At 38.1% G+C, this 144,179-nt stretch overlaps 1 protein-coding gene and 1 pseudogene across 1 annotated transcript; one reads left to right on the top strand and one right to left on the bottom strand.

Annotated features, from left to right (window-relative positions):
- Positions 1-65,418: 65,418 nt before the first annotated feature.
- Positions 65,419-74,073, bottom strand: LOC109275808 (rhomboid domain-containing protein 3-like; annotated as a pseudogene).
- A 3,968-nt stretch (positions 74,074-78,041) lies between these two features.
- Positions 78,042-128,324, top strand: EMB (embigin). Its single transcript, XM_053906982.1, has 12 exons — positions 78,042-78,260; positions 90,067-90,156; positions 90,630-90,719; positions 91,198-91,287; positions 91,766-91,855; positions 108,188-108,371; positions 108,604-108,692; positions 116,808-116,935; positions 119,343-119,622; positions 120,650-120,683; positions 121,545-121,599; positions 122,181-128,324. Exons 1-12 carry the CDS (start codon positions 78,155-78,157, stop codon positions 122,196-122,198), a joined length of 1,254 nt encoding a protein of 417 aa, XP_053762957.1. The 5' UTR covers positions 78,042-78,154; the 3' UTR covers positions 122,199-128,324.
- The last annotated feature ends 15,855 nt before the right edge of the window (positions 128,325-144,179 follow it).

Here is a 144,179-nt window from a genome sequence, read left to right as displayed (position 1 = left end):
AATCATCATAGACATATTTTAGAGAAGGTCTAAAGAAAAGATCAGAGGGCAATGCAATACTATATGCTTTTAAAACATTAAGAGAATATATATTAAGAGAACATACATACTGATGAAATGCCAATTATGAAAAGGGATTCAGGATTGTGATAGGACTATTAATGCATGGATCTTAAACTGGGTGTACTCGACTCTCCTGTTCAGCAAAGCTGAAAGTAAACAAACTTTACAAACTGTGCTCTGATAGAAGGGAGATCTGATCCAGTCAAGGCAGATAAGTGACACAAGAGAAACTTTGAAAAGGCAGAAGTAGGAGAGAAAGATCTAGAGGAAAGGTGATGTTCAGTTTTAAAAATCTGAGTTGGGCCAAAAATATTATGAACCAAGGAGTTGGAGATGAGATGGAACCAGTGGTGAGACCTTCGTAGCTCAAGGTAAAGATGTTGCTCTGGTTATGGCACTGTATTTCCTAATGTTTCAAGGTATATTTCTCGGGAGATGAAATATAGGCTGCTATTTCTTCCCTTTCTTAGAAAAGGAAAAGCAAAAGTTATTATTAATTTAATTGCTTTTTCCTAGATAGCTTGGAATGCTTGGCAGCAGGGCATAGTAGGAATAATAAATAAGTACTTGGGACTCAGTCAGTCCTAGAATCACACCCTGACTCAGGCCATTTGTTGTAGTGAGAAAGGACCCTGAAATATTAAACTGTGTGCATCTCTTTCTTGTCCACACCTCTGGGGAATTTTAACTGCCTTACAGGATTTAGGTTGAACAGAGAGGTAAAGAGGAAACACAGCTAATTTAAAAATATCTTTTACTTTCAACCTAGACTTTTGAGAATAAAAAGAGAAGGCTGTCAGGGGAGCAGAGGGCAGGATATTGGCCATAACCATTTGCCTCTTCCCTGAGAGATAGGACAAGAAGATGGCCAGCCTTGAGGAGGAGAACTGGCGAAGGAAAAGAATGGTGGTCTCCTCATAGGAGTTTTGGGGAGAAGTCTGGTGGGCGAACTGGTATACCTGTCATGAGAAAGAGAGGCTGTAACGAGCATTTAAAAAGATTTGCTTGGACCTTCCTGCAGAGATTCTGGTGAGAAATGAGACTGAACGTGTATGCATACATTCTGAAAGTCTCCCACATGGTTTTCCATACAGCCAGCGTCCTGTAGAGCATGTTGCCTGGTTGAGAGTAGGCACTCAATATCTGTTGGCCTCTCATTTTCCACATTTTCATTATTTCCACCATTAACCTGCATGCCTTATCAAGTCTAGTCCATATTACTGCACAAATGTTTTGGTTTCCAAAACTTTAGTTTCACGGAATGAAATTATTGCTTTTACTTTGTCATTACCATGACTGAAAGCCACTGATAAGTTTACTCTCACTTTTGGAATGAAGTCTCATATCTCTAGAGTTTAATATTTTCTTTTTTATATATTTATTTATACATTGATCGATTGATTGATTGGGGTGGGGAGGGGCAAAGAGAATCCCAAGCAGGCTCCCAACACATAGCTCGAACTCACAAACCATGAGATCATGACCTGAATCAAAATCAAGAGTCACACACTTAACTAACTGAGCCACCCAGGTGCCCCTAGAGTTTAATGTTTTCAATAAACTCATACCAACGTGCCCATGCTACCATAACAAACCTTTCAAATTCTCTGCTCTAAGTAAATTCAGCAACATAAAATTCACCATAAAAGACGATGTCTTTGTTTATCCAATTAATAGGTTTCATTGTTTTTAAACTCTTTTGTGCCAGTTGCTTTACCGATGTAACCTCATTAATCCCCCAAGCACCCATAATAGGATAGAAATGTTCTTTTAGTAATTTCAGTTTTGCAGATTTTTAAAAGAAATAGATGTCTCTCGGACCTTTTGGAGCCTCATTCCTCAAAGTGTGGTCTGGGCCAGTAACATGAGTATCATCCCTAGAATTGCAGAATTTTGGGGTCTGCCCAAGACCTACTGGATCTGAAAATTAGAAAGAGCAGTTTAACAATATCCTCAGTGGGTCAGTTACACGTTACAGGTTAAGAGTATTGCAAGTAGGGATGCCTGGGGGCTCAGTTGGTTAAGCATCCGACTTCAGCTCAGGTCATGATCTCTCAGACTGGTTTGTGAGTTCAAGCCCCACATTTAGGCTCTCCGCTGTCAGCTCAGAGGCCACTTCAGATCCTCTGTCCCCCTCCCTCTCTTTCTGCCCCTCCCCGCTCGTGTTCTCTCTCTCTCTCTCTCCCCCTTCTCTCACTCTCAAAAATAAACAAAAAAAATCACTTTAAAAGCACTGCAAATTTAAGTGCTCAGTTAGTTTAGCAAACACTACACTCAGCAGTCTGTTGATTGAAGACAAGTAGTATTCATGCTAGGAATAAGGGACTCATGGTCCCACTGTGATATAGAAATAAAAATATTTATAATGTATATTTACTTTACTATGAAGGAAAAACTAGTGTTTTTTGTTTTTATATCATCCCATCAGACCCCACCACCACCAACAAAACCACTAGTTAATTCATTGACCTATGTCTGGACAAACAATTTAAAGATCCATTAAATGAAGTCTAAGGAATTTCCAGAGGAAGGATCACTACACTTGATTAGTTTTACAACCACTGTATTAAGGACAGTTATTGAAAACTGTCATTATAACCTTTTAAAGAAAATGTAAGTGGAAAGCTTCATAGCAACCAAACCTTATCCTTATTTGGAGACTGTACTGAAAAACAAATTTGATCCGTGAATTTTGCTCTTTCATTCACTCATCAAACAGTAATATCAATCTCACAATGAAAATGCTTAATACAACTTTTAATCGGACATTGAGACACATACGTGTTTGATAATAGTAAAGGTTATTTTTGCACTCATTGAGGTCTATAGCATTTTAAAAAATACAGTGAAAACAAAGATCTTTGATTCTTTTTTTTGAGGGGGAGGATAGATAGAGCATGAGTGCAAAGGGGAAGAGAGAGAGAGGAAGACACAGAATCTAAAGCAGTTTCCAGGCTCTGAGCTGTCAGCACAGAGCCTGAAACAGGGCTCGAACCCACAACCTTGAGATCATGACCTGAGATGAAGTTGGATGCTCAACTGACTGAGCCTCCCAGGCACTCCCAAAATCTTTGATTCTAAAGATTAATTGCAAGCCGTAGTCATTTCATATCCTTTTTTAAGAGATCCAAAGAAAAGACGTCATTTCTGAGTTTGACTACAAATTTAACCAAATTCACTAAAATAAATAACCATACACATTACTATTAAAATAATAATTATTATATCATTTAGTTTAATCACCTGTTACAGATATTTGTGTGCCTCCCCCCTCCCAGATTCATATGGTAAAACCCTAACTCATAAGGAAGTAATTAAGATAATGAGGTCATAAAATGGAGGCCTTTGTATGATAAAATTAGTGTTTTTATAAGAAGAGACCCCAGAGAGCTCATTCCCTCTCTCTGCCATGTGAGGACACAGTGAGAAGGGGCCACCTGCAAACCAGGAAGACAGTTTCCCCAGGACACTGGTCCTCTTGGACCTAGATCCTGGACTTTGGGCCAGTGAGAAAATAATTTTTTATTTGGACAGTGAGGAAATAATTTTCTGTTGTGTAAGCTGATCACTCTATGGTATTTTGTTAGGGAAGCTCAAGCAGCCCAGTGACCAATTTTCTCTTCTTCTAACATCTTGCAGAGAATGGAGTTAACTATGGGTAATTTCATTGACAGGGAGCTCTACATTTTAGCAAATATGTGAACCCAAAGTTCTCTTCAAAACACTGAAGAAGTTTCCCAGAGCCCTTGCAAGTGACCAGGTATTTTATAGGGACCTATTTCAGAGTCCCACTTACCAAGAATACAATTTTTAACAAGTTTGCTTATCTGGTTTCATCTTGCATGGATGACTAAAAACTGAAAGAATGGAAAATACTCTGAGCTGGGACGTCATCAAAGTAAAAAGCTTCTGTACAGTTAAGGAAACAATCAGCAAAACTAAAAGGCAATTGATGGAATGGGAGAAGATATTTTCAAATGACATATCAGATAAAAGGTTAGTATCCAAAATCTATAAAGAATTTATCAATGTATTTTCCTCTCAGGACTGCCTCGCTGCATCCCAAAGCGTTTGGATTGTTGTATTTTCATTTTTGTTTGTTTCCATATATATTTTAATTTCTTCTCTAGTTGCCTGGTTGACCCATTCATTCTTTTGTAGGGTGTTCTTTAACCTCCATGCTTTTGGAGGTTTTCCAGACTTTTTCCTGTGGTTGATTTCAAGCTTCATAGCATTGTGGTCTGAAAGTATGCATGGTATGATCTCAATTCTTGTATACTTATGAAGGGCTGTTTTGTGACCCAGTATGTGATCTATCTTGGAGAATGTTCCATGTGCACTCGAGAAAAAAGTATATTCTGTTGCTTTGGGATGCAGAGTTCTAAATATATCTGTCAACTCCATCAGATCCAATGTGTCATTCAGGGCCCTTGTTTTTTTTATTGGCCATGTGTCTAGATGATCTATCCATTTCTGTAAGTGGAGTGTTAAAGTCCCCTGCAATTACTACATTCTTATCAATAAGGTTGCTCACGTTTGTGAGTAATTGTTTTATATATTTGGGGGCTCCCGTATTCGGCGCATAGACATTTATAATTGTTAGCTCTTCCTGATGGATAGACCCTGTGATTATTATATAATGCCCTTCCTCATCTCTAGTTACAGCCTTTAATTTAAAGTCTAGTTTGTCTGATATAAGTATGGCTACTCCAGCTTTCTTTTGACTTCCAATAGCATGATAGTTCTCCATCCCCTCACTTTCAATCTGAAGGTGTCCTCAGGTCTAAAATGAGTCTCTTGTAGACAGCAAATAGATGGGTCTTGTTTTTTTATCCATTCTGATACCCTATGTCTTTTGGTTGGCGCATTTTATCCATTTACATTCAGTGTTATAGAAAGATATGGGTTTAGAGTCATTGTGATGTCCGTAGGTTTCATGCTTGTAGTGATGTCTCTGGTACTTTGTCTCACAGGATCCCCCTTAGGATCTCTTGTAGGGGTGGTCTAGTGGTGATGAATTCCTTCAGTTTTTGTTTGTTGGGGAAGACCTTTATCTCTCCTTCTATTCTAAATGACAGACTTTCTGGATAAAGGATTCTTGGCTGCATATTTTTTTTCTGTTCATCACATTGAAGATTTCCTGCCATTCCTTTTTGGCCTGCCAAGTTTCAGTAGAGAGATCTGTCACGAGTCTTATCGGTCTCCCTTTATATGTTAGAGCACGTTTCTCCCTAGCTGCTTTCAGAATTTTCTCTTTATCCTTGTATTTTGCCAGTTTCACTATGATATGTCGTGCAGAAGATCGATTCAAGTTATGTCTGAAGGGAGTTCTCTGTGCCTCTTGGATTTCAATGCCTTTTTCTTTCCCCAGATCCAGGAAGTTCTCAGCTATTATTTCTTCAAGTACACCTTCAGCACCTTTCCCTCTCTCTTCCTCCTCTGGAATACCAATTATGCGTAGATTATTTCTCTTTAGTGCATCACTTAGTTCTCTAATTTCCCCTCATACTCCTGGATTTTTTTATCTCTCTTTTTCTCAGCTTCCTCTTTTTCCCTAGTTTTATCTTCTAGCTCCCCTATTCTCTCCTCTGCCTCTTCAATCTGAGCTGTGGTTGTCTCCATTTTACTTTGCAGCTCATTTATAGCTTTTAGCTCCTCCTCGCTGTTCCTTAGTCCCTTGATCTCTGTAGCAATAGATTCTCTGCTTTCCTCTATACTGTTTTCAAACCCAGAGATTAATTTTATGACTATTTTTCTAAATTCACTTTCTGTTATATTGTTTAAATCCTTTCTGATCAGTTCGTTACCTGTCATTATTTCCTGGAGATTCTTTTGAGGGGAATTCTTCCATTTCATCATTTTTGATAGTCCCTGGAGTGGTGCGGAACTGCAGGGTACTTCCCCTGTGCTGTCTTGAATAACTTGTGTTGGTGGGCGGGGCCCCAGTCAGACCTGATATCTGCCCCAGCCCACCACTGGGACCACAGTCAGACTGGTGTGTGCCTTCTCTTCCTCTCTCCTAGGGGCAGGATTCACTGTGGAGTGGCATGGCCCGTCTGGGCTACTTGCACACTGCCAGGCTTGTGATGCTGGGGATGTGGCGTATTAGCTGGGGTGGATCGGCAAGGTGCACGGGGGCGGAAGGGGTAGGCTCAGCTCGTTTATCCTTCGGTGATCCACTTCGGGAGGGACCCTGCGGCACCGGGAGGGAGTCAGACACACCACCCCCGGAGGGATGGATCTGCAGAAGCACAGCAGGTGTTTGCGCGGTGCAAGCAAGTTCCCTGACAGGAACTGGTTCCCTTTGGGATTTTGGCTGGGGGATGGGCGAGGGGGATAGCGCTGGCGAGTGCCTTTGTTCCCCGCCAAGCTGAGCTCTATCCTCTGGGGCTCAACAACCCTCCCTCCTGTTGTCCTCCAGCCCTCCTGCTCTCCGAGCAGAGCTGTTAACTTATAACCTTCCAGATGTTAAGTCCCGCTTGCTGTCAGAACACATTCTGTCTGGCCCCTCCGTTTTTGCAAGCCAGACTCAGGGGCTCTGCTTTGCCGGTGGGCCGCCCCTCCGCCCTGGCTCCCTTCAGCCAGTCCGTGTAGTGTGCACCCCTCGCCGACCTTCCTACCCTCTTCCGTGGGCCTCTTGTCTGCGCTTGGCTCCAGAGAATCTATTCTTCTAGTCTTCTGGTGGTTTTCTGGGTTATTTAGGCAGGTGTAGGTAGAATCTAAGTGATCAGCAGTACGCAGTGAGCCCAGCATCCTCCTATGCCACCAACTTCCTTTAATCTCCTATAAAGAATTTATCAAACTCAACATCCAAAAAACAAATAATCCAAAAGAAATGGGCAAAAAACGTGAATAGACACTTTTCCAAAGAAGACATCTAGATGGCCAACCAACACACGAAGAAATACGCAACATCACTCATCATCAGGGAAATACAAATCAAAACCACAACGAGATACCACCTCACACCTGTCAGAATGGCTAACATGAACAACTCTGGCAACAACAGATGTTGGTGAGGATGCGGAGAAAGAGGATCTCTTTTGCATTGTTGGTGGGAATGCAAACTGGTGCAGCCACTCTGGAAACAGTATGGAAGTTCCTTAAAAAATTAAAAATAGAACTACCCTACAACCCAGCAATTGCACTACTAGGTATTTATCCAAAGGATACAGGTATGCTGTTTTGAAGGGGCACATGCACCCCAATGTTTATAGCAGCATTATCAACAATAGCCAAAGTATGGAAGGAGCCCAAATGTCCATCAATGGATGAATGTATAAAGAAGATGTGGTATATATATTTATATATACATACACACACACAAACACACACACACACACAATGGAGTGTTACTCGGCAATCAAAAAGAATGAAATCTTGCCATTTCCAACTACATGGAAGGAACTGGAGGGTATTATGCTAAGTGAAATTAGTCAGTCAGAGGAAGACAAATATCATATGACTTCACTCATATGAGGACTTTAAGACACAGAACAGATGAACACAAGGGAAGGGAGGCAAAAATAATATAAAAACAGGGAGGGGGACAAAACATAAGAAACTCTTAAATATGGAGAACAAACAGAGGGTTACTGGAGCGGTTGTGGGAGGGGCGGTGGGCTAAACGGGTAAGGAATCTACTCCTGAAATCATTGTTGTACTATATACTAACTAATTGGGATGTAAATTGAAAAATAAAATAAAGTAGAAAAAGGAAAAGAAAAAAATAAATAAAAATAGAAAAAAAATACTACGAGCTTGGTGAATTTGTATACAGTTGGTACCGTAGAAACTGGCACACTTCTGTTCAAGAGGAAGAGACACAAAGTCTAAAACATAGTCCTAGTACTTTAGTTCAATAATGGATGTTCATCAAAAGCCATCAAGACTATATGAACATACATAGATTACCTTTGGTTGTAGAGGCAAAAATATCTTCTGTAATGATCATATCTCACATTACAAAAACTCCATAAGGATGGGGCCATGTTTTCTGTTGTACCACAAGGTTAGTCTAGTGCCTGGCGAACACAGTAGGCTTATATGGAATTTACACTTACAGAACGAATAACAAAATAAACACAGTGATGCACCTTGGAGCTATAAGCCTTAGTTACCTGAAAAATTTGCTTATGTATAATGCAAATCTCAGTTCCTGAGGTTTAATTGTATTTCTAAAAGGAGTAGTTCATTTTGGAATGCCAACCCTAAAATTATTTACAAGGTTTATATGCTTTGTGTATTCTTTATTGAGTGCACACAGTAGAAATGTACACAATATAAAAAAAACTCTAAGGTGTTCCTTCCTTAAAGTTCACTAGCTATCCAATGCTTTCTCTAGTGGCAAATACAATTCCTTGTCTCTTTTTCTTTCTTTCCTAACTACTATTAAATGCAAACAAATTTAATTTTATTTAATTCAGTAGTGTTTAGGGGATGTTGTCTTGAAAAAGCAGGTGTTCTTTCTTTTTTTAATAAGGTAAACTTGTTGTAATTAGAATAATTTGCATCCTACAGATGAGATGCTGTCCAGAATTCAATGATCCAGAAGTGTTCTTTGAACATCAAAGCAAAAATGGGTATTGTTGTTCTTTATTACTCCCTGATGAAATTGGACTTGGCAGACGCAGAGCCTGGAATAATGCCAAGTTTATTCCCAGAGTTTGCAATCAGAGAGCAGAGTGTACTAGAAACCAGAGAGGCAGTATTGTGTGTAATTATTGGGCCAGTGTTGGGCATTTACTAGGGACTGAAGAAGAGAAAGGGTATGAACATTTATTGATCAGTAATAATCGATACAATGTGGTAAAAGGATTCCTGGACCTGCTTCATGACACCTGAAATAGTTCCCTTTTTTACTCAAGACGCTTTACCTTGGAAAATTGCTTTCACTTCTCTGGGAAATGTGTCCTTATTAATAAAATGAAATTTCAGGGGTGCCTGAGTGGCTCAGTTGGTTAGGTGTCTGACTCTTGATTCTGCTCAGGTCATGATCTCATTGTTTGTGAAATGGAGCCCCTCATAGAACTCTGCGCTGACAGTGTGGAGCCTGCTTGCAGTTCTCTCTCTCTCTCTCTCTCTCTCTCTCTCTGTCTCTCCCCTGCTTGCACATTCTCTGTCTCTAAATAAATAAACATTAAAAATTAAAATTTCAAAGATGTCTTGCAAAACTAATATTTGATAATTCTCAAAAGGCTGGCCATAAGTTGTTTAACCATTATAATATCTTCATTACCTATAAAGTGTCATAGAACCTAAGGTACTATTATTGTGGTTAGACACTGGATCAATGAGGTTTTAAACTTGTGTTGAACATGAGCACAGCTATAAACTTACAGCCAGGTTGAACTGGCTTCCAGTTAACCTCCAAGGAATTTAGGGTTTCTCAGTTTAGGCTTTTAGGATTTCTATATCTAGGTTTTCACCAGAGCAGGCTAATTTTTTTTGTCCTGAAAAATGTTTATTATACTTTGCATGACTTTGAGTGTGCATATCTGCATGTGTGGAGTTTTGGGCCACAATCTACAGCAATGGAATAGTCTTGAATGTTAAGCTCTAACATTAGGAAGCAATGGATCCAAAACAATTCCATCAGACAAATCTGAGGTTTCAGTCTTGAATCTTCCAGTTACTTGCTTTGATTTAAATATCAGTTTTTTCATCTACAAGGATATGTAATAAAGAACTGTAACTCTTGAGAGTTGATACAAAGATCAAATGAGATAATTCATTTAAAATGTGTAGCTCAGTGCCTGACTTCAATTAAAAATGTATTTCATTCTTGTTATATTTATTATGATAATGTTCTGGTAGATCAGATTTTTTTTCTTTTTTCAGTGCCCCATAAAGTCAATTTTCATTTTCAGTTGGGTAAGAATTCAGTTGTTGGACACATATCATAGAAGCTTCATTGACATTCATATTTTATTCCCTTATTTCATTTTTAAATAACAGCTTTATTGTGATAACATCCTTATGCCAGATAATTCACCCATGTAAAGTGTACAATTCAGTGATTTTTATCATATTCAGAGTTGTGCAACATACCACACAATCAATTTTAGAAAACTTTAATCACTCCAAAAAGAAACCCCATACTCATTATCAGTTACTCTCAGTTATTTCATTTTGTCTGTAGAAGTGAAGGAAAGGTCATTTTCTAAGACTGCTCCTGAATAAATGAGTGTTAAATAGATGAGGGGAGAGTATATAATGCAAATAAGCTTGAGAGCAAGATACAAACATTTTAACAAAGTGAATGCAGTAAAATTCGATGAGTCCTGTTTCAAATCTGTAATGTGAGAAAAAGTGTGAAAAAGAGAGCACAATTTTCTTTTGATAACTAATACTCATCATACTATCATTATTTTGACAATTGTCACAAAAATATTTATTATCCTTGACTTAATAATGTTCTTCTGGGAATGTATCCTTAGAAAATCATTGAAATCAGTTAAAAAAAGTAAGAGTTCTGCTTACAGTTAGGATATAAAAAAATCATGAAAGACCTTAATTCCCACTGACACAAGTGACCCAATACAACAAAAATTTAAACTTCTGTTCAAAACCACCATTATGTGGAAAATCCTGTTTCATAGGCACAAATAAATCTAAAAGAACTAAACTTTCCAGAGAAACAAACTCTTCATGGGTGAGAACGCGATGGAGAGCCCTTTTACTTGGCGTACTTGCTGTGGTTGGGATCAAGATAGATGGAGCAACAAGCCTCCAGCTCAAGAACAATCTTGGCTTTGACTAAGAGAACTTTGCCAAACCTTATCAACTTTTGAGCCAATGTGAGTCTGAGTCTGAGGAAACTTCAAATGCAAAGAAAATGCTCTTCCCTCGTTTATGGTCTTACATGAATATTTCACTGAATAGTCAAATCTTGGACCAGGAAATTGAAAGATTGCATTACTTTACAATCTCACAGTCTAAAAGTCTTATATTTTCATTGTTTCCAAATCTCAGAAATCCTGCAGTCTCCAGACATGAAGCTGTGTGGTCTCATTGTCCTATAGTCCTAGAATGACTGGAGTGATAAATGTCGGCAAGAATATGGCACAGCTGGCACACATATATTGCTGGTTGGAATGTGAAATGGTACACCTACTTTGGAAAATGGTTGAATACTTTCTTAAAAAATAAACATACACCTACTCTATGTCTCAGAAATTCTACTCTTAGGTATTTTTCCAAGAGAGAGAAAAAAAACTATGTCCACAAAAAGACTTGTATAAGAATGTTGACAAAGGTTTATTCATAATCTCCTAAACTGGAGGCAACCCAAATGTCCTTCAACACATGAAGGCATGACAAATTCAAACAGTGGAATACTACTCAGCAGTACAGACAAATAAGCTACTGGTACAGATAATGACATGGATGAACTTCAAAAATATTATGTTGAACCCAAAGAGCCAGACACTCAAATAAATACTGTATGATTATTTATTATATCTCATTATTATACCTCATCCTAGAATATGCCAAACTAACATGTGGTGACAGAAAGCTGATAAGTGGCCTTGGGATGGGGAATTTGTGGGGAGGATGGGATTGACTGCAAGAGGCTCGAGGGAACTGTCCGAGGTGATGAAAATTTTCTATGTCCTTATTGATGGTCATGGAAGTGTACATTTGTCAAAACTCATTGATCTGTATAAATTGTGCATTTTATTATATTTAAATTATATCTCCATAAAATTGATTTTTAAAAAGGAAATGTACTTGAAAATTCAAATAAATCTTCTAAACAATTATTTGCTGGAAAATATTCATTTTAGTGTTTGTTATACAGTAAAACAAAGACATTGAAACAAATTATGTAACTAGAAGTTAAGCAATGGCATAGTGAAATTAAGGTATCTCAGTGCTGAGTAACATTATTTAGGGTGGTTAAATTTCTGATTTTATTATGATATTTAATAATATTTCCAATATTATTATTTAGAACGACATTATTTGGGGCAGTTACATTCCTAATCATTAAGATTGTGTAGCAGCATGGCAGAAGTTTAGATACATACATAAACATTTAACTAGGAAACAGACTGAAAAACTGGAGTGTTACAGATTGCTGACATCGAGATTAATGGGACTTGTAAATCTAAGCTCTACAATCTTGACAAAAATCACAGTTATCATTTTTAGCTGAGTCTATACTTTACTGATAATGTGCAAGCAAAATAACCGTAATAATAAGAAATAACACTGTTAGCAAGAGTAAGGCAATAGATGAAACATGTCTAGCTTAAATGATTACATTTGTGAAAATTTATCACCATTCTTTCTCAATAAGAATTATGAAAGCTTTTGTGAAAATTTCACGTTAAAATTTTTCATTTCTAACCTTGCAAGTATTAATGTTTGTTAAATATTTCCCCAGTTCATTATATTAATTACTAAGCAAAGCAAATGTAAAGTTTATATCTCTATGCTTTATTATTTGTGTAAGTAATAATATCGTTAAAGTTTAGCAAATTCTTCAGATTATGCATTTTATTAATATATCAGGTTTTTTTTCAAGTTTAGCACAAGCAAATCTTGTGAAGAAGTGTCTTAATATATTACTATTCCTCAAGTTCTATAAATATCTATAATAAAACTTTAGTGAGAATGGGCCAACAATCTAAAACTTAAAATAAATTCATGTCTCAATTATGCTATCTCTAGGTAGAAAATTTCAAAATTCCAAAACATTCTTTTAAGGAAAATTTAGAAAATATATGTTAGGTTATGGTTTCTAGAAATCATTGCTTTAATGGCATAAAATCTGCACTTCCTTGTACAAAAATGTAAATAAAAAAAAAAAAAAAACACCCTGCATTTCAAGCCTATTTGGTATGGGATAAAACAATACGGAAGATGGGGCACCTGGGTGGCTGTCAGCTAAACATCAGACTCTTGATACTGGTTTGTGAGATCAAGCCCTACATTGGGCTCTGTGCTGAATGTGGAGCCTGCCTGGGATTCTCTCTCCTGCTCTCTCTCTCTCTATGCCCCTCCTCTGCTTGTGTGTTCTCGTTCTCTCTCTCTCTCTCTCTCCCTTTCTCTCCCTCTCTCTCTCCCTGTCTCTCTCTTTCTCAAAATAAAGAAACTTAAAAAGCAATAGGAAAGAAAACAGCAATTTTTGGATACATTTTAGCATAGAAAAATACTCATAGCAGCAATTCACCATTCAGTGTTCTTAGCACTCTCAGAAAAATAATTGATAATTATTTCAGTTATATTCGTACCTGTAACTTATACTGTTCAAGTAGTCCATGCTGTGCTTGCAAAGCAATGACATGCAGTAGGTGAGATAAGTAATACACATGAGTTTGATTTACATTTTGGAATTCAAGGGCACAGGGTAAAGAATAATCAGGACTGGAGCTATTGAGGGAAGTCTCTAGAGTAGTTAGCAATCAAATAAAGGAAGGCTCAAGATTGTTCTTTTACAAGGTGGGATATGTAGCTGGATTGTGTCACTGCAGGAGAATTTATCTGGTAAAGGTAGTCATTCGGTGAAATATAAGATGTCATGGTGTATCTAATATGGCCACTCCTTTGAAGAAAGAGAGAAAGGTAATATTTCTTCCCGTGAAGAATATTGAGCTTTCTCAAATCTAAGGTTGTTTCCTAAATGTATCCATTGATAAATCTAAATGGTTTATAGTTTAAAAAACAGATGGTAGCCAGTTTCTCTATTTCTTCCAATATATTTATTGTCTACAAAGTTTAGGAACATTGGAAGTCCTTCTAATGTCTCACATAATTAATGCCTTTGCAACTGAAGAATCACTACTGTCTGAATGACTTAAACATCTTTCCTTAGTTACAACTTCCCCAGACACAACCTTCTACTTTACCTTCATAGAATAGATGTTTTCTATTGGATATATTTACTTTGAAAGTGAAAGGAAGTGGTCCATAATAAGATGTATGTAGTAAAGTACATAGGCTTTTTTTTTTTTTAAGTATAGTAGACCTTTCTAAAGAGCTGAGGATTTAAAGTTAAGTTTTCAAAGAGGGTGGAGTCCCTGTCTTTATTGTTATATATGACTGCTAATAGATAGTATATAGTTTATAGAAATGTGGAAAAAAAATTTAAACATGATAGGTTTGTCTGCAATGGCAAAGTTCCTATACAGGGGAGGGTGGACAGAGTTTCACACTAAAATCAAGACCCAGACCATTCATATACTTAACAAAGAGTAACTATTCACATCTGACTACATTCCAGGGACCAAGGACCTTCTAATTAATAACCTTGCTAAGAACCGTAGGAGAAAGCTGAATATTGTTCTAAGAATGTAGAAGAAAAATTGGATGGTCAGGTAAGGGTTTTATGGGAACTAATCATTTGAACTGAAGTCTAGATCATGAGTTGGAGGATCTAGGCAAGAAGAGGTGTGCTAAGATGAGATAAATGCTAGTGCAAAGGACTGGGGAAGCAGAACATAAGAGATTCAAAAACCTAGAAGGCTAGAGTGGTTGGAGCCCCACGTGAGAGAAAAAGTGATATCAGATGAGGCTGAAGAGCTAGGCAAGGAAAAGAACTTTGCAGGTCTTGTGGATGCAAGATGACTCTTCAGTTTCTGGCTTGTGAAATTGGGTAGATGGTGATGCCATTAACTGAGTTAACGAGTCCTAAAAGAAGACAAGGTCATGAATTTAGCTTTAGTCTTTTGTTTAGTTTGAGTAAAAGGATGACTTTAAGCCAGGTAAGTGGAAATATCTAGAAGAAAAACAGGATTCATTGATCTAAAGCAAAAAGAGATGTCTAGATAAAGAAGAGCAAAGCCCAAACCCAATAGAAGGAAGGGAATAATAAAGATTAAAGCGGAAATAAATGAAATAGAGACTAAAAGAAAAGATAAATAAAACCAGGAACTGGTTCTTTAAAAAGATAAAATTGATAAACCTTTAGCCAGACTCATCAAGAAAAAATAGAGAGGACTCCAATAAAATCAGAAATAAGGGACAAGAAATAACAACTGACACAACAGAAATAAAAAGGATTATAAGAGAATATTATGGAAACTTAGATGTCAACTAGAAGAAATGGATAAATCCCTAGAAATATATAAGCTCCCAAAATTGAATCAGGAAGAAGTAGAAAATTTGAACAGACCAATTACTAGCAATGAAATTGAATCAGTAATCAAAAAACTCCCCGCAAATAAAAACCCAGGACAGTAGGGATTCATAGTGAATTCCACCAAACATTTGAGAAAGAGTTAGTGCTTATTTTTCTCAAAGTATTTCAAAAAATAGAAGAGGAAAGAAAGCTTCCAAGTTCACTTTACAAGGATAGTATTACCTTTATACCAAAACCAGAAAAAGATGCTACAAATAAACTATAGGGCAGGATCTCTAATGAACACAGATGCAAAAGTCCTCAACAAAATATTCGCAAACCACATTCAGTTATACATTTAAAACAATCATTCACCGAGATCAAATGGGATTTATTCCAGGGATGCAAGTTTGGCTCAAAACTCACAAATCAACCAACATGATACACTGCATTAAGAAGGAAAGGATAAAAGCTATATGATCATCTCAATAAATATATAAAAAGGTTTTGACCAAGTATAATAGCCATTCATGATAAAAATTCTCAACAAAACAGGTTTTAAAGGGAACATACCTCAACATAATAAAGGCCATATATGAAAAACCCAGAGCTAAATTCATACTCAATGGTGAAAAGCCAAAAGCTTTTCCTCTAAGATCAGGAACAAGACAAAGATGCCCACTCTTCTTCAGCATAGCACTGGAAGTCCTAGCCAACAACAATCAGGCAAGAAAAAGACAAAAAAAAAAAAAAAAAAAAAAAAAAAAAAAGGCATTCAAATTGGTAAGAAAAAAGTAAAATCATGAATTTTTGCAGAATGCATGAATACTATATATAGAAAACCTAAAGACTCCATCAAAAAAATCTACTAGAACGGATAAATGAATTCAGTAAAGCTGTGGGATATAAAATTAATATACAGTAATCCACTGCACTTCAATACACTAGTCATTAAGTTGCACAAAGGGAAATTAAGAAAACAATCCCACTTACAATTGCATCAAAAAGAATAAAATACCTAGGAATAAACTCAACCAAGGAGGTGAAAGACTCTGAAAACTATAAAATGTTGATGAAAGAAATTGAAGATGACTCAGGTAAAGGGAGGGGCATTCCATGCTTTATTCATCAGAAGAACCAATATTGTTAAAATGTCCATACTCCCAACGCAATCTACAGATTTAATGCAATCCCTATCGAAATACCAACAGCATTTTTCACAGAACTAGAATAATACTAAAATTTGAAAAAAATATAATACAGTATACTGAGAAATATTTATGAAGCCTATTGGGGGCAAACTCTGTGCCCTGCCATATCCCCTAGGTTCTTAGCATTGTCACACACACCAGTAGACTTCCAAAGACAGCATGTACATCTGTCTGAAGGTTTTTTCTGGCAGTCTGAGGCTGTTCTGCGGGTGCACAGTAGCAGTCTGAAAGCCTCAGGAAATTTACAACCCCCCAAGCAGCCACAACTGATGGAAGACAGTGTTTAAACACTCGAGATTCCTTGTCCTTCAGTCTGAATAAGGTACATGTTCTACATTAGCTCCCAACGTCTACAATGGTAATTTGCCTAATAAAACACTCTTGTTATTTTGTTAAATTATTATGTCATATGCTATTTAAGTTTGTCTCTATTCCCTCTTTCACTTCCTCCCTCTGCTACCAGTGTTTCCCATCTAAATTATTTACACTTGAATCCTCTTTTTTAAGGCTTACTTGTGGTGAAACTCAAACTAAGATACGATCACATTTTCTCATTATGTATTTTCTAAGATACTTAAAAATTCTAAACATGGTGGAGAGAAAAGAGAATAAGAAGGGCACATGCTGCCACCACAGTGGGGAATGTGTTCCAAGACTCCCAGCGGATGCCTGAAACGGCAGATAGCATAGAACCCTAATTATACTGTGCTTTTTTCCTGTACTTATGTATCTATGATAAGGTTTAATTTATAGATTAGGCACAATAAGAGATTAACAAAGACTAATACTTAAGTAGAACAATAATAACAATATACCTAAAATTATGTGAATGTGGTCTCTCTCTCAACATATCTTATTGTACTGTACTTACCCTTATGATTATGTGGGATGATAAAATGCCTGATAAGATGAAGCCAGGTGAATGATGTAGGCATTGTGACAGCTTTAAGCTGACACTGACCTGAGGATACTTCAGAAGGAGGATCATCTGTTTCCGGACCATGGCTGACTGCAGGTAACTGAAACTGCGGATAGTGAAACTGTGGATAAAAGGGAACTACTGTATTTTCAGAAAAACTACTCTTGTGTCCATTGCAAACATAATAGCACTCTTGGACTATCTGAATTCACCTATATAAATTACAAAACAATGCAAATTCTATTTGTGCTTTTTCATCAACATAAAAAAAATGTTATAATGACCATGTGTCATATCTGTTCGGTCAAAATTATTTATTATGCACCTACTAGATCCTAAGTACTGTACTACATTGTGAAGATAAAATGGTGAGTAAAATCAATAACGTCGATTTTTACTCAGGGACCTTATAGTGCAATTTGTAACAGTGGTTATAAATTTGTCCTCACTCAATGTCAAACTGTGAGAAGTGGTATGAAAGGAAATATTGAGACCTAAATGTGCATGTGACAGAGGGGATTGATCTAATGTGGGAGTCCAAGGAGTAAAGGTTTTTACTCACACATGACGTAGGGCTTAGCTAGAAGGGTGGTGGACACAGTTCAGCAAAAAGCAGGCAACATAAAGGTGAGAACCTGGGGACTGTGGAACCTTGGAAGAGCTAGAAGATGCTCACTGTGGCTGCCACGCAGGAACAAGGGAGGGTCACAGGGTTGAACCTTTCTTTTAGTCTCCAGTAAGGTTTTGTTAAGGAATGTGACCTTGGGAAATCATTTTTGAAGATTTAAGTTGGGAGGTCAAGTAAGATATATATTTTTCAACAATCTCGACACTATTGGAAGACATACATAGATGGTATCAATGTCCAAATAACTTGTGCTAAAGCCTAAAGCTCAAGTCCATATCATGAAAAATGTGAAATTAAAGTATTTTGCATCAACCTGACTATTTAATAATATATTGAGATTGCACAATGTTTCCAATGTTTACCTGAGAGTAGTTATGAAAGTGTAATATGAGTGGCCTGTCACAATGTCAGCACTATTCTCTCTTTCAAATTCAAAGGCACCCTCATTTACATACAAGTATTTATAGACAGACTGCCAGGCAACAGCTTTTCTATTAACAAAAAATAAAGCAAAGTAAAAGCTTAATGGCCGAGTCGTATCGAGTGCACAGTGGTGTTCATATTTGCCACAGTCTGTGTCGCCTGTTCTTAATGTTGAAAACAATTTGGAATAGATGAAGTATGAAGTCTTTCCCTTTACTTGTGAATTACAAAGCTATCACTTTGTCAAAGTTATGACTGTATTTATTCTGAGACAGAGCCTGAGAAACTAAAATAAATTCAGCAATATAATTTTAAAAATTTATATGGAATTACCAGTTACCTTTCTAGTTTCCCCTTCGTCTTCTCCTCTGTTTCCTCCTTCATTCTTTAGGCACTTTCCTTGTGTGATTTCCACACTGAGCCAAAAAGAGCAGATAGAGCCAGACTTTCAGAACTCTTCAGTGGAGCTCTATGTTTAAAGATATCTATATGCTCACGGTCTCTTCTTCAACTTTGACCCACTGTCTCACTTTGAGTGTTCTTACCCCCTAAACAATTATGTTCTGTTACAGAGGGTGCTTTATGAGTCACTACTCTCTCAGTTGTCAAGAGAAAACCATGTGGAAGTATGGAACTCCAATAAAGAAAATAGCACCATGATATTTTCACGCAACTGTGAATACATTGGTATAACGAAAAATGATTACTGATAAAAACAAGTGATGCATTCAGAAATTTTACTGATATGAGAGGAAATCCATACTTTTGATGAACTAAAAGTGAAACTGCTTTCCTGTCATATCTTTTCATCTGAAGTTCTTTAAGTGTTTAGTAAACAGGAAAGTAATTTCAGTAATTACATCTTATAGTAAACAAAAAAGGATGGCAATTGTTAACATTTTAAGATTAAAGAGAGTCAACGATACAACTGGAAAAGACTAATATGTTCTAAGATATGACCAAAGTAATTATTTTTATTGCACATTGCCATTGATAATAACCATTTCCACTGCAAATGAAAACAGACACAAAGTAAAGCTATATTAAGAATTAAAAAAATTATAAGACAACATAACGAGTAAATATATGCCAGTAAACTTGAAAATATACATGAAGTAACAATTTTCTCAAGAGAATAAATTAATCAAGCCAAGACAAAAATTAAAAATATCAAACAAGAATTAGAAAATATATATAGACTAATAACCATTTCATCAGGTTAATTTAAAGCTAATGCCAATTAATCACATTGTTCTGCTGAAGAAAAGATTAGATACACTTCAAGGACAGGTGTCAGAAAGGACACATGCTAACAGAAAGATTTTTTCTGATCTATAACCCAAATTGTCTCGTACATTAATTTTTAAAATAGGGAGAGACAGAGAGTAAGCATGGAGGGGGGGGTGGGTAGAAAGAGAGAGACACAGATTCCAAAGCAGGTTCCAGGTTCTGTCAGCACAGAGCCTGATGCAGGGCTCAAACCCATGAACTGTGAGATTATGACCTGAGTTGAAGTCAGACACTTAACCAACTGAGCCAACCAGGTGCCCCACAAAACCCCTTTATAAATTTGTATAAATCTTATTTGAAAATACAATAGAAATAAGCTATGTTATTTCAATAACTCTATAATGTAACTTTAAATAAACTATGGGGCGCCTGGGTGGTTCAGTCAGTTTTGGCATCCAACTCCTGATTTCAGCTCAGGTCATGATCACAGGATTGTTTAATGGAACCCCAGGTTGGGCTCTGTGCTGTGCATGGGACCTGCTTAACATTCACTCTCTCTCCCTCTGCCCCTCTCTCCTGCTCTCTCTCTCTCTCTCAAAAAAAAAAAAAAAAAAAAAAAAAAACTATTTCATTTTCCCTCTGCAAAAATCTTCAGCCATATATGGGAGAACTATTCTAATCTTGACAATAAAATGAAACATATCTTCTTTATAATTTGCAGTCATTGGAGCACCTGGGTGGCTCAGTCAGTTAAGCATCCAACTCTTGATTCTGGCTCAGGTCATGATCTCATGGTTTATGGGATTGAGCCCTACATTAGGCTCTGCACTGACAGCATGGAGCCTGCTTAGGATTGTCTCTCTCCCTCTCTCTCTCTGCCCCTCCCCTGCTCATGCTTTGTCTCTCTCAAAATAAATAACCATCAAAAAAATTTTATAGTGTGCAGTCATTGACATTTAATAGAATACAGCTTTTTTGTGCTTATTTGCAAAAGATCTTAAAGATCTACTTTATCTTTAATTTAGACTACATTATGTAAAATGCTGGAAAGTTATGGAAGAAAATGCATTTGAACAAAATTTTTCCTTAGTAGGCTTTGTTCAAGTTGCATGGTTACAATGGTACTGCAAAATGTGCTTTATTTAATTTCTTTTGTTTTACTTAGTTATCTTAATTTTCTCAATTTTCTAAGCTACACAGATATAAGTCTTGGCATTGTTTTATGAGAAATGCAGTTGGACAGTTTCCTAAAATTTTCTAAATGATTCATGTATGACAGTATAAAGGTAGTTAGACTGTGGTAACTTTTTTTCTCTTCCTGAAAATGACTATAATATTTAACTGCCGTGAAATGAAACCATAACTTATAATGTACATGGCAAAGAAAGAAAGAAAATCTGTCAATACACATTCAAAATTGTTAAAGATATAAGTGGATGTGTCTGGCTAAATGAGATTTAGAACTCCTTAAGCCTTGATTTTAGAAAGAAAAAAGAGCTTGAATTTTTAAGTCTAAATAGAATGATAAAAGAAAACAAAGCATTAACTTAACCAGTCTCTCTGCCATTAGTTATTTTGGTCATCATCCGTATCTTTTATCCAATCAAATGATTTAAAATTTTAATAGGAAGCAAGAAATTCTACTGAGGAAAATAAACTTTACTAATAGAAGAAGGCAAACTAAAGACACTTAATAAATAAATACTTTATTGCAATACTATAATTAGTGATGATGACAGCAATACATATAGCAAATTATGAAAGTAAAGTGATTTTTCTTCCTGCTAGGCTATAAAAGATGTTTTTTTAAGGGCACATTAATACTATTTCCTTAATGTAAGCTTGGGCATCAGTCCAGGTGCTATTTCTAAAAGCAGTAAGCACTTAACAAGGCCTTCTATAGAAATACCTCAGTAGTATTGCTGGAGTGGAGCTATGCATTCCCAGTGAAAGGACTCAGTAGTCATTAGCAACTTTTACAGAAATCTTTGGACAGCTTTCACAGGACAGCAAGGAGGATATTCATGAAACTACTCAGGAAAGTTAATTCCAAATTAAAAAGAGACGCATTTGCAATTCAAGAAATTGAATGGTAATGCCAATTAGTCACATTTTCTATTTAAGAAAAGATTAGGGCGGAACCTCAGTAGCTCAGTTGATTAAGCATCCAACATTGGCTCAGGTCATGATCTCACCATTCTTGGGTTTGAGCTCCACATCCGGCTCCCGGCTGTCAGCACAGCTTTGGATCCTCTCTCTGCCCCTCCCCCTCTGGTTCTCTTTCTCTCACTCTCTTTCAAAATTAATGGATAAACTTAAAAAAAAAAAAAGAATGAAAGAAAAGATTAGGTATACTTCAACTTCAGGATGGCAGAAGAAACACATGTTGAAACACCTGTTTTTGTGTGCTCTCGTTTTCTTTCTGAATATATCACGTACATATGTGCATCTCTTCCTGCTATGTATACATATATACGTATGCATATGTAACAGGAAGATAGATAATGGTATAGATATAGAATCTCCAATGTCAGAATAAAAAAAGTGAAGTGTCTGGGTCCCAGGGACCTCAGTCGGTTGACTGTCTGACTCTTGACTTCAGCTCAGGTCAAAATCTCAACGTCATGGGATCAGGCCCTAAGTCTGGGCTCCACGCTGAGTGTGGAGCCCCCTTAAGATTCTTTCTCTCTCTCCCTCTTTCACTCTCCACTGCTGAGGCACACTCTCTCTCCTAAAAAAAAAAAAAGAAAAAGAAAAAAGTAAAGTGTCTACGTGTCTAGACATCAGAAACAGAGAAGGAACATACAGCAATAAGCCATATTTGAAGCCATTAGGCCCATGCAGTGAGTAACTATCACCTAGAAATCCACAGTGGCTAAGGTCTCAGCACCTACATAGAAACAGAAGCCAGGTTTCTAGGCCGTACACACAGTGGGGAATCAGAACTGGGAAACATCTGTGAAGCCAGAAGATGCAATGTATTAAAAGTGACGAAGGAAAATATTTCATGATGATAAAACGAACAATGCACTAAAATACGACAATTAAAACTTACGTGCACTGAAACAGAACTTTGCAGGATATAAAGCAAGACTCACAGATTTAAAGTGAAAAATCCCAAATCTACAATTTTGGTGTGATATTTTAACCAATGAATTAATAAACTGGTAGAATAAGCAGGCAAAAAGCAGTTCTTGAAATACTCAAACCTGATTAATAATTTTTAGTCAATAGATATTTAAATAAAAATTTTTTTAACATTTATTTATTTTTGAGAGACAGAGAGAGACAGAGCATGAGCAGGGGAGGGGCAGAGAGAGAGAAGGAGACAGAATCTGAAGCAGGCTGCAGGCTCTGAGCAAGCTGTCAGCACAGAGCCTGATACGGGGCTCAAACCCACAAACTGTGAGATCATGACCTGAGCCGAAGTCAGATGCTCAACCGATTGAGCCACCCAGGCACCCCAGCCAATAGATATTCTATTAGAGAACTATTCACCCAATAAAGAATGCATATTTTGTTTAATGTTTACTTATTTTTGAAAGAGAGAGAGAGACAGAATGTGAGCAGGGGAGGGGCAGAGAGAGAGGGAGACACAGAATCTGAGTCAGGCTCCAGGCTCTGAGCTGTCAGCACAAATCCCAATGCAGGGCTCAAACTCATGAACTGCGAGATCATGACCTGAAACGAAGTCAGATGCTTAACCAACGGAGCCACCCAGGTACCCTGAGAATGCATATTTTTAAGCACATATTTTGGACCTTTATAAAATGAATGATTACTTTAGACAGAAGTTTTAAGAAATTAAAAAAAAATTAAATAGCTCACAACTCTTTAGTAAAAACAGTAAATGAAATTAAAAATTAGCAACCAAACACATCTAATAAAATAGAATAATTTTGGAAATAAAATATCACATGGCCAAATAATACACACTGCTAAACAAATAACAATAAAGATTTTTAAATATTTAAAATAAACAGAGGGGCACCTGGGTGGAGTCAGTTGAGCATCTGACTTGAGCTTAGATCATGATCTCATGGTTTGTGGGCTCGAGCCCGGTGTCAGGCTCTGTGCTGACAACTCAGTGCCTGGAGCCTGCTTCAGATTCTGTGTCTTCTTCTCTCTGCCCCTCCCCTGCCTGCGTTCTCTCTCTCTCAAAAATAAACATTAAAAAATTTTTAAAAATAAAACAAACAGAAAAGCTACATTATGTTCCAACTGGTGGTCCAAAATCAGTATTTGGAAGATGTATCATTTCATGTCCATTCATTATAAGATGAGACAAAATCGAGACTAAATAAATTTAACAATTGTCTCAAAGCGCTAAAATTGTAGTAAGCCAAGAGAATGGAGAGGAAGAAATACCACAGGTAAAAGGAAAAATTAATAGGGGAGGCTGGGTGACTCAGTCAGTTAAGTGTATGACTCTTGATTTTGGCTCAGATCATGATCTCATGATAGGTGAGATTGAGCCTGGAGTCAGGCTCTGCGCTGACAGCTCGGGGCCTGCTTGGGATTCTCTCTCTGTCCCTGTCTCTCTGCCCTGCTTGCGCTCACTCAATCTCTCTCAAAATAACTAAAATAACTTTTTTAAAAAGTAAAAATTAATAAAATAGAAAATAAGAGTAACAGAAGTAATAACAACCAAAAATTAGAAATGATGATCAATAAAACTAAGAGATAGTGCATTGAAAAGACAAAATAGATACTCTTATAAGCATGGTAAATAAAACTAGAGAACAAAAGCAAAACAATTAAGAAGGAGAAAGACATAAACTGAACCTACATTAGAAGTTTTTTTAACTTATAAAATAACATAATGAATAAATATATATTAACAAATTTGAAAGCATAAAGGAAATTGTAATTTTCTCAAAAGATTGAATTATGTAAATCAAACCACGGCAAACTTAAAAAAGATAAACAAAATACATAGAAAACCTATACATTTCCCTCAGAAGCAGACCTCAAGGCAAGTATTTGGGTGCAAGTAGTTTGTACAGTAGTTGACTTCCCAAAGCCCTGATGTGGAAGTGTAGAACATGAAGACAAAGTGAGAACATTTCTGGGCGGGTTACCAGGAGTGATAAGTAGGGCTTTGTCCCCTTGGAGGCCTCTGGAAGTCTGTGTGAAATACTTTTCCGAATTATGCCACTTGAGGAGCAATGAAACTAAGGTATGCATCCACAAACTCTTATCTTTCATTTGTTGTGGGTTTCTCCTGGAGGTACTAGTTCCCCGAAACTTGTGGTCCCTTCTGCATGGGAGCCAAAGGCAGTTGTCAGCCAGAGCATCGCTTCCAGGAAGCAGCTGTTGACATGCATCGTACAGATGACTGACGGCTGGGCCCCAACAGTCCATGCTACAATAAGTACCTACTTATTGTTGTTGTTGTTTTTAAATGCTTCACCCGGATGGCGGAGGGAGAATCACAATGGTGATCCCCCTACTACACGGGCACCCATCTTGGGAAGCCTCTCTATCCTTGAGGGCCTGAGAGCTCCCCCCTCTCCTACCAGACCTATGAACACTCTTTTCATTTGACCTGAGAGTTCAGATGCAAGACAAATTGTTTCAGTGTGGGGCAATCAGAGTAGATTTTTTAGAGAATGTGTAATCTGAATAGGGCAAATTTACAGTGGGTAGTAAGAAATGAATAGAACATTCCAGGTCTAGAAGACTGGTATACATAAAATGGACAAAAGAGTAGAAATGAGAAAGTCTAGTGCATGTTTTCCTATTAATGAGTGATCTGGGTTGACTTGAAGCAGAAAGGTTGATTATGTGGGAGGTTCATGTAGCAAGAAATTTCAGTGACAGGTGATTTGGAAAGATCTGGCATATGACTTTATCTAATTAACACTGCTAGCCAATTCAGGCTAAGGAAATAAAGAAAATTGTGTTTTAGGAAGTTAAATCAGTCGGTAAGGTTAAAGATAGATTTTGGGCAAAGAGCTGCAATGGTTTTTGAAGCAATAAATGCCTATATGTGGATTGGCTACAGTGGGGATGGAAAGAAAGGAACAAATTGAGAACCACACAAAATTTTAGAATGGAAAGGTATTTTAGAAAACCACCCACTTCCCCACCATTTTGAAGATCAGGTAACTGAAGCAGGGAGAGGAAGTGTCTTATTTGATGTCAGAAGGCTAGTTAGTAGCTAAGACAAGAATACATTTTGATCATTGGACTCCAAGCAAGGGCTATTTTTAAAATTCAGAGGCTTCTTCTTCCAATGATAAGCAAATGATTGAACTGTGGTTGTTACATTTAGACTTTCCTTTCCTCTTTCTGGTTTGAGGCTTAAGAAAGGAAATAGCCACCAATCTTTCTTATCTCACTAGAAAAATTTCAGAACTTGGCAACTAGTTAGTCATGAGGTTTGAACTCAAATAAGGAATGAAAAATAAATGATTGTCTTGATGATTGAGAAAATAAAATGGATTTTGATTGAGAAAATGAAATTTTTTTGCAGAGATAAAGACATTTCTTCTAGACTGCTGAGTTTAAGGTGACAAGATATATAAGAATACATGGTCAGCATGAAGACGGAGTATACATGATCAGGAGGGCTCGACATGTTTGCATACAAGTGCTGACTTTAAGTCATATGTGCAGTGATGTTAGGTGTGATTTTTGAAGTTAATTTATTCAGTCAAATTTCTTTTCTTTCCTATCTTAAAAGACCTAAGATGGAATTTGTTTAACTTCAGACAGGTTGATTAATCTCTGATACCAGTTGCTATGTAATAATACCTGCATCAGCATTTCTAATTTTATAGTCAGACAAAGTTATTTTAAAAGGAAATTTCACAGAGAAAGATTTGAACATCTGGAAAATATATGTAGAATGTCATATCTAAGTCCATGATATTGCCAAATAGGTGGTGTACAACTTTAAGTCAAGCACAAATTATATAATCTTCTTATTCTTTGTATAATGTTTAATATCTTGAAATAATTACTTTTCAAGTTTGTCTGAATCTCTGCTCTATTAAATTGATTATGAAAAAATATTTTTTCTTTGAATTAGTGGACATCTTTTCTTCCTTCCTTTTTCTTTCTTTCTTTCTTTCTTTCCTCCCTTCCTCTCTTTTTTATTGAATTATAACTGATATACAGTATTGTATTCATTTCAGGTATACAACATATTGTTTTGATATATATTTTATATATATTTAAATGATCATCTCTCTCTCTCTCTCTCTCTCTTTTTTTGGAGAGAGAGAGAGATAGAGAGCATGAGCAAGGGAGGGGGCAGAGGGAGAGAGAGAGAATATCTCAAGCAAGCTCCAAACTCAGCGTGGAGCCCAAAGCGGGGCTTGATCCCATGACCCTGGGATCAAGGGTCCCTGAGCTGCAATCAAGAGTCAGAAGCTCAATGGACTAAGCTAGCCAGATGCCTCAATTGTGAAATGATCATCTAGCTCAATAGGCGCAGTTGCCACAGTCACTATGCAAAGTTATTACAACATTATGGACTATATTCCCTATACTGTACATTACATCCTCATTATTTATATTATGACTAAGTTTGTATCTCTTAATCCCTTTCACCTATTTTTCCCATCCCCCATCCCCCTCCTCCCTGGCAACGACCAGTTCACTCTCTGTATCTATAAATCTGTTTTGGTTTTGTTTGCTCATTTGTTTTACTTTTTAAATTCCACATACAAGTGAAATCTTATGATATGTATTTTCCTCTGACTTATTTCAGTTAGTATACTACCTTCTAGATCCATCCATGTGGTCACAAACGGCAAGATTTCATTTGCTTTTTTCTAGCTTAGTAAGATTTCATTGTGTTTCAGTATATATGCATAATATCTTCCTTTATCCATTCATCTGTTGATGGACACTTGGGTTGCCTCCAGATTGTGGCTATTATAAATAAGGTGGCAGTGAACATGAGGATGCATTTGTCTTTTTGATTTAATGTTTTTGTTTTGTTCAGATAAATACCCAGAAGAGGAATTGCTGGATTTTATGGTTGCTCTATTTTTTTCATGTTTATTTTATTTTTGAGACAGAGAGAGAGAGACACACACACAGAGAATATGTGCATATGCACCCATGAACCAGTGGGAGAGGGGCAGAGAGAGAGAGAGAGAGAGAGAGAGAGAGAGAGAATCCCAAGGAGGCACTACACTGTCAGCACAGAGTCTGATGCAGGGCTTGATCCCACAAACTGTGAGATTATGACCTGAGCTGAAGTCAAGGGTCAAAGGCTTAACCGACTGAGCCATCAGGTTCCCCTATGGTTGTTCTATTTTTAATTTTTTGAGGAACTTCCATACTATTTCCCATAATGGCTGCACCAATTTATATGCCCACCAACTGTGCATGAAGGTTCCCTTTTCTTTACATTCTTGCTGGCACTTGTTTTCTCTAGTCTTTCGAACTGTAGCCATTCTGACAGGTATGAGGTGGCATCTCATTGTGGTTTTGTTTGCATATGGTTTTGATGATGAGTGATGTTGAGCATCTCTTCACGTGTCTGTTGGCCATCTGTATGTCTTCTTTGGAAAATATCTATTCAGGTCCTCCGCCCATTTTTTAATTGGGTTGTTTTTTTTTTTTGTGATTGAGTTGTGTGAATTGTTTATATGTTTTAGGTATCACCGCCTTATGAGATATATCATTTGCAGATATCTTCTCCCAGCCAGTAGATCACCTTCACTGCATTCCTTCACTATACAAAAGCATTTTAGTTTGATGCAGTCCCAATTGTTTATTTTTGCTTTTGTTGCCCTTTCACTCTTTTTTAATAAAAGGCTATTTTTAGAGTAGTTTTAAGCTTGCAACGACATTTAGAAGGAGGTCCAGAGATTTCTTGTATACCTCCTGCTCCCACTGTTACCACCACTCACCAGAATGATATTTTTTACATCATACACTAATCACACAAAGTCCATAGAATTGATATATCATAATCACACAAAGTCCACAGCTGACCACACAAAGTGTTTATTCTTGATGCTGTACATTCTATGGGATTGGACAAATATATAATGACATATATCTGTGATTATAATATCATACAGAGTATTTTTACTGCCCTAAAATCCCCAGTGCTCTGCCTGTTCATTTCACCTTTCCCTGCTCCACCCCTGCAACCACTGATCTTTTTATTGTTTCCATGGTATTGCCCTTTCCAGAACATCATATGTTGGAATCATACAGTATGTGCCTTCTCAGATTGGCTTCTTTCAGTTAGTAACATGCATTCAGGATCTTTGGGGGGTTTTGTTTGTTTGTTTTGTTTTTAATGTCTATTTTATTTTATTTTGTTTTGTTTTATTGAGAGACAGAGTGAGAGTGCACGAAAGTAGGGGAGGGTCAGAGAGAGAGGGGGACAGAGGATCAGAAGCAGGTTCTGCACTGACAGCAGAGTGTCCAATGTGGGGCTTGAACACATGAGCTGTGAGATCATGACCTGAGCTAAAGTCATACGCTTAATGGACTGAGTCACCCCAGTGCCCCTAGGATCTTTTTTTTTTTTATAGGTTTTTTTTTTTTATTTTTTTTTTAACGTTTATTTATTTTTGAGACAAAGAGAGACAGAGCATGAACGGGGGAGGGTCAGAGAGAGAGGGAGACACAGAATCTGAAACAGGCTCCAGGCTCTGAGCTGTCAGCACAGAGCCCGACGCGAGGCTCGAACTCACGGACCACGAGATCATGACCTGAGCCAAAGTCGGCCACTTAACCAACTGAGCCACCTAGGCACCCCGGATCTTTCTTTTTTAATAATGAGATTTTTCTTTTATTTGCTGCTGCAGCCTCTAGATAATATAATTGCTACCTATTTGTTCCTAGGCCCATTAAGCTTTTAGTGCTATCAAAAAAATATTTTTTTAAATGTTTTTAATGTTTTTATTTATTTTTGAGACAGAGAGAGACAGAGCATGAGCAGAGGAGGAGCAGAGAGAGAGGAGACACAGAATCTGAAACAGGCTCCAGGCTCTGAGCTGTCAGCATAGAGCCCGATGTGGGGCTCGAACTCACAGACTGTGAGATCATGACCTGAGCTGAAGTCAGACACCCAACTGACTGAGTCACCCAGGTGCCCCATCAATAAATATTTATTAAGTAGCAATTTGAATAGAGAACTGAATACAGTATGTCTTTGGGAAATGTTTGCTTCCTAATATATGTAAGCTGAAGTGAATTAAAATAGAAAATAAACAAAAAAAATAAAATTTCTAACATATGCCAAGGACTCTATTAGCATTCTACTTAATACAGAAAAACAGTTTATAAATTAGATACTATATCCTCACTTTAAACATAAAGAAACTAAAATGCATAGAGATTAAGTAACTTGGCAATATTTATATAATTACTAAGAGACAGAGCCCACATATGAGTTCAGGTCTTCATCTACTTTTTCATTCATACATGAGGAGATTGGGAAAAATGGATCCTGCATTTTGGATTGACAACACTGGACTGGGTCACCAAGCTACCCACTATTCCCTGCTGTTTCCATTGGGCATGGTTTACTCATTGTGTGATTTGCTTACCTTCTCAGTGAACCCCAAAGTAGTCCAATAAACTTAGATGATCCTGTTTATTCTGAGCATCCCTGTAGGATAATTCCTAGGCCTGTAAATTTCTGAAAAGTTTCAGCATTGATATGAAGTCCCAAAAAGCTAAGTACTGTACTGTGGAGGCGGCAGCTGCTACTTCTTATTCTTCTTATTCTTATTCTCCTCCTCCTCCTCCTCCTCCTCCTCCTCCTCCTCCTCCTTCTTCTTCTTCTTCTTTAACATTTATTCATTTTTGAGAGACAGAGAAAGAAAATGAGCGGGGGAGGGACAGAGAGAGAGGGAGACACAGAATCCAAAGCAGGTCCCTGGCTACAGAGACTGACACGGGGCTTAAACCCACGAACCATGAGATCATGACCTGAGCCGAAGGTGGACGTTTAGCCAACTGAGCCACCCAGGTGCCCCTATACTGTAGCTTCTTGGAATTCCCATAGTTGCTCAGTCATCTAGGAAAGCTCATGAAACCTCTTTTATCCTAGGAATCTTCTGATAAAGAGTCAAGTAGAAAGAGATTCCAAGGATATCCCCATTTGTGAATCATTGATAGCTGTGTCAAACTGCAACAGGAACTGTAGGGGATGATTTCTCTACATATACTGACCTTCCAATTTAATAATGCATGGAGAGCTGAGGTATTAATGTATTGAGCAGCAAATATTTATTCAACTTCCAATGTGAGTTTTGTTCTGCACAATGTGCTGGAGGGTCCTCGGAAATCCAACCCAGGTTGGGCATGGTCTCCACTGGCAAGGGAGCACAGGTCAGTGTAGAGGAAAACAATAAGCAAGTAAGCAAATAAATAAAAATATTTCACTGCTGATGCTAAGTGATGGAACAGGGTGCTGTGATCAGAAATAGCCTAAAGGGCTTTAGTTTACATTGGGTAGTCGGGGAGGGTACTGGTAAGAATGTGACATTTGAGCTGAGAGCTGAAGGAGGAGAAGGATCCAGTCTCAGGAGGGGGAGAGGGAGGCAGAATTTCAAGCTGAGCTAATTGCTAGAGCAGTGTGAGGCGGGGTAAGAACTGGGCCTGTTCTAAGAACAGGTAGAAGCCTAGACTGGCTGGAGCTTCCTGAGGAGGGAAGATAAAAGCAGAAAATGAGGTAATTAATTGTTCTTTTTTCCTGTATTTAATTAAAATGCCCTGGCATATTTGCAAACCACAAGACCCTTGAGTGGATTCTGAAGGCTTTTCACTGTTTAAAAGTGAGTGAGAAGACAAACGCCAATAAAAATGAATAAAAGATTCTCACAAAAGGATAGAACGTGGTCAATAAGCACATGAAATGATGCTCAATACCATTACACAGCAAGGAAGTGCACATTAAAAGTACCAGGAGATGACACTGCCCACTGAACTGGCTACAATTATAAAGACTGATAATGTCAACTGCTGGGCGGGATATGGAACACTGCCTATGGGTACAACTACTTTAGAAAATAATTCTGTAGTTTTTGGTGAAGTTAAACATACACTTACCCTACGAGACAGCAATTCCATCACTCGATATTTACCCAAAATACGTGAAAAGATAAAACTACAGAAAGCTTGCATACAAATATTCACAGTGGCTGTATTAGTAATAGGCAAAAATTAGAAACAGTGCGAAGGTCCATTAACATGTGGTATATCAGTAAAATGGCCTAATCCTCAGCAAGAAAAAGGAATAAACTACTTTCACACACACCTATATAGATGAGCTTCAAACAAATGGTGAAAGAAAGAAGCCTGGCATGCACATACACACAAAATATGTGTGTATGATGATTCTATTTATGAGAAATTCTAGAAGGGAAAAATTACTGTACAGTGACAGAAAGTGAAAGCTGATGAGGCTAGCGGTTGCCTGAAGCTAAGGGTGGGAAATTTTTGCTGCAAAGGGTCATGAGGGGGAGCTATTTGGGGTGATGCAAATATTCCAAATCTTGATGGTGATAGTGGTAATATCAGTATAGATATTTGTCAGAACTAACTGAAATGCGTACTTAAAATGGGTGCATTTTATTGTATATAAATTATACCTCAATACAGTTCACTGTAAAGAAACTAAACAAATTTGTTTTTATTAATGTTCACTGCTATTGTTCATAAGATCTATTTTCTATAGTAAACTAAATATGTTTCCCATATTTCTTTAAAAATACTCACTTTTTATTATCCTTTATCAGTCCTGACTGAAGTTTTTAAAAATATTATTAGTATTTTACATTACATGGCACAGAGCTATGAAAAAAATAGGATCTCCTGAACTGTATTAATTTATGGGCATTCAGGAGATCTTTGCCCTATTATTATTATCATAATTTTTAATTTGGCATGTTGTTGTTAAAGAGTGATAACAATGGATATTCAAGGGAATTTTACAGAAAGATTTTTAAATTATTATCATCGCATTTTAGGTTTCTTACTGGCTTAAGATTAGATATGCCCCAAACAGGATGTCTTAAAGTTCCCTGAAAAATAGAGCCTGAGTCAAAGCCCCAAATCCTAAGACTTTATTGGGAGATTTACCCTTGCCAGGGTAGCTACAGTAAGGGAAAAAGAGTGAGCTGAAGGAAGGTAAGTGGTATGGTGGCCCAGCAGGCCACAGCTTCAGAATTTTGAAAGCACAGTGTATTTCTCACATCAGGAAGGAAGTCTTTGAAGAGGGTCTTAAGAAACCCCTGCTACTTGGAACAGTGTAAGAGAGAAGGAAAAGAGAGGAATTTAACTGAGGGCTCTTTCCATTTTCCTGACTCTATTAGTTTCAGTTTGTCCATAGGACACGAACCCCCTGCCACTTCTGAGTTTTATTATTAGGTGCTGGGGAAGCCCTGTTCCACACCCCATGGCAGGATACTTTATCTGAATGTGGACGTGATGGGAAGAACCAGAGCCACTGTGGGTCCTCTCGGTTTGGCCTGGGAGCATGGGCTGCTGCAGCAGCCTTGTGGACAGTGCATGAAGGCTGGGCTGGGCCAGCTGACACCTGTGAGGGCTGAGACAGCTGGCAGCGTGAGCAGATGATGCACCAATGGTGACGGGGAGCATTCTAATGAGCAAACTGTCCAAGTCTGGGAGGACAGTTGTGAATGTGGGAATCTGGGAAAGCACATGAAGTGGGTTCTCTACTCTGGATCAGAAAACTCTAGAAGCCGATTGAGCATGTGTAACTGTAGGATAATTTACCTTCCAAGTTTGGGGGAAATTTGGTGGTGGTGTTAAGGAAAGAAAGAAAAAAAATTCCTCCTGGATTATTTTGGGAAAGGAGTTTACTGTCTCAAACTAATAATATTTGGTAACAAGGCATTTCTCCTTAAATGCGTTGACATCTATGGGCGCCTGGCTGGCTCAGTTGTAGAGCATATGACCTTGATCTCGGGGTTGTGAGTTCAAGCCCCACACTGGGTGTAGAGATTACTTAAATATAAAGTCTTAAAGAATTGACATCTCCTATGAAGGCACATGTTAAATTTCTTTTGATGTTACTATTAAATTTTATTTCCGCCATAAGACTATCAACATTACTTCATTAAACTACCAAGTTGCACACTTTGGAATAGTCATCAACAAGGATCAGTATTAACATTCTGCCTCAGTCACATCAGGAACTCAAGCCTTAGTTAAAAATGAAAACAAAACAAAACAAAAAAGATTAAAAAAAATGAAAACAAAACAAAACAAAAATCACCATAACATCATTTTATGTATGCAAGATGTGAATTAATATAAATTTTGTTTCAAATACAGTTGAACATTGCTTTAAGCAATAAATGTTCACCTTAAAGTTTCAATGGAGATTTTAATTTTTATAAATTAAATAGTATTTTTAAATATTAGGCAAAGTCCATTTGAAAGTAAACAAATACTACTTAATTTATAATTTTTGCATATCAAAATTTATCCATGTAGAATCTTGTAAATATATTACTTCCTTAAAATATAATTGTGCTAGAATTTGGTAAAGTCAATTTATATAGTCCTGAGAAAAACTGCATGGCCCTAACTAAATAGAACAGTACAGGGGCACCTGGGTGGCTTAGTTGGTTGGGCGTCCAGCTCTTGATTTTGGCTCTTGTCATGATCCCAGGGTCATGGGATTGAGCCCTGTGTTGGGCTCCACGCTCTCAGCTCGGAGCCCACTTGGGATTCTCTCTCTCTTTCTCTCTGCCCCTCGCGCGCGTGGGCGCCATGCACTCTCTCTGGTCTCTCTCGCTCTCTTGCAAAATAAATAAACTTTAAAAATAGAAAACAAATTCAAGCATTAGTAAAACCTGAATGTTTCCTCTCCTTTCTGCCATTTTTCCTCAAATTTGTTACCACTTCAGGAAAAGTACATCTGCATGTACTTTCTTGGTTCTTTCAGGTCCCAAGTAGTCTAAGTTTGTTCATCTTTTTCCACCAAGAATAAACCAGAGGAAACATCTTGTTTCATTTTTTGCAGTGCTAGGAAACTTTTGTTACCTCTGAGGGAATTTCTGGGGCACATGTTAAGTCATGGGTTGCTTTGGGAAAACAAATTCTACTACTATTTGTAGCAAATGAATATAATTGGTATGGATTACATAATTATACAAAAAATGCCAGATATCTGATACAAGTGAGAAAAAACAAGACATGCAGAAAAGTAAGATCAGAGAAGTAAGGTCACAAAACTGGTCAGTGACCAAAAGAGATCTAGATTTTTTTGTTTTAAAAAGATCTAGAATTTTGAAACTCTATGGCTAACTACATTTTTGTTCTCCTAACAGCCCTTTCCATTGTAAGGCAATTTTTCCCTGGATCTGACCTTAAAATTCAATGGAAGGAGAGGCAATATTCTCCTTAGCCTCACTGAGAGCTATGTCAACAGTATTTACATCCAATATATAATTTCAGTTCTGAGGTTGGCAATGCAGGGATTTCTTGGTCAGACTCAATCCTGCACACATACGTTTGTGCACACACATGCTTGTACACACACAAGCACCAGCACACACACAACATTATAAATCTTTGTGATTGTGAAAAACCTGGTAGATCTTCCTGAGACAAAACATGACTAAAAAACAACAAAGAGAGATTGAATTTGTGTCATTATTATATTTATTCCAGGTGAGATGATATCTCTCATTCCTAAATATTAATTCTAATTTTTTGTACATCTATTATTCTCCAATGTATGATTTGAAGTTGGGTAGAAAGTTCTTAATAACATTAGTGACATATTGATAATTAAATATCAAGGAAAGTAATTCCCAAACTTGAAAACAGGAAGACTAATGAGGGTTTTTATGCACAAGATAATATTCTTGACTAATGCTCAAATCACACAAATATTTATGACATGACAAATGTTTAGCCAATGAATTTAATTTTTTTTTAAGGTAGGCTCTATGCCCAGTGTGGGGTTTGAACTCACAACCCTGAGATCAGATCTGAGCTGAGACCAAGAATTGGATGCTTAACTGACTGAGCCACCCAGGCAAATTTTAAATGTTTAATTGTTAAAATGTATTATGGAATATTTCATAATTCCAAAGGAACAAAATGTCAACAAAAATCTATATATTACTCAGCTTAGAAATAGAACATTCTGATATAGTTAAAGCTGATTATGAATCTCTTTTTAACAGCATCATATTTCCTTCAGCTTCTGAGGTTACTACTTTCATGCAATTTGGTGTTTATTATTACCATGCCTGGCAGATTGTATGTATATCTGTAAATATACATACAAAATATAAATATGCATGTATACGTACACATACCTATATGTATATATATAAACATTTTACAATTTTTATTTAAAAAGCATTATACTACATATTTTTTGGCAATTTTTTTCAACATTAAATTTGTAAGGTCCACCCATTTATATATCTTCTCTGCTATGTAACATTTCATTGTATGGGGGCACCGGGGTGGCTTTTCAGGTTAAGCCTCTGACTCTTGGTTTCGGCTCAGGTCATGATCTCACAGTTTGTGAGATCCAGCCCCATGTCGGGATCTGTGCTGACAGTGCAGGGCCTACTTGGGATTCTCTCTCTCCTTCTCTTTCTGTTCCTCCCTCTCCCCCTTTCGTACGTGAGTGTGTGCATATTCTCTCTCTCTCTCTATTACTCTCAAAATAAATAAATAAATGGGGGTGTCTGGGTGGCTCAGTCAGTTGAGCATGCAACTCTTGATTTCAGCTCTGGTCATGATCCCAGGATCATGGGATCAAGCTCCACATGGGGCTCTGTGCTGAGTCTGCTTATGATTCTCTCTCTCTCCCTCTGCCCATCTCTTTAGCTCATGTGCTCTCTCAAAATAATAAATAAAATAAAATAATAAAATAAAATAAAATAAAGTAAAATTAAATTAAATTAAATTAAAAATTGTATGAAACCCTTTCATTGTATGGATGTCACAATTTACTTGTCTATTTCCCAATTAATGAACATTTCAGATTTTTTCCATTTTTTTCTCTTACAAAAAATGCTGCCATTAATTATTTTATTGACTATAATAGGTGGATTATTGATCCTGTGACTTGCCATGATTTAGGTGGTTTGTTTAAAATAAAAATTCTACCTGCAGATGTTTTACCGGGGCTTGCCATATGTTTATGTTTGAGATTTATTTACTTCCAACATTTATACATTGAACATAAGATCACTGTGTATAGATACTGCTTTGTATTCAATTACATAAAAGAAAAAAATGGAATATTTTAAAACCAAATTAGGGAATAACTTTTTAAGAGCGGTGGAGAAGGAGTTGTTTGGTTTTAATCATTGTACTTTTTCCTCACTGCTCAATCCTTTCTAGCTCAAACTGTGTCTAGAAAGTGCCCAATATATTTTCATTGAATAAATGACTAATAAATTGAGAAATACTGTTAATATATTATAGTTTGGGAGTCCAATTTAAAATAGCTTTCGGTGTATTCTTTCCCAACCCCCCATTAAGTACATCACAGGCCAGGCTCAGGTTCTACTCACATTCTTACCCTTTGGTTTTCAGTTTCGATTTTATTTCTGGAAAAAACAAAGCCCACACTATCATCAACACTTAGATGGCCATAACCCTGTCACTAGAGTCTGAGAACATTTATCATCCATAGGCTGCTACAACCAGTTAGAAAATGGCAGTGGCCGACCCACCTGGCAAAGAGCACGTGACATGGTGCAACACTGCCTTCTACAGGTGTGCGGGGAGCGGCAGTGTGCTGGAGCCAGCTCACAGCGGTTCGAGACAGACAAGTGCTCATTTATCAGGGATTTTGCAAGATGGTTGTTCCACTGAGGCTTGAAATCAGCCTTGGTAGGAGTATTTATATCATAGAAATCATCATCAAAGGCTACAAGTCAGCCCATTTTCCCCGCGGGTTGTTAAACATTTGTCAGCACGGCACTCCTCTCACTTCCACTCCCTTCGCATCATTACACCAATCAGAACTCTACACGGTTGTTACTCTACTGCAAAGGTCCTACTTTTAAGACAACAGGGGCATCTTCAAATCTTTTATTTGTGTTTTGTTTTGTTGGGTTTTTTTGGTCCGGTTGGACGCTATAAATTCTGGAAAACAAAATGGGGAGAAGCAGAGCATGGGAATTTACAGAGACATAGGTAGCAATAAGATGTGGGCAGGCATAATGCTTACAGTTAAAGTGTTGCGTGTAGGTCAGACATGGTTTGGGGAGAAAAGTAGTGGACAAATCAGACCCACCCCAAAACTGAGTTCCATTCCCAAATCACGCAATACTTATTCGGGAAATGATGGGATGAATGTTGGAAATGAACTGCACTGTTTTTGCCTACGGAAATGGACTCATTCTCTCTGGTCAACGTTATTCCTCATAGTTCTATAATATGCACCAAACTTAGGCTGTTTTTACTAAATTCTTATCCTTTAAACTGTTACCCCCACGTGAGTCATGTCCTCTATTTCCTAACTGCCTTTGATCCTACCTTCTCCTTGTCCAGATCATCTGATCCTGTGACCTTTCCTGTTCAATGCAGCCATATTTCTACCTCTGCATATTAAAAAGAGCTTTTTATATTGATATGTATTTTTTATTGTATACTCTTTTTTAGATTACCTTGTTATGTCTCAAGTTCTTGAATCTGTAATCCCCCTCTCTTGTGTGCTTAGTCTCATTCATGATGGTTTATTTCTGTGATTTCCATACATGCTGTTACTTGTTAATTGCCTATTTTAGTGAGCCTTTTTTCCTCTCTTTATTTTTCAGATAATACTGTGGCATGGCTTTAAGGAACAGCTTTGCATTCGCTTTGCCAGGTGGCTTGGTGGTAATCATGGTCTCAAGAACAACGTAATGCATATTGTTAACGTTAACAATATGCTAATTTTATCCTCAAGCCCACAGTAGCCTATGGAAATAAAGTAGAACTTCACTTTATTTGGGGTTCTATTTTTTTCCCATGTAGCCGAGACAGACATGTTTCTTTGTGACACTGGACAATTTAAAAATTAAATGGTCCACCAAATGTGTAGACAGTTGAGGGTCCCAGCTCTGTTCAGGTCTCTTAGTCCCAATTTTCTGTCATGTGTCGGCCCAGGCATGTCCCCTTTCTCATGTGGGAAATAGAACTTCAGTCCCTAAAGTACTGGGAAGAGAAGTACATCACAGGACAGTCTCAGGTTCCACTCACATGCTTACCCTTTGGTTTTCAGTTTCTATTTTATTTCTGGAACTGACAAATTTTCCTCTCCTTGTTGAAAATTTAGCTTTGCATTTAAAAATAAGTTTGGTTTGTTCCATCCACCATATCTTGGCATTTGTAGTGGAAAGGGTTCTAGTTATCTCTGTCAGCTACCCTGTGATAAATGAGAGTTTTATCTAGCTTTATAGTCAGAAAAAATTATTTGAAGAGAGAAATTACCCCTTAATGGGAATAACAATTGGTAGTGATCTCATTTTGGTAAAATTAGCCACCATCTTCTATACTGCTAAGGTGTAATATTTTTAAAAATGGCCACTACATACAATTCCCCACTACAAATATTTGTGAACACTTTTAATTGGTAGAATTATTATTTTTTTTAAGGAAGTAGGTTCTTTTTTCCCAATTATTTATTCATTTATTATTTTATTTTAGAGAGAAAGAGTGTGAGTGGGGAAGAGGGGAAGAAGGGGGGGAGAGACAAAGAGAGAGACAGAGAGAGAGAGAGAGAGAGAGAGAGAGAGAATGGGAATCTTAAGCAGGTTCCACACTCAGCACAGAGGCTGACACAGGGCTCGATATTACAACCCTGGGATCACAACCTGAGCTGAAATCAAGAGTCAGAGGCTCCACCAACTGAGCCACACAGATGCCCCAAATTATTCTTAAATTTAATAAAGAAACAAATAAAAATCTTCCTCCAAGTGTAAAACATTATTAAGATTTTCATCTTAAGGTTATAGGGAAATAAAATATAATGGAAAAATGTAGCTTTGTGGACTATTTGGGGGAAATATGAAATGAATTTTTCTCAGCATATGGGAGTTAATTCATACACCAGGTAAATACTGAGTTGTAAACGTGGTTGTAAAAAGTATTGCCAGGCTCAACGATGCTGTTGTAATAGTCACATTTCCCTTTAGTTTCACAACATTCATGGTGTATCTAATATGTGCCAGGCATGGTGTTCACATCTGGTTTACCCAAACCATGATTATTCTCAAATATCTTACTGTCCAATGTGAGAACAGCATGTTAAAAAAAAAAAAAAAAGAATTAAATTCTAGACTGACGGTGCAGTAGTGATAGAACGCAAAAGAGATAGAAATAATACATACAAGGAAGACTTCACTGAGGACATTGCACCCTAGAAAGAGTTTGAGAGAGAAATAGGTGTTAACATGAAAACTAACAAAAGAAGAACACTTCAGACACAGTGAAGGCACCTAACACATGGTTGCGCAGCTTAATGGAAAGGATGCTTAGTTGGGATCGTCCATGTTGAAGAAGAGTATGTTAATGTTGATCCACAAAGTTGGAGTGAGATCTTGGCGTTATCTGAGTCCTCCCTTGTTAGTTCAGTTCAGTTATTAATCAAGAACCACATTTGAGAACTGAAGTGGGATTCCCATATAAGAGAAGGGCAGCAAATTATAAAGTGGAATATAAATCCTAGAGTTTGCCAAAGTATCTGGTAGTCAAGTGAGAAACATGAGTTGACCAGGCTGGGCATTTGCTTTGTACCAGTGCACATGCAGATGGTTGTACAATCAGTACTCGACCACAGGCTCCCTTTTTGTCTACATATTTTGTATATGATGTAGTGGTTTTGATCAAGTGCAGGAGCCACACCACTTAGGTTCAAATTCCATCTCCACCACTTGCAGGTCCATGACTTTGGAGAAATTATGGAAAATTGCTGGGGGAAATGGATGTTTACTCATCTGCACAATGGGAATAATGGATAGTACATAATAATGATACCATGTGTCCTTGAAAGGCTTAAGCGTGTTAATGTGTGCATAGTATTTAGAAAAAATGACTGGAATTTAGTAGATATTAGCTATTTCTATTATTGCTATGTGGATACTCTGCCCTAGTTTTGTCCCTCATTCCTATTATAAAATATCTACTCAGAGTTCACGGAGGAAATAAATTCGCAAATCCACAAAACAGTATTGTAATATTGTTTATGGGGTAGTGTTCAATGGTATCTTAAACTTATCTTCAATATTTAAACATTTTTACACAGAGAATAAACTTATGTATTACTTACATGTGATATAAACTTAAAATCATCACTATTCTCTATTTGTAGTTCTAGTTTGATGCTGGCCAAGATACAAGTTTTATCTTACCAAAGATATTTATCTTTTGAACTTTTTTCAGATCAACCACAAGTATGATCAATACCTCTGCCCCCCCCACATTGCCGCATTTAACCTTCATTCATTCATCACTCATTCATTCACTCATTCATTCATCAGTTACTGAATTCCTACTACATACAGGTATTGCTTCTAATTATTTAGATATGAGCTATAGTTTGATTTTTGTAATTAACAGATGGTTAAAAATTTTTTAAAGTGGCATGTATCCACAATTGAAGTATCTCAGCAGGAAATCATTATTTTAGGAAAAATTACAAAGCTTGTAGGAAACACAAAACAATGAATATCACATATGCATAATGAACAGGCAAAATGCTGATGAGGGCACCACCTGGGCAATTTTAAAATAGCTTGCAATGGGAGGAGGGGACATTTTTTACATTCTGATAGGTACTTTGTTAAGAGAAATAAACTTAAAAACATCCAATCAAGTATGAAGCCCAAATAGGATATCATTTTTGAAATATATTGGAAAAAGTTCAAAAACATTTTTTTCTGCAGCCCTGTCAATGGAACAGAAGACCCAGAGGTTACTAAATTCTGCATAAAGCAAAGAGGAAGAAAAGAAAACCTATGTAAAGACATGTTTGTGGTTGTATTATTTCGTTTTTCTGGGACTAAGAAACAAGAAAGATACCCTGAGGCTGAACGAAATTATTCCAACTCTTTCTCTTTCCTCTCAATGCAGTGGCATTATCTGTTGGCTTGAGAAACCAAAGGAAATTAATGAAAGTCACTTGTGATGGTTAATTCTGTGTGTCAACTTGATTGGGCCACAAGGTGCCCAAATATTTTGTGAAACATTATTTTGGATGTTCCTGTAAGAGTGTTTGGATGAGATTAACATTTGAATCAGTAGACTGAGTAAAGTAGATTGCCCTCCCTAATGTGGATGGGCCTCATCCAATCAGTTGAAGGGCTAATACACCAAAAAGGCTGAGTAAGAAGGAACTTAATCTGCCTGACTGCCTTTGAACTGAGATAATCAGCTTTTTCCTGCCTTCAAACTCCAGCTGAAACATTGAATCTTCCTCGGTCAAGCCTACTAGTTTATGAACTGGAACTATGCCATCCTCTCAACTGGATCTCTAACTTGCTTACTCACTCTGCAGATCTTGGGACTTTCCAGCCTCCATAACTGCATGAGCCAATTTCTTATATTAAGTGTATATCTATATATGTACAAATCTGTATCTATATTTATTTATTTAATATAGATTTATTTATACTAAAAGATAAATATAGATATAATTTGTAGATACATAGATATAGATATCTTCTATTGGCTCTTTTTCTCTGGAGAACCCTGACTAATACAGTCACATTTGGTATGGTGTAGACTCTCAGGATGCTTCTTGTCAGTATCTCTTTTAAAAAACAATCTACTTTTGGGGCACTGGATGACTCAGTGGGTTAAGCATCCAACTCTTGGTTTTGGCCCGGGTCATGATCTTGCAGTTCGTGGATTTGAGCCCCACATCAGGCTTCATGCTGACAGTCCAGAGCCTGCTTGGGATCCTCTCTCCTTCTTCTGCCCACCCCCCCCAACTTGCTCTCTCAAAATAAATAAATAAAACTAAAAAAAAAAAAAATCTCTTAAATATCCATGCAAAAACAAAAAACAAAGAAAAAACAAACAAAAGAATGAGAGAAAAATTTAATGGGTAGAAGCCCTATTATTAAACTGTACTCTAGGGAGGGACATACATGAGAACTTAAAAGAAAAAAACTTACCAGGAAATTTGATATAAGCACAAATCACAAAATTCTATTTCATTTAAATTTGAGAGAAAGAGGGGCGCCTGGGTGGCTCAGTCGGTTAAGTGTCCGACTTCAGCTCAAGTCATGATCTCAACTCCGTGAGTTCAAGCTCTGTGTGGGGCTCTGTGCTGACGGCTCAGAGCCTGGAGCCTGCTTCAGATTCTGTGTCTCCCCTCTCTGCCCCTCCCCTGCTCATGCTCTGTCTCTCTCTGTCTCAAAAGTAAAAATAAAAACATTAAACAAATTTAAAAAAAATTGAGAGAAAGAAATATTTTAGGTCATTCATTCACAAAACCCAATGAATAAACATTTAGTTATGGTGAGTGTATTGAGGTATGAGTATATACTGTATATTATTTACATTTCTTTACATTTCTTGGAAGGTACTTGGGATTATGTGCATTAAAAAATGAAATATCACTCACTAGAAATCTTAAAATATAATCATTTCTGTCCCACTATTCTGTAAAGCTTAATATAGATTCTCATCTTGATCTCAAGTATTGCCTCTCTAGTGTCATTTTTGTACCTTGATAGTAATAAAGTTTAAAGCAAAGGTGTACTTTTTGAGGGAAACAATAGATTGCAGTATTATTATTATTATCATTTTCCTTCATCTGTCTATGGCACTGAGGCCTTGGTTTATGTAGCTTCCCATGGCCTTTGGTCTTTCATTCTGTAGCTCCTCCTTATGGTACTGGGCTGAACACAAGCTCCATAAAGTCAGGGTCCTTTCTGGTTGTACTTGCTTTATATCTTCAGCATTTAAAATAGTGTCCAGCCCAAGGTAAAGGATAAACAATTTATGGATGAATAAATGGCAAAATAGTACACAAAAAGAAGAATTCAGTAGGGTCTATTCACAGGCAGATTTGTATTGGATGATAAGACTTGCATGAAATCTTAATTTGTGAAGTTTTGCTACACTACCTAAACTTTACAGGTAATATTAGGAATAAGGTAAGGATAAAGCATTTCTAAATATACCCCAAACAATATATATCTTAATTAAGAGAAACTTTCTGGGTTTGTTTTTTTTGTTTTTGTTTTTGTTTTTGTTTTTTTGGTAATATAGAATCTCCTTAAGAACAGAACTGTTAACTTTTAAATCTAAAATATGTTAAACTAAACACCAATAACTTAAGAGGATTTTCAAAAATTAGAATGCCGGTGGCTTCTTTTAGAGAACTTACGCACTTTCGTGGTAAGAACAACAAAAAAAAAGTTTTTGAAATTGCGTGGTTTCAGAGCATAGAGGAAGAAAGCAACAAACTTTAGAAGTTCCTCATTGCCCATCTTTTGTATAAATTTGCAGGTTTCATAGCATGAATTTTTTACCTGGGTGGAAAAAGCAAAGATTTTTCCTACTTTGGAATTATCACCCATGTAAAATATGTTAAAGTGTAAATGACTGAAACATTCAATTAAAGTACAGAAAAGTGCAATCTTTTTAAAAGTTTAAAGTAAAACCTGCATGAGCGTGTCCGGTGGTTAGATTTTTGAGGTCTGGTATTTCCTACTGGTTATATTGCTAAATCTTTTTTTTTTTTTTTAACAGAGTTCCTAAAGAATAATAAAAAGAAAAATTCTAATGTCCACTTCTTACCTATTTTAACTTTTATTTTTTAACTTCTCAATTACCCAACTTCTGGGATGTTTTATCTGCTTTCTTCCTTCATAGAGTCAGAGCGTCTTGTATTTGTTTCTTTGTTTTTATTCCTCTTTTCTACAGTCCCTCCCCCCTTTTTGTCACCTACCTCTTGTATAGAGGAAATGCAGTTGCAATCATTGTGTTCTGCGTTTTGATTTACACCTTACCTCCTGTCCTCTGGTAAAGTAATTGACTAAAACCTTGTGTGTAGTTAGATCTTAGTGTGGTGCTTTTTTATTCAACTAAAACAAAGATGACAGTTTCCTCACTTGCACGTTAAGGTGGAGTGTATCTTTAGTCATGGACTACAGCTGCCCCATTATTCTCACAAAACAGCTTTCCTTCCAGTATTTCTTATTTTATTTTATTTACTTTTCTAAGTGATCTATACACCCAACGTGGGGCTTGAACTCAAAACTCTGAGATGAAGTGTTGCATCCTCTACTGCCTGAGCCAGCCAGGCGCCCCTTTGTATTTCTTACTTTAGAAACACAACGCAGCACCACTCACTGAACTGCCCAGCCCCAAGTGGGAATTTCAACTTCAGCTTCTTCCCTTCTGTCCCTTCTACCCCACGGCTAAGTACCCCTGAGTTCCTGTACATGGCCTCCTAAATAACTCATGAATAAATCCACTTCTTTCCATCTCTTCTCTTGTTTATTCCAATCCATTTTCCACAAAAAAGCCACATTAGCCCTTATTGGAAACTCAGACCTCTCCTCCTCCCTGTGTGAGGAGGTATAAACCAACCCCACAGGACCTTTTAGACTCTGGCTCCAGCTTTCCTCCCTCACCCTGGGTTTTTCCACCATTCTCTTCCCTGACCTGATAACTACTCTCCAGCCATGATGTGGTTCTTTCAGCTCCTGGAAACTGCTCTTTGTCTTGTGCATATACATTTGTTTTCTTACTTCCTGGCATTTGCGCATGCTCTCTGCTCTGTCTGGAACACTCTTTTCTCAGCTCTTCCTCTGCCTAACTCCCACTTATCCTCCAGAATTCATCTTAAATGTTATTTCCACTTGTAAATCTTAATGGACTCTGAAGAACCCTATTCTCGATCCCTTCATAGTACTTACACATCACTTTCTTTCTAAGTGGGTGGCCCATCACATTGCTGTTTCTTACTAGGTGAAACCTTTTGTTCACTATTTTGTCTCCAATACCTAACATTATACCTTACTACGATAAGCACTAATAAACCATGTTTGAAATGGTGAGTTCACATATTTCATTTTAGGTTTATTATTTTGACTAGATTGGGTGCTTTCTGCCTTCTTATTTTTTCTGTCTCTTCCACTTCCTTCTGTCAAAGACAAACAAAACTGGGCACTCGACAAAGTGGTAAGGACAAATTCTAATCAGTAATACGTTATCACATAAAGAAGAGAGTCCAGTGTGAACTGAACTCAACTTCAATTTGTACAGAAGTGACTGGCTGCTTTAAAAGGAGAATGAGTGAATTGGGGAGGGAGTGATCATGGGCACAGTAGAGTCAGGGAAGTGGAAAATTACAAAATGCAGTGAACGGGTTCTTCCCACACGAAACCCATCTGGGTTTGCTAACTGGCGTGCTTATGGAGGTGAAGCTCCTATCCTCCAACAGAGGCTGGGAGACAAGGCCCCATCTTCAGGTATTGGCTGGAACAAACAGTGAATTCTTTTGGCAGCTTTGAGTTTTCTTAGGTGGACTTTAACAGGGCGCTAGAGTCATCCTAGGGATGTGGCCTTGTGTTGTTAGAAACTATACTGATATTTAAGTTTTTGTTACCAGAGGGGAGGGTGTGGGGGGATGGGTTAGACAGGTGTTGAGGTTAAGAAGTGCACTTGGGAAGAGCACACGGTGATGTATGTAACTGTTAAATTACTATATTGTACACCCCAAACCAATATAACCCTGTATGTTAACCAATTGGAATTAAAATAAAAACTTAAGGTAAAACAAAAAAAAAGTCTTCATAGGCCAAGATTGAGGCTTGTCAAGAAGAAGGCTCAGAGGAGCCTGGCTAAAGTTTGGTCAAGGAGGGAACCAATGGCATTTCTTTGAATACTTCTAAAATCTCCTTTTTAATTTTTATTTTGCCTTTCCTTTGCTAATGTTTCTATCCAACAGAATTAAAGCAAATTAAATGTATTAAATAATCCTCGATGCATAATATCAAGGCACCTGGCTGGCTCAGTCTGTAGAGCCTTTGACTCTTGATCTTGGGGTCGTGAGTTCCACCTTGGGTAGAAAGATTACTTAAAAATAAATAAACCGTGATATATGATATAAATTTAACAGAGCTATATCGACTCATACTGATTATGCATGTAGCATTTGAAACTGAGAGCAAATTGATATGAATTGGCACCAAGATATTAATTTCTAACACTGATGCTATTGCCCAATAATAGCTGCTTATATATCAGGTTTATGAATATTCCTGAAAAGTCATTGTTGGCCACTTCTAGAGGGACTCTCCTATCTTCCTTCTGAAGTGAGTAGTCAGGGTCTCCCTTTATTCTGAGCATATCCTTCTTGGTCTATGGTAATGATTACAACCTTACATCTTATGTTTCTGACATCAGAAGGAGATGTCTTCAACATTTCACTAACTTAGAAAAGGAAGGTAATAAAACGTTCTTTATGGTAAGCATTTTTCCACTCCAAGCTCAAAGAAGGAAGTTTTAGGGAGCATGAAATAAATATTATCAGTCAAACTGAACAGACTTGTTAAGCCAGGAGTTTCTTTCTTTCTCTTATATTTATGGTCCTATCCTGATCAAGGACAAAATAATGTACAGATAAAATTAAATAGTTCAAGAGCGTTTTTTGAATATTTGATCTACTCACTAAATCATGTGGTTTATAACTCAGTACAGTTCTTCAATTATCCTTCCTAACTTCATTTCCTGGTTTATAAATAAAAATACAAGGTCTTTCAGATAACTCAATTAATTTCTTAGAGTTTAATATATCCCTTTTTGTGATATGTCTATATGCTAAAACTGTTTGGTCCAAGGTGATATTTCTGAACTCATTATAAAGAGCTATGCTGTAAAAACACCAAAGATCTGTTCTTAAGAATGACAGGGGGGAAGCCATGCATAGGTGGGGGCAAAGGATATATGAGAAATCTCTTTACCTCCCTCTCAATCTTTCTGTGAACCCCAAACTTCCCTAAAAGTCTTTAAAAGAAGAAAAAGAAGAAAGCCAGTTAGTTGTTGCTCTTATTTATACTATGATACTGAGGAAAAGGGGAAATGGGGAGATGTTGGTCAAAGGGTACAAACTTCCTGTTACAAGATGAATAAGTTCTAGAGATCTAATATACAGCATGACTACAGTTAATAGTACTGTATGATATACTTGAAAGTTACTAAGGGAGTAGATCTTAAATGTTCTCACCACAAGTACAAAAATGGTAATTATGTGAGTTGATGGAGATGTTAACTAACTCCTTTGTGGTAATCATTTCACAATATATGTGTGTATACATCTTAAACTTACACATAGTTATATGCCAAGTATATCTCAGTAAAGCTGTGGAAGAAGGAATAATCTGTTTTATCTCTAAATCCAGACTTAGAGTAAGTATATTGGAAAGGAGTTTGTGTTCAAAGGAAGGGAAGAAGGTGACAGAGTTTTCAAGGCAACAAATAGCTTCAAGTAAGTCTTTTTATCATTCTTTGATTAAATATTCCAATAGCTTGTGGATGTTACCATTCTATTTTTGGAGCATTGTTATTTTTGGAGTTAAATGCTTACTTCTCGGGGAGCAGGGAAGTACTGTAATACCTTTAATATAAAAATGCTCTGTTGCTTTTATAGGGCTTAAAATGGGTGGGATCTCACTGGTAAGGTCAGGTAAAGGAAGAGCTCTTGTTTCTAGAAAAAGGGATTGCTTTTGGACAGAGTTCTCTCAGAGAAATGAATGTAAATAGGAATTGAAGAGAAAATTCTTTTTGTAAAACAATCCCCAAGTTATTTCTTACCAAATTCATTAAAAAAAAAAAAAAAAAGGTTGCAAATTGCATGCAATTGTACATATATAAGATTGCACTTAAAATGATTTGAGCCTAATAAGACTAGGGAAACAAAGTGGGTATATATGTATGTATGTGTGTATATATATTTGTATATATATATATATTTTTTTTTCGAAGAACAAGAATTTCATTTAAAATAAAACACAGAAGTCATATTTGAAATTGCCACTAGAGGGCAGAAAATGGGGGAAAGGATATATAATAATAGTGGATTTCTAGAATCAGAACTTAAAACCTCTTGGAAACTCTGAAAACAACCGTCATAACAAGAATTAGTATTTATAAAGTGGCTACTATGTACTACTAAATTTTAATGATTTCCTTTTTTTTTAATGTTTATTTTTGAGAGACAGAGTGTGAGTGAGGAAGGGTTAGAGAGAGAGGGAGACACAGAAACTGAAGCAAGATCCAGGTTCCAAGCTGTCAGCACAGAGCCTGATGCAGGGTTCAAGCCCACAAACTGTGAGATCATGGCTTGAGCTGAAGTTGGACACTTAACCAACTGAGCCACCCAGGTGTCCCTTAAGATTTCCATTTGGTAAATGGGGAAACAGGTTAAATGATAAGTGCAAGGTCATGTAGTAAGCAAAAGGTAGCACTGGATTCAAATCCTACAATTTGACCTCAAAGTCTTTACATAGGATCACAACCTCTCTCCATGGACAACAGTTTCTTTTCTTTGAGTGTACTTTATTGAGAAGAAAAGAGTGTACAAACATCCTCTGAACTGTGAGTAGGAGCAAGAGGTTTTCCCAGCATGATGCATTTTCTAACTTGCTTCTACTGTGTTACCTGACAAACCAGGAATTTTGTGGGTGGTCTCATATACACACCTCGGAAAACCTAAGTCTAAAAATGTGATTCATTAATGCTGCAAAATGCCAACACTATTAAGTTTTCTGAGTAATTTAAACTAATAAGCAGGACCTGTGAAGATATCATTATTAACAGTATGAGGGGGAGGCTGAGCCCAGAATGAAAGAGTCGCTGCGTTAACGAAACAGAAGACCAGAGAGCACAGCGTGTTCTTCAGCCACATTTGTGAAAGGTGCAAATTAAAATAGAATGGTTGGAGGAGCCAAGATGGCAGAACAGCATGGAAGCTTTTTGTGTGTCTCGCGTCCATGAAATATAGCCAGACCAACACTAAACCATCCTACACACCTAGAAAACCGATTGGAAGATTAACACAACAATCTGCACCACCTGAACCACAGAATTCAGCAGGTACGCTACACGAAGAGCCGAACTTGCGGAGCAAGAAGCCCCGAAAGGTAGGGACCTCCTTTTGCAGGCAGAGAGAAGACGGAGACTTGGGGGGGGGGCATACGGAAAAAGCACCCCTCCCCAAAAGCAGCTGGAGAGAAAGTGGAAAACTCGAAACAGTGCAGGGACTCAACTAAAAAGGGAGAAAGGAGAAAGGAGAGGGTTTAAATTCCATTGAGACTGTAAACAGGGAGAGAGCAGAGGCTGCAACTCCGCAGCTCCATACCTGGTGGTGCTCTGGTGGGAAAGGTGAAAACCCAGGAACAGAGTGGTGTCCGGGAGGTTCTCGGGCCACACAGGGAAAAGCGGTTCCACTGCTGGAAGGACATTTGGTAGAGACTGTTGAAGCCACCTGGTCCCAGCAGACCCCGGAAGGCAGCCACATTCGCTGGTGCTGGGGCAAGGTTGTTGAGGGTGAAGCCTGGTGCCAGATGTGTGTTGCGATTTTCCATGGTCCCTGAAACGCTGAGGCTACACTGTCTCGTGATTTTTTTGGGGGGCAGGCTGGCACCTGGCCGCAGTCTCGGGGCACCGGCAACAGCAGGGTCCAGCGGGCGTCCTGGGTGCAGCCGACATTCGGCCATTGCTCATTCGGCCATTGTTCGGTGAGACCCTCCCGCAGAGGGGCAGAGTGGGTCAAAGCCGCAGTCCTTCGGAAGGGGCTGGGGAAAACAGCCGCATCTGAGACAAAGCTCAGGAGAGAGGTACTGCCTGGGGTCTGGTCACGAAGAGTGGAAAAGCGGAGAGTGGAAAAGAGCTGAAGACGGAGGACCGGTGCACAATTACTGATCCGGGAGAACAGACTGGGTGGCTGGATGGCGCCATTTTTCACCGCTCCCGCGCATGCGCACCAACGAGCACCGCAACAATCCACCCCAGTAGGCTAGCAGCGCCATCTAGAGGAGAGCAGAGCTGTTACACCGAGCCCCGCCCAACTGGGCCAACTTCGCTCTTCAAGAACGCAAACCTCACCGCCGGCTTAATCTATGGACTATAAACAGCTACATGGATTGACCTCTAGGGGAAAACGAAGCAATTTCAGTCCGACTTCAATCTGTTAGCAGGTTCATCTATTCCATTTTTTTCTCTCTCTCTTTTTCCTTTTTCTCTTTTATAATTTTCTTTTTCTTGAATACAGAAAGAGAAAAAACTCATTTTTATTTTCAATTTTTATTAAAAATATCTGTCTTTAATTTTTATTACCATATTTTTTACTTCTGTGTAAATTTTTTCAAATTCTACTTTACTTCCATCATTTTATTTTAGTCTACTTCAGTGTACTCACCTTTTCAAATTTTCAAACAATTTCCTTTTTTCTTTCTTTTTCTTTTATTCTCTTTTTCATTTCTTTTTCTGTAATGCAGAAAGAGAAAAACTTCGTTTTTACTTTCATTTTCTTTTAAAAATATTTTTATTTAATTTTTATTACTATATTTTTTGCTTTTATGTAAATTTTTCAAATTCTATCTTACTCCCATCATTTTATTTCAGTCTACTATAGTGTATTCACTTTTTCAAATTTTCAAACGATTTCTTTTTTTTGTTTTTTCTTTTTTCTTTGTTTTATCTTTTTTCTCTTTTTCGTGTTTCTTTTTCTTAAATACAGAAAATGAAAAAAATCATATTTCTTTTTAATTTTTATTAAAAATATTTTTCTATAATTTTTGCTGCTATATTCTCTACTTTTGTGTATTTTAGTCTACTTTAGTGTATTCATTTTTTCAAATTCTCAAACGATTTCCTTTTTTTCTCTCCCTCCACTTTTGTTTGCTTGTAGGTTTGTTTGTTTCTCTAATTTGTCAAACCACTTTCTACACCCAGACCAAAACACACTTAGAATCTAGCATCATCTATTCGATTTTTGTGTGGGTGTGTTTTTAATTTTTAATTTTAATATTTTTTTAATTTTAATTTTTTTAATTTCAATTTTCTACTTGATTAATTCCTTTTCTCCCTTCAAAATGACAAAACGAAGGAATTCACCCCAAAAGAAAGAGCACAAAGAAATGACAGCCAGGGATTTAACCAACACAGACACAAGCAAGATGTCTCAACCAGAATTTAGAATCACGATAATAAGAATACTAGCTGGAGTCAAAAATAGATTAGAATCCCTTCCTGCAGAGATAAAAGAAGTAAAAAATAGCCAGAATGAAATTAAAAATGTTATAACTGAGCTGCAATCATGGATGGATGCAGCGGCGGCAAGGATGGACGAGGCAGAACAGAGAATCAGCGATATAGAGGACAAACTTATAGAGAATAACGAAGCAGAAAAAAAGGGAGATTAAGGCAAAAGAGCACGATTTAAGAAGTAGAGAAATCAGTGACTCATTAAAAAGGAACAACATTAGAATTATAGGGGTCCCAGAAGAGGAAGAGAGAGAAATATGGGTAGAAGGGTTATGTGAGCAAATCATAGCGGAAAACTTTCCTAACCTGGGGAAAGTCACAGACATCAAAATCCAGGAAGCACAAAGGACTCCCATTAGATTCAACAAAAACTGACCATCAACAAGGCATATCATAGTCAAATTCACAAAGTACTCAGGCAAGGAGAGAATCATGAAAACAGCAAGGGAAAAAAAAGTCCCTAACCTACAAGGAAAGACAGATCAGGTGTGCAGCAGACCTATCCACAGAAACTTGGCAGGCAGAAAGTAGTGGCTGGATATATTTAGTGTGTTGAATGAGAAAAATATGCAGCCAAGAATTCTTTATCCAGCAAGGCTGTCATTCAAAACAGAAGGAGATATAAAAAGTTTCCCAGACAAACAAAAATTAAAGGAGTTTGTGACCACTAAACCAGCCCTGCAAGAAATTTTAAAGGGTACTCTCTGAGGGGAGAAAAGAATGTATATGTATATATATATATATATATATATATATTTTTTTTTTTTTTTTAATTTGGTATATTTGGTATATTTTTAATTTGGTATATTTTAATTTGGTATATATCTATCTATATATAGAGAGAGAGATAGATAGATAGATAGATAGATAGATATACCAAAAGCAACAAAAGATTAGAAAGGACCAGAGAACACCACCAAAAACTCCAACTCTACGAGCATCATAATGGCAATAAATTCATATCTTTCAGTACTCACTCTAAACGTCAATGGACTCAATGCTCCAATCAAAAGACATAGGGTAACAGAATGGGTAAGAAAACAAGACCCATCTATATGCTGTTTACAAGAGACCCACTTTAGACCTAAAGACACCTACAGACTGAAAATAAGGGGATGGAGAACCAGCTATCATGCTAATGGTCAACAGAAGAAAGCCTGAGTAGCCATACTTATATCAGACAATCTAGACTTTAAAATAAAGACTGTATCAAGAGATGCAGAAGGGCATTATATCATAATCAAGGGGTCTATAGACCAAGAAGACCTAACAATTGTAAACATTTATGCGCCAAATGTGGCAGCACCCAAATATATAAATCAATTAATCACAAACATAAAGAAACTCATTGATAATAATACCATAATAGTAGGAGACTTCAACACCCCACTCACAGCAATGGACAGATCATCTAATCGAAAAATCAACAGGAAACAATGGCTTTGAATGACACTTAACAGATGGACTTAACAGATATATTCAGAACATTTCATCCTAAAGCAGCAGAATATACATTCTTCTCCAGTGCACATGGAACGTTCTCCAGAATAGACCATATACTGGGACACAAATCAGCCCTAAGTAAGTACAAAAAAATCAAGATCATACTGTGCATATTTTCAGACCACAATGCTATGAAGCTCGAAATCAACCACAAGAAAAAATTTGGAAAGGTAACAAATACTTGGAGACTGAAGAACATCCTACTAAAGAATGAGTGGGCTAACCAAGCAGTTAAAGAAGAAATTAAAAAGTATATGGAAGTCAATGAAAATGATAGCACCACAACCCAAAACCTCTGGGACACGGCAAAGACGGTCATAAGAAGAACGTATATAGACATCCAGGCCTTCCTAAAGAAGGAAGAAAGATCTCAGATACACAACCTAACATTATGCCTTAAGGAGCTGGAAAAAGAACAGCAAATAAAACCCAAAACCAGCAGAAGACAGGAAATAATAAAGATTAGAGCAGAAACTAATGCTATCAAAACCAACAAAAAACGGTAGAACAGATCAATGAAACCAGAGGCTGGTTCTTTGAAAGAATTAACAAAATTGATAAACCACTAGCCAGTTTGATCAAGAAGAAAAAGGAAAGGACCCAAATAAGTAAAATCAAGAATGAAAGAGGAGAAATCACAACCAACACAACAGAGATAAAAACAATAATAAGAGAATATTATGAGCAATTATATGTCAATAAAATGGGCAATCTGGAAGAAATGGACAAATTCCTAGAAACATATACACTACCAAAACTGAAACAGGAAGAAATAGAAAATTTGAAAAGACCCATAACCAGTAAGGAAATCAAATTAGTAACAAAAAATCTGCCAAAAAACAAGAGTCCAGGACAAGATGGCTTTCCAGGGGAATTCTACCAAACATTTAAGGAAGCGTTAACACCTATTCTCTTGAAACTGTTCCAAAAAATAGAAATGGAAGGAAAACTTCCAAACTCTTTCTATGAAGCCAGCATTACCTGATTCCAAAACCAGACAGAGACCCCACTAAAAAGGAGAACTATAGACCAATTTCCCTGAGGAACATGGATGCAAAAATCCTCAACAAGATATTAGCCAACCGGATCCAACAATACATTAAAAAATTACTCACCACGACCAAGTGGGATTTATACCTGGGATGCAGAGCTGGTTCAATATCTGCAAAACAATTAATGTGATTCATCACATCAATAAAAGAAAGGACAAGAACCATATGATCCTCTCAATAGATGCAGAGAAAGCATTTGACAAAATACAGAATCCTTTCTTGATAAAAACCCTCAAGAAAGTAGGGATAGAAGGATCATACCTCGAGATGATAAAAGCCATATACAAGCGCCCCAATGCTAATATCATCCTCAATGGGAAAAAACTGACAGCTTTCCCTCTAAGGTCAGAAACAAGACAGGGATGTCCACTCTCGCCACTGTTAGTCAACATAGTATTGGGAAGTCTTAGCCTCTGCAACCAGACAACACAAAGAAATAAAAGGCATCCAAATCGGCCAGGAGGAGGTCAAACTTTCACTCTTCGCAGATGACATGATACTCTATATGGAAAACCCAAAAGATTCCACCAAAAAATTGCTAGAACTGTTCCATGAATTCAGCAAAGTTGCAGGATATATAATCAATGCACAGAAATCAGTTGCATTCCTATACACCAACAATGAAGCGACAGAAAGAGAAATCAAGGAATCAATCCCATTTACAGTTGCACAAAAAACCATAAAATACCTAGGAATAAATCTAACCAAAGAGGTGAAAAATCTATACACTGAAAACTATAGAAAGTTTATGAAAGAAATTGAAGGAGACACAAACAAATGGAAAAAGATTCCATGTTCCTGGATAGGAAGAACAAATATTGTTAAAATGTCAATACTACCCAAAGTAATCTACATATTCAATGCAATCCCTATCAAAATAACACCAGCATTCTTCACAGAGCTAGAACAAACAACCCTAAAATTTGTATGGAACCAGAAAAGACCCCGAATAGCCAAAGCAATCTTGAAAAAGAAAACCAAAGCAGGAGGGATCACAATCCCAGACTTCAAGCTATACTACAAAATTGTAATCATCAAGAGAGTATAGTACTGGCACAAGAACAGACCCTCAGATCAATGGAATTGAATAGAGAACCCAGAAATGGACCCACAAATGTATGGGCAACTAATCTTTGACAAAGCAGGAAAGAATATCTGATGGAATAAAGACAGTCTCTTCAGCAAGTGCTGCTGGGAAAACTGGACAACAACATGCAGAAGAATGAACCTGGACTACTTTCTTATACCATACACAAAAAATAAACTCAAAGTGGATGAAAGACCTCAATGTGAGACAGGAAGCCATTAAAATCCTTGAGGAGAAAGCAGGCAAAAACCTCTTTGATCTTGCCCGCAGCAATTTCTTATTCAACATTGTCTCCCAAGGCAAGGGAAACAAATCAAAAATGAACTACTGGGACCTCATCAAAATAAAAAGCTTCTGCACAGCGAAGGAAACAATCAGCAAAACTAAAAGGCAAGCGACAGAAGGGGAGAAGATATTTGCAAACGACATATCAGATAAAGGGTTAGTATCCAAAATGTATAAACAACTTACCAAACTCAACACCCAAAAAACAAATAATCCAGTGAAGGAATGGGCAAAAGACATGAATAGACACTTCTCCAAAGAAGACATCAAGATGGCCAACCAACACATGAAAAAATGCTCAACATCACTCATCATCAGGGAAATACAAATCAAAACCACAATGAGATACCACCTCACACCTGTCAGAATGGCTAACATTAACAACTCAGGCAACAATGTTGACAAGGATGTTGGCGAGGATGCGGAGAAAGAGGATCTCTTTTGCACCGCTGGTGGGGATGCAAGCGGGTGCAGCCACTCTGGAAAACAGTATGGAGGTTTCTCAAAAAACTAAAAATAGAACTACCCTACGACCCAGCAATTGCACTACTAGGCATTTATCCAAGGGATACAGGTGTGCTGTTTCGAAGGGACACATGCACCCCCATGTTTATGGCAGCACTATCAACAATAGCCAAATTATGAAAAGAGCCCAACTGTCCACTGATGGATGAATGGATAAAGAAGATGTGGTATATTTGTACAATGGAGTATTACTCGGCAATCAAAAAGAAAGAAATCTTGCCATTTGCAACTATGTGGATGGAACTGGAGGGTATTATGCTAAGTGAAATTAGTCAGAGAAAGACAAAAATCATATGACTTCACTTATGAGGACTTTAAGAGAAAAACAGATGAACATAACAGAAGGGAAGCAAAAATAATATAAAAACAGGGAGGGGGACAAAACAAAAGAGATTGATAAATATAGAGAACAAACTGAGGGTTGCTGGAGGGGTTGTGGGAGGGGGGATGGGCTAAATGGGTAAGGGGCATTGAGGAATATACTGATATCATTGCTTCACTATATACTAACTAATTTGGATGTAAATTTTAAAAAATAAAAAAATAAAGTTAAATTACAAAGTTTAAATAAAATAAAATAGAATAGAATGGTTGAGTCATGGGTCTCCTGGGTGGCTCCGTTGGTCAAGAGTCCAGATCAATGGAAATGAGTATTGATTTCAACTCAGGTCATGATCTCATGGTTTGTGGGATCAAGCCCTGCATCAGGCTCTGTGCTGACAGTGCAGAGCTTGCTTGGGATTCTCTGTCTCCCCCTCTATCTGTCCCTCCTTGGCTCCTGCTCTCTTTCTCTCTCTCTCTCTCTCTCTCTCTCTGTCTTTGAAAATAAATAAACTTAAAAAAATTGAAAAAATAAATTACAAAACTTAAAAGATAAAACTCCAGGAACCCAAGGCAGGCTGCCCCAATAGCGTATTAATTATTTTGAGCTGAAGCTACTTGGGAAAGAGCCAGTACAAGGACGTTCAGACCCTCATCTGTCTCCCTGGAGACAGGAAATAATTCTCTCATGTGAAAGGTACGCTCCATGTACTAAGCAGTAAAATGACATCCTTATCACTGAAGATAGGGAGTTTAAAGCAGAGAAAGCTGTAGAAACAACTTTGTTACTTTTTGCTAATCTACTACCCCAGCCCCAATTCCACTTAGAATTTCTTACTAATTAAAACTCCCACACTGTTTTCTTTGTCCTGTCAATTCCTCCCAAATTTATTGTCTCTATGTCTAAAATGTATAAAAATTACCTGGCTTGGCCATTTCTTTGGGTCTCAATTTCATTATTGGACCTCTGTGTACACATAGTAAAACTTTTTCTCCTGCTAATCTGTCTCAGGTCAGTTTAATTACTAAACCAACTGAAAGAATGTTAGAGAGTAAAGGAATTTTCCCCCTCCCATACAAAGTCAAAAGTAGAAAAAAAGGAAAGGGACTACTCCATAAAACAATGCAAACATTTCAAAATCCTTGGGTTTTAAAGAGAATTGATTGGTATTCTTATTGCACCCGTAGGTCACTGGGAGAGACACAGGCTCCCTGTGATGCAAATATTAGTGAATATATATTCATATATATATTGCTCAAAGGATGCCAGGTATCTATATGCAAAACCATAAACATTCCCAAGTGATCACTATTTTGTCTCCTCGGTGTTTCTATCTGTGAAGTAGAACTAGTCACATTCAAATGATTGGTGACTTCCAAGCCCCTGAAAGTAAATGAAAAATGAAATTGTATTTTTGTCTATTATTGCATATGGAACTAACAGACGTTATTACCAGAGAGAATGGAAACCTTTACCCTCCACCTAGTTTTATAATCCAGTAGACACATTCAAGCTGCCCAAGGAAGTATAAAATATTTTTAGTCATTGTGCTATTTTTATGATTTTACTAAACTGTAATTTCTCAAAGATCTGAGATTTTATGACTCTTTTATGGAGATTGCTTATGTTTCTAAACTTTCCTGTTACTTGATTTTTACAACCTTGAAAGAACATATGCTTATGAAGAGATGGCGTGTTTACTCTGCCATGGTCAAGTGGGAATTATGTAATATGTACATAGTCCATTTCGCAGTTAGCTAGTTCAATTTTATTTGTTAGAAAATTGTCTCCATTGTCCATTAATTAATTGACTAATCCAACAAACATTTTTTTTATCACTTTACACATATGCAAATACGTACTGAACATTGGAAGAGAAAAGCATATGCGCACAAACACACACACTATTTTCCGCTTTTGTAGAATTTGCAGTCTAAAGAGATTTTTAGCCTTGGAGAGTCTGGGTGGCACATTCGGTTATGTGTCCGACTCTTGATCTCAGCTCAGGTCACGATCTCACAGTTTATGAGTTTGAACCCTGCATCGGGCTCTGCACTGATGTCATGGAGCCTGCTTGGGCTCCTGTCTCTCCTTCTCTCTGCCCCTCCCCTACTTGTGTACGTGCGCATACACTCTGGGTCTGTTAAAATAAATAAAATTCGTTTCATTCTTTTAAAAACATATAAATAAATGAATGAATGAATGAATGAATAAATAAATAAATAAATAAATACAGGGATTTTTAGCCTTTAAATTGAACTAAAAGTCTACCTTCCTGTAACATTTTAATTGCTGATTCTCTGCATCAAACCAAACAAACTTATTGCCTCTTCCACATGAGAGTTCTTTAAAAATCTGAAGAATCATCAGAACCTTCCTTCTTTAGATGTTATGAATAAATCTTCAGATCCCATAACATTTTCTACAAGACCCTCTTAAAATGCAATACTCAGAACTGAATTAGATACTGTCTGCCAAATGCAGTTAACAAATGAGATGCCTTCTTTTAAAACAGCCTGGTATGTCAACCGTTTGTCACTATTGTGTAAACCATGCTGAACTACGTTTTCCATTCCCTTTGTCGTATGGTAGGGCGGACCACAGGGGAGGTACTTGGGAGACTTGGAAGCAGAGGGGAAGCAACAGCTGTTTCCAAGCTCACACATGTCGTTTCCAGCTGCTGAATCACCTCCTTGGGGTGAAGTAGCAGCTGGGTCTGCCAAGCGCCCTAGTTTGCCCTGGATCCAAGTGATTTCTTTTATTCCTCAGTCAGGTGTATTTGTTACCTCTGTGAACAGAGGACCCTGGAAATCTTGCAGAATACCTTTGTCAACAAGGTCCAAGGCAAAGAAACTAACATGGTTTCAGTCTGTCCTCTTGGGGTTCAGTCTTGTGCCTCTGGCTTCCAATTTCCCCTTGGTCTCCTCCAGTTTCCAGCTACCTTCCCTTCCTGACTGCCTTCCTAGCAGACTTTATGCATCAGCATGAGAAGCAGCAACGACCACATCACCAGGGGTGCTCAACCAGCTCCCACAGTTGCCCAATTCTCTGGAGCAAATTATATATATTTTTCTCCTAGTGATTCTGATTTCCTAGTTGAATGGATACAATTAGAGTAAGTTTTTGTTATTTTCAAATTTAATTTTGAAATAATCCACACACACGCACACACTGATGTACCCCATTTGTGAAGCAAGACATTTCTGATACACCTGATGCTGGTTGCCCTTTGCCAACACCAGTTGCTGGTGCAACTGCCATCATTGTTGCATTTGTATTTCTCCACCTGTCCCCTCTTTCTTAGGTAACCACTATTCTGGATTTTATGCTTACCGTTCCTTTGCTTTTCTTAAAGTTCTAATGTATACATTACTTAATTTTAAGCATTTTTGAATTTTAAATAAATATTAGACAACTGTAGGACAGCGAGGACTTGTAAAATTATCTTCTTAAATCTGTATATGTTCTGTTAAAAATATCATCCAGATAAGTGCCTCCCATCCCATACTATATTTTTCCCTTGTTCAGTGCGATTACCTTGATTTTGGACCATCAACCTAGACTGTTGACATTAGTTTGGATCTTGCTTCAACTCTCTAGTATATTAAATCTCCCATCTGCTGTGTTGCTTTCCCTCAAGCCTTGCTGAGAATATTTTCTACGTTTCCATTCAAATGATAAAAATATTAAGAGGAGAGGTTCGAGAACAGGGCACAGACACATGGTACTTTTGCTTCACCTTGGTATGGCCTTCAGTTCAGTTTATATGTTGCTTTGCTGCATTAGCAAAGTGTTCTTAGCATCATTCTTATCATACCTGCTGTAACTGTTTATTTACTTATCACTCTCAATAGCTAGACAGTAATATCCTTGGTGAAGGGACAAAGCCTAATTCCATTTTGTATTTTCTGTGCAATCACAACTCTTAGTACTAAATAGGCACTCAGTCATTAAATTATCTACTGAATGTACCAGTTTCATCTAGAAGGATAAATAGGAATTCAAGAGCTGAATAAGGTGGGAAAGGGTGTTTTAGACAGTGGGAGCAATTAAGGGGCAGGGTAAATTGAACAAAATTAGGGACAAGCGTGGTACTATTGAATTTCCTTTAGGGAATTCATATTATAGGAACCTAAGTAGGCAAATAAGTCAATGGTCAGACTACGCTTTCAGCTAAACCATCTTAATAACATACTACAGGAAAATGATAGTGGGGACCACTATTGGTATAATTTTTAAATGAACTGGATAAACCATCATGTTTTTCACTTGAAAAAGAATCTCAGAACTATTTGAATATTTGCTTTTGTAAGGATTTTTTGACACTAATTTATCTTTATTATTTCTTTCCTTTTCTATATTGCACCTCTGGTTTTCGTTTTTGTAATATGCTTGAAGGGAAGAAGAGGGAGAGAGGGAGGAAGGAAGGATGGGAAAGGAGGAGAGGGATGGACAGAAGGAAAAGATTTATAGGTGTTGCTTCCAAAGATTCTGATTCAGTAGACTGAATTGGATGCTACTATAAAACTGCATTTTGAGACATTTCCAGAACTGATGGTGATGTGCACCTAGGTTTGAGAGCCATCATCTGAGGGATGTGGTCATGTGTTGATAAACAAATGAACACACAACCACAAAAAAATCATCTATGAGTCCAGTGTAAGCTACTGATCTACTAATAGAACATGAGTGACACCTCCAGTTGGAATTGCATCAGCAAATGTCTTTTCTGGTTCTGGATCTGGATCACATTTTACTGCTGTCTCCTTCCATCACCTGTAAATCAAACACCAGCAAATTTTCTGAGTTGACCTTTGTTCGGCAAACTGACCATTTCCTTGAAAAGATGTTGACATCTCCATTTTAGAGTTCCTCAACAGTTTTACTAAAGATTAGAAAAATTTTGAGGCATTAAGAGTTTTAAAATTATATTTCTATTGATTAATTTCTCTTCTGTATTAATTAGATTATAAATTCAATGGTACACATGAAAGAACTGTATTAACATGTTGCCTATAAGAAAAAGCAAATTGTGGAGGCTGAATAAATATGGGTGATAGTGGCAGAAAGAATGTTTCCAATGAGGGGAAAAAACCCCTCATCAGAAGCTCATCTCCATTAAACTTATTCTCACAACAAGAGTCACCTGGAATATCGTTCTAAATTATTCCGTAACAAAATTTTAAAAATAGAAAAGCCTAAGAAAAATAACTACACAAAATCTGAAGTCATAAAAAATTTTCAAAGTCAATGCTGACTTGAATACAATAAGGAATGTTAAAGGAGAACATTGTACAGCCAGAGTCCTGGCTTTTAAACCAAATTAACCACAACTGATTACAGTGTTAAAATTGTACTTTCTTGCATTTGCTATATTTTTAGATGTCTTTAAATTCAGTGGTTTGAAATTGTTTTCTAGTAAAATACTTTTAAAAATCAACCAATATTACTGCTTCATTAACATACACTTTTCAAACTACAGTGCATTTTTGTTTTGCCTTTTTTTTACTGTATAGTTTGACTTGAGAATGAGAGAGATTGAAATAAACTTAGGTTTGATCCTAGACTGGGAAAATTAGACTTAAATGGAGCAGCCACTGCTATTTGACAGGATTATTATGTTGCTATTTTAACAACAGTATTCAGTTCACATTCCAAAATGCTCTGGTAATGTATAAGTTGTATATATGGTTTCATATTTTACATTTTAAATATACATTAAATTTTGCTTTTTTATAAAGAATTTATACTTTCAGTCAGATATTTCTGACTTTTCCAATCACACTTTTGGGGATATAGACTTTAACTGAAAATTTGGTCATATATATGAATTTGAAATAATATATATGAATATATATATATATATAAACCTATATAGGTGTGTATAACTAGATATCTTATCTAGATATATAGATGTGTGTGCATACGTGTGTGTGAGAGCGATTAAGAATGAATTTATGTATTTTAAGGGCATCTCATATACTTCCATTCCAAGAGAGCACTAGTGTTTTGTTAACTGAGAATTTCTGAATATTCTTTTCTGCAGATATAACAAGCAAAATATTTTTAAAGTGTTTTATATAATTAATTATAACTCAAGCCAATAAAAGGTATTAAATAGAGAACAAGAAATAATACTAAAAGCTGTGTCCCCAAAGCATGAAATTATTATAATATAATGTTGATGAAATTCCCTATTAGTTGGGAATACAGAGAAAAATACCATTTTATATTTCTAGTCCATTTATGTATAACACAGAATGTAGCAGTACAGCTATCTGATAAATATATAAATATATAAACCTGATAAATATATCTGATAAATATATATATACATATTAAAGTTAAATCGTTTAGGTTTGATAAAATTGTTTTGTGTTTACTCTCCTTGAAATTGGTATTAGATATATAAAGTATAGATCCTACCTAATAGAGAATGATCAGGATTCATATGTCACACACACACATACACACACACACACACACACACACACACACAACTGTACATATTTAGGACCGGATTCTATTTGGAACTTTGAGAAGTTCAAATTTTAGAGAAACATTTGTCTATTGCCGTCAAGTAAACAATAACACTGAGAGCAGAGATGCTAACCCAGTCAAGTCCTAATTCTACTGGAAATGTATATAAAGTCACTGGATATGTATATAAAGTATCTTCTCTTCTGCCTTTCTCTTCCTCTGTGTATATAAGATGTTACCCTTTCTTCCTGTTTATAAACCTGAGTTGATCAGAAAGGTGAAACTGAATGATGAGTGTCTAGAATTTCACTTCCCTGGGGAACAACAATATCTGATCTCACACTACTCCACTTCAAAGATAAAGGCTTTGTTGAAATAGGAAACACAGGTTGTGTGGGGTCACAGGTGGGCATACCCAGTTATTTGAAAGTACTCCAGAAAGTGCCAAATACTATTGCTTTTAAAGCCAAAATGGGACTCAGGCACCTGGCAGGCTCAGTCAGTGGAACGTGCGACCCTTGATCTTAGGGTTGTGAGTTCGATCCCCACGTTGGGTGGACAAATTACTTAAAAAAATAAAATCTTTAAGTGGGCAAAAAGACATGATAGACACTTCTCCAAAGAAGACATCCAGATGGCCAACCGACACATGAAAAAATGCTCAACATCACTCATCATCAGGGAAATACAAATCAAAACCACAATGAGATACCACCTCACACCTGTCAGAATGGCTAACATTAACAACTCAGGCAACAACAGATGTTGGCAAGGATGCGGAGAAAGAGGATCTCTTTTGCACTGCCAGTGGGAATGCAAACTGGTGCAGCCACTCTGGAAAAGAGTATGGAGGTTTCTCAAAAAACTAAAAATAGAACTACCCTACGACCCAGCAAATGCACTACTAGGCATTTATCCACGGGATACAGGTGTGCTGTTCTGAAGAGACACATGCACCCCCATGTTTATAGCAGCACTATCAACAAGAGCCAAAGTATGCAAAGAGCCCAAATGTCCATCAATGGATGAATGGATAAAGAAGATGTGGTATATTTGTACAATGGAGTATTACTCGGCAATCAAAAAGAAAGAACTCTTGCCATTTGCAGCTACCTGGATGGAACTGGACGGTATTATGCTAAGTGAAATTAGTCAGTCAGAGAAAGACAAAAATCATATGACCTCACTCATATGAGGACTTTAAGATACAAAACAGATGAACATAAGGGAAGGGAAGCAAAAATAATATAAAAACAGGGAGGGGGACAAAACATAAGAGACTCTTAAATATGGAGAACAAACAGATGGCTACTAGAGGGGTTGTGGGAGGAGGGATGGGCTAAATGGATAAGGGGCATTAGGGGGCATTAAGGCTAAGGGGTATCTACTCCTGAAATCATTGTTGCACTATATGCTAACTAATTTGGATGTAAATTTTAAAAATTAAAATTAAAAAACTTAAAATAAATAGATAAATAATAAATAATAAATATGTTTAGCCCTAGAAATATATAAATAAATAAATAAAAATTTTAGAGAAAGAGAAAGAAAGAAAGAAAGAAAGAAAGAAAGAAAGAAAGAAAGAAAGGGAAAATGAGATGTGGCTAATTAAAAAGATTTTTGCTATATATTCATTGAGCTATTTCTGATAATATTCTAAAGTAAAATGCTTGCTTAACTTTAAATATAAGACATTATCTTAATAGTTTCTAAAGTTTGATTGTTATATAATCCTTATTGCAAACAAAATATTTTGTAAAGACATGACAGTATTTTATAGGTAGTAATTATATTCTGTCATTTCAGTGAGTCTGCATCTGAGTTAAATGCTCTTACATTTGCATCTAATCTGGTATTGAACAATATAAATGGTGTAATTCTTTCGAATAATTACAACTTTTTTCTTCTACTTAGAACAACATTAGATACCAAGTAGAAAAGACAGAAGTCAAGAGAGAGACCGCAGAAGAAAGGTAACAACTTTATGGTTTAGTATTTGTAACGGGACTTCCTTTTTGAACAGAGGCCCCACGTTTACATTCTGCACTGGGTCCTGCAAAATGCGGAGGTATCTCCGCGCAGCTTATTGAGGCCCGGGAGAGGATACCACCAGGGGACAGAGGTCAGCGACGCTCTTCCAGGTGCTGCGGCAGGTGGACTTCCTACCTGACTCCACCATTGTGGCAAACCTCTCCAGACTCTCTTTGCCAGCTTGTGGGGACCAACGGGCTCAGACTCCCACCATTGCTCTACCCTGCCCTGCTTATTTGCTTGTCTGGCTGTCCGGAGACAGGTCTGGGGCTCGGACTACTCACCCACAGGCCAAGCCTCTCGTCACCCGAAGGCTTACATGTGCTAGGGAGGACCAGGGCCCCGGGGGTGGGCAAGCAGCTTCTTCCCTGAGTCACTAGGGCCTCAGTGCTACCTTCCCCCGCCCACCAGGAGTGACATGGCGCCCTCCAGGTGGCCTGTGGCTGCCATTGCCGCTGCTGCCTGCCGGTGAGGAAGCCCGTGTGCTCCAGCTGCTGTGTCTGCAGAGAGGGGATGGAGGACTTGGGCAGCCATAGGGGGCTTTCGGCACCCTGGGCTGTCCCCTCTCCCGCCCAAGGAGTGAGGGCTGGATCCCCACCTGCAGCATTTGCTCCTCCGGGTCTGCCCACAGTGGGGCCCAGGCCGGGCCCACCTCGGAGGAGCCCTCCCGGGTCTGCTGCACTGTCTCCAGGCCTGGCGGGGGCTGGGCTGAGCCTTCACTGTGGGGCCTGAGGCTAGGGGAGGCCATGTAAGGAGGTCCAGGGGCTGGAGGCCTCCCTCCACCGGGGTGGGTGACGGGCAGCGCCGCCAGGCCACCCGAGGTAAGAAGGAGTCTAAGGGCACCCTGCCCGGGCCCTGCACAAGATGCTCTCTGCAGTGCTTGCAGCCACAGCTCAGAGAGCTTCAGCCACAGGAAAGCGCTGTCTGCATAGACCAGGCCAACAAGGAAGCCACAGAAGAGCTGCAGGAAGGGGGGCTTGTTGTTGAGCATGTAGCCATGGCAGCAGCCACTGTGGCTGTCTAGAGTAGTAACCCTGCCCCGCCCAGCGTGACCAGGTGGACAGGCATATGGCCGTGGCCACCAGCTGCACTGGGTACCCTGAGGCCTGCCTGCAGCACACCCATTAGGCTAGCAGCCAGAGGGAGCAGGGCAGAGGCGTGCAGGGACCGCAGCCGCCCAGTGAGCGCTCCCTCCACCAGCTCAGAGTGGGTGGGACAGCAGGCTCAGGAGCAGGCCAGATAGGGCTGTGTAGCCCAGGTCAGTATCGGGAGCTCCTGCGGCAGCTCCGGGACCAGGGTGAGGATGGGGCCAGTCCCACAGACCACAGGCTGCTCAGCAACGCCAGGGACAGTAGAGGGGTGGGTAAGTGGGGTGCTCTGGAATGCACAGCATGGCTCAAGGTGTCAAGGGTGGTTTGGGGTCTGTGTGCTTACTGGGAAGCTGGGAGGACAGAATGAGGAAACAAGGACCAGAAAGATTCTTCTAGTGATAGAGAGTCCCAGTGTGGTTTGGACTCAGCTTTGCGACTTTAGGAAAGATACCCAAATTCCTTGGGCCTCAGTTTCCTCCTTTGCAAAGCGTAACCCCTGCCCCTGGAATGTTGGGTAGGGCCCCTGGCAGGAAGTCCAGACCCCAGCTTCTTCATGAGCTCAAAGCCCATTCTGCTTGTACTCAGGTGCTATGACCCCAGCCGGCACCTGTGCACCACCCCCTCCTAGGCCACCCTCCATTAGTCAGCCATTTTTCTAGGCTTGGGTCTCTTCCCCCAGCCCTCCCACCAGTCTCTGTGTCCAACCCACTTTTTAAAATTTATAGAAATAACAAAATACAAACATTTGTTTTAAAAGACCTTTAAGGGCACCTGGGGGGCTCAGTCAGTTGGGCATCTGACTCTTGATCCAGCTCAGTTCTTGATCTCAGGATGGTGAGTTCAAACCCTGTGTTGGGCTCTATGCTGGGCATGAAGCCTACTTAAAAAAAAAAAAAAAAAAAAAAAAAACCCAAACCTTAACAATGACAAAAACAAAACAATGCTATGAATTATATACTTAAGAAGTATTTAACTAAGATCGTGTAAAATTTACATGAAGGAAAAGTAAACATTTCCTCAGACTACATAAAATGGAGACAACCAAATAAAGAGGAATCAACATTACAAAGTTGTCAACCTTCCCTAAATCAATCAGTAAATTCAGTGCGATTTCTTTTTAAATTCTACTTTTGGGGAGCCGGGGTGGCTCAATTGGTTAAGCATCAGACTCTTAATTTTGGCTCAGGTCATGATCCCAGGTTCAAGGGATTGAGCCCGGCATCAGGCTCCATGTTCAGCATGGATTCTCTCTCTCTCTCTCTCTCTCTCTCTCTCTCTCTCTCTCTCTCTCTTATCTTCTCTCTCTGCCCCTCTCCAGCTCATGCATGTATGCATAATAAATAAATAAATAAATAAATAAATTCTACTTTTAAAAGTAACTGATCATGAGAGATTGATTCAAAAGTATTCATTAAGTACAAAAAACCTTCAGTAATTTAGGAATAAAAGAAAACTTCCTTTGTATAATTATGGGTATCTATCAAAAACCGTATTTTCAGGTATGTACAACCAGCCCAAGATTCCTCAAAAACATTTAAGATAATCTTCAAGTGGGGATGCCTGGCTGGCTCAGTCTGTACAGCATGTGATTCTTGATCTTGGGGTTGTGAGTTTGAGCCCCATTTTGGGTGTAAAGATTGCTTAAAAATAAAACCTTAAAAAAAAAAAAGAAAGAAAAAGAACCTTCAAGTGAACCTCAAAGTCAGAAAAGTCCCATATATGTGCTCAGAGTGATTAAAATAAACTTTTAATTCCCACAATCTTAAACAAGAATAAACAATTCAACATCACCCAACACGCAAGGAGAAGATTTAATATGAAAAGAGAAACTAACAAAAATAAGCAACAAAAATTCCATTCAACAACAGATTACTATAGGATTTCTAATTAAAGTAAGAAAATAAATCACACTTTCATTGCTACTATTCAGTATGCTTTGATGAGTATATTTTTTGCAATATTTTCTCATCTTAAGAGCTCCCTTCCTGTTCCCATGTTTTCCCCTTTAATTTGATTTACTCTCTTACTTTTGAGAACTTTCTTCAGTAGCTTGCTGAGAAAAAGTATGCACGGGGGATGATTTTTTTGAGATAGTTCATACTTTAACATACATTTCTTTTGTCCTCATATTTAATTGACATTAATTGACAGGGCCTACAACTCTAGCTTGACAACATTTCCCTGCAGAATTTTGGAGGTGTTTCTGTTCTGTTAAGAATGTTAAAGCCATTCTATTTTTTGACCTGTTCCATATCCCCTTCTATGGAACCTATAGGATTTTCTTCTTATCCACAGTGTTCTGAAATTTCACAGAGATGTGCCTTGGTATTTTCCAGCTATACAGGAGGGGTGTATTTTCATTCAACCAGGAACTTAGTGGAAACCTTCAGCTTGCCATTTCCTTCAGTTTTACCCAATTTTTGAATTATTTTGCTGTCAATTGTCTCCATTTTCTCTATTATTTAGCTATTGGACCTCCTGGACTAATTATATAATACTATCTTTTTTCTCTTCTTACAGCCATCTCTTTGTCTTTCTGCTCTACTTTCTGTGAGATTTTCCTCAACTTTATGTTCCCAAACTCCTTTCGTTGCTTTTATCATGTTTTAAAATCTGATCTTTTTTCCCCTTAAATGTTCTTTTTTCATAACAGCTTGTTCTTTTTTCATAGATACAATATCATCTTTTAATCTGAGGATTTTTATTATGATATTTATGAGAATAAAAGGTAGGGCATAAGGAATGTAGTCAATGATACTATAATAGCATCCTATGATGACAGATGGTGGCTACACCTGTGACCATACCATATAGTTATAAAATCACTGTTGTATACTTGAAACTAATGTAACATTATGTGTCAACTTTAGTTAAATTAAACACTGTAAATTTTTTTCATGTTTATTTTTGACAGAGAGAGAGGGAGACAAAGCATGAGCGGAGAGGGGCATAGAGAGAGAGGAGACACAGAATCCGAAGCAGGCTCCAGGCTCTGGGCTGTCAGCAAAGAGCCTGATGCGCGGCTGAAACAACCGTGAGATCATGACCTGAGCCGAAGTTGGACGCTTGACCGACTGAGCCAGCCCAGGTGCCCCAAAATATTTTTTAAAAAGTAAATAAAAGAGGTCTTAGCCTCCAGCATTCAGTGTGCGTGTGGACACCGATCTTACTATTTTCAGTAAAGTACCCACGCAGCCAGCTATATAGGAGGCAGAACCAACTTGTAAAGTTACCCTGAGTCCTAATAACAGCCCTACACGTGGTTTAATTCTCTATGGTAGTCCTCTCAAAATTAGCGAGTTTTGAACATCGGGCCTGCATCTGAGTTTTGCTCTGGGCCCCCAAAATTATGTGTCCAGTCCTGAGTACCCACACCCTCAAGTCTGCAGATCAAGACTAAAGACCAGTTTTACTCTTTTCCGTTTTCTCTGAGGCTGGGAGAGGAGCATTTGCCCAACAATGTACAATTCAGGTGGGGACCTGGAGATCTGCTTCTAAATTCAATGTTACACAATTCTCTTTACTCTGGTGCTGCTTTTCTTCCTTCGGTCCCTCACAAAGCTGCTGTGTCTAAATCTCTCTTTGCACGGGCACCAAGGTCACAGCATGCTGGCAGCTGATATTTCTCTACCATGCCTGTATGTGTTGGCCACAAACTCCATCAAAAAGGCTGCTCTCTATCAACAGTGAGGTACAGTTCCTTGAATGCCAAACCTACGTTGTGTGTCTGGTGGAGGACTCTGGCACCAGCAGGCCTCCTCAGGGGTGTTGTGCTAATTAAGAGGAGGTATTTGATGGCTTGTGTCTTTCTTTCTGGTGATCACATCCATTGTAAGGTTTGCCAATAAATTCTTTTTTTTTAACGTTTTTATTTATTTTTTTTAATTTTTTTTTTTAACGTTTATTTATTTTTGAGACAGAGAGAGACACACAGCATGAACGGGGGAGGGGCAGAGAGAGAGGGAAACACAGAATCGGAAGCAGGCTCCAGGCTCTGAGCCATCAGCCCAGAGCCCGACGCGGGGCTCGAACTCGCGGACCGCGAGATCGTGACCTGAGCCGAAGTCGGACGCTTAACCGACTGAGCCACCCAGGCGCCCCAGGTTTTTATTTATTTTTGAGAGAGAGAGAGACACAGCATGAGCAGGGGAGAGGCAGAGAGAGAGAGAGAGAGAGAGAAAGAGAGAGAGGATGGATCTGAAGCAGGCTCCAGGTTCCCAGCTATCAGCACAGAGCCCAATGCCCGGCTTGAACTCATAAACCTTGAGATCATGACCTGAGCTGAAGTCAGACGCTCAACCGACTGAGCCACCCAGGCGCCCCTGTCAATAAATTCTGTTCCTTAATCCACTAGAGTGACTTGGTAACATTTATTCTCAGCTACAGTGCACAACACAACACAGCTCCAAATTGGATGCATTTTTGCACAAAAGATCCTCAAGACAAAAAATACCATAATTGTGTAATCTATAACAATAATAGTGGTAACAACAAAAATCACTACAACAAACATCCAAATATTCTATTTTATAGTTTGCAATACTGCCAAAACTTTTATCTCAACAACATTTGACAGATGTGTACTATCCCCCTGTTTTAAAGGAAGGGAAACTGAAATTTGGAGGGGTAGTTACTTCTAAGTTCACCAAAAGATTAGGTGGTACTGCTATGACTCAAAACTACTGCCTTCAAATATCCTTTTAACCAGTGTGAATATGCAAGGCTGTCTCATCCACACACAGAGCTTTCTTTTTTCACATGCTCTCTCCATTTTTGCTGATTCTCTACACTGAGAAAAACTAAACCTTCTTCAAAGGTTCCTTACCAAACAAAACCTACATTTATCAGATAAACACTCTCCTTAGCAACCATTAATCTTCCAGGGTGAATACAAAGCTGCTTTGCATCAGAACACAAACCAGAGTTACTATTTATTGATTATGCCACATCTTCAAAAAGACCTTTATAGAGCACCTCACAGTTTGTTAAAACTAAAATAGAGCACACTTTCTCTGTAACGGTTTAATGAAAAAAAGAAAACAAGGACATCACTACAAATGGGCAACTATCTAGTTGTAGAGATGAATTCATTTTATCTAACTTTTAATTCTTATTTAAAAAAACTAACAAAACAGTTAAAATGTCATGGGAAGTAATATATTGGTTCTATTCTGAGATAAGACTCTTTGCATAAAGTCAAACATTTGGATAAAAACTGAAATTGTAGGGGTGCCTGGGGCAGCTCAGTCAATTAAGCTTCCGGCTCTTGATTTTCACTCAGGTCATGATCTCATGGTCATGAGATCAAGCCCCATGTCAGGCTCTGTGCTGAGTACTGAGCATGGACCTTGCTTGGGATTCTCTCTCTCCCTCTCTCTCTCTGCCCCTCCCTCAAGTGCACGCATGCGCACGCACACACACACACACACACACACACACACACACACACACACACACATTCTCTATCTCCAAATCAATTAAAAAAAATTAAAAATAATTGAAACTCTGAAATCATTTATAGTGAACAATATTCTCCCTCTCCATCTCCCCCCAACATTGTAAAGGTTGAGATAAAATTTTAGGGATAAAGGCTTTGAGATCTTCGATTTTGCCTTTTATAAATTGCTTTGTCTCTAAAATGTGAACATGAGCTAGATCTCTTGAGACTCAGTCCAGTTACAGAATCTTTTCTACTTTCAGGTATATATTCAGGTGCATATTCAGATATTCAGGTTATTTAATTCTCCTTCTTATTCATGTATTTGGTTAGCCTCTCCCCCCACCCATCCTCTTAACTAGACATTGCCACTTCCTTAAGGTAACTTGAAATATGAGAAAGAATCAGGAATATTAAACAAATAACAAACACTTCATTTAAATGATTGGTTAGTTTATTGCCCAAATGCAGAGATGACATAAAATTCTAAAGTACAAGATATCTGAAAATGACAGGAAGGTAAGTCATAATTATTACCATAAATTTTTATAATAATTTTACATTTATAGAGATCAACATTTACATTAACTTAAATTTCAAACATAAAAAAGAGAAAGCAAAAAATACTAGAAGAAAACATAGGATGTCTTTATTTTTTCCTTAAAGCAATGAAGGCCTTTCTAGGTATGACAGAAGCAAAAGCCCTTTTTTATTTTATTTTATTTTTTATTTTATTTTTTTTTTACTTTTATTTTATTTTATTTTTTTTCAATATATGAAATTTATTGTCAAATTGGTTTCCATACAACACCCAGTGCTCATCCCAAAAGGTGCCCTCCTCAATACCCATCACCCACCCTCCCCTCCCTCCCACCCCCCATCAACCCTCAGTTTGTTCTCAGTTTTTAAGAGTCTCTTATGCTTTGGCTCTCTTCCACTCTAACCTCTTTTTTTTTTCCTTCCCCTCCCCCATTGGTTTCTGTTAAGTTTCTCAGGATCCACATAAGAGTGAAACCATATGGTATCTGTCTTTCTCTGTATCAAAAGCCCTTTTTTAAAAAGACTGGTTAATTTGGCTATATAACAAATAATTCTTGGTGGTAATGTCACAAGACAGAAGGCACACTGGGAAAAGTTATTACCAAAAACTAAATAGACAGTGACAAATGATGGAAGCAAACTTGGATTCTCCAGGCCTCTCTCCTTGTCCTGCAGATGACTGCCTTCTCTTTGTGTCCTCACACGGCCTTTTCTGAGTGTGTGTGTGTGTGTGTGTGTGTGTGTGTGTGTGTGCATGCACGCTTCCTTTGGTATCTCTTCCTCTTCTTATAAGGATTCAATATTGGATTAGGTCCAAGATTAGTCATATTAGATTCTAGGCCAACCCATATGACCTCATGTAACCTAATTACCTCTTTAAAGGCTTATCTCCAAATACAGTCACATTCTAAGGTACTGAGGATTAGAGCTTCACCATATGAATTTGGTGTGTGGGGGGTTGAGGGGGATACAATTCAGTCCAATACACTTTTGGTTTGGCTATGGCATCCTTTTTCCTCCCTATCAACTTATTTCTGGTGCCAAGTGACAATATGATATCAGGATCTGGTCTTTGATTGTTCACGTTTATGTCAAGATGCCCAGAGAGTTGACTCAGTCACAGTGCTAGTTGGGTCACACAGCAAGAAGTCTGTATACCTTTAAGCCATTTCTAAACTGGGTGGCTAGCAATAACTTGTCTCTGTACCAAAGGGACCGCAAAACAGAAAACTATATTATAATAAAGCCCTATGAAATGTATCCTTAACTCAACTTGCTCTTAGGGGGATCCCAGAAACGTGCCCAGCATGCCATCTGACTTGTGGGAAAGTGAGATACAGGAGCAGTTGGAGTAGAAATAAGTGGTCATATTAAATAATTCCAGTTACAGTGTTTACTTCAGCAAATTGTACAAAAGCATATGTCAAATGCACACACTACGAGCTCCTGTCCCAGGGCCTGAGAATGTGCATCTGTACAAGGCAGGGATCCAACTTCCTCTTCTAGTGGGGCAGGTTCTCTCTGTGGGTTGGATGGCGTGTCTGCATTTAAGTGGGTACAAGGCATATCAAGTTGGGGAGCATCTGCTGTTGTTTTAAAGAATCAGCATGAAGAAAGTTTGCCTGTCACAGTGAGGAGGACTGGAGTGGATATTTGACATATTCAGGGCCCCTGGTTGTATTTGGGAAACGCTTCTGTATTTAGGGAGAGTTCCACATTAGGAATCCTGTCTTCTCTCAAACACTCAGGGTCTCTGGAAGCTAGTCAGGCTCATGCTCTGGCCTTACACTCCCAGGTGAGCGACTGATTCGGAGGGGAGCAGAACAGCCCTCCCACTTGGCTGGTGAAGGGGCTGCAGGGATTGCCAAGGGTCAGCTGCTGACACGCAAGAGGCCTCAGGGATGGAGGCAGAAGTGGACACAGGGTACCGAGTCCCTGGCCTTCGTGTTTGATGGGGCAGGCATCAGTGCTCTCCATGAATTCTGGTGTTCCTCAAAGTTTACCTTGAGTCTATTTTTTCAACAATCCCAAGAAGTACCTGACAAGTTTTAAATGCTTGTTTTTCTGCTTCAACGACTGAGACAGAATTTTGTTGTTTGCAACAATGCTTGTACATTACATTTTCACATATTAAAAATGCTCACCCCAACTTACAATAAAACAAATATAAACTGTAAATGCATGCTGTTTTCAACTGTCAGATTGACAAAGACAGAAATTGTGGTTTGTTGAGTGATACAGGTAAACATATTACATCCTTCCCTCTCGTGTATTACTGTTTGATATAATGTTTTTCTTCAATAAAAATTTTAAAAAATTAAATAGCGCCTTCCAAAAGAGGTAACCCACATTCCCATTCTCACTTTATGTGTTTCTATATTTATGTATTTATTTATTTTGAAAGGGAGAGAGGGAGAGAGGGAGAGAGTGTGGGCAAGTGGGGGTGGGGCAGAGAGAAAGAGGGAGGGATAGAATACCAAGCAGGCTCTGCACTGTCAGCACAGAGCACAACGCAGGCCTCTAACTCATAAACTGTGAGATCATTACCTGAGCCGAAACCAAGAGTCGAGCACCCAACTGACTGAGCCACCCAGGCCCCTCCCCCTGTCATTCTCATTTTCATACCTTTCTAGGATCCTGTCATATACTTTTCACTCAACAGCTTATATCCTAAAAGAAAAAAAAATAAAGATTTTATAGCATTATTCTACAAACACAAGTTTTAGCAAAAAAAGGAAAAAAGTGTATTTCCTAACTGATTCTCTAAGAAGTAAAAAACAGAGCACACTAGCAGTAACTATTTTTTTTAAGATACTGCAGGAAACACAAAGATGTATAGAACTATTTTGAGGTACTGAGAAGAGTTGTAATATAGTTGGGAAAGAAGATATAATCACATAACCAGTTGAATACTAATAAAATATTTAAATGTAACTTGAAGCCAACAATGAAGGTCAAGTCACAAAGCTATAAATTATTAATTGTCAAATTAATCCTAGGTACAGTATGAGTTCAGAGGAGACTGTTGGATAATTTACTGTGGTGACACAAGCTACCCTAAAATTTAGTGGATTAAAGTGACAGCGCTATCTCCCAATCCTGTGGGCCAAGAGTTCGGGCGGGGCTCAGCTGGCCAATTCTTCTCCACGGAGTATCAGCTGGGGTCACTGCACAGTACTCAGCTGGGGACTGACCTTGCCTAAGGCTCCAAGAAGAGACTGTCACAAATGTAGCACCTTCCTGCTCTTTGGCCTCTCTCCACCTGGCATCTCATTGTTCCTGTCCCTCTATGCAGTTTGGGCTTCTCACAGCATGTTGATCTCAAAGTAGTCACATGTCTTTCCTGGAGTCTGTCTTGCAAGAACGAGGAGGAAGGAAGAAGATGCTCTTGTGGTTTGGATTTGGAAACTCACACAATGTTACTTTTGCCATGTTCAATAGACCAGAGTAGTCACAGAGACCAACCAGCCAGCTTGAAGAAGGGAAACACGGGACTCTCGTTTCCCCTCAGTACTCCACATGGTGAGGACTAGTCAAACTATTTGTGGCCATGTTTAATTCATCATGAAAGAAAAGTTCAATTTGGACTAGAAAGGTCAGAAAAAGCTATACAGGAAAAGTATTACAGACCCTGGTTTTAAAGACTATAGAACGTTTGAAAAAAGGAAGTGAAGTTGAGATAAGGTCAAAAATATCAACTATCTAAATATAAAGCAGGTAACAATGGGAAAAGACTGTCAAAAGACTTAGCAAAACAAGGGGTGCCTGGGTGGCTCAGTCGGTTAAGCGGCCCACTTTGGCTCAGGTCATGATCTCACGGTCCGTGAGTTCAAGCCCTGCATCAGGCTCTGTGCTGACAGCTCAGAGCCTGGAGCCTGTTTCAGATTCTGTGTCTCCCTCTCTCTGACCCTCCCCTGTTCATTTTCTGTCTCAAAAATAAACAAAGGTTAAAAAAAATTAAAAAAAGGCTTAGCAAAACAAGAATTATATTTCTTTCTCAATTTATCTTGCTGTAACAACAAAAGCAATTGCCTCAGCTTGGGCAAGTCCCTTTTTCCTGTTCACCAACACATTGATTCAACCGAGAAGATAATTTTTCCTTAAACAAGGTCAGCTCATCTGAAATACAGTGAATTTGGGCCTATTTCCCAGGAACACCTGGGGAAGGTCAGTCAATGTTCAGCTTGTTTGGAAAAGTGCTTGCTGTTCAAACTCTGAAGGTATAGACAAATGATTGTAGTTAATCCCGAGACAGGATTCAGGGCAGCAAGACAGGGTTGTGATTTAGCAACCATTGATCAGGCAATTTGGGTTTAGCAAGTCTGGTCAAGGTCCCAAGAGAGTCCATGATGTAACATCTTAATCCTACAGGGTCTCTTATAAGGCTTTGTTTAGAAAGGGTTAATCATTATAACCATAATTTTCTCACTGAGAAGAATTTTTCCTGAGATTTGTAGTTCATAAATAAGTAGTTCTCTAGTGTGTGTGTGTGTGTGTGTGTGTGTGTGTGTGTGTGCTTTTTTTTTTTAATGTTTATTTTTGAGAGAGTGCCAGTGAGGGAGGGACAGAGGGAGGGGGACAGAGGATCTGAAGTGGGCTCTTTGCTGACAGCAGCCAGCAGAAAGTGGGGCTTGAATTCATCATGACCTGAGGGAAGTCTGACCTTCAACTGACTGACCCATCCGGGTGCCCCCCATGCAGCCTATTCTGAACCCAGTGCCTGGCGCTTGGCAGATTTTTAAATATTAATTAATATTAATATGCTTAGTGAATTGTATTACTCATATTCTCTTAACACCAATTTAAATAATCTACACTCCTCCGAAATTTTGCCTATATAATACTGAACCGGAAACAGGCATACTTTATAAATACACCAATTAAAACTTAACCATTCCTCAGTAAAGTGAGCATCGCTCTCTCTTGTTTAGCGCTTCAGTTTTCAAAATTTGTGTCTCGCATCTTCTTTAATTTTTTTTGACACTGATATAAAATGAATTTATGAGTATCAAATCTGGCATTCCCAAAACAAAGGAAAAGGGAACAAGATTCATGAGAAATACTTAAAATCTTTTCATGTGTTCTAACACCCTGGAGAATCATAAGGTCTTACTGCCTCTTATGTTATAACATAGATTTCCCCTCCCCTCTCTGAGAGCTTTTAGTTTGACTTTATTTGGTGGGGAGCACTGAAAATCCCAAGCTGCAGTCTTGCCGGGTTAGAAGTAGTATTATCTTAAAACTGTGTTCGAGTTTGACGAAGGTCAACAGGCTTGTGCCATTTACACAGTATCTGCTTTCGGTAGTTTTCTGTTTCTTGACCTCTAGGTGGCTCCTTAAAAGCTGTTAGGCAAAGCAAACAAAAGGAAAAGAGAAGCAGACTCGATGGGGCCTTGGGACTCGGAAACCTTAATCTAGAGAGAACCGGTTAAGCCTTCAGAGACCGGAGGGGAGGGTGTGTGCGATTGGAGAGCAGAGAGTCGTCCGGGATGCAGGGCAGCTGGAGAGCGCCTACCACCTGCGCAAACATAAATCTCTTTAATAACCCAGGGATGTCCCGGGGGGAGCGGGAAAGTGTTCTCCATCCTCTCATGTGTGTCATCAAATAAGTGACCGCTGCTTCAGACGAACTGCACAGAATAGTCTGTAGATGTATATATGTGTGCACACGTTAGGAGTTTCAAGCTCTCCTCCCGGAGACGGGCTAGACATCACCTGCCGCGTCTGTAGCAGGCTCCCTCCGAGCCCCGCCAGAGCCGGGAGGGCGGAGGCAGGAGAGGCTGCGGCGCGGAGGTGGCCACTGCACAGCCGGACGCGCCTGCCGCGGCCGGCGTGCTGCATAATTGATGGAGGACCGCGCTCAGCCCTGGGTCGGCGGCGGGCGCGGCGAGAGCGTCTCAGGGGAGGAGGGCAGGGCGCCTGGGCCCCTCCCACTCTGCTTTTAGTCGCGCGCCCCGCCCCGGGGACTAGCTGCTGGCGCCGGGGTACCGGCGACTGTGCGCAGGGCCTTCGGCCACCGACGGCGGTGCGCGAGGACCGCGGCTGACCCGCCGGAGCCATGCGCGCCCCGTCCGGCCTGCTGGGGCCCCGAGGGCTGCTGCCGCTGGCCCTCTTGTGTCTCCTCGCCGCGGCGCGCGGGAGCTTGGCGGACGGCCAGCCCACAGGTGCGATGGCTGCAGGGCCGAGTTGGGGAGGAGGGTGCGCTGCAAGGGACGCGCGAGCCTCGGTCCCCGTGGGGAGAGGCGTTGGTGGGGAGAGGCGCGGGGATGCTGGAGACCGCGGGTGCGGAGCGGCGGCCCCCTCCGTCCTTTGGCCAGCTTGGGGGGTTGCCCAAGCTGGACGAGAGGACGGGGGCGGCTCGGGCTCCTCCGCTCCGGGGAGGGAATCTTGGAACCGAGAGCGCCCCGCGAGTCGGGGGCGTTGGTAGCAGGACGGGTCTGGGTGTTCCTGGGACGAGGGCGGCACGGTGTGGGGGTGCGGGCGGGAGCAAGGAACTCGCTCCGCTAAAGTGCCAGGATTTCTGAAAGCCACATTCCCCGAGGCCAACTCCCTTCGCTGGAATCGATAGTAGGTTTAAATATCACCTCCCTGCCTGGCAGGTGGGCTGGACTTGAGGATGTTTTTTAGAGCTGAGTTGAAATAACAACGTAACCACAACCGATCAACCAAAGCCCCCCGCTCATTGGGTAGTGTGTGTATCTTCTTTTAAACACCCCGGTCTCTGAAAACGAAGGTTTTGCGGGTTTTGTTTTAATTGTTTCAGACACTTTGAAACAGGGATCTGTGTGCAAAACATTACCGAAACCAACACCAGATTTGGCATTGTAGTTTCACCTGTTTATAATCACTTGCCATGTTGAAAGTATTTCATCCAACCTACTTTCTAATGCAGGTTTCTGTGTTACAAATTGCAAAGTGTTAGCAGCTAATTAGGAGAATAGACTGCCTTTCAGGTTGACAGATACTGCCTATCACCAACTAAAATTAAGATAGTCTACACAAGATTTTCCACCTTTATGAGCTTACAGCATGTAGACTTTTTTGTAACATAAAGATGGAAAGATAATCAAAGGATAAGATTTTTCAGTTTTTTTACATGTCCTTTAAAGAGTCTAGTTGTTAACTTGGACAAAGCATTATGGATTGCTTCAGTTCCTAAATTTCCTTGCCCCACTTCCTAGCCACGTACCTCTTTTTCATTCCTACCACTTATAAAGAGTGGTCAAAGACTTTTTACCCCCCACCCCCCCCCCCCACCCCCCCCCCGTGCCATTCCTGCCCATTCCTGATTCACTCCTGGTTCACCTGAGACTGTTGCAGCTCTGAGGCCCATTGCATTCTGGGTAAGTCCTATGGTTCTCCACATGGTTGTATGTTAAAATTATCTGGGAGCTTTACAGATACTGGCTCCTGCCCTCAAAACTTTTGATTCAGTTGGCCTGGGATTTAGGCTGGACATCAGGTATTTTGAAAGCTCCCGTGTGATTTAATCAAGAGATCCTAAGCTGGTTTTCAACCCACTGCTTTAGAATCGCGGTGGCCTAGAGAGTGCACCATTGGGTGAATATTTATATGCTGTTGGTAGCAGGGAGTCAGGTTTAAGTTGACATTCAGAGCAGACTTCTAAAGAGAAAAAAGTAGGGAACAAATGAAAGTGGGTTAAATTAACAAAGTTATAAATAATTGGGATGGTGTATGTAGGTATGGCAATTGTCTGTGTATGTATATAGTGTCAGTCCTGGCCTTTCACCTCCACTTAGGTGAAAACTGTAGAATGATGTGCTGTATAAAAGGCATGAAGTTAGCATCTCATTTTAAGGCAGGATTAAAAATCGTGAAGCGACTTCATTTTATTTTATAGAATCTCTTTTGATCTCTGGGAGATTCAGTTTTCTGTTTGCTAAAGGCTATTGTGAAGTTTACTGGCTATTTTTTATGTAGGTACTTTGAATTACTTGGAAATAGGTATTCTATAAGCCTAAGAGTTTGGGCAAAATTTTAATAATAAACATGGTTATAATTTATCATATTTACTATATAACAAGTGGGCCAGGCATTACACTGTGCAGTATATAACCCTATGGGTTAGCTTTTATTGTCCCTGACTTTCAGATGAGGACATTGGAATTTAGGGAGATTAAACAAATGCCCAAGTATATATAATTATTTAAGCAGTAGAATAGGAAATTAAGCATTGTTCAGTCTGACTCCAATGCCTGTTTTCTTTATTTTTTAATTTTTTAAAGTAAGCTCTAAGCCCAATGTGGGGCATGAATTGTGACCCTGAGATCAAGGGTCGCATGCTTTACCAACTGAGCCAGCCAGGAGCCCCCTCCAATATCTGTTTTCTTAAACACAATATTCACTCATCTCTCTGAGATAACTGGGTATGTGTATGAAAGTTTGGAACCACTGACAGAACACGGTGTATGGATTTAAATGCTTGATTTCAGCTGAAGAGCATGCTAACACACTTTGAGTTCTAGAATAAAGTTAGACAAAGGGACTCACTTTAATTCTTTTAAGCTGTTTCAATTAAATAAGAAATGTAAAATCACTTTATTAAAGCAAATATTAGATAAATGGGAATATTTAAACATCATTAATATTACTCTTATGTGGAACAAATTGAGGGGATGGGTCATGTGTATCTTTTTTTTTAATTTTTTTTTTTACATGTATTTATTTTTGATAGAGACAGAGCACAAGTGAGGGAGGGGCAGAGAGAGAAGGAGACACAGAATCCAAAGCAGGCTTCAGGCTCTGAGCTGTCAGCACAGAGCCCAACACGGGGCTTGAACCCATGAACTGTGAGATCGTGACCTGAGGTAAAGTCAGACGCTTAACTGACTGAGCCACCCAGGTGCCCCGAGTCGTGTTTATCTTTTGAAAAATATGTTTGCAAGGGAAACATTTGAAGTGGTCATTTTTAACTTCTGGGGGACATTGCTTATATACTTTCTTGATTAACCACCTTCCTAGAGATAGGAAGGGATCAAGAGATCTCTTGATAGGAAGAGGTAGGAAGAGATAGGAAGAGCTCAACTACCTTTCTAGAGATACTCCCCATCCCACATATACAGCAACCACCTAGTAATAAATATTAATGTGCCTGACATTGTGTTAGTCTAGATCTAAGTAGAAAACTTCAGCAATATTTTTTAGCAGTTTTGAGTCATTTCCTTAAACTGTTTAAAGGAACAGATTAACTATAAGCTTATGTTTAATAGAGTTATATCTGATGCATCAAACTTTTGAGCCTAAATTATCATCACATTTAAAATTATATAAGCATTTGTTAAGAATTAGTTCTTGGCTCTTCCTCTTCCTGTTCTTTGGTCCCCACCTCTTGCTCCCATCTCGTCCTCTTCCTCCTAGGAATGGGTTCTATAGTCATTAGGTTGGGGAATGCGGGGAGGCAAGCTCCCTTATTAGAGGAAGCCAGAGGGTCCCAGGTCAGGGAATTAGAAAGTGGGCCAGGTCAGGATGGCATCCAGGTAGGGGAGCGGCCTCATGTGGAGTGTTAGAGCCCGAGTACGTTGAGATGTGTCCTCCTGCAAAGGGGTGGCCTAGAGCCAGGTCTCAGAGCTGAACAGCATGACGGGCTTCAAAGCAGGGGCAGCCGGACATTGTGCTGTCTGATCTTGATCAGGGGGGTGTAGGGAAAGGACACAGAAGAGCCAACAGTGCAAGATGTTGGAGCCCAAATGGGTGAGGAAGACATTTCTTTGGGGCCAGGAGTGGCTGCGGCACTGGGAGATTACATACAAGAGGATTGAGCAAATAAGTAGAATGAGTAAGGATAATAGGATGTAGGTTTTTCTCTTTCAGCAGAAGGAAATAAAGAAAGAGGGGAAACTAGAATGAACCTTGCAGTGTTGGGTTGCAATTGACAGCATTAGCGTGAATTCATGACTTTAAATCTATTTGTCTTTTATGTGTGTGTCTATATAAACAGATGTACAGGTATAGATGTGTATATGTAAGTATACATGTAACGCATATACATCATATATATTTATATATGTGTGTATGTATGTATGTTATACCTTTCACATATATTTATTTACGGTGTGTGCATGTGTGTGTGTGTGTGTGTGTGTGTGTGAATATACACATGCATTAGCTCTGCCCACAGAGGTGGGGACCACTGATTTCTCAGTTGTGATGACCATACTTAGCAGCCAAATCTTGACTCTATATACGATTCTTTACTAATGGGTAACTAGGACTTCCTGGAAAAATGAGTTATTTTACAAAAAGGGAAGAGAAAGTATAAGATAAACCCTGAACTTCTTGTGCCAGAAAGCAATGAAGTACTCAAAGAATGATGGGCCGTGTCAAAAAGATACAAGAGCCAGAGAGTTCCCAGTGGACAAACCTGGGACAAATTGAGCATCAAAATGAATGATAATAATAATGAACTAGTATCCATTAGTATCCACTGGAGAATGCCCACTGAATAATATAGGTATTCATGAGTACATACTGATGTAAATTAATTAAATGAATCAATTGGAAGTTTGATGAGGCACAAAATATTACATAATTTTAAAGTAACTTCCCACAAAATTGGTGAAGTTGTATTAATGAAAAGGTAAAGAGAACAACTTTACAGTGGAGAAGGCTTTAATCAAATGATCAAAGTGAAAACCATCAGCAAAGAGAGGATTAAAAATTGTGAGCCATGTGATAGGATGCAATGAGAACACAACATCATCTCTATGACATATTTGCCAAAGAGGTCTACTCCAAATCTAATCATATTCAACATACCTATTCTGGAGCCATACTGGTCATAGAAGTCAAGAATGACTAACGCTGTTCCAGAGTGAAGGGGAACAGAGGGATGCGGCAGCTGAGAGCAACATGTAATTCCGAACTGCAACCTTTGGCTAAAAAACACATTTTAAGGACTTTTGTTGAAACTTCGATGAGATGTGGGATGAGATGGTAATAGCATAAATGTTAATTTCCCAATTTTAATGGCATTGTGGGATGGTGTGAGGGTTATGTCCTTTGTAAGGAATGTATAGTAACATTTCAGAGGGGAACAGGTCATCAGGTCATCAGCTTGTTCTCAGATGGTTCAGGGGAAAATTTTTCTGTGCTTGAAACTCTTCTCTTTGAGATCGTTTGAAAAGAAGGAAAAAGAATTTCAACTCTTGAGGCCTGGGTGACTCAGTTGGTTAAGCATCCGACTCTTGATTTCAGCTCAGGTCATGATCTCACAATTTGAGTTTGAGCCCTGAATTGGGCTGTCAGTGCAGAGCCTCCCTGGGATTCTCTCTATCTCCCTCTTGCTATCTCTACCCCTTCCCCATTCTCTCTCTCTCTCTCTCTCTCTCTCTCTCTCTCTCTCTCCAAACAAACAAACAAACAAACTTAAAGAAAAAAGAATTTCAACTCTTTCTGGGAAAGCTTTAGTCAACATAGACATTAAACCACAATGAGAGTTGAGAAACTGTCATTAGTTTATGTAATTAAGTATCATTTTTCAAAGGAGTTTTTGTCCTTAAACAGATTGTAAGTGTGGAGGCTGTTCATCCTACAGTGTATTCTTTTGAAATTACTTTTGTATCACTGGCCTCCATATTTCACAATATAATGTGAACCATAGAAATAAAAAACAAGACACACACAGTGACATAGAAGGAAAAAACCTCAGAGCACCTGGCTGGCTCAGTCGGTAGAGCACGTGACTCTTGATCTCAGAGTTGTAAATTTGAGTCCTATGCTGGGTGTAGATTACTTAAAATAAAATCTTGAAAAGAAAAGAAAAAAACCTCACAATATTCTATGAAAATAATAAACCCCCTACTCCTGATAAGACATAGTCACTGTTCACATATACTATCTCAAATAATATATTGTTAGAAATAATAGATGTTATCTTTGAAAATGGTGTTTTTCCTTTAATTGGAAATAATGTTTTTCTGCAATTTTTAAAGCTGTTATTATATTGGGGCACCTGGGTGGCTTGGTCAGTTAGCATCTGACTTTGACTCAGGTCATGACCTCACGGTTCGTGGGTTTGAGCCCTGCATCAGGCTCTGTGCTGACAGCTCAGAGCCTGGAGCCTGCTTTGGATTCTTTGTCTCCCTCTCTCTATGCTCCTCCCCCACTCACACTCTGTCTTTCTCTGTCTCAAAAATAAATAAACATTAAAAAAATTATTTTTAAAAAGTTGTGATTATATTATTACTAATGTATCTTCACTCCAAAGATAGAATCTTTTTTTTTTTTTCAATAGCCTTATAATTACATAGTTCTGACATCCTGAAAGGGAATTTAGATACATCATTCGATTGATCTTGAAGCCCAAGTGCTTTCCTCATGTAGCCAAGAGGCTGGAGCTAGCTAATAGCTATAATAGATTTCCTGGTTTGTGTTTCAAAACTCCTTCCAGCCCTTAGTGCCTGTCTGTCAAAGGTCCTCAAAAGGCCCCTGGCAGGAGGGTGTGGCTGGCAAAAAAGGTAGCAAGAGATGTTCTTGCTTTAAAATATCTACACCTAAAGTGTATAGAACAGGACCTGAGGGCCACAGGGCCATTTGAAGATTACTAAAAATAATCACATTGAAGAATCAGAAGTAAGGAGGTACCTGTTTTGAAATCAAGGTTTCTCAACCTTGGCATTATGACTTTTGGGGCTTGATAATTCTCTATCGTGGGGGGCTGTCATTGTAGAATGCCCAGCAGCATCGCTGGCCTTTCCTATATCGTGAGTGAGTTGTGTCTCCAAAAAAGATAAGTTCAAGTCCTGGCTGTTGGTACCCATGAATGTGACCTCATTTGAGAGTAGGGTCTTTGTAGATGTAATCGAGTTAAAAGGAGGTCATAGGAGATTAAGATAGACCCTTAACCCAATGACTGTGGTCTTTGTGAAAGAAACGAGAGAGATTTGGATACAGAGATAGACACACACAGAAGAAAGATGGCCCTGTGAAGACAGAGCCAGAAGTTGGGCTGATGCAGCTATCAGCCAACGAATGCCAAGGCTGTTGGCAATCGCCAACAGCCAGGAAGAGGCAAGGATTCTTCTCTAAAGCCTGCAGAAGGGGCAAAGCCCTGCACCTTGATTTCAGCCTTCTAGCCTCTAGAACTGCGAGAGGATAAACTTCTGTTGTGGTAAACTGCTACATTGTGGTAATTTGTGTGGCATTACTAGAAAACTACTGTAACCTATTAGATACAAGTGGTAACGGCCTCCATTTTGTGACCTCCGGAATGTCGGATGGCCTGTGGAGGCAAAGGTCAGCCCAAGCTGAGAACCACTGAACAGAATGTAAGTCTCATTAAAGAATAATCTAGTGAGTGACACATTCGACAAACCCATAGTCAAACCTTGGGGGTTTTATTTTTTAAGAGTTTTTTTGACCTAAGTTTCACTGTTAAAATATCTTAATGGCCATTTAGAGGTAGTTTGAAACAAGAGTTTTCACACTGCCTTTCAAAATATATTTTATTGTGAAATCATATTTAAAAGAAACGAAAGGATCAATTTGTTTATATTTCAATGTGGCCAAGTTTTAAAAACAGTTTTACAAGGCTCTGTAAAAGAGCACACTGTTCTTGCCATTAGGCTTTTTAATTGTTCTTCATCTTTTTGTTTGTTTGTTTGTTTGTTTTTGCTGGTCTAAAAATGGCCTTTTTGTCCAATGGTTCTCATTCTATGTAGAAAAAATATGAGTTCCCTGTTTGTTTTCTTATCTGTCCCTGACTTAGAAAGTCTGACTTGTAAATGTCCCCATCAGGAATTTATTTTTTGTCAAACCTTCTTTTCTCTTTTGACAAACTCTTTCTGGATTATGTGTCTGGGATCAATATAGTCTTATTCTCCTCTTCTTTCTACTATTGCTGTTACAGACAGGGGATATTCCTTGAATCCAGAAGTAAAATTCTAAAAGCACTGTTTATTAGAAATATTGGTAATTCGATATTTTAATGCTATAGTTTAGTCATATCATGGCTTAAAAGGCTTTTGCAATTTGGCATGGGATCTCATGGTTATATATAGCATTGCTTCCATGAGGAAATATATTCTGAGTTCCAAGACTCTGTTGTATAAATAATATATATTATCCATTCCTAGGTTATAGTCTTTTTGTAATTGGGCTGCATGTTTATAATGCTGTGTATCAGACAATGCTAAAATTAAGATTTATTAAAAATAATGTTAGTTATATATATTGATAGCAATCAACACATTATTTGGAGGAGAGAGAAAAAGAGAGAGAATGATATTTATCCTAATAATGGCTTTTACTTACACCTTTCTCTAAATGAAGTCCTTCCAAGATTGTAAAATATAATAAAGAGATGGTGGGGGGAGGGACTTAGAGAAAATGCTTATTCTTAAACAGAGGTACGGTTGAACTTATTTTCTGATACAGGTGAAAGCAAATCTTAAGACCCAATGCAGTGTTCTAGTGTTACTTACCCTCTTCTTTATCTTCCCAATTTACTTCAATTAAAATGGAGCTCCCGAATTAAATACGTGAAAATGTTACCTTAATATTTTAAGTAGAAATTAGAACATGTTTATTTCATTTAAAAATGTTAATAGTATAAATTATAAACCCATCTAGCAATGTCTATTTTAAAATATAATATGTGAAAGATATTTAAGTAGAGACCATTTTGCTATCTTACATGAACCTAATAATAGTTGAAAATTAGGATGTTATTCAGTTCTTTGGTGCAACACCCTCATGTCCCATCGCCCCTGCAGAGGGAGAAAAATCTTTAATCCTTAGAAAAACTATTAGATGTGGGGTGCCTAGGTGGCTCGGTTGGTTGAGCATCCGACTTCGGCTCAGGTCATGATCTCGTGGTCCGTGAGTTCAAGCCCCGCGTCGGGCTCTGTGCTGACAGCTCAGAGCCTGGAGCCTGTTTCAGATTCTGTGTCTCCCTCTCTCTCTGCCCACCCCTACTTGTGCTCTGTTTCTCTCTGTCTTGCAAAAATGAATAAACATTAAAAAATTTTAAAAAAAGAAAAAACTATTAGATGTTACTCTTTCATGTGGCATTTTGGCCACTACCTATAAAAGAATGTCGAGTGGAAAAATCTCCAGCAATGGTTAAGAAAGGGGTGAGCAGGATACATTGAGGAATGTATGCTATGATCTTGGTACCGTCACTCAATATTATGCAACTTTTCTGATCCCTCCTGTTTCCTCCATGAAATGAAACCCCAGGTAACAAGTCAGAGGCAGCACTTGGGTTAGGATACAAAATTCCTGCCTCTCCTTTTGAATTTCTTTCTGCAACTCAGCCTAATCCTTTTGGAAAAGTATTCAAACCAATCTGCCTGACTCTCCTGCCAATTTCCTTTAAACATCAACCTCAGCTGAATCAGCCTCCTGCCAGTGTCCTCCTACTGAAAGCAGTAAGGTTTACATTCCCACTTTTTTGATTAAAAACAAAGGACTTCTCACTGTTACTATTCTCACACCTTCCGGAGACTTGCCCTGCTTTTTCCACTCAAGAGGTTTGTGTACCTTGCCTCTTAAAGGGACTGTTCCCAAGGCAAAACATCGCAACAGTTACACATTTCCTTTTGCACTTGGGCTTGTTCAGTGGAACCTGGAGCCTGATCAAGATAAATGAATGCTTTAGAAGGGATATAAAGTTAGGATACAGGTGGCGGCTGGTTTACGGATGTCTGTATTTTTAATATATGGACTGGCCGTGGGAAGTGGTTACAACAGTTAGCACATTCTGGAGTTACCCAAACTTCCCTGCTCTTGAAGCTTGGTTTTTCTTTTTCCTCCTATTCCTTCAGCTTCTGTAAGCTTGGATTTTGCCCATGCCACACCTAGACCTCTTTTCTCTTCTTGCTCGAATACTGGTGGGCTCTTCCATCCAGGTCCTGATAGCGAGAAATGCAAAATGACCCCAGCCTCCAAGCCCATCTGCTTGGCGTTATCTCCACCTCTATTCCATCACCAGAGTCCCTCAGAGATGGAAACCTGGCTTCGTACTCTGCAGCTCACACGCCAATTTGGGAAATACACAAGCCAGTTATAGTCAATACAGCCAGTAGGTGGCACTCTGAAATTTTAATGACTCTCAATCACATTGTGGGCTTAATTGATATTAATATGACCCATGTCACCCTGGAGGGACCAAGTTTACTCAGCCTCATTGTCCTTACCAGCATCAAGCATGTATCAGGGGCTCTACATATTTACTTATTTAAGTGAAATAAGAATTAGAAATAAAACACTTTTTTCAGCTTATGTCACTTTCTTATTGCTGTTGGTGGTATGAATACTACTACTAATAATAAATGATATGGTCTAATAAATATCAGATATTAGACCATCTCATATCGCTTATTAGTATTATTAGCAATATTATTTTCAAAGGATTATAGGGTTTTTTAGGGGTAAAGAATGCGGTGGGAACCCTCACAATTGTATTCAGCTCTGCAGCAGGCTAGGCCAAGAAAAGAGAACTCCCAAGCAAGGAAGCAAAGATATCCAAGTTGATGTTTTGCAAATTTCACAGAACAGATGATCTAGAGCAGCTCATTCCTTCCCATCCGCACCCTCCTGGCTTCCGATCCACGAGTCAATCATATCCGCCTTCATCTTCCTGAGATATTTCCTCTTAAATACAACCTCTAAGTGAGCTATGCTCAAGAATGGAAAAAACAATATTTTTTTTTATCAGGAGAAGAATGATGATAAGCGCCTTTTGGCCGTGTGTATGTGAGAGAGAGAGAGAGAGAGAGAGAGAGAGACAGGGAAAGAGAGAGAGGAGGGGAGACACAGAGAGAGAAAATGAGAGAGAGAGAGAATATAAATGAATGAATATTAGATGTGGGTGGAAGAAATGTTTTGTATTCCTGATAGCCCAGTGAGAAACTCAGGGCATATTTTCCGTTATAATCATTGTCAGAGCGTGGTATGATTTACATATTAATTTTATTAAAGGATTAAGGAGGAAGTGCATTCTACCTTCCAAAGCTGCGTTGAAGTGATCAAGTCTTTGGAATACAGCTTATTGGAGAGCTAGGTTCTGCTAGGTAGATTTTTTATTAGGCAGTATTGTAAAAGCTATGTATAAGCTGAACCAACAAAGGTGATCACTAATTTTGATATTTTTCATGCACATGAGAAAAGAACTGGAAATCTAATCTTGCACTAGGAGTAAGTTTCTGAGCAGAGTATTAAGAAAGTGAAATAAAAAAAGGCTCAGGTTTAACTTAAATTGAATGAGATGTTGAAAGAATGCAGCCAAGACTACACTCATAAATAAGCCTTTTTCCCTTTTTTGACTTACTTGATAGAGTTGGGGTGGTTTTCATGGGAGGTAAGTTCAGGTGCCTTGAAGTCAAAGAAACCGTAGCCAGAATACACTCTCCACATGAGTGGGCCAGGTGGAAATGGAAATTTTCTTCTTCAATAAAGGTTTTCAAAAGATGAAAGAAGTGACAGAGGAAAACCAAAAGTCACTTTGGTAGAGGGCGGCTGGGTCTGTCACTGGAAGACAAACAGAAACCTTCACTGTGTGTTCATTGTATCTTCTCTGTCCTCTTTTAATGCCCCTTTATTATGGTCTCTCTGTCTTTGTTTACTCATTTTCTTTCTGCCTCTTCATGTCTGTCTTTTCTACCACTCTTATCTAATTCCTCAATGTCTTCATTTATGTTTTATAAAGAAACTACAAATGGTAGGATAAGACAATGAATTTTTTTAAAGCTACTTGATATAAATCAGTAGGTATTTTTCAGTAAAAAAAAAAAAAAGAACATAGAAAAAGTTGGAAATTTGGTCACATTTGATAGTTCCATATATTTCTGAATCTCTGGGAGCATAGGAGACCTAGTTCATTGGAGCTTCCTGAAACATTTTTCATTCAATAGTATACAATATAACATTTTAGCTGTTACATACTAGCTTGTATGTATGATAATACATAGCTTGATAATACAATGTAACCACCTGTTCTTTTTCTTACAGTTTCACCTTTGACAAGTGTACCCATTGAAGAAGAAAGGATAACAAAGTATTCTAACCTTTCCTTGGAGAGTCATAACATACCACCCACAGGTAAATGTATCTCATTTCAAATAATACAGTGCCCCCCAAAGTTTTTGTGTTTGATTAAGTGACTGCATTTTGCTTCATGAGGTATTAATCCCTGCTCATGGTCTGATGGGAGAAACATACCAGTACCTCATCCGATTAGAAGGGAGCATGTAGGAGTCTAAGGCAAAGAGGGCAATGTGCTTGGTGTGCAGGGAGGGAGCAGCTGGTCAGACGTGGGAAGGTTAAGGAAGCCTCTCTAGAAGAGGGATGCCAGAGAAGAAGGGAAGGTTCATTTTGATTGGCAGATGCTCTTACGTTTTCATCCATTCTTGCTGGTACGTCCATTCAAATCTCTCTGCATTGAGGAGGTCCTGGGAGGCCTTTAGGCAGGGAAATGAAAGATGCTGTCAAATGAGTCAATGACAGTCCTGTGGAAAAATAAGTATTGTTTCATCTTGATAATACTATGTAACCACCTGTTCTTTTTCTTACAGTTTCACCTTTGACAAGTGTACCCATTGAAGAAGAAAGGATAACAAAGTATTCTAACCTTTCCTTGGAGAGTCATAACATACCACCCACAGGTAAATGTATCTCATTTCAAATAATACAGTGCCCCCCCCCCCAAAGTTTTTGTGTTTGATTAAGTGACTGCATTTTGCTTCATGAGGTATTAATCCCTGCTCATGGTCTGATGGGAGAAACACACCAGTACCTCATCCAATTAGAAGGGAGCATGTAGGAGTCTAAGGCAAAGAGGGCAATGTGCTTGGTGTGCAGGGAGGGGGCAGCTGGTCAGATGTGGGAAGGTTAAGGAAGCCTCTCTAGAAAAGGGACGCCAGAGAGGAAGGGAAGGTTCATTTTGATTGGCAGATGCTCTTAAGTTTTCATCCATTCTTGCTGGTACGTCCATTCAAATCTCTCTGCATTGAGGAGGTCCTGGGAGGCCTTTAGGCAGGGAAATGAAAGATGCTGTCAAATGAGTCAATGACAGTGCTGTGGAAAAATAAGTATTGTTTCATCTTGATAATACAAGGTAACCACCTGTTCTTTTTCTTACAGTTTCACCTTTGACAAGTGTACCCATTGAAGAAGAAAGGATAACAAAGTATTCTAACCTTTCCTTGGAGAGTCATAACATACCACCCACAGGTAAATGTATCTCATTTCAAATAATACAGTGCCCCCCAAAGTTTTTGTGTTTGATTAAGTGACTGCATTTTGCTTCATGAGGTATTAATCCCTGCTCATGGTCTGATGGGAGAAACACACCAGTACCTCATCCAATTAGAAGGGAGCATGTAGGAGTCTAAGGCAAAGAGGACAATGTGCTTGGTGTGCAGGGAGGGGGCAGCTGGTCAGACGTGGGAAGGTTAAGGAAGCCTCTCTAGAAGAGGGACGCCAGAGAGGAAGGGAAGGTTCATTTTGATTGGCAGATGCTCTTAAGTTTTCATCAATTCTTGCTGGTACGTCCATTCAAATCTCTCTGCATTGAGGAGGTCCTGGGAGACCTTTAGGCAGGGAAATGAAAGATGCTGTCAAATGAGTCAATGACAGTCCTGTGGAAAAATAAGTAAAATATTGTTTCATCTTGATAATAATATGTAGTCACCTGATCTTTTTCTTACAGCTTCACCTTTGACAAGTCTACCCATCCGACGAGAAATGATGACAAAGTATTCTAACCTTTCCTTGGAGAGTCATAACATATCACTGACCGGTAAATGTACCACATTTCAAATAATACAGTGCCCCCCCAAAGTTTTTGTGTTTGATTAAGTGACTGCATTTTGCTTCATGAGGTATTAATCCCTGCTCATGGTCTGATGGGAGAAACATACCAGTACCTCATCCGATTAGAAGGGAGCATGTAGGAGTCTAAGGCAAAGAGGGCAATGTGCTTGGTGTGCAGGGAGGGGGCAGCTGGTCAGACGTGGGAAGGTTAAGGAAGCCTCTCTAGAAGAGGGACGCCAGAGAAGAAGGGAAGGTTCATTTTGATTGGCAGATGCTCTTACGTTTTCATCCATTCTTGCTGGTACGTCCATTCAAATCTCTCTGCATTGAGGAGGTCCTGGGAGGCCTTTAGGCAGGGAAATGAAAGATGCTACTAAATGAGTCAATGACAGTGCTGTGGAAAAATAAGTAAAGTATTCTGTGCTGAAACTCAGCTCTGCTTTCGTTTTCACAGTTTTGGATTCCAGTATTTCAAAAGTAATCTCAGATTTTTTTAAATGAGTAAGAGTAGTTGTCTGTTTTAGTAACAATGTTAAAAGTATAACTAGAATTTAAAATACTGTAAACCCATTTATTGGGTCAATAGCATGTTTTATCCGATACCTGTCCGGTCTTTAACTGTTCTTTTGTCTTAAGAACTGTTTCTCTTTTTCTCATACAAACAGTATGCTTCCCACATCTCCCCTCTGATACCAAAGGAATGTTTGCACTGACCTTTTTTTGGAGACCATTTCTTATGACTTTGTACAACTGTTTGTTCTCAGTCTCTATTCCAGTATTTGGAATTATCCTTAATTGTAAAACGTAATTGTGTCTTGTGTTGTTACCTAATTTTTTACTTTTTGCATGTTCTACTTGTTGATTTCTTCATCAGATGAAATGTTTCTTTCAGACAGACCCATATGAGAACCTAAGCTTGCAAATCCTTTGACAAGCCAGGTGATGTTGGCAACATCATGCCCCTCACTTACCCAGTAAGGACCCTGAGAAAAAAAGGGTTGGTGTCCGGGAAGAGAGAAAAAAGTGGACTTTTCAGTTGGTATTGGGCTGGTTATTTACTTACTTAACCCGTTTGGAGGGTTTAACTCCTAACTACTCTTTTATTCTAACTCTTCTATTAAAACCAGTATTCCTGCCATTGGGAAGAGACCAAGCATTCACAGTGGTCTATTAGTTATCATCTGCCTTGGCTTGATCAAGCTTTAGTCAGGCTTTTTCTTCCTCCCAGGCCCCTGAACTTTGGTTTGCCCCAAGTCTGAGCAAGCACGAGGCCTGAGCACAGCCCGATCATGCTGCCTCCATCCATCAGTTTGTTCTGTTTCCCCTCAAAAGTGCCCACTGACCTGCCACCACCCCCCCCCCCCCCGCCACCCCCCCCCCCCTGCTTCCTGTAAAAGGAAAGTGTTTTCTGTTTGGTTCTGAGATACTTGCAGACAGATCCAAAGTCTGGAGCATCTTCCTTACCACAATAGACTCTTTGAATAAAATCTCTCCTTAGGTGAATCTGGATTCATTTTTATTCAACAAAAGAAAAGATTTGACGTTGATTTTGAAACAGTGGACTTTTGAGCTGGTTGCGTCTTCATGTAGGTTGTTCTCATGGTTCCTGCCCATCGAAATGCTTGGTGTTAGGGACCACCTTTACTGAAATACAGAAGTTAAGTCTGAAGATGTGTTCAAGCTCATTAGGAACCACGGGCTTTCTTCTTATTGCTGTCACTAGGATTTTTAATCCACTTTATGAGTGGAATGTTTTCATACTGTGATATTATTGTGCACTTGAACTGCACTTACATTTCTAGGTTGTCCTTATTATTTTCTCTTTCCCTCAGGCCCTTTTAGAAATGGATCTCTCTGTTAGGAGATAAAATGTTTCTTGTAGAGAGATTCAAATATAATACATTAGTTGCACATTTTGGACCATCGTGACGACACTGGCCCAGCTCCTAGCATGCTTACTTACCAAAGATGCTAGAGGCTGGGGAAACACAGGATCCTGTGCCTGGAAGAATGGAAAACATGACCTTTGATTCATGGAAGCCTGACCATTTACTTATTTTATGTTTTTAAAATGCTGCTAATTATTTACTTAACAGGCACATGGGATTGATTGACTACAGACAATGTATATATTTCTAAATATAATGTAGTTCAGTCCTCATAACAACTCTGTGCAGTGGGTACTATTACTATCTGCAATTTGCAGATGAGGAAAAGGAGGCACAACGAAATCGAGTGAATTGACCGAGGTCCCAGATGAGAAGGTGAAGCGTGGTTTTGAATCCAGGAAGTGTGCTGCCGGAGGCCATGCTATTAATCAGTATATATGCTGTCTTTCTTAATGCCCAATTATCCATTTCCCTCAACAGTATTATTAAAACAATTATACCTATTTTAAGGAAACTTACATTATTTTTGAAAATATATAAAGTTTCAAAAACAATGAAAACAAATATTTTAATTACCTTATTCTTAAATACATTTGTTATAGAAATTACATTTGTGGAGATAATGAATATATTGTGAAAGTATAACTGATTAAGAATAAGAGGTTTTCTTTTTTTCCCCCTTTTTTCCCCTTTTCTAATATCATTGGGCTTTTTAAAACTGCTCTTTTGATAATGGACTTTTTTTTTTTTTTTTACATCACTAATTTTTCCATTGCCAGTGTTTGAAATTCATTGTTTGTGTTACAGCAGTTAGAGTGTTTTCTTTATTGTTACTTTATTCTTTCTTTCTTTCCCTCTGCATATTATAGTGTTTGGTATCTCAATCAATGTGTTATAGTTTAACTAAAGAGGTCAAAATCAAAACATCAGCGGGCAGTTTTCTTGACCACCCTGGTAATGTTGGGGTAGGCTCTCCCTGATGACAAATTTTATTTGCCATGTTGAAATGTTAGCAGCTGGCCTGGCAAGGTCCTGGTGAAACGGGGAGTCAGACAAAGCAGTCACTAATGGAATAGATATTTAAATTAAGGTATGGAGTGAAATTTGAGAAGAGTCGTTAAGGTTGGGAAAGGAAGGTAGCCTTGTTGCCTAGAGCTAGAGGCAAGAAGTCAGGGTTAGGACCTCTCAGACTCTAACCTGGTCCATGAGATTGAGAAAAAGGATTCAGGAAGAGAGAAAAAGAAATGGACTTTTTAGTCGAAAAAGAAAAAGAATAATGAGTCCCTTATATTTGGCTGCTCAGACCCCTTGTGGCAGAGAAGACCTTAGAAGGATTCCGAGGAGGTTCAAATGGGTGTGATGTTTCTCAGGGCCAGACTCTCAGTCATCACACCTTCTGCAGACGCTGCTGATGTGCAGAGAAAAACGAAGTGAATATTAACATTCAGAGTGACAGAAAGATATGGAAGAGGGAGCTACCGTAGTGATATAAGTGGCAGTAGCTGCACGCATTCACCATGGTTTCTCATTAGCAGAAGTACTGACCTTTTACACGGGATCATTCTTTGCTGTAGGGGCAGTGGGGCTACTGGGGGGCACTGGAGGATGTTTGGTAGCATCCCTGGCCTCTACCTACTAGATTTGAGTAGCACTCACCAAGTTGTGGCAACCGAAAAGCTCTCCACACGGTGCCACCCACATGTCCCCTGGGGAGGCAAAATCTACCCAGTTGAGAACCACTGCTCTATACCTAAAGAACAGCTGTGTAACTGTGCCCCACCCCATCAACATAAGAAGACAAATGATTTAATAATCACGTGCTTGTTAACATTGGGTGAAGAATCTAATGAAAAAGTTAGATGATGGTGGTAAGGAGCAGGGACGGGACATCCTAGCATAAGTGGGACAGGGAACTTGATAGGATATAGTCCCATCTCTTCCCTTGTCTGCTGCTTACATTCAGATCTTCCCAGTCTTTCAGAATTAAGTCAAAAGCTACATCTTCAATAAAGCACGTATAGAGGAGTAGTTTCTGTTTCTCTGATATGTATTTAGCATTTTAGGTTTTTTTTTTAATGTTTATTTATTTTTGACAGAAAGAGACAGAGTGTGAGCGGTAGAGGGGCAGAGAGAGAGGAAGACACAGAATCAGAAGCAGGCTCCTGATAGCACAGAGCCTGACGTGGGACTCAAACTCATGAAACGAGAGATAGTGACCTGCGCTGAAGTCAAATGCTTAACTGACTAAGCCACCCAGGCACCCTTGTATTTAGCACTTTAAATTAATTTTTAATTACATAAGTAAAAGTGAGTTGATTTTCAAAAATATTGAAACATTTTGGGGCGCCTGGGTGGCTCAGTCGGTTGAGTGTCCGACTTTGGCTTAGGTCATGATCTCCCAGTTTGTGGGTTCAGGCCCTGCGTCAGGCTCTGTGTTGACAGCTCAGAGCCTGGAGCCTGTTTTGGCTTCTGTGCCTCCCTCAGACCCTGCCCCTCCCATACTCATGCTCTGTCTCTCTCTGCCTCTCAATAATAAATAAACATTAAAAAAAAATATTGTAACCTTTTATTTCCAGCAATATACTAAATTAGGGAATCTGAAAATCCTCCTACCATATCTAGAAAATTTAAAATATCTCAAACATTCTTTTAAGTATTTAGTTAAGTACACAAAAAGTAAAAACAATATCTGCCAGCCAAAACTGATGACCAGGCATCAAGTTTGTGAACGGATGTGTTGGTTTTCTTTGTGTTTGTCAACAAGGTATTTGAGTTCCAAGAGCCACAGATCTGAGAATAAGGCATTGAATCTAAGCAAGGAGGGGAGTTCGAACTGAAAATCCCCAGAAAGCCGATCCTTCCAGAAAGGTGGAACTGAAAACCGCCAGAAGGCTATAAATACAGTGAAAAGAGGTTTGGCCTAGGAAGTGAGAAGGGGTGGGGAATAGTGGGTTAGCACCAGGCCATGATTTTAGCCTTGGTTTAGCCTTGTTCTGCATCAAAAACAAAGACCCTGAGTACTCAAAGTCAAGGGCCTGCCCTCAATGAGATTTAGAGTGCACATTTACATTACTTGGATTATACAGGAGCCTGCAAGCTGAAAAATAACACAAACATGACCCTGGCAGGTAATAATTCTGCAGAGAAGCAAATGAAAAAACTTTATGGAAGGACACATCGCCTGCTCTGGCTGTGGAATCTCTACTGAGGACTTACAAGTCAGAAATACAAAATACAGTGGAGTAGTCCCCAAGACTGAGAGTCCACTGAGGAACAGCAGGATTAGATTGTCTAGAGTTGTTATATCATAGAAATAGTAGGTAGAGGTATAGAAGAAGAAATATTAAAACATGAGAAAATATTACACTATCAAAAAAAAAAAAAAAAAGACAAAACATGTTTGAAAAATAGCCAAATAGAATTTCTGGTGTTGAAAACAACTTGTCAGAGGAAGTCAAAGCCCTTTTGCACAACCCCTGCTTCTGTCTCAAGTCTCTCCTCTCCAGGAGTAACCTCTGTTCAATGAGTGTGTGTGTGTGTGTGTGTGTGTGTGTGTGTGTGTGTGTTTGTATTCATAGAAACTATAGAGTACTGTGTGCATTGTTTTGTATTCTTTAAAATTAGTGTTTTAAACCCAAATGTATTGTTCTGCATATTGCTTTCTGTTATCATTCAGTATTAATTCTTGGAGATCTAGCCATATTACATGGGCATAGCTTGTTTCTTTTACTTGTGCACACAGTATAAATATACCAGCCTTCTTAGACATTTTCCTCTCAATGTACCCCAGTTTGTTGAACTTTTATTCTATTGTAAACCGTTCAATAATGAACACTTCTTTCTACATCTCTCTCTCTGGGCATGACTGCATGTGCTCCTCTAGGGATAATACCACATAGTAGAATTGCTGAATCAGAAATTATGTGCATTTTAATTTTAATACAGACTTGCAATTTGCCCTCTAAAGTGACAGTTTACCTCTCCCTTAGTCCCATATTTGACTATAATTCTCCCTCGATCCTAACCAGCACTTGATATTATTAAACTCTTTGGTTTTTGGCAGCATGAGCGCTAAAAGCTGTATCACTTTTGTTTTAATTTGCATTTTGGAGTTGGACCTACTTATATATATGTATATGTGTGTTTGTTAACATCCTGTATCCATTTATCTATTGGGTTTATATATTTTTAAATTGATGTCTGGAAGACAGCTATAAATTTTAAGTACTGATTTGTACTTTTTACTGAAATTACAAATACTGTCTCCCAGTTGTCTTTAAACATTTGCATGGTGTTTTTTATTGTGAGGAAGTTTCACTGTTTTTGTTTTCTCCTATCATTTTTATAGAAGTATTTTCATAGGAGTTTTTCACCTTTCAGTTTTCAATCCATTTGAAATGTACTTTTATTTACTGTGTGTGATAGGGCACTAACTTTATTAAATTATTTTTATGTAGATAGCCATTGTCTCAACACTCAGTATTGAATAGTTCTCCTTCTTCCTTTAGCTTTGAAACATCACCCTAATCATATTCCAAATTCCCATGTGCTACTCTGTTCCTTTATTGTGTCAATGTGTTTTGGACATTTTATAGAGTTGGGCACAGTAAGAAATGAATTTACCTTATAACCTGATTCACCACCCATGCACACGCAGCACACACACATGCACACACACACTAAACAAAATGTTCATTAAGCTATGCCCACACCTAATAGTTGTGTTACACTGATAATTTCTCTTCTAATTCATTAAAAAACAAATCTCGTGGTAACTGTTATCTTGACTTCTTGACCACTAATAGTTTCCAAGTTGCAATCCAGAAATTTTATTCCATTAATTTCTTGGTGTTTTTTAGCATCATGAATACATTAATATTAATTTTGTGAAACATTATGATACATCTTTATATCTTTGTTCTTTTCTTTTTAATAGGTTTTCTAATGTCCTGCATTTTTACTCTTTCATGTAGATTTTTTTGGAATCAAATTCCACAACAAATACTGCTTGGTTTTTGACTGATTTTTCACTGAATCTGTAGAATAATTTGGAGGGGAATGAATGATTTTCTGATATTATATTATCACCTGTGATTTAAATCTCATTCGACTTAGAATATCTATTACAATTAATTTTTTTCCTTTTTAAAATATATTAAAAAATATACCCTATGACCCAGCAATTGCACTACTACATATTTATCCAAGGGATACAGGTGTGCTGTTTCTAAGGGACACATGCACCCCCATGTTTATAGCAGCACTATCGACAATAGCCAAAGTATGGAAAGAGCCCAAATGGCCATCGATGGATGAATGCATAAAGATGTGGTATATATACACAATGGATTATTACTTGGCAATAAAAAACAATGAAATCTTGCCATTTGCAACTATGTGGATGGAACTAGAGGGTATTATGCTAAGTGAAATTAGTCAGAGAAAGACAAAAATCATATGACTTCACTCATACGAGGACTTTAAGAGACAAAACAGATGAACATAAGGGAAGGGAAACAAAAATAATATAAAAACAGGGAGTGGGACAAAACATAAGAGACTCATAAATATGGAAAACAAACAGGGTTATTGTAGGGGGTGTGGGGGGGGATGGGCTAAATGGGTAAGGGGCACTAAGGAATCTACTGAAATCATTGTTGCACTATATGCTAATTTGGATGCAAATTTTAAAAAAAAGAGAAAAAAGAAAAAAGAAATAAGAAAATAAAAATTGTATGTATTTAGGGTGTGCAGCATACTGATTTGTTATACATATATAGTGAAATGTTGCTATAGTCAATGAATTAACATAGCATCTCACAAAGTTGGTTTTTTTGTATGATGGGCACACCTGAAATTTACTGTCTTAGCATATTTGCAGTGTTCAGTACGGTGTTATTAAGTGTAGTCTTTATGCTGTACATTAATTAGCTCTCTAGTCTTACCCTGCAGAATTGCAGCCTTGTACCTTTTGACCAGCATCTCCTCATTTCCCCCATTCCTCCAATCCCTGGTAACCATCCTTCTACTCTCTCTGCTTCTACAAGTTCAGCTTTTTTCTTTCTATTTTTAGGTTCCACACAAAAGTGAAACTATACAGTATTTGTCTCTTCCTGTCTGGCTTATTTCACTTAGCATAATGTCCTCCAGGTTCATCCTTGTTATCGTCAAAGGCAGAGTTTCCTTCTTTCTCACAGCTGAATAATGTTCCATCCTTTTTATCCATCCTTCTTTCTATGGGCACTTGGGTTGTTTCCACATCTTCGCTCTCGTGAACAATGCTGCAGTGAGCATGGCAGTGCTGATATCTCTTTGAAATCCTGATTTCATTTCCTTTAGGTACATACCCAGAAATGGGATTGCTGGATCATATGGCAGTTCTGTTTTTAATTTTCTGAGGAATCTCCATACTGTTTTCCATACTGGCTAAACCAATTTACATTCCCACTCACAGTGTACAGGAGTTCCCTTTTCTTAAGTATCTGTTGGCCGTTTGTATCTCTTCTTTCGAGAAATGTTTATTCAGCTCCTTTGCCTGTTTTTATTTTATTTTATTTTATTTTATTTTATTTTATTTTATTTTATTTTATTTCATTTCATTTCATTTCATTTCATTTCATTTCAATGCAATGCAATTCAATTTATTTATTTATTTATTTATTTTAGAGAGAGAGATTGAGAGTGAGCAGTGGAGAGGGGCAGGGGGAGAGAGAGTCTTGAACAGGCTCCACACTCAGTGTGGAACCCAACACGGGGCTCTATCTCATGACCTTGAGATCATGACCTAAGCCTAAATAAATCAAGAGTCAGATGCTTAACCAACTGAGCCACCTGCGTACCCCTACTGTACAGAAACCTATTAGTTTGCTATAGTTCCACATGTTTATATTTGTTTTTGTTGCTCATATCCGTGAAATCATTGCCCACACCAATGTCAAAAAGCTTGTCCCCCAAGCTTTCTATTTCTCCAGATTTATGATTCGGATGGAAACCAAAGTCTCGAATATGCCAAAGACCTAAGGAGGGCAGACAGCAAGAAACCCTGAAATCATCTGGTTAAGATATTGTTGCTAATACTGTACTCTTGATATCAGTGCTCAGAGTAAAGGCACCTAGTAGATTTTTAGTACAATTGTGAATGAATGGATGAATGAAAGGCATGTAGTAGGTGTTCAGTAAATAAGTTTTGAATGAATGACTATATGAACACATACCCTATCATTGCTAAACGTTTGCCATTGCTGTGTGATTAATTTCTCAATTCTGTGTAGGGCCTTTAGTCACTCTCTCTAATTTTAAAGTCCTGGATGGGAGAATATGATTTGTCAAGTGGCCATGCCCTTACCCTCAGAGAGGTAGAAGAAATATCTGGTTTTTCGGCTTACATAGTGACTGAGGGGGCTTTGCCTCTCATTAAAACTTACATGTACGGGAATGGTATTCAGATTCTGGTTATCCAAAAATAGGATAATCTACTACTACAGTGTTGGATTAATTTTGTGTTAGTTATCTGGAAATCATAGTAACCTGTTTTATTACTAAAACAGTTTAACTATTAGTTGTATTTTCTCTCTAACTGATATGAACAGTTATTACAGTACCTCCTATTCCTTATGTTGTATTAAAAGGTATTTAGTTGATGGATTATTACTCAATGCTATACCCTCAAATTAAAGGCTACATTGTTGAAAACAAGAAGAAATGTGCCTTTCTAAAATTCAAATGGAACCATGTCCCTTTTAAATGGTTATTTGAAATGATTTCAAGGCAGTTTAGAAAGTAGAGAAATAACTGTTATACTTGGTACTAAGTGACCAGCAGGAACTTCATTTAATGAAGTCTAACTAACATCTTTTCTTGGCTAATTTTATAACATTTTCCATCATATTGCTGAATCTTTGAATTATGGTTGGTAAACCCGGCTTCATTTGTGTAGAAGCCATCTACATTTTCTAGTATTTCCCTGACTTTTGATGCTGCCTGCATAAAATTCCAAAAATTTTGAGACTAAGCTGTGCTTATATAACACCAGTCACATAGTTCCTAGAGCTTGAGGGATCCCAAAGGGAAGACTTGGAGACTGTGTGTGTGTGTTTGTGTGTGTGTGTACAGACACATGTATACATACACACACATACTTTTCTTATATACATTAAAAAATTTTTTTTTAACATTTATTTATTTTTTGAGAGGCCGAGAGAGACAGAGCACGAGCAGGGGAGGGGCAGAGGGAGAGGGAGGCACAGAATCTGAAGCAGGCTCCAGGCTCTGAGCTGTCAGCACAAAGCCCGACGCAGGGCTCGAACCCACAAGCTGTGAGATTATGACCTGAGCCAAAGTCATATACCCAACCGACTAAGCCACCCAGGTGCTCCTTATTATATACTTTTTAAATATACATTTTATACTCAGGTTAGGCTTATACCCATTTAGGTTTCTTGTGCATGTTGGTGAGTTTCTGTTCTAAGGTTATGGAATTCAGGAGCCACATGTATTTTATTATTTATTTATTTATTTAATTTTATTTTTAAATTTACATTCAAGTTAGCATATAGTGCAATAATGTTTTCAGGAGTAGATTCCAGTGATTCATCCCCTATCTAAAACACCCAATGCTCATCCCAACAAGTGTCTTCCTTAATGCCCCTTACCGTTTAGCCCATCCCCCCACCCACAGCCCCTCCAGCAACCCTCAGTTTGTCCTCTGTATTTAAGATTCTCCTATATTTTGTCCCCCTCCCTGTTTTTATATTATTTTTGCTTTCCTTCCTTTATGTTCATCTGTTTTGTATCTTAAATTCCACATATGAATGAAGTCATATGATATTTGTCTTTCTCTGACTAATTTCACTTAGCATAATATCCTCTAGTTCCATCTACGTAGTTACAAATGGCAAGATTTCATTCTTTTTGATTGCCAAGTAATACTCCATTGTGTGTGTATATATATATACCACGTCTTCTTTATCCATTCATCCATCGATGGCCATTTGGGCTCTTTCCATACTTTGGCTGTTGTTGATAGTGCTGCTATAAACATGGGGGTGCATGTGTCCCTTGGAAACAGCACACCTGTATCCCTTGGATAAATGCCTAGTAGTTCAGTTGCTGGGTCATAGGGTAGTTCTGTTTTTAACTTTTTGAGGAACCTCCATACTGTTTTCCAGAGTGGCTGCACCAGCTTGCTTTCCCACCAGCAGTGCAAAAGAGATCCTCTTTCTCCGCATCCTTGCCGACATCTGTTGTTGCCAGAGTTGCTAATGTTAGCCACTCTGACTAGTGTGAGGTAGTATCTTACTGACAAACCATGTGTATTTTAGACTCTATCACATCAGTATTGTGCTGATCAGATGGCATCTAAATAACAGATGCAGAGAAAAAAAATAATCATGATTCTTTACTTCAATATGAAATTTAATTTGGGAGAAGCTGAAAATTACAAGAAGCAAGGAGCAATTTTCTTGTGTTATTGTACAAATTTTGAATATGAAGTTTAAGATACCATATTTTATTCTTATTCAGAGGAATTGTTTCATAAAGTCAGTTAAACTCCGTACAGTAAGAAGCATCATATAAATGCAGCAACAAAATGTTAAAAATAGGAATCCGTTTTGTGTACAGATGTTGGCCTCATGTTCAAGTGGCCTTCTGACGATTTCTGTCAAGATTTAAATGTTCCATCTATATTTTAGGATGTAACATGGGACCTCACTGACATCTACAGTAAAATAAAGAAGAGCCCCATATTTCCTATCTCTGCCCCAGTCAGAATTGTCCCATTTTACCAGTTTTTTTATGTTGTGGTACATTTAACTCTTGCAAATAAAAGTTACTGCTTTTAAAGCATATTTGGAAACACTGTCTTATGCAAGAAATTTCAATTTGCCTTTTTTACTTTTTTTTCTATAGAGGAACAAAGTAGACTTTTATTTTGAGTGATATGATTCCTAAATAGACCCATTAAGTTCCTACTGTTGTCATTTCTCTGAAGATTTCAAATTGCTTAAATGTCCATATACTTAAAAACTTTTAATTATGAAAATAAAAGAGAATTAGGAAGAGACAGATGTAAATTACCATTTGACTTTAAGAACATCCTTTTAAAAATATAGTTCAGAAATTGAGCAATTGGGTATAGTCTTAGAAATGTTGATGTCATGGATGTTTTTGCAACACTCCAAAATAGCAGAAATACATTGCAGTTGTGGTTTTGGGGAAGTTGAAACATTGTCCATTGAGTTCAATGGACATATTAGTTTGTTGGCTAACTACAAAATAGAGGCAAGACTTTTTACATGTTTTTGATCTTCTGATAGGAAAGCAAGCTGCAGAAGCTTCTGCGAAGTATTCCAAGAAGCAGGGAGGTGACAAGGAAGGCTGAGAAACTGGCCTGACACAAAGAAAGGCTACACGCATTCAGTTGAAAGTGTGAATGTTTAAAGTATGTTGATCATACCATCTGTCATCACATTGCTATGTTGCTGCATTATAAGTTTATTTCATCTTTTATTTATATTTTCTTTCATTTAAGACCGCAGTTTAATAGTTTGAAAGTGATGAGGAAGCGCATTCCATTATCATAAGAATTTCATATCTTTGAGAGTCGGTACACATCATTGGTTGTAAGAATCCGAACCCGGCCACACCTAATTTTGTATTAACATCTGTCGTTGTCTTGATATGTGATCTAGGGAAAGATGGGTAACCTTCCTTTGCCTCAGCTTCCTCATCTTTGACGTAGGAATGATAAAAATGGTACTTATGTCATAGAACTGCTATAAAGATGGAATGATGTGAAAAATACATAACTTTAGGTAACACATAGCTTTTGTTATATTCCCCAGTGAGATAAATGGTGAGAGGAAGTTAAGTGGGGGAATTATTCAGCAATTAATATATTACTAACATTTACCCCATGATAGCTCATTTAATTCTTTCTGCAGTCTCAGGAAATATGTATTGTGCCATTTTACAGATGAGGAAACTGAGGTGTCCAACATGAAGATACTTTGTATTGCCCTGTCAGCAATGTCAGGCAAGGAACCTGACACTGGGCGGCTGCCTTGTGAAATGGGGGTGAAAATTCATATTCTAACTTCCTAATGTTGGAAGGCTCCAATGAGCCACATCACTGAAAAGAGCCTGGTGTCCCGGAGTCACCTTCTGGAATGTAAAGGCCTCTCGCTAGGACTGATAGTGCTGCCATGTCTTCTCGCGAGTCCTCCCGCAAGAAAGATAGTCTGTCGTCAGCCCCACGAGGTGCCAGGGAAATAATGCAAGGGTCAAAATAGCCTTCTCTGGGTGCTCCGGCCTCTCGGGCCTCTGGCAGCTCAATGGCCTGCAGCTCCAAGGCCTGGGACTCCTCATTCTGAGCAGGGGTACCTTGCCAGCATAAACTCTGCTGAGCAGAGGCCAGCAGTAATGACTGACACTCAGCTTAGCCCTGGGGAAAAGACTCACAGAAATCTCCAAAGACTTTGTCCCTGAAGCAACAAGTGAGCAGTTCTGCAGGATGTGAAAGAATTTTCAATAGACGCACCTTGGACATTTTGACCTCCTGTGGCCCCTTACTTCTCTGTAAGTTAAGATTTCCTGTCACACAGCAGCAAGGAGATAAAGCAAACTAGCTCAGCTTTCTAAGGATCCCTGAAGGACCAGCAAAGACCATAACTGCTATGAGCAAATGCTGAAGAAATGCAGACCCCTCCAGATGGGTGCAGTCATTCAGTATTTGTCCTTCCATGGCTGGCTTAGTTCACTTGTGGTTGGTGTCCTTGGGGTCCATCCATGTTGTTGCATGTTGCCAATTTCCATCTCTTTTGGTGGAAATTGATTCCATCTTTTGATTTCCATCTCTCTCTCTCTCTCTCTCTCTCTCTCAGAGTAAATAAAATACATTTTAAAATGTTTTTAAAAATCCAGGATACCAAGGTGACATATTTTGAGGGGAGTGTGTCCTGAATCACCTCAAAGGCATACATTAAAAGTGGCTGGAGACAACTGGGCAAATATATTTGCATTTCAGAGGTGGAATCAACTGAACTCTCCCATATGTGATTCAGTGTTGTGGGTCAGGGGAAGAGAAGGCTAATCCATCTCCCTTGGATATATTGAGTTTGAAGCACCTGCGGGATATCTAGGTTTAGATGCTCAGTAGACACCAGAGCTATGGACATGGGGATCCAGAAGCAAGTCTGGAATGGAGCTAAGAGTTTTGTGAATAAAGGAGATTAGAGATAATAGTTGAATCCAACATGGGAGTGTCAAATTGAAAAGGAAAGGGGCCAGAGAGCAAAGTCCCAAGGGATACCACATTTATGGGTGGTTGGAGGAGTTGGTGTGGCCAGCAAAGTATTAAAATCCTGAAATAGAAGCAAGGGAAAGAGAATTTCAAGGCGTATGTAGTCCCTGGCAATGGCTGATACTTGGGAGACATTAAATAAAACATAAGCTGTGAAAAGAGGTAGTCAGGTTAAACAATTAAGGCCATTTTTAACCTATGGTAAAGCACTTTTTGTAATGTGGTAGTAAGATACCAGAATATGCTATATTGGGTGAAGGCACAGACTGTGTAGAGAACTCCTTTATGAAATTGACTAGTGAAGTAAATTTCTTGATTTGACAGAGACAGGACTAACTTTTAAGGGTACCCCAGAGCTAAAGGCGAATGAGGAACAGAAGACAGAAGTTTAGGACCGAATATAAAAAATCTTAAAACATTTTCTCATGCTTACTAGTACCTAGTCTTATTTTTGGTGCACTCAGAAAATGAGCCAAAACGTGTAAATTCCTTCAGTTTGTCTGACTCAGTTTTTTTCCCTGTATAACTGGATGTTGTTAAGATCTGTTTATACCTAGGTGTTTTTGTTTTTGTTTTTGTTGTTTACTCAGCACTCTTGTAATTCCGAGAGCAGTTATTTTAAGCTTGTGCTCACCAAGCACCTCACACTACCTGTGCTAACTTTGCACCTGGTCATTGCTTAAGGAAGCATTTCTGTAAAGTTTTAAGTGGAATTAAAAGTGATGTTATGCTACTTAGGTTCTCTTTTTTCTTTTCCACATTTTTGGCTCTGCGTTCTGCTCTTAGTGATACCACGCTACTGACCATGAGATTGAGAAACGTGTTTCTATAAGGCAGTGCCCTCCCACAAACACAACCCTTTACTTCCCTTTAAGAGTAACCAGCACTACTCTGATTTTTATACAGTCACAGCCTTGGTTTTTAAAATTGTTTTATTACGCAGGTGTACATCCCTAAATATTACAGGTTGGTTTTAGTTCCTTTTCTAAAGGCGTGTTTTTAAAGTATCTTTTTATTTTTAGGTTCGTTTCTTTCCCTTTTCTAATTTATCAGTTGACAAAACCAGATCATTCGTCTTGTAGAGTTTTCTCACACTCCAGATTTTGTTGATCACTTTCACGGGGTGCAGTTTAACATGTTTTTCCCATCCTCTGTATTTCCTGTAAACTGGTAGATGGATCTAGAGACTTCGTTTCAGGACCCTCTCCCCCTTTATTTTATTTTATATTTTGGGACAAAAGTACAGCTTAGGTAGTGGGGTATTCCTCCCCAAGGGACACACAATTGTGTGTTGGGGAGGGTTGCAGCAATTCATGCAAAATGCCCAGATCTGCAACATCATTGTGTCAGATTTCTAGAGTTTCTTCATTCATTTGCTGGATACTGATACATTCTTGTCAGAACTACAAAGAACATGATTCCTGAAAGGAGTCCCAACAGTTACTTCATTCTCTCCCTTAGGTTTCCTTTGTTTTTGCAGTTGGACTGTTTCTGTGCTATCAGCATAAGGCACTCCTTTATACAGTGCTCATTCCCTATATCCTTGTCAGCTAGAGATTTTAAGATTAACATCATAGCCTTAGGCTTTTGCTATTCTGTCAGTGTAACAAACCCTTTCTTCAGCTGTGACAATGAAAAAGATTAATATAGGGAACCTAATCTATGTTGACAGAGGAATAATTCTTCAAAGGAATGTTACATTAAGAAACTATTGAGGCACCCGGGTGGCTCAGTCGGTCTGCGTCTGACTTTGGCTCATTTCATGGTCTCACGGTTCATGGGTTTGAGCCCCACATCGGGCTCTGTGCTGACAGTTCAGAACCTGGAGCCTGCTTCAGATTCTGTGTCTCCCTCTCTTTCTGCTCCTCCCCCACTCATGCTCTGTCTCTCTCTCTCTCTCTCAAAACTAAGTAAACATTTTAAAAAAAGGTTGATAGAGCATTGTTATTGATTACTTAAAACTGCTTTATATACATATATATATATAGATAGATCTATATCTATCTATATATCTATATCTATATAGATATATATAGATATAGATATATAGATATATAGACATAGATGGGTCTCCCCTAAATGTAACTTTACAACTTTTTTTTTCTTGGTTTTCTTTTGTGGCTAATAGAACATTCCAATGTACCGGTGGAAAAAAACATCACTTTAGAAAGACCTTCTAATATAGAACTCACATGCCAAATCACAATATCTAGGGGTGTGAATTCAGTAAATGTGACTTGGAAAAAAGGTGATGAACTACTTGAGAATTATCTCACCAATGCAACAGGATGCATCCTGTATGCCCAGTACATGTAAGTATATAAAATTTTAACCTGCATGGCTAGATGAAATTTGTTAACTTCTTAACATTTTTGCTGACTGGGCATTCTTTCCTTTGCTGTCTCTTGAAAGTTATGCTAATGTTCTATTTTGCATATTTACGGGACTGTTTCTATTTTAGAATTTTGACTGAATGCTAAGTCTTTTTCAGTTTGATCAAGAAGTGTTTTGAGAACTAAGTCTATATTAATAAATTCTCTTTAGGTTTACCATCATTAATAGCAAACAAATGGGAAGCTATTCTTGTTTCTTTGGAGGAGAAAAGGAACAAAGAGGTACATTTAACTTCAAAGGTCAGTACTAATAATTTATAGAGTGATAATTTCAGCATGAAATTTTTAAAATTCTAAATATCCAAATATTTAAGTTATCATTACAGCACTAAACATAATAAGCTGAGAGAAAATCATATGCTTTTCACTGAATCCTAAGTTGTGACCTTAAAAATGGAGCTTCCCAGTCTTCCCAGTGGTAGACTTTGTGTTTCCCAATCAACTTGCCATCCAGCCTCCTTCCCCTAGATTAAAGCACAAATTTTAGTTTGAAAGATTGGGGTGCCAGGTTATTTGCAAGTCATAACAGTCTCTTGAGTTCATTTATTTTTTCATTTGCTTAGCCCACTAAACTCAGAGCTTTTATACTATCCCTCTAGGTATCTGTTATTGCACCCCTGGACTGTGAGAATGCGATCTGGTGTTATGTATCTATCAGTGGCTCCAGGACTTAGGGGTTTCAGGGATCCATAACATTTAAAAATAATATGGAGATGCACAAAGGGTTGCCTGTTTTTGGTCTCCTCAAATAAGGACACACTCCAGAATACAATCCATAGTACTCTCCTGTGGTACAAACAAAGGAAAATCAGAGTATTTTACTTTTACTATCATTAAACCAAAACCTTAAAGATCTCAATCTCATAATAAAGACTGATCTTTGAGTTGGATAATTATCTTCATGAAAAACCCCTATTTTGTGATGGATTCGAGAACCACAATGTCCATGCTGGTATTTGGGAAATGTGGTCTGTTGCCATATTCACTATTTTGGGCTTTGCTTTACATTAATTTCCCAGCATACATGAGAAATTGTTCTCTACTTTTCCTGAAAAAGTTGAAGTCTGGCTAGCTGTTCTGACAAAATATGGATACCATCTCCAAAGCCCCATCAAGAGCAGAATGGCCTGCTTCAGTATTGTCTTCATTTAAGATGTTTTGCTCCTACATCCCTCCCTATATTCCCTCTATACTCACAGATTCGTTTCCTTCATGTGGTTTTGTAAATGTTCCTACTCGGTAAATGTAATAAATCCTTGTGTTCATGCAAATTGGTCTCTGCAAAGGCAGAAACTATTACCATCCTTTGATTATTTGATCATGGACGTTCTCTCTTAACCTCTTTTCCTCTGTTTGCTTAATTTAATTTAGTAAAGGATAGATACACTATATATTTCCTTCTCTTATTCCCTTCCTTCCCTTGTCTTTGTCTTTCCTTCCTCTTCCCCCTCACCCAGTCCCCTCTTCCCTTCCTTCCTTCCTTCCTAATGAGCTAAAAGAATATTAAACACATACGCATACACACAATCCTAGTAAACATTTGATTGAGTCTCCCTTCAATGTGTAAAGAAATCCTATAGTTTTGAGGAAATACTCATCAAATCTTCAGGCTTAAAATGATTCCAGGAGATTCAGTTTTAAAAATTGCTTTCCCCCCCTCCTAAATAGTACTCTTTTCTAAAAATATGTACTAGTGGGGCACCTGGGTGGCTCAGTTGGTTAAGTGTCGGACTTCAGCTCAGGTCGTGATCTCATGGTTGTGAGTTTGAGCCCCGCATCAGGCCTTGTGCTCAGAGCCTGGAACCTGCTTCAGATTCTGTGTCTCCCTCTCTCTCTGTCTCTCCCCCACTCTCACTCTGTCTCTTTCTTTCTCTCTCAAAAATAAATAAACATTAAAAAAATAAAATAAAATAAATAAAAATATGTACTAGTAATGCCTGTTCAGAATTTAAATATTGAATATATTATACTTTTTCCTATCAGCTCTCTTATAATAAATTACTTAAATTATTATTTAGTAGTGATTTCTCCTGCCTCTAATGTGAAGATGAACAGAAGCATTTTACTTTTCAATGTGCCAATACACTTAATGCTGAGTGTTCTTGGAGAAGGCCTCTGGATTCCATATCTATTTTGTGATATCGAGGCTAATTCTGGCTGGTCTCCGGAGCACCAACACAGGGCCTAGGTTTGAAATCAAATGCTTGAGGAATGCATAGAGCCACTGAATATTTACTATTTTTTTCTTTTTATAGTATTCTTAAAGTAGTTTAGCTCAGTGTTTTGGTCTTTAATGTCCACTTATCATTAATGTAACTTTTAAGTATCTACTGTATCCTGAAGTTATTTAGAAAATTAATAAGTTTGGGCTTTCCAGATCTTCTTTGGTAAAATAATAATTTCCTTTAATTCATCTAGATTGAATATTGCTTGGAGGAGAAATTGCATTTGATTACAATTTCAAGGCATCTGCAGAATAATTCATTCATATTAGTTATTATGTAGTTAGATCTGTAAGATACATATTTTTATAAATATCCTACTATATTATGTCTCCACATGGCTTGTTTGTGGTTCTTCATAAGAAGAAGGGTTATTTTTCCTTAGCAATGCTACAGCTGAGTGTGGCTGAAAAGGCTTTTTTATCCTCTATTTTAAATCCAGCCAAAAAATGCATTCTGCTCTTGACTATATGAGTCAACTATAGGGTATGAGCCTGAGTCCTCAGAACAGTTCATCCGCAAAATCCCTGCTTTGGCCTTTATGGGAGCGGGTTGGTTTATTACCACAAGACTGTAAAAAGGCTTCAACGTCACTGATTAGTATAAAGCAAACTTTGTGTGTTTGGCTGTTGATGCCGGTACAGGCGAGAGAGCAAAGTCATCGTGGAAGCTTGCAAGTGCTAATATGTCAGTGGTTACTTTTCCCTCAAGAAAGATGAATGAATGCTGGGCTATGGTGTTCCTCGGCAGTGGGTCAAGTATTCCGACATAGTTGCTGAAAACTTCTACGATATTCATCAATGTTAAAATCTCGTAGTAGAAAGATGCAGAAATGTGGTTGGTGAGGGACAAGTAATAGCACATAGAACTTTTTAGAAGTCATGGTGAGATTTTGATAGTACCAAGTACTGCACAACCTGTCTTGGAGTGGCCATCTGCCTTTACTAGGAAGTTTCCAAGGAGTCAAAGTATGGAAGAGTAGCATAATAGAGTCAGTTGGAACTTCAGCTTCAAACCCTGGTGTTGAAGTCTAGTTAGCTATCTTCAACTATGGAAAAGGATCTTTTTCCTAATTTGATAATACCTTAATGTCTTTGAGCCCAAAATGACACAAGCTGATTTTTTTCTAGTCCATGAATATGCAAATATAAATCTCTCACCTTACAACTCCATTGGGCTTTTACTGTCACCAGGTACATCCCAGACTGCATCTTATTAGACACGAGTTTGAATTAGCAATTTTGCCATCTTCAAACTTGGGATTCTTCCAGTCCCAAGACTCTCACCTGTCCTGCTTTATCCAAAGTTTCAGAAGGTCAACAGAACACATTCGACTACTGTATCACTGTCCTTCTTTGCATAAATATTTCCAAACATAAGTAGCAGCCCACAACCAACTGTGACCTCTGGAGAAGTTCAAACAAATTCATGTTTCCTGACCATAGTGCATTTTATTATTTAGATCCATACTGCTGTTATCAGCCATATAAAGCATAGCAGAGCAGTGGTTCATGTCCTCTTGGTCATGAGTCTAGGGGATAGTCAAGAAAACAGAGGAGATGAAAAGAAAATAGAATTTTGCTTTTGTTTCCCTGTAGCATCACTAAGTCACTGCACAGTTAGTTGTCTGCTGTCTGTACCCTGATCTTAGCATTTCATTGGAATGATTTAGCAGGAAAGCTGTATGTTCCTCACCCAAACCTCATAAAATATCCCAGATTTTCTTGAAAATCCCCTTTCAGCTACCAGTCATGCTTTCCAACCCTGTGCCTCTTAGAGGCCTACTGAAAAACAGTGTTTTTCTGCCATGTTTCTTCCCCCAAATGTTGCCTTTCTTCCACTTTTGATTCTTAGCTTACAGGTAGATTTCAATATTTTGATCTTATTTCAACACGGATTTTCCCAATAAAGCATGTCCTAATGAATTTCCAGAAAGAATCATGCTGAGATTGAGAACCAGGAAAGGTATCTGGGATAGGAGATCAACACACAAGGAAAGCAGAAACTGTGCCCTTGACTAGTGGCCAACACAACTGGTTTCAAAGTCTGCCTTCAAAGCAGTGTTTGTTTCGAGGCAAGCCTAGCCTAGCTCTAGAAGTAACTATAACAGAGCTGCACTACTGAAAAACAGTGCCAGATATATACATGTTGTACCTTTTCATGTGGAACTCAAGAAGTGTGGCTCTGCTTCATCTGAGGCACACTTCATCTGGAAGGAGCCTCGTGGCTTCCGAAAAGAATCCTTATTTTAGCCAAGCTCAAATCTCTGCTTCATTTATAAGTCTTTAGTTGAGGCCTCACCTGAAGGAGGGTTGATCTTTCCAAGAGCTTCTGTGTTCTCATACTTCATTTAAGAATAAAGCCACATCAGGTGTTGGACATACTGGGATGAAGTATGATTAGGAAGTGATCTTGAATTGATAGATCGTGTTTTGTCAGAAGGCCCACAAATAACTTCATTCTCACTAGGTCCAGTCATTCCTTCTCACAGCAAAATCTCAAATAAGAAAATACACACAAAAAAGGGATGGTCAAGCAAAGTTAACAGTTTGTTATTGGCCAGTCTTGGCCACAAACCTTGCTGAAATTCTTGGAAGCCTATGCCACATGGAAGGCTTCTCTTTTCTCAATTAGATTGTACTGACCTTCAACTAAAGCAGAGCCATATATTCCTTCTCAGCCCAAGGTCCATTTGGTCTTTACTACCAAGACAAGAGTATATACCCTCCTGAGCTGGAAAAAAACATGCTGAGTGTGAGGCTATGGTATTTATACCTCCAAATTTCTATCCCTGAAGAACAGGGCCTGATCAGTGCCCTGGACCACGACCAATACAGGATAATCCTCCTCTTTAGGACTGGGAAGCTGGAGGGCTGGATGGGAGAAGGGAACCTCTATTGAGGTCACCAGGGGCTTCAGTCCAGGCTTCTATAGCCACCAACTCCAGTGTCCAGTGAGGAAGCTGGATCTACCATAAGAAAAACAAAACAGAACAAAATGTCCTATGGTTCAGCATAATGTAGGCCTGTAACATCTTGACACTGAAAAGTATGGTCTTCTCAAGAATTAGAATACAGGCATGTTAATATCAGGACAGATGGTCAATCTATCCTCTTAGATCCTAGAGTTGCTTCCAGTTTTCTTATATTGGTTATTTTCCTACATTAGAGTGGGCTCTCCAGGTCTACGAATGAGCCCGGGGGGGGGGGGGGGGGTGGGGGTAGCCACAGACTTAGGACACTGAACAAAAGTGGTTTGACTTAATAGGACAGAACACTTATGCAAGGGACACACTCTACTTTTATTTTTAAAAAGGCACATGGACAGCAATTATTCTGTGATTTAAAAATTTAGGTCATAGATTATGTTAAAGTATTAGTTACTTTATTCTGCTTTTTCTTGTGAAAACTAGTGTGTGGTAGATGGGCCCTTTTCTTTTTGTTCTTAGATTATATGTAGTATGTAAAATTATTCCATATATTCTTTCTGCTCCGTATACTACATAGGTCTGGAAACAAATTTTCTTTCTTTCTTTTTCTTTTTTTTTCTTTTTTTTAATGTTTATTTATTTTTGAGAGAGAGAGAGGGGCGGGGGGGAGGGGGAGTGGAGAGAGAGGGAGACACAGAATCCGAAGCAGGCTTCAGGCTCTGAGCTGTCAGCACAGAGCCTGATGTGGGACTCGAACCCATGAACCGTGAGATCATGACCTGAGCTGAAGTCAGACGCTTAACTGACTGAGCCACCCAGGCACCCTGACAAGATTTTCTTTTTAACTTCTTAACTTTCAACTAATTTCATTCAAAGGAACAGTAATGAGGCACTCTGATTTAATTGTTTTAATTTATACTGAAATTGTAATCTTTATACAAACAAAATCTTATTTAACTGCTTTCACCAAGTACTTGAATGTGTGTGTCAAGCAGTAAAATTTGTTTTACAGCTTCACTAAGTTGTTTAATGTATGTTATTAAAGGATGGATTGGTGCCATCACCCACATCTCAAAGCTACTGTTTCTACATTCTTTTGGGTCTTGTTTCCTGTGAATTCATCCCTTGAATTTTTCATTATTTTACTTTGATAATGTCCTTTCTCACATGGGCTGGGTGGTCCATCAAGGACTCAGCTTGGAGGCTTTCCCCCATTTTGGAGTGTTTTTACAGGTTCCTACAGTTCTGAGATATATTCAGATGAATTTCCAGTTTTCTTTTTTTATTCTAAGTCTTATTTCTTCTCTGTCCAAAACGACTACATGACCTAGAAATCATCCTCGCACATAATGATAATCTATCCTAGTAAGCTGGCTAATGACACTATGTAGTAAGGCCATGAGCTTTACAACTTGTAAGAAGGATCGGTTAAGAAAAGCAGAGCTAGTCCATGATCAAAAGTTTGTGGTGTTTACTCTGTACCAAGTACTTAATGTTTTATGATCCCATACTTAATCCTCTACCACAACACTGCAGGATAGGTATGTCCTACCTACGTCCTCAACAGTAGTAACACTGAAACTGTAATTTTAATGTATGTATTTCCTGCACCCAAATCAATTCTTTGTCACATCATTGTCACATTGGGCTGACTTCCTTCAAACACTTAATGACTTGACCTTTGAAATGCACACATACTAACCACATATTAACTAAATATCCCTCAGCCTAATGGTGACCAATAAGGAGTGTGGGACACTAGTGGTCTCAGTCAAAGGAATGCACAGAGTATCTTCTCTGGCTGGGATGTCTTCAATCAAGATAGTCATATATACTCACCTCTCTCCTCTCTCAGGAGCACCCTAGTGGAACCTTACTAGGTTTTCATATACTATCAGTGGGTGATTATAAATTCAGGTCGGCAGTTCACATCTTTGTTTAATGTAAAATTGTAGACCATTCAGTTTCATAAAAACATGTTAACTTAGTTTTGAGGAGCTTGAGAACCATTGATTTGTAGATTGCTCAGTTACATTTCTTATGATTACTTAAAGCATTTATACTGTCATGGGTGACATATGTTCCTCTTATTTGCATCTCTTTTTTATTAGCAGTGCCTCATTCAACACTCTGCTGGTCAGCAGTCTTGATGAAGGAGAGGGTGATACGCACAATTATATTTAGGCACAATTTAAACAATGAGGAATAAAGAAGACTCCCCACACCCATCATTGTAACATTAATCACCTAAGGACAGATTCTATAAAGAAAACCTATTCTCCAACCTATTTTTACCATTTCCCTGGCGATTATACAAGTTAGAATTTCTTTCCTAGTCATTACTAATTATTTTTCCCTTCCTCATCTTTACAATTCATACATCCAGCAAGTGCCCAGTTATCTTTTATACTTTCTGTTGCCAAACAAAAAAGGGAAGAACAACACAAAACCAAAAATCTGCTCAAATGACTAAAAGAAAAAATAAATGAGTAAAAGTAATCTTTGTTGATCAGTCTACATCTCTAGTGTAAGTATATTCCATAATATATCCTTTGAGGTCAATAAGAAGAAACTGATTCCACCATGGAGCTGGTGGCTGTCTTTTTATTGCTTTGCTTATGTTCTTTTGTTTTAATTTTCTTTACCAAGTCATTCACATCCTTAAAACTTAACATTTCTAAATTCAGTGTTCACTTTGATTCTGTTACCGGTGAGTAGTAAATTTCTTAGGAAATTTGTCCTACAAAACAAACAGACAAAAACAGAAAAAGAGTCATAAATAGGGACATCAAACTGGTGGTTGCCAGAGGGGTGGGGCGTGGTGGGGAAAATGGGCAAAATGGGTAAAGGGAAGTAGGAGGTACAGGATTCCAGTTTGGGCATGGAATGAAAGGTCCAGCATAGGGAATATAGTCTATGATACTGTAATAGTGTTGCATGGTGTTAGATGGTAACTACACATGTGGTAAGCATAACATATAGACTTATCTGATCACTGTGTGATGTACACCTGAAGCTAATGTAATATTGTGTGTCATCTGTGCTCCAATTAAAAAATAAATGGTTTCACGTTGTATGAAGCTAAAATTACATAAAGCAAATTATATTAATGAGAAAATGAAAGAAAGGAGAATTTGTCCTCAACTTGAATGAGTTTCTTTATTCAAACTCTTTCAGTAACATGTTTTTCTAAATATTTCTTAGTCCCTGAGATTCATGGAAAAAACAAACCATTGATCACTTACGTGGGGGATTCAACTGTCTTGATGTGTAAATGTCAACATTGCTCTCCTTTACATTGGACCTGGTACCATAGTAATGGGAGTGTGCAGGTAAGATCGTATTTCTTTGATCTGAAGAAAACAAAATGGAAACTTTTATTTCATAAATAATAAGATTACCAGCAGAATCAGAATTTCTAGGACCATTTGTACTTCTATTATCTTACTATTTAATATGTATTCATGAAGAAGAACAGTGATAAATGCCGTTGTCATTGAATGTTTTTAGCATATTACATTTTACGTCTGAAGATACTCTTAATGTTTCATTAACTGGTACTTTGTTTCTTAGATTTAGCGACTTAATTTAAATTTTTTGAAAGGAAGTTATAATTCGCTTTTAGTTGATGAGTTTAGAAATGACCCTAACAAAAAGATTCTCTTCTCTTATCATCCCATGAAAGTATCTAGAAAAAGTAGACAGTTTTCTTTTTCAGCTTCTGTCTCTGGAAACATTTGTGATAATATGCAACACAGTGGCGCCATTTGAGAAAAGAATAAAAATTTGGTAACTTAAACTTAGGTCTTGGGAGTGTCATTGGCCTTTCTTGGCCTTCCAGTATCCTAAGGGAAGCCAAAGACTTTACATTCCTGTTAAAGAATTAATGGCTGTTCAAAGAGCTGATAATAAGAAAAACATGAGCATTCAAAAAATCATTTCTCACTCTTTTCCTTCCTCCCAAATAGCCTCTAAGAGCAAGGAAATTTAGCACATTGTCCTCCAGGGGAACACCGTCTATTACTCTGCTACTAGTGAACGGTGAAATTAAAACAAGCTGTAATTCTAGGAGGGACAGCATGAGACAGTGTAGACCTTACAATGAAATACTAAATTCCTTCTTAGACAAAATTGAAACTGCCATAGACTGTTGAAGAGAACCAGAGGAAGGACTTAAAAGACAGAGTGTCTGATTCTGTGGTGGGTTTGATTTTTCAGAGAAAGCTCCAAGTCACTTAGGAGTAAATTTAAACCAGTCACATTTCTGCTTATCTTCTCATTGGTGATTAGGAAAGGCAATCCTTTTGTGTGTGTAAATATTTTTTTAAGTATGTAAATTTATAAAGATAAGTATCAATTGTAGTACTTGAAATAGATAGCCTGATTTATTTATGTATATGGGATACTAGGGAAAAAATAACCTAAATCTGATGATATTAAACTCTCAGGATGTAGTCTGTGCCTCTCTTCATTTGCTATCGTAATTTTCTCTCAATTTGGTCCTCAGCTTGGGTCATATTAGAATGTGAGGAAAGTGTAAGGAAGAGGGTGCAGGTCAAAACTTTAAGTCAAGTGTTCTTTTTCAAAATGTAGACAAACCATCTGCATCAGAATCATCCGGGGTGCCTGTTAAACATGCATTACTGTGATTCATCAGTTCTGGGTTAGAGAGGGTTTCATTTGAACGTCACAGGCAGCTCTGTGCACAGGGAGCCAGGTTGCTAAAATTTTGGCGGGGTGGGGGGTGCAAATAATAAACTCACAGACAATTCTTTATCAGATAACCTCTAAGAATATTTGTATGCAGATTAGCACTTATCAAGCAGGGCAGTTGAGTGATAGTGCAGTGAAGGCATCAAATGGCCTGAGAATAAATTTTAATTTAAACGGGTTAAATAAATCAGCTCCACAGCAGTTTCATATGGCTCTTTAGAGGCTGGGGAAAATCCAGTGAATCCCAGAAGCCACCTTGCCTGATAAAGAAAGAAATTCAGATATGAGAAGACAGAAGGTGTGCAGACAAGCACATTTACCAGACTCACAGAGGATTTCTACCCTTCCCTCTATGTCAGCTTCAAAGGCCTGAAGATTTCACCCTCAGTTCCAGTCTGAGGACCTCCCGGTGCCAGGGGCCAGTGATCTTCCTTTATACAAATGATCAGATTTAATAGCTTCATTAGGGGCGCCTGGGTGGCTCGGTCGGTTAAGCGTCCGACTTCGGCTCAGGTCATGATCTCATGGTCTGTGGGTTCGAGCCCCGCGTCGGGCTCTGTGCTGACAGCTCAGAGCCTGGAGCCTGTTTCAGATTCTGTGTCTCCCTCTCTCTGTGACCCTCCCCCGTTCATGCTCTGTCTCTCTCTGTCTCAAAAATAAATAAACGTTAAAAAAAAAATTAAAAAAAAAATAGCTTCATTAATTCATTAAGTTCAATAGTTGATTTGATGTATGGGAGGGAGGAAGGACTTTAAACAGCTAGTTAGGGCTTAGAACATGTAACCCAGATGGCTGGAATTTTTGTGTAATTTTAATTCTGATATTTACCCACGAGCACCTATACACTATAGTTTCAAAGACTGAGTGCTTAGCACTTAAAATATCCCTTTCCTTTGCTACCTTTGGGAGAGCAAACTCTTGGACTCTGTTACTATGCCTTATACCTTTTGCTCAAACTAGATTATTTAGGATGTGTATCTTTTATGCAATATGATAGGAATGGCTTTTAATGTCTCCTTATGTTAGGTTCCTATTGATGTTCAAATGAGCGAGAAGTATGCGATCAATAGAACAAATGCTAATGAAACAAGGCTGAAGATAATGCAACTTACAGAGGACAATCAGGGATCTTACTGGTGCCATGCAGTATTCCAGTTAGGCGAGAGTGAAGAGCGCGTTCAACTTGTGGTGCTGAGTTACTTGGTGCCGCTCAAACCATTTCTTGGAATAGTTGTTGAGGTTGCTATTTTAGTGGCTGTTATTCTGCTTTGTGAAACATACACCCAAAAGAAAAAGAAGCACATAGGTAAGATTTCTTTTTTTTGGGTAATCTTCTCATGTTATGACTTAATACATTATAGTGGCTTTAGAGTTTGGGGGAAATGTCTAACTTTTGTTATTTGGAGTGGTATTTATGTTAATATTAATGGTGAAAGTACTATGAATTTATACTGATAGACTTTCTGTTTCAACTTCCTAAAATATTTTAGTATGAAAATATACTTTTTTCCCCCTTTTTCTTTGGTGTTGCTGGTACCTAAACACCAATTAGGTGATATGTGGTTTGGTACTGGAATATTAGTAAGTCCCTTCGTAGCTTAACATAGAAGATCTCAAAGACTGTCTTTCAGTTAGATAACACGTTTCAAAAATATTTTATCAAACATTCTGGAGTTCTTATAAAAGAGACATTTTCTGGTCTGTTTTCTATTTTTGTAGCATGTATCTTACAGATTACAGGTTGAGAAGCCAATGGTCCCCTAAGAAAATGTATCTTACATTCTATATACTTTTCTGATTTTGTACTAAATTTTTGTTAACTTAAATAATTACAAATTAGTCAGCCCTATTTTGAAAATCCAAGACACTAGACTATGCCTGATCAGAGATTGGAGGAGGAGCGCCTGGATGGCTCAGTCAGTTGAGCATCTGACTTTGGCTCATGTCATGATCTCACGGCTCGTGAGTTCGAGCCCCACGTCCGGCTCTGTGTTGACAGCTCAGAGCCTGGAGCCTGCTTCAGATTCTGTGTCCTTCTCTCTCTCTCTCCCCCTCCCTCGCTCATGCTCCGTCTCTGTCTCTGTCTCTCAAGAATAAATAAAACATTTAAAAAAATAAAATAAAAAATTTAAAAAATTGCAGTTGAGGTCTAGAGAGCAGGGAAAGGGGAGAACATGATCGATGTGGAAGTGTCTTGTGTGGTATGTCTCTCTTTCATTCCAAAGAGAGAAAACTGCACAAATGCATTTTTAACTTGGGGAAAGCTGAATTCAACATACGTGATCCGTAAGAATAACAAACCAATCTTAATAAATTCTTCCTTTGCTGCACAGATGATGGGAAAGAATTTGAACAAGTTGAACAGCTGTAAGTATTATTTTTTACAGATTAATTTTCACTTGAGTAAAATACAGACAAGTATGAAATTGAATATAAAAGTTTGCAGGTGAAAAAACAAAACCCACAAGTGTAACATCATGCAGGTGTTATTTTCTGTACACATCTGTGTTGTGGGGAGGCTTGCCTGCAAGGGAGCCTCCCCTCCTCCCTCCAACACTCACTTTTACCTCTCTGTGCTTCGGTTTTCTCCTCAACAAAATGGCTTTAATGATAGCATTTGCCGTACAAGGCTTTTGGACCAAATGCTTAGCCTAGGCTTTAATGCACAGGGGTGTTCAATAACCATAAGGAAGTATTATTGTGTAAAGTAGTATTTCTCAAACTTGGCTATATCTTTGGTTACTTAGGATGCTCCTTAAAAATACAATTGCTCAGGGGGCGCCTGGGTGGCTCAGTCAGTTAAGTGTCCGACTTCAGCTTGGGTCATGATCTCACAGTTTGTGAGTTGGAGCCCCGCATCGGGCTGTGTGCTGACAGCTCAGAGCCTGGAGCCTGCTTCGGATTCTGATTGGCTGTTATCTTGCAGGCCTCAAAACAGCACACAAGTTATACTCATATACCCAAGTCCTCACTCATGTTGGGCGAGAAGCAGTTCTCCCTCTGCATAAAATAAACAGGACTTGGTTACGGTCATCTATGGCAATAGTTCTTCTCTAAGCAATGGTATAAAAACAAAATCAACATTATGAGTAAAACATTTTTGGGAAAAATGAATTGTCTGTATTGACCTTTCACATTTTAACCTGATGGCCACAGTATAGATGGTGTACTGACTTGATTTGATGTAATGTAAATATCTAGCGGTTTTCTTTTTTGTTTTCTATACAGGAAATCAGACGATACCAATGGTGTAGAAAATAATGCCCCCAGGCACAGAAAAAATGTAAGTTACTTCCAAAGGATATTCCAAATAAAAGGAAAAATTCATATACACAGACTCTTATTCCAGCTACTCTTTTTAGTTTCATACAAACCTAATCATTTACTATGTGCTTGAATATGCTTGTTTACAATATTATAGAAGAAAATTTATAGTTCTGCAAGAATAAATGACATCTTTTTTCTACCATAGAACATGTAGCAACAAACCTAAAAGTAAATCTATTGCACTGTGTGTATATATATATATCACCATGGGCTAGCTAGTTCCTTTTACTACTTTTCATATAGTCTTGTTTTTTTTTTCTATCATAGGTTTTCTGGATCTTCCTCTTTTATTCTCATATACTGCCATATATTTGGTGCTATGAACAAATCCATATTAGCTTATTTTCTTTACTGATTAGAATCCAAATTTTCATAGTTCATCAACATTTTTTCCACAGTATTTAGGATGGATACTGTTGGTTTTGGCAGTGGTTTGGATCACTCCTTGCTAGCACTTTTTGCTTTGCTAGAGTGATAAGTAGTTCTAGAATGATTAGGACATGCTAATTATGTTTCATTATGCTTTATTTAACTCAGGAATCTGTGAGCCATTGAGAGCGAAACATCGTGTCAAGAGTCATGGGAACATGTGCAGTTTGTATTTCAGCTTTATTTATGCTTCCTATTAAGAACATCTGAATTTTTATTTTTAAAAGGATGAAAAGTTTATGCAATATATTGCTCAGCAGTAGCTTTGTAATAATATATGTATGTGGGATCTAAAGATATATTTTCAGTCTGCAGTTATTTTTACATTAAAGCAAGGTAAATTATATTAAATATGTTCTATGAGCTATAACCTAGGATAATTAATTTCATCCTGGTCATCAAAGGATGCACAGAACAGATACCAGCAAAACCAGTTGATACTACACAGAACTAATGTCATTCAAGACCTGTTTATAACCAAAGAATTCATTAAAGAGAAAATCTTCGCCATTTGCCTTAAAAAGTTGTTTTTTTCTAATCATGCTTACTACGTATAGAAATATTTGTAATAATTTTCATGTAAGGTTCGTCCTCTGTCACACTGGAAAAAAACCATCTTCACTAGGAAATGAATACTTTCTGCCTTTGCTAACAATTCACAATCGCCACAAGAAAAACATACTTTTCCTCCACAAATAGCAGTTTAAGGCAAGGAAATATAACCATATACTTGCCCCAAATCTCCCATCACCACAAAAAAAGCCCATTTCCCGACCTTTGTTTCACTCCTCTCCACTGCTTTCAGACAGCAGGCAAAAGTGACTCTTAGTCTTTATGCGGAGCATTTTTTAAATGCCATGGGTTTGGGATTTCATAAGTTACACCTGGGCTGATGCTGTAGGCTATAGGTCCATATAGTCATAATATAGCACTGCGACAGGGTTCTGTAGAAGCACTGCTTCTGTGATTCATGGTTTCCTGGTATCTTTGACTTGGTGCCTGGTGCCCTGATACTCATGGGTAGCTAAATATCTAAAAAGGCTTTGCTAGTGCTTTCTAGTCACGATTCCTTTGTTTGAAACCCAGAGGTACTAAAGTATTTCTTCTCTGTTGTTGTAAATGCCGTAGACTTTTCTTCAAAATTAGAATGGTTCCGTTGGTGTGTATAACTGAAATATTTCATAAAATCACTTTAACTAAATCAAATGAAATAGATCATGAAAAATTGTCAGTGGCTTTGAGTGGACTATTAAAATCATACTGCAGGACACTAGACTGTGTTGAAGATGATGATGTGAAGCCTCAGTGTCCCTAGTGCTGGTGGGTCCAGTATAGCAGCCATCAGAACAAGCAGAAGCCAAGAGGGAAGAGTTGGGACGGTGACAAGAAACCCATGATTTCTGGTGACTAGGAGACTCACATTTGGAGAAGAGGAGTTCAGTGATTTGTAATAATAATAATAATAATAATAATAATAATAACTTCTAGAAATTAACATTGTGTCCTGGCTGAGAAAATAATAAAATTGTGTTAATGAAAATTGGAGTTTATATGGCATCTTAACTAATGTTAAAAGTATTACTAATAGGAGTAATACACATAAAGTCGTGACTTAGAAGCTGCTCATTGTTTTGTTGCAGAGTATTTTGTGTAAAGCATGTTAACTACACATACACGTTTTATTGAACTAGATATCCCTTAAGTAATGGCAGATTTTATTTCGTTCTTAGTCTCAGAGCCATAAGCCTTGCATTGTTTTGGTTTAATTCAGTATTTGATAAAATTCTCTTGGATGGTATCTATATGATGGCAGACAACCAATCAGGTCACTTAATTAATATAAACAATTTGAATTCAGTGAAAAATGAGACCTATTATTTGACTAAGTACAATTCAAAATGGTGTATTTATGATTGGCATATACAAAACAATTTGTAGCTCATAGGCAGTATGCATCCTTACGTTTTGCAACACTATTTAGGCTAAGATATTTTTCAAGCAAGAAAAATTGCTGCCCCTTGGTAATCTGAAATGTTTAAATAGTAAGTTGAATTTTTAAGGGTCAATGCTTGCTATTTTTCCTAGCAAAGGCAATTCATTTCAGTGACTTTAAGCAGAAAAAGTACTCAGAAAATTAAAGTTGAGTTTTGGCTTTTTAGATCCTCTCTGGAAGAACTTCTGGAAAATTACTTCAGACTCTTAGATTAAAAGTGGAATGCTTCCATTAACTAACCTCATGTGGAAGATAGATGGATTAACTCATAATAACCAATTGTAAATTGGCTGAAAATTCTAAGCAAGCAGAAAAGCTGAAGTAGGAAAACTGCTCTATGTTTATATATTAGACATGTTGGGAAGTTCTATTAATCTTTCCAGCTAACAGGGTTTTGCAGAATAAGTAGATTTAATGATGTCTTAAAATTCCCAGATACTTTCATATTCAGTTTATGCTCTAATGTAAATCTTCTCCCCCATTGTATCTGTCTCTTTTTTCTCAGCATCTAGGTACTCAGGCCAAAACCCAGAGCTCATTATGACATTTTCTTCTCCTCTATTAACTAATACTCATTATTAATGAATCTGTTTCTTTACCCTTCTCAGTAGTTCACTAATCCACCCATTGCCTTCCCCACCCCACCCTCACCACTGCAGTAGCAAGGGCTTGGCTTTCCTTCTTCTGTCTCATCTTCTGTTAGTCCATTTTTTGTACTGCTGCCCGACTCATCTTTCTAAAACACAGATCTCGCTATGCTAACTTAATGTGGCAGCTTCCATTCTGCAGACTCACCTTTGATATTCCTTTTATTTATTTTTTTAAGTTTATTTGGAGAGAAAGAGAGCATGTGCTCACGCACCTGTGTGTGCAGGGGAGTGGCAGAGAGGAAGGGAGAGAGAGAATCCCAGTGCAGAGCCCCACACAGGGCTTGAACTCACAAACTGTGGGATCATGACCTGAGCCGAAATCCAGAGTCGGAGACTCCACCGACTGAGCACCCAGGTGCCCATTTCTTAATACTGCAGTTTTCCAAGTTGCTAATCTCTCCCTAGTGTCTTGATTTAGCCTTGATATACAGAGATCCGGTGCAGAATGCTGTCCCCCACCCTGTGCTCCTTCCATGGACTGGCTCGAGTTTAGCTTTCAAAATTTTAATCTGATGTTATTTCCTGGTAGATCTTTCACACCCAGTGGAATATATACCATGTTATTTCATCAAATAACTCCACATTTCTTTGTGTTTATTACCCTGTAACATCTGTCTTCTTCCTGTGTCCTGTACCTAACCTACCACAGAGAGGGTGCATTAGAGATGTCACAAAATGTGTGTTGAATAGGTAAATGTATCAGTAAAAATCAAGTTTCATAAATTTGTAGTTATTTTTAGAACAATCTAAATTGTGACATCAGAATTAAAACACATTATTTTAACAGAGATAAACAAGGTTTTGAGTCAACGTTTGCTTCTATTACTTTGAAAACTACACAGTAATAGAGTCAAAAGTGTCATCAGATTTTCATAATGTATTAATATCTAGTGAGTGAAGAGAGCTCTGATTCCTAAACTGCTATACAAGGTATGCCCCCTTCAGTTTATTTAAAATTCCTATTGTCCTCTATTTTTCATGGACAGTTGGAATATTAACCCTATTTTTATCTTTTATTTTAATGAGATAATGTATTGAATTTAAATATAAACAACTTTAGCAATTATAGCCTTTGCATGGTGCTGTAGTGTCCCCCGCCCCCGCCCCCGACTCATTTCTCATTTCTCTTCCCCACCAATACCTTATAGTACTTTAGAGTATCTCGGAATCCCATTCAAAATTTTATCTTAAATAAAAATTTTTAAAGAAAGGTTTCATTGTTTGGTTTTGATCACTGAAGATTTGTCTTTAATCAAATTCATGAAAGAAAAAAAATGTCAGTTCCGCTCACTTATTCCCTAGGTCTTCATCTTTGAGGCATTTAAATAGATTTATACAAGACGGTTACTGAATATTTACTATACTTCCTTACAGAAAATGCACTTTTCTAATTGAAAAAGGCTATGCAGTCAGTGAATTATGGGACTTACTCCCTATTACCCTTGTTCATCTTCAGGTGGGAGTGAGTTCAAGTATGTGTTGCAGTATTAGTTAAAAGGCACAGGTGTGCCTGGGTGGCTCAATCGGTTAAGTGTCCAACTTCGGCTCAGGTCATGATCTCACAGTTCTGCATCGGGCTCTGTGCTGACAGCTCAGAGCCTGGAGCCTGCTTCGGATTCTGTGTCTCCCTCTCTCTCTGCCCCTCCCCCACTCAGGCTCGCTCTCTCTCTCTCTCTCTCAAAAATAAATAATAAACATTTAAAAAAAAGCACAGTGACCTACTTAAAGCATGCTCTGAGTTAATATTTATTGGATGAATGAAAAATAGATGAATGACTCAATTATGTTGGAATCTTAAATTATACATATTTACATAATATCTACTTTGATTCTGATTAATTAACTTTGACTCTATCCTATCCAGAGAAAAAGAAAACTGAAACTGCCTATGTTCAATTCTGTGGTCTTTAGGAATGTATTTGCACTGAATCTAGATGGTCAATTACATGCCAAATTGAGTTCCTCATTAAGAATATATAAATTTCATTAAATAATAAAACCTGACATTTGTCGAGTGCTTAGCATGTGACAGGCACTGTGCTGAATGCTTTGACATGTGTTGCCTCCTTGAATCCCTACATCACATCCTTATGCTACAGGAAATATTACCATTTGCTGTATTAGAGATGAGAAACCCAAAACCTGGGGAGACGGTGTTTGGAGCTGGGATGGAAATTCAAGGAGTCCTTCTCAGGAGTCTTCGTTTAACAACCATGTTGAACATCTTTAGCCCCTACTTACATGCGTCTTAGAAAATGAGGCTATTATCTATATCAAGTATCTTTTAAAAAATTTTTATTTTCTCAGATGGTCAGTTAAAGAAGTTCCACAATCTTATCCTCAAGGCTTATAGGATCTGTGCTGTGTCCCTATGAGTGGTGCTGGGGAATCATGACCCTTCTGTTCCTTTGGAGAGTCCTTCTTCCCACCTACCCCTATTTTTACTCCTCAGTAGTTAGTGTGAACATTAGCTTTATCATCCAAACACTGAGAATGAAAGAAAGCATATGTATCATTTCACCAGGACAACAGACAGAAAATGGACCTGTATGGTCACGTTTTTCGTCTGCAGGGAAGAACTAAGTACTTTATGGATATTCTAGCCTAGGCATAGCAGTAACATGTATAGCAAGTTTGAGTGATAAATTCAAGGTCAGGGAAAGAACTATCTTTAGAAAATGCCAGGTGAGAGTCACTATAGACAAATACCTATTATGAGACAATTTAGTAAGTTTAAAGATTTATTACTTTCCAAAGGTAATGTGATTAAAATTTATTATAATTCAAAAGTATGATTCACAGTTGTGAGAGATGTTGGAAAAGAAAGTCATGTTTTTGATAACCTGTGAAATGAATTGGGCAATTCTTTGGATCTGCTTATCTTCGTGATTAATGTATCATAATAATATCTGTGATTGTCAGTGAATCAGGAATGCCTCATTATGCTTTTATAATAAAATTTACTTACAAAATTGGTGAAGATTACTCATGAATAGCATTGTCAAAATTACTTTTAATCACGTGATTAACTTGGAACATCTATGTTTCTTACTCTCTCATTTTCCAAATAAGAAAATGCTAGGAAAACTTGTTTACAGGATATTGGTTAAAATCTTATATTATTTTGGTGTGTTATCTATTATGGTTCAGAACTTTTGCTCACAAAAATTGATTTTGCTATTTAATTTGTACTGTACTTCAGGGAAAGCACAAATTCTCATTTTTCTATGTTTTATTTGATAAATGGAAATATTAGACATATTACATATGAAATTAACTATAATGTTATTTAATGGCACAAAAATATCACAAAATATGATTATATTAACAGCTTTTGTATCTCTTAAGATAAAAATTTGACCATAAACTTTACTTTTTTTTTTTAAATCAAGGACCATGGATTTATGATGACATATTTCCTAATAATTTTAATATTTTCTCTTTTTTTAGCATACGTGTCTAAATTTCCATTAATGCCTTTCTGATTTATGTAAATAGCACAGAAAATGTCTATATTGGAATGTTTAAAGACAGCTTTTTGTTGCATATAACTCAAAGAGTGTACTTAATATGCAATTAAATTCAATAAAATTTCCTCCAAATTAAGGATTTAAGTGAGTATTAGAAAATATATTTTTGGGCACCTGGGTGGCTCAGTTGGTTAAGTTCCACAACCAACTGGTCATGATCTCACAGTTTCTGTGATGGAGCTCCTCATTGGCATGGAGCCTTCTTGGAATTCTCTCTACCTCTGTCTCTCTCTCTCTCTCTCTCTCTCTCTCCCTCCCTCTCCTTCTCCCTCTCTCTCTGCCCATCTCCTGCTCTCTCTTTCTCTCTCTCAAAGTAAATAAACATTTTTAAAAAAGAAAATATATTTTCAATTTTCAATAGAAAAAACTGATTTTTTTCCCTTTCATTATACTCATGGGAAGTTTGGTAAAACAATTCATCCTTCTCAAGAGAGCCCAACAAAAAAGTGTGCCTTGAGCTGGTTAGCTCCTGCTGGGAGAGGGAAAGGGGGAGCTGTTTAGTGGGTATAGAGTTTCAGTCCTACAAGATGAAAACTTCTGGAGATCTGTTTTACAACAATGTTAATATACTTAATGCTACTGAACTGTACATTTAAACATGGTTAAGGTGGCAAATATTCTTTATGGTAATTTTATTACAATTTTTTAAGAGTTTTATTTATTTTGGAAAAGAGTGCACACATGAGTGGGGGAGGGCAGATAGGGAGTGAGAGAGAGAGAGAATCCCAAGCAAGGCTCTGCACTGTCAGCACAGAGCCCGGCACGAGGCTTGAACTCATGAAATGCGAGATCATGACCTGAGCTGAAACCAAGACTCAGACACTTAACCGCTGAGCCAACTAGGCTCCCCTTATTATAATTTAAAACAACAAAAAAAAGAGTGATAGAATGAAAAAAAAATAACCTATAAATCCTTTAGCAGAAAAAGTAAAATAATATCTTTGGAACCTAGGGCTTGGTATAAGCGAGTATAGGCATGACATCAAAAAAGCAATCCATGAAAGAAAAAAATTATACTTTATCAAAATTTAAAAGTTTTACTCTGCAAAATATCCCCTTAGGATAAAAAAACAAATGTATCCAGGGGCACCTGGGTGGCTCAGTCGGTTGGGCGTCCGACTTCGGCTCAGGTCATGATCTCACCATCCGTGAGTTCGAGTCCCGCATCAGGCTCTGGGCTGACAGCTCAGAGCCTGGAGCCTGTTTTGGATTCTGTGTCTCCCTCTCTCTCTGACCCTCCCCTGCGCATGTTCTGTCTCTCTCTGTGTCAAAAATAAATAAATGTTAAAAAAAAAATTTTTTTTAAAGACAAATGTATCCTGACAAAGGATTCATATTTGGAATATATAAAGAACTCATAAAACTCAGTAGTAGAAACAAAAAGAAAAAATGCAATCAGAAAATGAGCAAAAACCACAAAGATATTTCAGCAAAGAGGATATATAGAGGGCAAATAAGCACATACAAACATGTTCGACATCACTAGTCACTAAGGAAATGCAAATGAAGAGCTATTGCTATGTACATATGAGAATAGTGGAAATAAAGAATTTTGACGATACCAAATGCTGGCAAGGATGCACAGAAATGAGATCTCACCTACATTGCTTGTGGAGATGTATAGACATTTTGGTGTGGCAGATTCTTAACGATAGTAAACACTCCTTATCTGAGCAATCACATTCGTAGGCACTTATGTCCGAGAAATGAAAACGTATGTTGACACAAAATACTGTACATGACTGTACATAGCAGGTTTAATTATAATAGCCTCAAATTGCGAGCAACCAAAATGACTATTTAAACAAATTGTACTACATTCAAACCACAGAATATTACTCAGCAATAAAAAGGAACAAACTATTAATACATGTAAACCAGTTGGATTTCAAGGACTTTATGCCATCTCAAAAAGTATGATTCCATTTATATGACATTCTCAAAATAACAAGATTATAGAGATGGAGAATGAATTCATGTTTCTTAAGGGTTAGCCATGCTGGAAGAGGGCACAGATGTAATTACAAAGAGATAGCATTCGGGAGACCTTTGTGATAATCCGTTAGTTTTGTATCTTGGTGGTTGTGTGAATCTACATATGTGAAAAAGGCATTGAACTTTACATACACGTTATACCAATGCCATTTTTTTTTCTTTTGATATTGTACTACATTACCTAAGGTATTACCTTTGGGGGAAATAGGATTAAGGGTAAATGGGACTTCTCTGAACTATCTTTGCAATTTCCTATGAATCTATAATTTTTTCAAACTAAAATGTTTAAGAAAATGTTTGAAATGGTTGAGTAGGCTAGGCATTAAATGATTAGATTCTGAAAAGAATATGGTAGAAATGTTTACTTTTTAATTATAGGTTCAGGTAGAAAATCAACCTAAAAGGTCAGCTCAAAGCTGGTGAAAAAGTAAAGAGTAGGGATGGTTACAAACCGATGAGCTAAGATTGTAATTTCTTATCTGATGGTCCTGGCCAGGAAAAAAGAAATCCATTTCTTATTCTTGTTTAAATGTCAATGCAAGTTTGTAAGTTTCTTCCCATCATTGATTGGTTGACAATATTTATGTACAAACTTGAGAAAGATCATCTGAGCATAAGAACCTTTATTCTGAGCTATTGTATCTATGTAAGAAATGGAAATTATATTAAATCTCTCATTGTACCTAACCATATGTGAGCAATTTAGCTTTATGCTAACAACAACAAAGTTGCATTATTTTGGAAATAAATCCGTAATCAAGGAGGTTGAATCGAAACCTTTTACGTTTATAAAATATATCTGCACATGCAAAATAATAGTAAATATTCATATTCACATCATCTCCCTATCATAACTATATTAACTCATATTTGTTTCTTTAGGGGTGTGGAGCCATTATTGTTGCTACCATGGGGAGCAGGAGATAAGGGTGATCAGTCAGGGTTCCCAGTGATTTGCAGTGTCAGGGGACAGTTTGTGCATAGAGATCGCATTTGGCAGTATGTGTTTACAAGGGAGGCAGACATCTGCCTCTCATGACACCTTGAGCCAGCCTATTTACTCTTCTAGATTAGGTAGCTCAGGAAGCATTAAAATTCTATGCTTTTGGAAACATTCTATGTTTTCAAAACTTCTCCTGAAATTCTGAAACTCATAATCAAATTACATTTTAATTTTGCTCCTAGTAAAGCCCTGAAGTTTCTTGAGTTGGGGCAAAGAAAACCTTTAGTTAAATATAAAATAAGTCAGCGTAATGCATTATAACAAATAAGTATATTTCATCTAAACAGAAGCCAAGGGTGCTTTTTATTTTTATTTATTTTTTTAATATACATCCAAGTTAGTATATAGTGCAACAATGATTTCAGGAGTAGATTCCTTAATGCCCCTTACCCATTTAGCTCATACCCCCTCCCACAACCCCTCCAGTAACCTACTGTTTGTTCTCAATATTTAAGAGTCTCTTATGTTTTTGTTACCCTCCCTGTTTTTATATTATTTTTGCTTCCCTTCCCTTCTGTTTTTTCCTTTCTATTTTGTATCTTAAAGTCCTCATATGAGTGAAGTCATATGATATTTGTCTTTGACTGACTAATTTCGCTTAGCATAATACCTTCTAGTTCCATCCACATGGTTGCAAATGGCAAGATTTCATTCTTTTTGGTTGCTGAGTAATACTCCATTGTAAATATATACCACATCTTATCCATTCATCCATCAATGGACATTTGGGCTATTTCTATACTTTGCCTATTGTTGATAGTGCTGCTATAAACACTGGGGTGCATGTGTCCCTTCGAAACAGCACACCTGTATCCCTCAGATAAATACCTTGTGGTGCAATTGCTGGGTCATAGGGTAGTTCTATGTTTAATTTTTTGAGGAACTTCTATACTGTTTTCCAGAGTGGCTGTACCAGTTTGTATTCCCAGGTTTTGTTTTGTTTTGTTTTTAAATGTTATAAAAGTACATGAAGAGATGATAGAAATGATGTAAATCTATTTATATAGGGGAAACCCACAATTAAGAAAATGAATCCTTAGCCATGAAAATTAGTCTTCTGATCTCACAACTATTAAGTAGTGTCTTGCTATTTTCTATCATATCATTTAGAGCTTAACAATTCATCATGAAAGTACACTTTGAGTTCATGACCCAAAAACTCGTCCATTAAAGTCAGTTGTAGAAAGAAATGGTAATGTTCTCTTGTGAAATAGCAGGAGACATCATCTCATTTTGGGCTCTTGGTCTGACTTTCCACCATGTGAAATTTATCTGTCATTCTTACTTTTCTGTTTTAATCATAGGGATTTGCCAAAAGTACTAATTCCTTTGTATCTGTGTCCCTACCATTGTGCACGCAGACTAAATGGGCTCTGATTACTTGTGATAATATGTTTCACAAAAGCAATCAGTGTCCATAGGATTGAGCTTAGACTGGAAGCTTCTCAGCCCAAAAGAGAGCTATTAGAAGACAGGAGCTGAAAGGTTTTGTGTTGGGCTGACTTGAGAAAGAATGTGGCCAAAGGAATGAACTAGGACAGTTGAATTTTTGCAAAATCCTGGGAGCCATGGCAAAATGTTTTACTTTCAGGAGCTTTGAGCCATTGAGATCATAAATAGGAACTTACATGTTCATCTTCTATCAATTTCCCCTTCATACCACACATAATAGAATGCAGTGGAGTTTACTAAGTGTTATCTGGCAAAACCGTTGCCTACCCATATCTAGTGAGGAACAAAGTTAGGTTATTAGCCAGCACTTTCCTTTGCCTTAGCCTCAGAAATCCAAGAAGTTGCATTTTGGGGAAAGAAGTGAAGGTATTTAGAGAGGTCATAATTTGAAGCTAGTTTATTTTCTCAGAATTAGGTCACAGTTGGGCTGAGAGGAAAGGGCCCGAATTATCCCCAAGTCTCTTTCCAGGTTCTTTACCCTCAATCTTAGTTTTATGTGTCTTGAAAGATGGAATAGGAATTGCAAAAACGTGGGAAAGAACTTCGATGGAAGTTGTACAGAACATTCTTGTCACTTCCTTTCATCTCCTAGTTTGCAATACAGGCATACTGAAATTCTTCTTGCTCATTTTTTTTTAGCCTTCACTTGTCAAAGGCCCATAGCACCACATAAGATTCAATTAAATTTGTTATGACAGAAATTTTATGTATGTTATTTCATTCAAGTCATAGGAATGGCTGTAAATGCTGTTAGAAAGACTTGTTTATGCCTACCACAAGCCATTATTGAGGGCTTACTTTGCTCAGTAGTGTGCTTGCCACTGGGAATTCATGGGTGAAAGGAGCAGTTCCTAAAGAATTTATAGACTAGTGGTGGGTGAAAAACTAAGAGCCAATTTTTGATAAAATATGAAAAATGGTTTCTTCTCTGCTAAATAATTTCTGGGATATAAATAGAAAAGAGCACATAAAGGAGATTTTTATCTAGGTGGCCTTTGTTAAAATGGGATGATGGCTTTAGTGCAGTAATAAATAAATTCCTCACTACATAGAGAACATTTACCAAGATGTTACTATAAGCTTTACTACACTATAAGGAAATATAGCATAGAAAATATAATTCTTTCTTTTCAGTAATTTTTAAAGTTTATTTATTTTGAGAGAGAGAGAGAGAGCATGAGCAGGGGAGGGGCAGAGAGAGAAGGAGGGAGAGAAAATCCCAAGCAGGCTCCACACTGTCAGCACAGAGCCCAATGCAGGGCTTGAACTCCTGAACCATGAGGTCATGATGTGAGCCGAAACCAAGTGTCGGATGCTCAACCGACAGAGACACCCAGGCGTCCTGAAAATAATTTATAATTCTTACAGGGTTGCAGCCCTGTACTGCAGAATGGTTACCAGACTCCTTTCCTGTGTGAATCCAGGCTGCCTCCACCAGTGGGAGAATTCCCACCATCTCACCTTCTCAGAGTCCTGGACACATGTCTGAAAAACGCTTAGAGAAAATGAAAGCTTTTGCACTTCTCAGCCTCTGGTGTACCTCTGGGGGCTCATTTTCTTCCTCAAGATTGACATCTTTCCAGTGTGATGATAGAAATATCCACTGAGGGAAAATTCTACTCTTGTCCATAAAACAATCCCATAATAGTGTGAGAACGGTATATTTGCTGAATTTTGAATTGTATAATAGTAGATAATACTTGTGTCAAAACCAGTTCAGTTAACAACGGGGCACACCAAATTCATTGCATTTCCTTTTTGGTTTCTTCCTATCAAATAAAAAAAAATTACAACTAATCTTATGGCCTGATCTCACCAAACTTCTTCTTATTTCTTGTGTGTCAAATGAAACCAACAACATAGTAATTCACCACGTAAGATTTTGAAGGCTCTTCAGGAAAACTTTAACAAACTCACCATCAAACAAAAAGTGCCCAGTGTCATATCAGCTTATGAGCCTAACTCTCTGGGTATAATATATAGGATATGTACTTCATGACAATATAAGAATAGCAGATGGATGCCTAGATGTATAATCTGTCACTCATGCATTCATGTATATATTATATAACTGTGCCTGTAAGGGTTCAGGGTCTGGGAGATGGAGTGGCAAACAGAGTGAGGTGCTTACCTCATGGAACTTACCTTCTAATGGAGAAGACAGATAAATGAAAAGACAAATAAAATATATATTAACTGGGATTAATAAATGCTATAAAAAAATAAAGCAAAGAAAGACTAACTTGTGCTTTTGTTTAAGGACAGTAGTAGGGAGGCTTTTCCGGAGGAGGTCTAAGCAGAGACCAGACTAAAGTTACATATATATCTGGGGAGATCATGACAGGCTGAGGGACAGAAAGTACGCCGACCGAAAGATAATAATGTGCTTGATGTGTCAAAGGATCAGCAGGAAGTCCAGTATAGCTGAATGAGGATGAAGGGTAGGAAATGAGGGATAAAATTAGCCAAGCAATATGGAGGCCACAGAAAGGATTTTAATTTTAATCTCAGTCATATGAAACGTTAGAATTAGGTACAGCTGCAAGTGATGAAAAATTTATATTTAGAATAGCTTAAGAAAGACAGATGATTACTTCTCTTTCATATAAAGACATTAAGATATAGGCATCCCAGTTCAGCTTCAAAAAATTGTCAGGGGCATAGCTCCTTCTATCCTTAGGGGTCAGTCCTTCTCAGAATGTGGCTTTAGCCTCAGACCCAGATGGCTGAATGAGCCCCAGCCATCAACTCTGCATTTCAATGATCAGAAAGTACAAAGGAGCAAAGCAAATGCTTCTATTTATAAACTTATTTACTGAAAAGTGTATCTTAAGGCCACACCTAGCTCTGAGAGAAAGTAGAAAGTGTAGTTTTCATTCTAGACATTAGTGAATATATTGAGGGTTAAATTCTCAAAGAAGAATGGTAAATAGGTATTGGGGAAAATGAGTTGGTTCTGACACCAGGAGCCATTGGGTGGTGTTGAGCAGAAGCATGATACGATCTGATTTTCATTATTAAAAAATCACCTTGCCATGTAGAGAATGGAGGACGTAAGAAATGAAGCACGGAGACCAGCTAAAAATCAATAGTAGTAAACTAAACGTTATTAAGGTCACCTTAGTAATGGCTTTTAGATTTGTAGAGGTAGAGTTTACTTTGGAACAAGCCAAATACTAGTTGTTGGTGTTACTTCCCCAAGTTTCTCTTTGCTTGATTATTCACTTAATATTTGTTTCAAAATAATAGAAAGGTCAAGTGACAATATAGAAGCCTTCTTCTGTAACCTCAAATCTCCATGACAGGAAATGCTATCTGTATATTAAATATATAAACTTGTGCAAAACTTATGATAAGACATATTAATATATGTTTAGTGAAACATAGGTTTAGAGAAATAATTGAAATCAACGTTATTCACTGCAGAGCATAATCTCAGGACAAAGCATTTTGCCATCATTTTCTTGCTATGGTTTAGATGGACCAGATTTTGCAATATAATTTCTTCTTAGTATAAATCTCCTTCCAATGAGAAGCCAAACTCTAGTTGAAAGAATGAAAGAAAGAAGAGAGAAAGAAAAAAAAAAAGCAACAGCCATCTTAATGGGAGGTCCTGGCCTGAAACCCAGCAAAGAAAGATAATCTGGTAAAGTTACTTACAGTTTTTACTGTTTTCCTGTAATTTTTCACATTAACCATTCCTACCAAATATATATATTTTTAACAATGTATGATTATTTTCTCCAAGGAGAGAAAAAGCATGCTTTGTTTCTGAACAAACACATCTTCCAACTTGGCTGTGGAAATGCAGTTTGTGTTGTGCATGCTTGAAGCAAGGTGGAGAGAGAGAAAAATATGAAAAGGAAAAGAAGCCAGGATAGAAGTGATTATTTTTTTCATCAGCTAAAGAGCATTAAATTGCATTTCCTAAATGACTTGATGTGTTTGGTATCTTGCTGTCAAGGCCAGCTTTCTGTGTTGTGGTCTGATATGAGCAGTGGTAGAAAAATTCCACCAATTACAGATATTTACTACACCCCTTCAGTGCAATCGTTGATTTGGGAAAGCACTACTTGAAAAAGCAGGCACACATAAAGAGGACACCAAAAGTCAGTTTTCCAGGGGGCAGCATGATGGATGGTACAGTGTCTTCCTATATAGAATAAGAATAAGAATGTTTCAGTATTTTCATGCTTCATTTTAGTATGCTTGGGAGCTTAACAGAATTATTTCAAGAAGTTCTTCAATAAATAAATGTGCCAAATCAGCAACAAACTTACACTATCAAGTTGGATTTATAAGGGCCATGGCCATATAAATCTACTTTAACTGGACTAGAACAATCTCCACATCTAAAAATGGTTAGGAACTAAAATGCAGAAGTTTTCAAATAGAGTCATCATAGATTGTTAGTGAATTAGACTTCCCCAGAATTTTATTTACTTCTTATTCTGCTGTAGATGTTTGGATATCGCTGAGAGATCACCTTGGTTCATGAGTCCAAATGAAGGTGGAGGTCAATCTCCACAGTTATGACCTGGAAATTATCTAAGTGTCTTATTAAAAAAAAAACCACTTTTTTGTTTTTTTGGAAAAAGAGAGTGTGAGTGAGGGAGAGGTACAGAGGGAGAGAGAGAGAAAGAGAGAGAGAGAGAGAGAGAGAGAGAGAGAATATTAAGCAGGCCCCACACTTAGTACCAAGCACAATGTGGGGCTTGATCCCACAACCCTGGATCATGACTTGAGCCAAAATCAAGAGTTGGATGCTCAACAAACTGAGCCACCTTAGAAAAATGCATGACTTTTTTTTTTTTTTTTCAAATTTTTTTTTCAACGTTTTTTATTTATTTTTGGGACAGAGAGAGACAGAGCATGAACGGGGGAGGGGCAGAGAGAGAGGGAGACACAGAATCGGAAACAGGCTCCAGGCTCCGAGCCATCAGCCCAGAGCCTGACGCGGGGCTCGAACTCAACGGACCGCGAGATCGTGACCTGGCTGAAGTCGGACGCTTAACCGACTGCGCCACCCAGGCGCCCCATGCATGACTTTTAAAAAAAATTTTAAATGGGTATCCAAGGTCCTGATTTATGCCTCATGTAATAGTTAGTAAAGATTAGAAAATACTAAATCTGTGAAAAAAAGAAAATCAGGACTCTACTAATTTAAAACTTCCTGTACCTTTAAAATATCTCTTTGGAAGAGTATGAAACGTTGCAGAAACCGGAACTTGATCATCAATGTTTATCAAGGAAAAGGTCACCATATGTTATTAAAACACTAAGTGGGAGTTCAATCTTAATGAATCATAGATGATTGATTTAGTTGAATTTATTCCTTCCATAATAATTATCTTTTGAAAAAAGAGAAAAATATTCTCTTGCTTATATGTTGCTTGTAGTCATTCCACTAAGTGGGTTCTAGTCTCAAGACTGGGAAAGTTCTCCTGATTTGGTATCTTTCCATATAACCATAGAGTGAGTATTTATTGAAGAGAAAGGTAAAAATTCAATGGACAAATAATATTCTCAACTAGTGAATAATTAATGGAGAGGGCTTTTCAGGTTAGGGAGAGCAGAGTCAAAGGCATAAAGATGGGAATAAGAAAGCAAAATCAATGAATGCTAAAAATTGTGGCACCAGTTATTATAATAGAGGATAGATGTGGGAAGTTGGGAGTTAAGTGGGTTAATGAATCTGCAAAAGTAAATTGGATTTATATGGTGAAAATTTTTGAATTAAATTTTGAAAAGTTTAGGGGCTCTTGGGTGACTCAGTTGGTTAGGCTTCCGACTCTTGATTTCTGCTCAGGTAAGGATCTCAGTGTGGTGAGATTGAGTCCTGAGTTGGGCTCTGTGCTGGGTGTGCAGCCTGCTTGGGATTCTCTCTCCTTCTCCCTCTGCTCCTCCCCAGCTTGCATGCCCTGTGCGTGCCCTGCGCTCTTTCTCTCTCTCTCAAAAAAAATAAAAGTAAAATAAAAATAAAACTCAAAAAGTTTATATTTTCTTCTATACATAATTAAGACTTTATAGATGAAACACAACAATCATTCTCTAAATGCCATACATTGATTCTGGATAGCCAAGGTAGCGGTGGCCATCTAAATTTAAATCTCACAACATGTCCTTCAAACCTATACAGATCAGGAAGAACAAGAAAGAAAACTACACAAATATCAAGCCTTTACTATAAGTAGAAAACAGAGAACAGTACAACTTCAAATGACTTGTTAGGTAGAAAAACAAACATCATGTTTTTGTGGAGCTATTTCTTGCGTTCTGACCAAACCATTGCAGAAAATAGAAGGTAGACATTTTGAAAAACTCTCCGGAAGATAGGAGGAAATGGAGGGCCTAAGATTGAACTAAATCATGACCAGAAAGAAGGAAGTCTATCCTAGGTGCTAAAATACTGAAAAAAGAGGTCTTGTATAGCAGAGCACTGGTTACAGATAAGGGACTTAAAAGTATGCAGTTTGGAAGGTTATTGCTTCTGGAGGCAACAGGGTAAAAAGGAAGAGAGAAGTGTTCTCTGGAAATTATGCAATGAAGAGTACAAGAGCAAGTAAGGAGAAATTTTGAAAGAAAAAGAAAACAAATTATAGAACTAAAAACACAAAAACTATCCTCCAAGTGCCACTGATTTAAAAACTGCATTTTCCTACACTGACTAAGGGAAAGGAGTCATTCATTCTTCAACTAAGAATATTCTGAGCCACCCTACACCAGAAGCCTTGTTCCTGAAACGCAAGGCAAAAGGTGTTTTGATGTCCAGAAAGCTGTTAGGAGAAGAACACCATAAATAAGAATAAAACTATTTTAGCTAACGCAAGCTCCCAACACACACACACGTTTATGCATATGCACACATGTGTGCACACGTGCACAGCAGAAGGAATCCAATATTCTGAAATAAATTAAATTCTCAAACATTTGGTGATATAAAAATATCACAATAACCTTGAATTAGAAATTTAAAAAGGAAAGAAACTACCAAAGCCACAAAAAAAAATAATAAAAGGGTAGTTGACTTACTTCAGGAAAGAAATAGAAGAAAAAAAAGAAAATCATACAGTAAGTGAAGACTAAATTAAAAGATGCCTGAGAAACAAAAGTAGGAAAACATCAAAGAGAATCAAACTTGAGATAACCGAGTAAAATTGGTCAGAGAGGCAGCAATTGAAAAAGACAAACAAACAAGGCCCACATAAATATAAATGAAGTTACTGGAGAAGAAACAACACTGGAATAACGTTAATATTGGTATTTATTAGACAGAACACTTTTCAGAAATAAAATACAGATCTATAGGACTTCCTAGTTATCTATGAAAAGTGATCCAGAATAATCAAGCCATAGACATATTTTAGTAAAACTATTCAAATTTAAATGTAAAGAAAAAATTTATCAGGACCTCCAGCCGTAAATGATGAGGGAGAGTGGGGCGGGCTGAGACGAAGTGCAAGCTAGCAGCACGCCTCCCCATCCTCCACAACCTCCCTAGCCCCCCACGGCCAGCTCTGCACCCCCACCATTCCAAAACCCCATCAAGGGTGTAAAAGATCAATATCTAACGGTAACTATATTCCTAGTTGATTTTGTTTTTCAGATCTTCTATATTGGACTGTATAAAAGTCTCTTCGTTTTTTAAATTTTTTTAATGTTTTATTTATTTTTGAGAGAGGGAGAGACATAATACGAGTGGGGGAGGGGCAGAGAGAGAGGGAGACACAGAATCTGAGACAGGCTCCAGGCTCTGAACTGTCAGCACACAGCCTGACGCAGGGCTCGGAACTCAGGAACTGTGAGATCATGATCTGAGCCGAAGTCGGACTCTTAACCAGCTGAGCCACTCAGGCACCCCAAGTTTTTTTCTATCAGTATTTTCTTACATTACCTATGGTGTCTGCTGTATAGTTATTTGGTGCATAGATATTCATAAGTATTATATTTTCATTTTGAATTGTAGCTTTGAGATAAAATGTGCCTTTCTTTGTCATGTTTAATACATATGATTTAAACTTGACTTGTCTGATATCAGAATTGCAACCTATGCTTTCTTATTATTTCCCTTTGCCTGGTATACCTTTGTCCATCTTTTTGTTTTTAACCTTTCTAGATCCCTTTGTTTGGGTGTGCTCTTATATAGTGTTGCTTTGTGAGCTAAATTGAGAATCTTAAGCCTATGCATATTTATTGAAAAGACTGATGCTGTTTAGTCTCCACTCTGCCCAAGTGATGAGGTTTTGGGATGATGGGGGCAGGGGGTGGTCCAGAGCCAATGGCCAAGAAAGAATCTTGAGAAGTCTCTGGTGCAACAAGGTGATTTTATTAAACACAGGGACAGGACCCATGAGCACAAAGAGCTGCTCTGGGGTTGTGAAGAATGAGGGTTGTATACTATGGAGTGGGAGAGGTAAAGTTAAAAGGGAGGCCTCCAGAAGGACTTTGATATGCTAAAGAGGACTCCTAAGATACCTGAGGCCTTGCTATTGTCCAGCTAAGGTTGTTTTTCCCTCTAGCAAAGCATTAACATTCGGACAGTAGGGGGGTCCTGGAGAAATGTCATATTCCTTATTTGTGTCAAGTATTTGTCAATGGGCTGCAGGTTATAAGGAAATTTAATTTTACCTGCCATTTATTTCTTGTCTTTGTTCCCCACATCACTATGGAGGGGTGATGTTGGAGCTCCAGGAAGCTGAGTCTATAGGTTTCTGGAGATTACGGCTATTAATAAGATTGCCTTTTTCTTGTAATTTACTAAGATATTTGTAAACTGATGGAGACCCATGTCCTATATGACTGTGATCTCTATCAGTCAGCCATTTGTTTTCTTTCCTTTCCTTTGTTCTTGGGCAGCCAGGAGTGCCTGAGGAATGTCACACATAGCCCACCTTGGTTGGGGGTGGAAGGATATGCTGGCTTGTACTTTGCCCTCAAGGTTGCCTTATGCTCCCACATCACCCTGATAAAAAGAGAATATGCTGATAACATTTTGTAACAACACAATAAAACTAGAAATTAGTTATAAAATATAAAACAAAGGGTCTTTCTACCAGGAATAAAAACCTTTTGTTAAGCAGCTCTTTATTTTAAAATATAGGTTTTATCATTATTTAGGTGTGGCAAGGCCAAAAGATCAGAAGACAACTGCCATTGAAATGATACTCTGTTATGCTCACAGATCCCAAGAGGAACGGTCATGCCTTACTATGGGGACTACACAGCGAACCACACTCTTTGGCTGGCACTGCTTTCTTAGAGCGTTGGTGGAGTCATTGCAGTTTCTACTTTTGTTGGGAAAATGAATAAAGTTTTACACCAAAGGGCCAAAGGGACTAAAACAAGCTTTGATCTCTAGCTTACAGACCCCTTTTCTGGGTTCTTCTTGCCCTGTTTGCCAAGTGCACAAAAACCCACCACAGATAAGGAAGCTGACAACTATAAATTACCCTTCCCCCCCCTTTATTCAGAGCTCAGATCTTTGGAGAAACAGTCTCCTCTGAGCCTGCCGGTGTTAAATCAATCTCTGATCCACCAAGATCTCCGAGTGCCGCTTGGTTTTTCTGCCAGTGTTCCAGCCTGGTGTCGTAACACTTTTACAGTTACTTATGCAGTCACCATTGGTTAATACACAGGCTTCACCTTTCTGCTATGTGCTGTGCTATTACTAATTCCAGCAATCAGTCTGTGTATTGTTAAATGCATCAGCTGGAATCATGGAAGATATCTACTTATACAAGAAAAATCTAGTGAAGACACTTTAGACAGATGATTTAGACTGAAAACAAAAACTGAATGCACGTGTCATATACTCAAACTTATGAAAATATGAACTACTCCATTAAAAAAAAAGCACAATAGTGCTTCTGTGTATGGAAGAAAGCATAGGAGGCGAATAGTGGCCAAGAATGTGAGAGCCTGATAAAGGAGGTGTTTGGGAGTCTGGGCTCTGGGTTGGTTGGTTTGCATACAAAAGACATACCCTAGGTGAGTTGGTTGCTATCTCTAGGAATTAGCTAGCCTTGGGAGGGGCACTCTTTCCAGCGGGACCCCAAAATGTGAAAGCATCAAAAATACAAAATAAAAATACATGATTTGTATATTGGTAATGTTACAGTAAATACTTGGCGCCCAGGAAGAGACAAGCCACAAACACTCGGGGAATCAGGAAAAGACTGTTTATTGCGCACTGGTGCCAGCCCAGCGGAGTCACCTCCAAAGGCTGAGCCCCAAACCTTGGCATCTGCCTCCTTTCATGGCTGGGATGGCAGGGGGTTGAGAGACAAAAGAAAAAGGGGAGGGGGCACTTATCAGTGATGCTATCCGGGCAGTTGGTGGACAGTGGAGGCCAGAAGATTACAGAAGCCAGAAGTATGCAAGGGGAGTATCCAGCCTCAGACATCTGGCTGGCCCCTTTTATCTTGCTTTTACTAGCTTTTCTTCTCAGGAAAAGGATAAATACAAACTAAAACAAAAAATTTTTAAAATAAAGGCAAAAACACTACAGCCAATGCAAAAGGTAAGAAGAAGAATATAAATGCTTACAGGTAGAAAGGAAGAAATAAAATCATTTCTATTTATAGATTATATTATCATATTATTGTTTATGTTATTGCAAGAATCTATCAAAAGAAATTCCTGGAACTAACAAGTCGTCTCAGGTTACAAGATATGAGGCTAACAGACAGATATTAATTCACATGGTAAGAATGAATTTCGACTTAAAAACACAATATCACAATTGCTCCAAAGAAAGTACAATTCTTAGATATACATTAAAAAATGGACAATATATGTAAGGTTAAAATTATAAAATGCTGATGAAAGAAATAGAAAAGATCTAAATAAATGAAGAGGCATACTGTGTTCATTGATTAGAGCCTTAATATAGTAAAAAAAAATCGATTCTCCTCAAATCGACCTATGGGTATAATGCAATTCTTATAAAAACAAAATCTCAGCAAGGTTTTTTGTAAACATAGATAAGCATATTCTAAAATTTACATGGAAAGTCACTGGACCTGGAATAGTCAAAATAATTTTGAAAAAAGCAAGGAATAAAGTGGGAGGAATTATTGTGGCTGATATTAAGGCTTTCCAAAGAGCTAAAGTAATCAAGACTGTGGTATTATTGGAGGAATACACTTTTATTTTTGAAAATTTTGACAAAGACATAAAAGCAATTCATAAGAGAAAATATCCCGGATGTAGGGCTAAGTGGAAAGTTCTTGAACTTGACACCAAAAGGCCAATCCATAGAAGTAAAAATTGATAAAATGGACCTCATCAGAGTTAGAAATCTTTGCTCTATAAAAAAAGTTTTGCTTTACAAAGCCATTGTTCTATCCTGTGAAGAGGAGAAAACAACAAGCTACAGGTTGGGAGAAAATATTTGCAAACCACATATTTGGAAAAGGACTTGTATTTAGAATATATAAAACTCTCAAACCAAACTCTAAAAAAAATGAAAAATCCTATTAGAAA

Source organism: Panthera pardus, unplaced genomic scaffold (assembly GCF_024362965.1).
Source record: "Panthera pardus isolate Hobbes unplaced genomic scaffold, ASM2436296v1 HiC_scaffold_2, whole genome shotgun sequence".
In the NCBI taxonomy this organism is placed as follows: domain Eukaryota; kingdom Metazoa; phylum Chordata; class Mammalia; order Carnivora; family Felidae; genus Panthera; species Panthera pardus.
This window is presented reverse-complemented; position numbering and strand designations above follow the sequence as displayed.

Coding starts and splice junctions, on each gene's coding strand:
- EMB (XM_053906982.1), top strand. CDS start 78,155: ATGCGCGCCCCGTCCGGCCTGCTGGGGCCCCGAGGGCTGCTGCCGCTG. Junction 119,623..120,649: donor AAAGAAAAAGAAGCACATAG/GTAAGATTTCTT, acceptor TTTGCTGCACAG/ATGATGGGAAAGAATTTGAA. Junction 120,684..121,544: donor TTTGAACAAGTTGAACAGCT/GTAAGTATTATT, acceptor TTTTCTATACAG/GAAATCAGACGATACCAATG.